This window comes from Budorcas taxicolor, chromosome 5 (assembly GCF_023091745.1).
Source record: "Budorcas taxicolor isolate Tak-1 chromosome 5, Takin1.1, whole genome shotgun sequence".
Taxonomy (NCBI): domain Eukaryota; kingdom Metazoa; phylum Chordata; class Mammalia; order Artiodactyla; family Bovidae; genus Budorcas; species Budorcas taxicolor.
The window spans coordinates 95,886,886-96,031,064 of record NC_068914.1 but is presented as its reverse complement, the minus strand read 5'-3'; the positions used below and the strand labels follow the sequence as shown (position 1 = coordinate 96,031,064).

At 38.8% G+C, this 144,179-nt stretch overlaps 1 pseudogene; it reads right to left on the bottom strand.

The window, feature by feature from the left end:
- Positions 1-1,458: 1,458 nt before the first annotated feature.
- On the bottom strand, positions 1,459-4,060 carry LOC128048138 (tigger transposable element-derived protein 1-like; annotated as a pseudogene).
- Positions 4,061-144,179: the final 140,119 nt, after the last annotated feature.

Below are 144,179 nucleotides of genomic sequence, written 5' to 3'. Positions count from 1 at the left end.
GAAAGCAGTCCCAAGAGGAAAAGACAGCATTTTGTGCCTCTGTATATTTTTCAATGCACCTGAGATGGGTAGCTTTACCACTATACTTTCACTCTTTATATTCTAAACTTGACACTCTGACAAATGGGATTTTAAAAGGCAAAGAGAAAAAAATCAGGTAGGGAAAACCACAGGTCTCTTCCCAAAACTTCCTACCAACATTTACCTCTCAATTTTTTTTTCTATACTGCAAATTATCATCCTTATTGTGGTAACTAACCTCAGTTACCTTATTAGAAAGTTTAAAGAAGAGATGAATAGACATTTGTTAAGACTGTCAAGTCAGAAGTGCAGATTTGTTCTAAAGTACTTTTAACTGTCTTGCCTCTACTGCTTGAAGGGATTCTGCTTCTACTCCTCTTACTTGCCGTGGATGTGGAGACGTTCTCTGCATCATTTGGACCCCTTCTTACCCATCTTACCACACCATAATTTGGTACGATCACCCTTAGCTACACTAGAAAAGTCAATGGACAGCTCCATGATCTCAGCATTCATTCTCCTTAGCTCTCTGTACAGACTTGATATATACTACCAAAAAGATAACTTTCCAAAACCTACAGCCTAAGTAACCTAACCGTATTATGTGGGTTGAATAGTCCTGGAGAGTTTGATAAATTGGGTCTAGCAACAGATAAGGGCTTCCCTGGTGGCTCAGATGGGAAAGAATCTATCTGCAATGCAAGAGACCCAGGTTCAAACCCTGGGTTGGGAAGATCCCTTGGAGAAGGGAATGGTTATTCACTCCAGTATTCTTGCCTGGAGAATCCCATGAACAGAGGAGCCTGGTGGGCAAAAGTGATTCTCATAGGCATAGCTTCTTCTAAAATGATTCTGTGCCAGTGTTCAAGGTGCCTACTGACTGATTTGAACACAGCCTCTGCAGACTGTTTCTACTTTGTAGATAGATGAAACTCCTGTCCCACTGAGAAAGCATTCTGATTCCTACATAATGACGATCTATTATTTGACAGCTTTTTCTCAATAGGACAGAGATCAAAAAAATGTTATTGTGGACTGTTTCAACTCACAGAGAAGAGTTTCTACAGAAAACATATCTGTATTTCAGGCAGACCAGGTAAAAATCAGCAAGAACATCTTATTGCTGTTTTGCTAATGCCAGTGTAAATATATATATATATATGCTTTAACCTGCTTTGTATCACACTTAGTAAAGCATAATAAGCATGCATTTTAAAGGCATCTAATGAAGCATGTCTCAGAGATATTGCAGTTTCAGTTCCAGATCACTACAATACAAGAAATACCGTAACACACTGCAATACAGGTAAAAGCCCCATGAATTTTTTGGTTTCACAATGCCTATATGTCTACACTACATTCTGGCCATTAAGTGTACAATAGCACTGTCTAAATAAGGTACACACCTTTATTAAAATATATTATTGCTAAGACATGCTAGCTATCATCTGAGCCTTCAGCTAGTCCCAAGTATTTTGCTGCTGGAGGGTCTTGCCTTGATCTTGATGGCTACTAACTGATCAGAATGGTGGCTGCTGAAGGTTAGGGGGGCTGGGGCAATTTGTTTGGGAAAAAAAAAAAAAAAGACAATGATGAAATGTGCTGCATCAGTTGACCTTTCCTTTCACTAACAATTTCTTTATGGTATGCAATGCTGTTTGATAGCATTTTACCCACAGCAGAACTTCTTTGAAGATTGGAATCAATCCTCTCAAACTGTGCTTCTGCTTTATTAACTAAACTTATGTACTATTCTAAATCTTTTGTTGTCATCTCAACAGTCTTTTGAGCATCTTTACCAGGAGTAGATTGCATCTCAATAAGTCATTTATTTGCACATCATAAGAAGGAATTCATTTGCTAAAATTTTATCATGAGATTGCAGCAATTCAGTCACATCCTCAGGCTCCACTTATGATTCTAATTCTCTTGGTATTTCCACCACATCTGCAGATGCTTCCTGGTCCACTTAAGTGTGGAAGCTCTCAAAGTCATCCAGGATGGCTGGAATCAGCTTCCTCCAACAGTAACTCCTGTTACTGTTGATATTTTGACTTCTTCCCATGAATACAACTGTCCTTAATGGCATCTAGAATGGTGACTCCTTTCCAGAAGGTTTTCAATTTACAGTTGATCCTTGAACAATGAGGGAGTTCAGGATGCCAACCCTCAATATAGTTCAAAACTGCAAGTAACTTACAGTTGGCCTTCAGCATCCACAGGTTCATCATGTAGTACTTCAGTATTCACTATCGAAAACAATCTGCATAGAAGAAGACCCACGAAGTTCAAGTTGCATTATTCAAGGGCCAACTCTACTTTGCCCAGATCCATCAGAGGAGTCATTATCTATACCAGCCATAGCCTCATGAAATGTATTTCTTAAAGCATAAGATTTGAAAGTGGAAACTACCCCTTGATCTATGAACTGCAAAACAGGTGTTGCATTAGTGAGCATGAAAACAATAGCAATCTCATATATCATAGCCATGTATGAATGTGAGAGTTGGACCATAAAGAAAGCTGAGCACCGAAGAACTGACACTTTTGAACTGCAGTGTTGGAAAAGACTCTTGAGAGTCCCTTGGACTGCAAAGAGATCAAACCAGTCCATCCTAAAGGAAATCAGTCCTGAATATTCATTGGAAGGACTGATGCTGAAGCTGAAACTCCAATACTTTGGCCACCTTACGCAAAGAGCTGACTCATTAGAAAAGACCCTGATGCTGGGAAAGATTGAAGGCGGGAGGACAAGGGGATGACAGAGGATGAGACAGTTGGATGACATCACCAACTCGATGAACATGAGTTTGAGTAAGCTCCGAGAGTTAGTGATTGGCAGGGTAGCCTGGCATACTGTAGTCCATGGGGTCGCAAAGAGTTGGACCCGACTGCATGACTGAATTGAACTGAACTGACCATCTGCATCAGAATTCTTGGGTGACCAAGTGCATTATCAATGAGTAATACTACTTTGAAAGAAAAGTTTTGTGGCAGTAAGTCTCAACAGTGCTTCCCTCGTGGCTCAGATGGTAAAGAATCTGCCTGCAATGCAGGAGACCCAGGTTTGATCCCTGGGTCGGGAAAATCCCCAGGAGAAAAGAATGTCAACCCACTCCAGTATTTTTGCCTGGAGAATTCCATGGACAGAGGAGCCTGGAGGTCTATAGTCCATAGGGTCGCAAAGAATTTGACACTACTGAGCAGCTAACCCTTCACTTCAAGTCTCGACAGTAGGCTTAAAAATCTGAGTAAACCATGTTGTGATCAGATGTGTTGTCATCCATGCTTTGTTATTCAATTTCTAGAGCACAGGAAGAGCAGATTTAGCATAAGCCTTAAAGGGCCCTAGGATTTTCAGAATGGTAAATGATCACTAGTTTCAGCTTCAAGCCACCAGCTGCCTATGCTTTGAGCTCTGAAGCCAGAGCCACTGACTTCTCCTCTCTAGCTATGAAAGTCCTACGCAGCCTCTTCTTCCAATAGAAGGCTTTTTTGTCTACAGTGAAAATCTGTTGTTTGGTGTAGCCACCATCATCCATAACCCTGGCTAGACCTCCAGGATCACTTGCTGCAGCTTCTACATCAGCACTTGCTGCTTCACCTTGCAGTTGTATTTTATGGAAATGGCTTCTTTCCTTCAACCTCATGAGTGAGCCTGTGCTAGTGGCAAACTTTTCTTCGTAGCTTCCTTGCCTCTCTCCGCTTCAAATCACTGAAGAGAGTTAGGGCCTTGCTCTCGATTAGGCTTTGGCTTAAGGGAATTTTGTGGTTAGTCTGATCTTCTGTCTAGACCACTACAACTTTCTCCATATCAACAATAAGACTGTTTCACTTTTTTTTTTAATCATTTGTGTGTTCACTGAAGTGTCAATTTTAATTTTCTTCAAGAAATGTTTCTTTATATTCACAACTTGGCTACCTGACACAAGATGTCTGGCTTCCAGCCTATCTCAACTTTTGACACACCTTCCTCACTAAGCTTAATCATTTCTAGCTTTTGATTTAAAGTGAGAGGCATAAGACTCTTTTTTTCACTAGAACATTAAAGACCACCGTAGGGTTATTAATTGACCTGATTTCAATACTGTTGTGTCCCAGGGAATAGGGAGACCCAAGGAGAGTTAGAGAGATGGGGAAAGAGTTGGTCGGTAGAACAGTCAGGATACACACGTTTATCCATTAAGTTTGTGCTATATATGGGTAAGGTTTCGGCACCCCAAAACAATTAACATTAAAGATCATTGACCACATCACTACAAATATAATAATAATGAAAAACTTGAAGTATTGTGAGAATTATCAAAATAAGACACAGAGTAAGAAATGCTGTTTAAAAAAATCACACTAACAGACTTGCTCAATGAAGGGTTGCTACAAAACTTCAATTCATACAAGATACAGTATCTGCAAAGTGCAAAAAAGTAACACATAATAAAATGCGGTGTGCCTGTAATGAAAAATATGTTTTATGAGAAAACTTGTAACCAAATCCAAATTTTATTTTCTAGTTCTGATTTTTAAGTTTTGGTTGTTCCATCTTAATTGCAATGCAAACTAGAGCTTCTACCTAGAGAAAAACTCTAATAAAAAATATTGAGCACCTACTATGTACACTGTACAGAAAGCCAAAATGAGTAAGTAGTCTAGACTTTAAAATAACATACATTAACATGGCAAACAATCAACCTTGTTTCATTTTTTTATACCATATATATTTTAGCACTTTTGGAAACCAAATCAATGAGGACCACTAATATTTTATATCTTAAGGGATTAAAAAAATCTAATAATGCAATAATTAGAAGGGGCATTCACATCATGCTTTTTAGATAAACAAACACTAACCTTGAAAAAGATCAATCAGAATTAGTCAGCTGCCTTTCTCTAGCCCTCTGACAAACCTCTGGTGAAATGGGAAGGTTGGTTAGGTGTTCCACTTAGGTGATTTCCATTGCTCACTTGTGTCAGGAAGGTTGACCTGAGCAGATGGATGTAGCCAAAGTGAGAAGTCACACAAAGAAGAGAGAGGAGCACATGATCCCCTCTCTGCCAGGTCTCCCCACAATTTGCACTGAGGTGAACCCATGATGGATTTGCTTCCTTCTGGCTAATGGGAACCTCCAGTCTCTTGGCAAAGCCTGGAAACATCCCTTGTCACTATGACAGGTTGATCTGCTTGCTAATCTGCTTTTCTCTTTTCAGCTCCAGCTCAACTTGACCTTTCGTGCAGCATATTCTGTCTTTTTTCTCACAAACAGCTCTGATTCCTCTATCAGCTGGCAGACAGGGGTCACTCTGTCCAATTGTGTTTTGGTTTGCAGAGCCTGGGCAATGGCCTGTTTTGAATTTGCTGATTAATGCTATTATTTGGCTTATTCTCTGTATCTCCTATTTTTATCAAAGGTTTCCATTTCAGAAAGAAATCAAAATTGTGGTAAATCTTTTGGGGATTCCAAGCTTAAACAAAATGCCTTCAACAAAGGAGAGCACTTAGAATTATAAATTTGCATTTAAATGCTTGACCATGCTGGCATCACTTATGTAGCAATATCAAACAGCATGAGATAAATCAGAACACAGCTTGAAATTATAGTCCTAACTTATCCGATTTCATAATAATTTTAGGGTCTTTCCTTTAAAAACCAATAGCTCAAAGACTTACATTTTTCCACAGAATATTCTTCTGTTTTGCATAATAGCTCTCCCATGGTTCATAGAATTACATATTAAAAAGCACTATTTCTACAATAATTAATCCTAATTTTTAAATTTAGCTAAATGACATCTGGAGAAGGCAATGGCACCCCACTCCAGTACTCTTGCCTGGCAAATCCCATGGATGGAGGAGCCTGGTGGGCTGCCATCTATGGGTTCGCACAGAGTCAGACACGACTGAGTGACTTCACTTTCACTTTTCACTTTCATGCATTGGAGAAGGAAATGGCAACCCACTCCAGTGTTCTTGCCTGGAGAATCCCAGGGGCCAGGGAGCCTGATGGGCTGCTGTCTATGGGGTCCCACAGAGTCGGACACGACTGAAGCGACTTAGCAGAAGCAGCAGCAGCAAATGACATCTGCCACATATTTATAGCTATGAAATTAGACAAAATCATTGAACTAAAAGCCTAACTTAAAATATGTAAATGAAAATTTTCTAGGTTGGACCAAGAAAATTACTTGTAAGTTACTATTTTGATTGCATTTTATGTGATTGCAAGACAAAGAATCAACAAGCCATATGGAGACTTTGCACATGGCCCTAGACATAAGGTATGGACTAAGAGGATAATATTTACAATTGAATAAATTAATGTTGTTCATGGGACAATAGAGTAAGGATAAAAAAAGTTACTAGGGAAAATTAAGAGAAGTTACATAATTTTTTTTTAAGAAAATGAAATTCATTGTGACAAGCAAAGCAAGAAAAGATTCATAGTTTCTCTTTGCTAGTGTTATGATTGATAATACTTATATTTATGTAGCATTTTCATATAAGAATCCCAAAACAATCTAGTGATTTTTTTTCCTTGCATAGTACATCAACATTATCCTATTTTATAGAGAGTAAATTTAACTCCTGCTCCAGGAAAGAAAAAAAAAAAAAAAGATCTTCATATGTGGCACTTTGCCTTATGCCAGCCCCAGTTTGAACTCTATCTTTGTAATCTAAATCTTCTATGCAGTTATTCCCATTTCCGAGATAAAGAAATTGAAGAACACAGGGTTTAATTAATTTACCCATTTGTCAAAGATAGAAAATGATCAAGCGGAGATTCTAATCCAGGTATCTGTGCCACTCACAGGCTCCATCAGCATGTTCTAATGCTTTTCCATCACCAGGCTGATTTGGAGAACTAAGAAAAGAGCTCAGGCATTCTGAGGTGCAGTGGCCAAAAATCTCCTGTCTCCATGTTATCCAAATCAGTCATCCATTTTTCTGTGTGAAAGGATTCTGACCCTCAGTCTATATGTTTACTTCCTGACTCATCAGAGCTATAGAGGCAGGCTCTGTTATCAAACTGGTTAGGTTCAAATCCTAGGAAGCCATGTCATGGATGCGTTTTATTTTCCAAAGAGAGAAAATTCCCCAAATATTTTTCTACCACTCTAGCGCCATATCAAGTTCTCAAGGAATGTATACAAAGCTCATGCTCATACTCATTTTCTATGATAAGTCTGAGCTTGAGGACCTAGTCTGTCTACCAAAAGCTGGACCAGGAAGGGAAAGGAAGACCGGTGTTCATTCACCCCTCCACGGTGTGTCTCCCCTCTCTCTCCCCATCTTTAACTTCTGAACCTTACCTCTTTGTCAGCAGGGTAAGAAATCAGTAGGTCTTAGAAAAAGACCACTTCTACCTAAGGCTCAAAGAAAAGACATTTATGAAATAATTCTCAGCTGCCAGCAACTCAGTACTCACAATGTGGCCAACGATAGAAGCCCCAATGGTCAAACATGTCAACACAGCACAAAAGAAAAGCATCACATGAGTACCTAGAATCCATCTCAGATTACAAGAAAGTTTAAACAGATTGTGTAAACTCAGTTAGTTTTCCTAAGTTTCTCCTAAACTATTGCTTTAATCATAACAGAAGGTTCTCAAAGCCCCTGACAGCCAGCAGTTGCAAAGTTGACACCAGGTTGATGGGCCACCTGTTGCAAGGTAGGAGCCAAGAACAAATGTGAGAGCAAAATCAGCTTTGTTTATTAAGCAGCAAAAGGGACATCTGTCATAACAGCCAGTACAACCACCCCAAAGGACAACTGTAGACCAAACTATTCAGTTCTTGTTTGCTTCCATCAACCCCTCCTTCACATCTAATACATATCTAAGAGGGAACTCTGGCATTTATTATCTGTACTGTGATAACAATAACATGCCACAAAAACCATAATTATTTTCACTCTTAATACATGGGCTAAACGTGTATTTAATGTGTAATTAATAGATACACATTAGAAAATGTATAAAGATGGATATTTTAAATGAACAATATGGCAAATAGTGAAAATGAAAAATGTTGATGTATTTAATTTTTAATTAAAAATTAGGTAACATTTTAACTCAAATGATTGGTTTTAAACAAAACAGGCCAGCTATTTCGAACCACTGAGTCGGGATACATAATCTACAAGGGAAACACTCAGTGGCAGCACTGTTGGGGTCAACTGAGATGCAAAGAAGAAAGCCATCAAATTATGGAAGACCTAGCATGTGCTTGACAACCTGGACAGGTTGCCCTGTATGTTTCTTTTCAACATTACTATTATGCTTGTGAGGGAGGTATTATCGTAGTCATTTTATAGATAAAACAATGATATCTGAGTAATTCAGAGATGTGACCCATCTAAGGCCATGCAGGTAAAAACCAGCATGTCTTCTGCTTGCAACGTTACCAACTCCAGTAAACTATGCACTATAGTTTCTATGTCCCACGCCTGAGAAACTTAAATTCACATGGGAGAGTGCCTATCAGACGATATGGCAGGACATCCTCAGCTGATGAGACAAACAGTTCTTCCCCTTTACCCATCCACAAAAAAAGTGTGGACTATTAAGGCAAGAGAAAGTGCAATCACTCTATACTTCTCTATCACTTCACTAGTTAAAACAGAGGTCAAAGTCTCTCTAAAATGGCCAGAACAATAAACCCAGGTGAGGAAAGTTGACTCTAGCTCTCATGATCATGGCTACATAGATGAAATTACATAGGAGAGGAATTTCTCCTTCCTCTCTCTTTTTCTCTCTCTTATTCTCACTCTCTCATACACACACACACACACACACACACACACACCCCACAGGGCTCTAGAGAAGTTTCTGGAGAATCAGGATGAACATAGCAATAGCATCACACCAGTATATGGAAAAAATGACCTCAGAATTAACATAGGGCACTGCTTTTAGAGTACTTTTATTTCCCACTGAGATCTCTTCTGACTCCTTCATATAAACAGTCATCACAACAATTCTTCCACGGTGTCACTAATGTATATTCTAGCAACATAAAAGTACACAATTTATCCTACAGGAGGAATTCACAGTGTTCATTCCCACCACTCATTAATTTTCATCATTTCACTGTTCAGGAGGAGAAGCTCAGATAAAGTGAAAATACACCAGAATTCTTCGAAACCCCCAGACAGTGGCAGAGTGAGGAGGCAGCTGGTTGGGGTTAGAAGATAATGGAGATGGTAACTCCTAGAAACTCAGAGACAAGGGTATGGTAAGGATCACCTAAGTGTACATTTCAATGACCAAAAATTAAGGTGGAGAGAGAGCCATGAGGGAAACTTTGGAGAAACAAAAAGAGAAGACCCAAGGGAGTTGGAGGCCAAGGAAATGAGTAAGAGCAGTTTAAAGGAGTTTAGGAGGAGGCCAGAGCATGGGCTGAAAACAGCAATGAGGAACAAAGAAAACCTGATCCCATCACCAGGCCTGGGGGTAGAAAGCAGAGGCACAGGAGGAACATAGCCACTTCTTGCCAGTCTAGCCACAAAAACAGCAACCGCAGAGAAAGCTAAATGTCAGATGAAGACAGTAAAAGGAATATAAGGAGAAAAGTCTAAAACTATCACAGATTTTTCTGATAACAGTCCATGGGCTCTAGAAAGCACCAGGAAGCGGTTTTAGGAGTCAGGGAGGAGTGTTTTAAGGGACAGACAGTGTACAGAAGCTGAAATAATTAGGTATGGGACATGGTGGGGTGTGACCTGGAAGACTGAAAGTTTGTGTTGGGACTGGCTGACATGAGTAAGAAGACAAGGTGTGTCCCAATCAATACATGAGAAGATCAAAAGGTGGGTCCAGTGAGAAAGCCAAGAACTTTTAAACCAAGACAGTGCTGATGAATTCACAGAACATGATAAAGAATACACATTGCTGTGCACATTTATCTTGAGAACTTGGAGAACACAAATTTAATAGTCATCTAGGCTATAAATTTCTCTTGCAATAAAAGCACAAAGGTCTCCATGTTCCAAAATGGTGTCACTTCTGATCACCTATATTTTGTAGCATATGGAGCATAATGCAAATATTTATGGTGACCTACTGTATTACCAATCTTATTTGGTTTCAAGTGTGCTCTAATATTTTCAGAATGAATTTTCCAGACCAATTTAATTTCTTATCTGATAAGAAATATATAGCTGATATAGTATAAGGAATATCGTGAAGAAATAGTAAATTATTTGTAACATAGCAAAGATTCTAATTAGGCCCTGCTTGCTTTCAATGATCAAACTGGGGAAATATGGTCCATAATGTAAATAACATTTAAAAGTTGGCTGGCAAGTGTACTTAAAAAGCAGTTATTGATGGCATAATACCAACCTGGAAATGCAAAGCAAGTGTTAGTCCAAGAGATCAGTGGTAAGTGATGAATTACGAACACCTCTGCTGCTAATTTTAACACAAAGAATAATGTTGAACATACAAAGCAGAAGGAGATAGCTACGACGAGGGAAAAACAGACCAGAGAAACAGAACAGACAGAACTTCATTCAACAATATGACTCCTCTCAATTTAATTCAACCCCAAATTTTTCTGATGGATCCAGTAATAACCATTGACATTAATAGAACATGCACATTAAGACTGAATCAAACTTTGCCAGTATCTGCGACAATTGTTCTGAGAATGGTTTTGAAAACACAAGTATGTAAAAGGGTTATAGGGAATACAAAGCATTATGCTTATAATTGTACCTGTAATAATAATAATTTTAGTTTTACTTCTAGTCTCACCACATGAAATGTTTACCGCCTTAAGAACCCCAGCATGATAAAGGGATTGGCAATCATATCATTTCTCATCTTATTTTTAATTAAGTTCCACAGTAATAATGGGTTTTGCTTGCTTTTCCTTCAAAAAAATCATCATATAAGACTTCTTGATGCATTCAAGAAAAATCTCCAGGTCTCTTCTAATAAGAAAAAATAACAAACCTGCCTACAGCTACTTATATTTATGAGCATTTAGAGTGTTGTTAGTTTCTCCTGCTCAATATTAATCAGGCAAATGGAAAAGTATGTTGAAGTTCCCATATTCCTCTTTTTATCTAAAAAATAAAATCAGAAAAGGAAGCAGCATTCTCACCTAAGAATATTCTCCTCCTCAGCAATGATTCCCATTCTTCATGACTTATTATCATTGTTGTTGCTGTTGTTATATCATCAAGGATTTAAAGAGTAAATAAAAACCTATGATCCAAACCTCTGTCTCTTCCTATCCCCCAAGTAAGGATCTTCCCTGCAAGGAAACACATGCATGGATGGCTACCTCACTCCTTCAGCCATGTCACAGTGGCACCTGGAAAGTTAGTTCAACTTCTACATGGAGAAGAGTGAGCTAAGTAATTACCCTTGCTTTTCCAAGGCTGAAATTATGGTGAGTTACATCACCCTTTGGCAGAAATATCACCCTTCCTGTGTTTCCTGATGAAACACTACCATATGCCTTACTCTCATCATGAGGTTTCTCATGAAACTGCATATATTCCCTGTGTGTTTGGAGATCTTAACATCCATGAGCAAAGAAATTCTCCAAGCCCTAAGAGCAGGAAATCGATAATGACTAAAAATGATCTCACTCATTGCAGATCACTGATACAGAATGAATCAGCACCTAGGAAAGATGTTTGGTTTTATTAATTCTGCACATTTTTGCTACATTTCTTTAGATTTCAAAGATCCAGTTCTCTTGTGACCAAGGTTTCCATTAATGAATTAATGCCTCAAGAAAGGACCCATTGTGTGTGTATGTGTATACATATATGTTGTTTCAGTATCTTGTCAATTGGGAAAAACGCTGCAATGAACATAGGGGTGTATGTAGCTCGTAAAATTTGTGTTTTTGTATTCCTTAGATAAATATTAAAAAAAAAAGATTCCAACAACACTGACTTTATCATGTAAATTATCTACCTATTCCTAATTACTGATCCAAAAAACTAGCAGAGAAATTTCCGTCAATGATCCTGCCAAAATATGAAGAACTTTCTTACAGGTGTAATGATTTATGACACCAATTTATGAATACATTTTGTATCAAATGTTCATATCCAAGTTGAATTTTGTAGTTGACATGCACTTTCCTACAGAATCAATGGTTTTAAAAATGGCTAGGTTTCCTGGCTAACCTATGAAAATCTACTTGGACTATTATGTGCCTAAGCAAACAATACTATTTCAAATTTGTTTCACTATCACTTAGAACATTGTTTCTCTATGGAAAAAAACAAATCTAAAGTTCATCCATTCACTCATTTCTATTAAACTGAACCATATGAAAATGTCATTTGTGTAGGTCAAATAATAGCTGAATATCAACAACTTCATATGGTTAAATCTGATATCATTCAAGAAAAATTAACTGTATAGCTTGAGACTGAAAGAGGCTGGGAACAAATGTGGGTAAGTCAAAGTCCAGGTATTTACAAATTATCACATCCAGTTAACACACAAATGTGTGTAACAGGTACATGACTTTATGGACAGCAATTTGATGCATTTTGACTCAAGGGCTAAAAACAGATCACACATTTCTTCAATAGAAAGGAATGTAAGCAGTAGATGTCTCGCCTCTCTTGGACCCCAACTCCCTATGCCAACCCCACACCCTAAGAAGGGACAGGAGGATGTTTAAGCATCACTTGGAAGACAAATCACATGTACACACTCAAATGTTTACAGGCTTGCCTACAACAGGAAAGGTCAGAGTCAATTCATTCTCCACAAATTTATTCATACGTAATGGCCCATAATTCAAGTTTTCTCATTATTCTCTTTAGCTGTAATGTTCATTGAAGTTTTTCCAGAATAATAGATTAATCAATATAATAAGGATATTCAGTCTGTTTTCTATTTGAAAAATCTAGAGGATGAACACCTCTGCTTTATGTAAGCTGCCTAATTATGTTAACTATATTTGACCGAGTATATATTAGACAGTGAGCCAAGCAGGATGTTTGGATCATAATATGATCTCTTATTCTCAACTCTAATGTACATAGTTAATCTTCCATTAAATTTCTCACCAATTTCCCCATAGTCATATTTTGTGCTATAGTCTTGTTATTAAATTCCTATAAAATTATATTTTAGGGAACTGGATGAGACAATCCTAGAATCCAGTCCAATTCCAATAGAATTTCAAAATGTTACTCATCTTTCTGAATATAAAGTAATAGTCATTAATTTTTTAAAAAATCAAACAATGCAAAGATAAAGTAGGAATTGAGTGAAAGAGAAGTCGCTCAGTCGTGTTTGACTCTTTGCGACCCCAGGGACTTAGCCTACAGGCTCCTCCATTCATGGGGTTTTCCAGGCAAGAATACTGGATTGGGTTGCCATTTCCTTCTCCAGGAGATCTTCCCGACCCAGAGATTGAACCCAGGTCTCCCCCATTGTAGGCAGACGCTTTACCATCTGAGCCACCAGGGAAGTCAGTCAAATGTAACTGGAGTGAGAGAGAATAAGGACAGCAAGGTATGATGATTAAAAAAAAAAAAGCGAGTGATTTTGCACTTGTAACAAAACTACCATACCCAAAAAGCCATGACCGAAAGGGGGAAGGAGCAGTGGGATGGATTGGGAGATGGGGGGCTTCCCTAGTGGCTCAGACAGTAAAGTGTCTGCCTGCAATGCAGGAGTCCCAGGTTTGATCCCTGGGTTGGGAAGATCCCCGGGAGAAGGAAATGGCAACCCACTCCAGTATTCTTGCCTGGAAAATCCCATGGATGGCGGAGCCTGGTAGGCTACTGTCCATGGGGTTGCAAAGAGTCAGACACGACTGAGCGACTTCACTTCACTACACTACTATGTATAAAATAGGTAACTAATGAGAACCAACTGTATAAGCAGAGGGAACTCTACTCAATGCCCTGCTGCTGCTGCTGTCACTTCAGTCGTGCCTGACTCTTAGCGACCTCATGGACTGCAGCCTACAAAACAGTATGTGATTAATAACTGATATGGTTTAAGTTTGAAAATGCTCTATAGATTTAGAGGAGAGATGTCACTCCCAGCTAATGTGTGAAAATAGCAGTAGGACTACTCAATAAATCACTTTATAAATCACTTATTTGATCACTCATTCATTCAAGAGATATTTATTGAGTGACTACAAAGTGTAAAGCCCTATGAGAGTTCCAGGAGATCCAAAACTGAATTGGCCCTTCCCTGCTGCATATTATATTCTCAGGAAGAAGGTAAGATGTGAACAACCAATTACACAATGCACTTAGGGTGTTATTAAGCTCAAACGCACAGGAATACATGGTGCTCTAAGAGCATTTGCTGCTGTTGTGCGACTCTTTTGCGACCCCATAGACTGTAGCCTGCCAGGCTCCTCTGTCCATGGGATTTCCCAGGCAAGAATACTGGAGTGGGTTGCCATTTCTTTCTTCAGGAGATCTTCCAGATAAGGCCACCTAACCTAGTGGGAGAGATATGGAATACGTGCTTGAGGAGTGCTGGTAACTGAGCTTTAAAGGATTTGGAGTGAATTCCTACTATGAAAGACAAATGAAAGAAGCAGAAATGGGGTCTGAATATGGAGAGTTGCAAATGCAAAAGCCTAAAAATAGAAAGGGACAGAGTTATTCAAAGAACTGAAAGGAAACCAGTGTGCCTTGGAGGGCACAGTGCAATAAGAAGGTAGCCAGAGATTAGGCTGGTGAAACAGGCAGTGGCCAGACACCACAGGGCAAGGTTTCTTCATCGCACTGCTACTGACATTTGCAGTCAATAATTCTTTATTGTGAGGACCTGCCCTGCACATTGGAAGATGTTCAACAGCATCTCTTGTGTCTACATGGTAGATGCCAGTGGCACTATTCCCTAATCCTCACATCCTAGGAGAATCAAAATGTCTCCAGGTTTCACCATATGTGCCCTTGGGGATAAAACCATCCCCAGTTAAGAATCACTGCCATAAGGCCTTGTAGGTGATGTTAATACTGAGTCTGACCTTTATCCTTCAAGCAATGACATAATACTGGATACTATAAGGAAATGAGTGATTTTTCAAACAATCTGGGTAGGGAAAGAGGAAATTAAAGAGTGAAGTTCTACAGCTGTCAGAGAAACGATAGCTCTCCAAACCTACAGAAGAGAAGGGGGATCAGTTGGTCAACCCCTCCTGAGATGTTCTAAATGAGGTAAGCTGCCTCCTTGGCAGTTGACATAGGACCACTGGTTGTATATTTCTTCATTGTCCATTCACTTATCTGGATCATTTAGACCTCAGGCGCCTTTCGTGCATCTGTGTTCACCAAACAGCCTAGGAGTAATGCTGGGGGAGTGGGACTTGGCTAAAACTTAGTATGGGAAATAAATTGTAAATGAGGGTTATAAAATATGGAATATGTAGCAATGATTATGGGCTTCCCTGGTGGCTCAGTGGTAAACGATCTACCTGCAAGGCAGGTCACTGGGGTTCGATCCCTGGATCAGAAAGATCTCCTGGAGAAGCGAATGGCGACCCACTCTAGTAGTCTTGCCTGGAAAACTCAATGGACAGAGGAGCCTGGTGGGCTACAGTCCATATATTTTATGCTCCTTTGAGTATATCCTCATGTGTGTGTGTGTATATATATATATATATATATATATATATATATATATATGAATATATTCTCATACTTTCATCACAAAACTAAAAAAATCAAATTTCAAAGCCAGAGCAAATATCAAATACTGACAATGAAGACATTGTGTCACCAGAAGGAGTAATTCTTTTTTTTTTAAAGAGAAGTCTCATGTACTAACTTGAGACCTTTATTGTTTAGAACAGAATGTCAGTCAACTGTTTCCATCCTTATTAACTCGGTTCCTTCTGCTTTAAGAAAAGCATGTAATTTGTCACTGAGGTTTCTTTTTACTTCAGTCCTGCTGCATTGTTAGTGATTTTTATATAGTGAGTGCTTGGAGGGTATTTATCATGTTATTTAGAGGCAATAAATCAAGTAAATCTGGATGAGCTTCTAAAAGACTTGCTATGTACACCCGCATTAAGAACTATAAGCAAATGCTTTCTGTCATAACACTGACCAGGTGAAAGTTAATTGTTTTTAGTGCCTCCACCTTCAGATTTTTCTCTTTTTCTCTCTTGCTCCTTCCCATGTGTGGGCTGTGCCACTGAACTTATTGTTCCTTCTCCATCTGTGCTCACAAACCATGGCCCATCTGTGCAGGATGAGTTTCATTCAAACCAGTAACCAAGAAGCAAGAACCAGTGTCCTGAAGCATCCAACTGGGATGGATAAACACTGCCAATTGAATCCCTTTGACCCAAGGGCCAGCTGAAGTCTCCAACAGCCACTGCTGTCATTGGACTGCTCTCACTGGAATTCTGGCTCAAAGCCAGACAAATTCCTGACTTCTGCAAAATAACATGATTGTTTTTCTTCACTTTTTAAAATTTATTGTTAATTGGAAGATCATTGCTGTACAGTGTTGTACTGGTTTTTGCTGTACAATAACGTGAATCAGTCATAAGTATACGTATGTTCCCTCCCTCTGGAACTTCCCTCTCAGCCCCACCATTTTTTTGAATTGGAGTGTAGTTGCTTTACAATGTCATATTAGTTTCTGCTGTACAACAAAGTGAAACAACTATATATATACACACATATACCCCTTCCCTTGTGAGCCTCCCTCCCTCTCCCAACCCACCTGTCTACACCACAGAGAATCAAGTTGAGCTCCTCTGCTTTATAGCCAGTTCCCACTATTTATTTGACACATGGTAGTGTGTGTATGTCAATGCTACTGGACTTCCCTGGTGGTCCAGTGGCTAAGACTGTGCTCCCAATGCAGGGGGCCTGGGTTTGATCCCTGGTCAGGGAATTAGATCCCACATGCCTCAACGAAGAGTTTGCATGCTACAGCTAAAAAAAACCATATGACTTTGAAACCATTCATGCCATAAGTAAATAATGTATATCTGCTTCTAAGCTCTCGTAGCAGGGGTTCAAGAGCTTTTGCTAGCATCGGAATTGTCTGCACTGCCTTTTACAAATATATATGCCCAGGTCCCACTACAGACTTATAGAATAAGATTAAGCAGAGATAGAAGCTGATCACTTATATTTTTAAAAAAATCCACAAGAGATCCTGCATACCAAATTCTGATGTGCACCGAAATCTGAGAGTCATTCCTATACTTTATTGAATAGAGCAATAATTAATAATTATTGCTGAAACAATTTATTACTTGGTCAAGATAAAAGATAATTGACAACATAAATTTTCAAACCTGATAATTTGACAGTTTCCTCTACTAGACTGAAATCTCTTTGGAGGAAACAAAATAGCCTAAACACCTTTGTACCCCATACTAGCCATATAGCAGACACTCAACAAATTTTAGAAAAATGAGTACTTATCTGCATACATGAATATCAACTCTAATAAGTTTTATTACTTCATTTGTATATAAGAAAAACTTCTAGACATACATAAAGGAAGAGGAAAAAATGGAATGCCAGGATCCTCATTTCATTTTATCACTTAGAAGTGCTATGCAAGGAAGTACAACATATCAGGTCCCCAGGAAGGAAATCCATGTTCCTTTTACCCATCTTTTCCACCATGAGTGTATTTTAAGTCTCAATTATTACAGGAAATTAAAATAAGCCATTTGTACATGATAGTCATCAAGTTCCCGGGAAGAAATTAGATTACTCCCAAATTGCTCACCCAGTCATCTCCCATATGCCCATTCACCAACCTGCCTGCTCTTCATGGCATTACTGTTTTGCAATATCTGCCTCAGAAGACGCCTGCATCTTTTCTGAAACAGTGTAATAGTTTCTGTCCTTGTCACAATAGGCCCACAAAGGATATTCTAGATCCCACATTCGATTTGAGACATCAGCAGCTCAAAGGCAGAGAAAATGCAGAACAGGAAATGCAGAATCAGAATTCCTAATATGCATGTACAAAATGCCACGGGTACACTGGATTGTGAGGATACACAAATTCATCTGCATCAAACTCTATGCACCGTATACTAGTTCTCTGTTTTATTTATTCTGAACCCATCCAACAATGACAAACATTCTTCTACTTATAGAGCACTCCATGAAAACCGCTGAGTAAGGACACTCTAATAGGTTCTCTGTTCCTAATAAATCACTATAATTTATGTTACACAGGTCCCCCTGGAGAGGATAATAAGAGGCTGATATGCATAACATATTTCCTCAAAAAAAAAAAAGAGAAATGCTTTTCACTGGATTCTTACTCTGGACAATCAGTTGTAAAGCAGAAATTTGATGGTTGAGAGCAGGGCATTAAGCAGTGTCAAGAGAGATCTGTTGCCAAATGGAGCTTAGTAGAAGACTCTCTAAAGTAACTCAGATAAAATTAATGTTACACTGCCTCAGTATCAATGCCATATTTACCATTAGTATGCCTAGGATTGCTGCTAAGAACTCAAGAAATGGGACCTCAAGGAGAGGGGACCTCAAGGAGCACCACCTGTTGCTTAGAAAATCCTGAGATGCATATTTACTAGTGCCTGTGCTAAGCTGCTTCAGTCGTGTCCAACTCTTTGTGACCCTATAGACTGTAGCCTGCCAGGCTCCTCTGCCGATGGGATACTCCAGGCAAGAATACTGGTGTGGGTTGCCATTTCCTTCTCCAGGGGATCTTCCTGACACAGGGATCGAACCGTGCATCTCGTGTCTCTTTAGTCTTCTGCATTGTCAGGCAGGTTCTTTACCACAAGCGCCAGTGCAGTCCAACAATAAACCCCACTGCCACCACCATGGCTGATGTCCACCATGTCCTATCCATGCCCAGTTGAATTCAGTACTTCCTAACCAGTAAAATGCGTAAGAACCACTGACGCCCAAACCCACCCCTAGAGATTCTGATTCAATAGGTTGAGGTAGGGTCCAAATATTGGCATTTCCCCAAATCTCCCACGTGATACTATTGGTCTGTGGACCACACTTTGACATTCTTCCAAGTGATTTTTGTCTGAGCCTTTTATACTACAAGGTTGTTTCTGGGTGTTCACATTGACGTGGTAAACTAAGATTTCTGAAGGCAAACCCACTGGGGGATCTGGCCAATATTATATTAATATCATTCTAAGCATTTGCTAGGAAGGACCCTGAATAGGAAAGGACCACTCAGCAGGCCCCTGTAGGTATGATGTTTAGATTGCTTAACTCACTAGAAAGTGAAATAGGCTCCACCATACGACAGTCTCACTCCAAAGACCACATTCATTCCGTTACACCACAGCTGTCATTAAACTCATAGGGAGATGGAATGATTTACAGGGCAAGAGAGGATCCGAAAGTATCTGTGGTCAGCATGGGAATATCAACTGTTATGGATTTAACTGAGCTACCCCTGCCAAACGAGATATATTGCAGTCCTAGAACCATCCCCTAGCAAATCAGGATGTGATTTCATTTGGAATCAGAGTCTTTACAAAGGGGATCAAGGTAAAGTAAAATCATTAGGATGAGCCCTCATCCAATACGAATGGTATTCTTATAAAAAACAGAAATTCGAACATAAAGACAGACAGGGAGAAGATGGCCATGTAATCATAAAGGAACACCAACGTGTACTGGAAGCTAGAGAAGGGAAGGAAGGATTCTCCCACAGAGCCTTCAGAGAGAGCACAGCTGTGCATACATTCTGATTTCAGATTTCTAGGGACTAGAATTATCAAACAATAAATTGTTCTTGTTTTAAGACATCCAGGTTTTGGTACTTTCTCACAGCAGCCCTTTGCTCAGTTGCTAAGTTTTGTCTAACTATTTTCGACCCCAAGGACTACAGCCCACCGAGCTCCTCTATCTGTTGGATTCCCCGGGCAAGAAACTGGAGTGAGTTGCCATTTCCTTCTCCAGGGGATCTTCCTGACCCAGGGATCGAACCTGTGTCTCCCATGTTTCCTGCATTGCAGGTGGATTCTTTACCAATAGCCACTGGGAAAGCCCTAAGCCACACATTTTCTAAGCCACAGCAGCCCTAGAAAACTAATATAAACATTGGTTATATATATACAGGAACAGAAGAAAGTGCTAACTAAGGAGGTTAAGAGGTCATTGCTGGACAGAGAAAAGTGCTGTATCATAGGACCAAAGGGGAAAGAGGTCAAATTGAATTTGGATTAAAGAGAAACATGTAAGAATTTCATAGAAATTACCTAAACACTTGCCTTCCCTTTAAAATGACCTTTCCGGTCAAGGGAGCAACAGGTCATGTGATGAGAAAATCTCAAAACATTTTTGCGACATCAGTTGTTAGCAGAAAAGAACTATAACAAATTCTTAGAAGTCTACAGGACCTTACTATTCAAAACATTTTTATCACTAATTCTTAAAACAATCTGATGAGGCAGACATAGCCTCCACTGCCTAATAAGAGTTGAGAAGAAAACTGAACTTTAAGTGCAATTACAAAATATGCCAACATTATGTTAACTGTTTATTTAGTATCTACAATTACCTTCTGAGGGAGTTGTAAGTCACCTTTCACAGCAGAAATATAGAAATCTTAGGCAAACTGTCCAGAATCTGAGAGCCGTAACTGTTTTTGTTTTCTTTTTTTTAAAAAAAGGCAGTCAAACTCATCTGTTCCCTCTAAAATTCATGTTCTTTCCACTATATAGTAACAGATCTCCATTGGGACTGCTGAACTCTGGGAAATAATTCCTGAAATTAGTCAAGTACTGAAACTAGAACTATATTTATTTTCCTTCTGACTTCCCTTCACCCATGTCTCCTCTCTCCCACCCCCTGCCTCTGGCAACCACCACTCCGAATCCATTAGCTTAGTTGTTTTGCTTGTCTTTTTAAGATTCTATGTATAAGAAACATCATACAATATTTGTCTTCCTCTGTCTTACTTATTTCACTTAGCATAATGCCCTTGAGGTCCATCCAAGTTTTCATGGCTGAATAATATCCCATTTCATATATGTACCACAATTTATCCATTCATCCATCAATGGATCTTTACATTGCTTCCATTTTTTGGCTGTTGTAAACAGTGCTGCAATGAACAAAGGGGTTCATTATCTTTTCCAATTAGTGTTTTTGTTTTCCTTGAATTAACACTCAGAAGTACTATTACTCTTGGTTTCATTTATCTTTCCTATTATTTTGGGGTGGGGGTCTCTACTATAATTATTTCCCCATGATCTTCATTATTCCCTTCCTTCTGCTGACTTTGGGCTTTGTTTGTTCTTTTCCTAATTTCTTTAGATTGTAGTGTACATTATTTATTTGAGAATATTCTGCTCTTTTTTTAATCAGGTTGTTTCTTGTCACTGAATTGTATGAGTTCTTTATATATGTTTGATATTAACCATTTATGGGGTACATGATTTGCAAACATTTTCTCCCACTCAGTAGGTTGCATTTGTATTTTCTTTTGATGAAGAAATGATGATTTCCTTTGCTGCGCAGTGGTCTTTTAGCTTGATACAGTCCTGCTTGCTTATTTTTGCTTTTGTTGCTTTTACTTTGGGTTTGAGAGTCAAAAATTATTCCTAAGGTACATCAAGGAGCTTACCATCTACATTTTCTTCTAGGAGATTTATGGTTTCAGGTCTTAAGTTTAAACCTTATTCCATTTTGAGTTAATTTCTGTGTATGAGGTAAGATAGTGGTCCACTTTCTTTCTTTTGCATGTAGCTATCCAGTTCTCTCCTTAATTATTTTCCAGTAATTATTACAATGAGATAGGTACTTAAAGTAGATTAATGAAACTGTGTCTGCTTAACTTCACAGTAATAATTAAAAGATATTTCTCCTCTCCGAGAGAACTTTGGGCACAGAGCAGCTAAAGAAAATTCACACAGAAGTACCTAGAATTTATTGCTGCCAAAAAGAAATATATTTCCTACCAATGTGTATTAATAAAATGGACTTTCTGGTCAGGTGGACAGCTTTAACCGGCTATGTGGTTAGGAAATCTTGAGGTAGAATTTGGAGGTCACAATCAGAATCATGTGTATACTTACTTATTCTTCTCCTTGATAAAGAGTGGAAAATCAACTTAGGACACAAACCATATGGCACATTACAATGTAAAATTTAAGCATTTTAATAACATCATGTTTTCTTACCACACTGAATATTAAATAAAGCTTTATGGTTTAATAAAGATTTCTCACAGGACCTAAAAGGTTTTTTTCAAACACTAACCTAATTCATTCTAAGATAATTTTTCATGCATCTTTAAGTTCTAAAAGAAGATTCCAATACTGATTAAAATCCAAGTATCCAGAAAAGCAAATGAGACAGCATTCTTTTATTTAATATTTATTTTTGGACTCAGAGTTATAAAGCTTATCCAAGAGGCATTTAACTTATCCATGTAGACTTAATACCTTACAGAACTGTATTATAAATAATGATCATGATGGAAAGTCTCTAAGAGAGATGACCTCCACAATGCCAAACATTCCATACCTGAAGGGAATTCCCAGGAGAGAGGATAGTCCTTCATGGGATATCCTACCTGTCCCCAGGCTCTCTTCTCATTATCAAAATTAACCTGAAGTCTCAACTGTGCCCCAGAGTTTAGGATCCTAATCTTATTAAAAATATTAATAAGATCATAAACAAAAACATGAGCAACTTCAGCCCAAAATTTAGCATCAAACAGAATCAACATAAGTCTCCTTGGATGTTAGCTCAATCCAGGTGCTTATAACCAAATTCTGATATTTAGTTCTAGTTTCTGCACTCAAGTCTTTAGTTCAGTATCATGTATGGTGCATGTTTTCCTCCAAAATTGCGACTTTGGCTTCATCTGGGCAGCCTCTCTGCTGGAATAGAGTCTTGCCCTAAATGCCATTCTAGTGGCTGAGAACTTGCAATGAGTGGAATGGCTTCTCTGGTCCTACCAGCCTAAAGGTCTGCCTGGAGTCCTAAGCACTTGCATTATGTTATGTTAGCTTACCTGTCAAAACACTTATAACTCCATGACAAGCCTTTATTTTGTTTGTTGCTATACTTTTTAACAATGGTCTCTGCATCTCATCAACCATATTAAACTGCATATATCATTTTGTCATCTGTTCCATTCCAGTGAGGTGGCCTTTCAATATACTCTGTCCTTCCAAGATTGACTGTGCTACAGCCCAGGCCTGAGCACAACCTACCGTAGTGATCACTTTTTGGATTCACCTAAATACAGAATTGTTATCACCTCGTCTTTCCTTCATCCTTTAGAGTCTTCATCCTCAAAACTTCATAATTTCTACCAATCTCGATGGTTTTATAAAATAAAATTCAGAACCTCAAAAAAAGGAGCTAGAGATATCAGCCATAAGTGATGATGTAACAAATATTTATAAGTAGTATGTCTCTCATTTCTAAAAATAGAAAAGATGCCACTTTAATTAATATCTCAGTGTTTGGCTTAAATCCTGCCTTATTTCAGAGGGATAAGTAATATTTGCACTTAATGAAAATTATACAATAATTGAATCTCAAGAATTAGTCAGAATAATCTTTAAATTTTACCTGTTGGTGTTTTGTTTTGCTTTCAAAGAATTTTGGAAATATGTCACATACTAAGTACCTTGCAAGGAGTCTATTCTTCAAAGGAAAGGCCTAAGTTGTCTATCATATAATATGTGATAGTTCCATCTGATATTAAACCCATAAATCCCTATACATTGGTTGAAACCACGTGCTGGGGAATTTTATTAAGATTTATAGAAGCTTTACTGCCATCAGATTGAATGCTGCCTTAACAATTATGATAATCATTTTGGAAAAATAGACCAAACAAAGGAAAGCACTAAAAAATAACAAGTGGCACTTGTTCTAACATTCTAAAGCAAATGTAATCCTCTTAAATTCAAAAATCTTCTATTAATTACTCATGAGACTTTAACTGTTCTTCACAGTTTCCAAACCTTTTCATCTTTGAAATGCATATTTTCAGATACATACAGAAGTACTTGAGAATCCGCTAACAGTATGATCCTAAATTAACATTATTTTCCTTCTTGAAAGAGAGGAGGCAGTGAGTACAGAGGGTATTAAGAAGGTATGGATTGTTTTGCTTGTTTGTTTTCTAGGTACCAGGAAAACTCAGGTTACAAACTCTTCCTTCCCTTTCATCTATATCCTGTTGTTTGAATTAAGCAAAGCTTTCTAGTTTACATTCTTAATATAAACACAACTAACAATAATCTAGGAATTTTAACACTTTCAGTTCAGTTCAGTCGCTCAGTCATGTCTAACTCTTTGTGATCCCATGGACTGCAGCACACCAGGCCTCCTTGTCTATCACCAACTCCCGGAGTTTACTCAAACGCATGTCCATGGAGTCGGTGATGCCATCCAACCATCTCATCTTCTGTTGTCACCTTCTCCTCCCACCTTCAATCTTTCCCAGCATCAAGGTCTTTTCAAATGAGTCAGTTCTTTGCATCAGGTGGCCAAAGTGTTGGAGTTTCAGCTTCAGCATCAGTCCTTCCAATGAATAGTCAGGACTGATTTTCTTTAGGATGGACTGGTTTGATCTCCTTGCCGTCCAAGGGTCTCTTCAAGAGTCTTTTCCAACATCACAGTTTAAAAGCATTAATTCTTCAGCACTCAGCTTTCTTTATGGTCCAGCTCTCACCTCCATACATGACTACTGGAAAAACCTTAGCTTTGATTAGATGGTCATTTGTTGGCAAATTAATGTCTCTGCTTTTTAATATGCTGCCTAGGTTTAACACATTAAAGCTGCTATTATGTCTATGTAACTTAGAGTAACAAAATCTCTATATCTACAGATAAAGTAGTGAAAGTTACAGATCATGAAGATACCAGGAATCCGCACCTGGAAAAGGGGTTGCCAAAAGGTAGCAAAGGGCAATATATCTGGGGATAAAAGCAGACCAATCGTGTGCATTTCCCATGAGCAGGGAAGTCTGAACAGCCTGTGTCGGCTTGCACCAGGCAGGCATCATCATGATACAGCCAACAGACCAAGCTTTAATAAACGTGAGGTGGAGTGATTTTTAGCTCAGACTCATCCTCCTTTGATCTGGCTCCACTGTCTGCTGCTTACATGCTGGTAAATCAATAGTCTTTAGCAGACATGAGTCCTTCTGCCAAACATCTTGGAGGCCAATCGTTTTTTGGAAAATTCCATGAGAATAGTCTTTTTAATTCTTTTGAAGTACCACTAGCCAAATGCTAGCTGAACGGCTGGGCTTAAAATCTCTCTCAGGTATGGAAAGGGAAGAGAAGCAATACATCTCCTTCAAGCTTCCAAACTATGTGAGAACAGAGCAAGACCTAGGATGTCTGGGCTGATTTCTGCTTCTCCTCTCATTTGGCACAATCGCGTCCCCATCTGTGTTTCTTGGGCCCTTTGAAAATCACTGTGCCTGATATTTTGAGGCCTTGAACACCAGAGATAGCATTCCTCTTAAAGGGAAAAACAGACAACCATCCATTTAATATAGTAATGGGTTTGTTTATGGAGAAATGTAATTAGTCCATCTGACAGACATCTGAGACCTGGCTATTCCTTACTTAATGTGGATATAGTCAAAGTCATAAGGAAGAAACAAGAATATAATTCTAAGGAAATATTGTTCCCACAAATTAAATTGATTCCATTCATGCTCCAGTTGTGCTATTCATTTCCAAAGTTTTCTACGCTGATAACCTCCTTCTCAACTTCTCCACTTATGCTTTAGGCTCACACATTCTCTTAATCTGTTAATTATCTGTATTAAGTTATTCATTGACTACTATATGCTTTTGGTTGGAATCTGACCAAGCAATAAAGTTGTATGCTCGCCTATAAATAACTTATAAGAGACAAATTTAGATTTCATCATACAACGCACATGATGTACTCCCCAGAGAGATGTTAGCATTAAAAACAAAGATGCTTACCTTTTTCTTTCAAAGCAAAGTAATGTGGATTCTAAAACTTGCAGTTAAAACTAAAATATTCAAAAGCAACAAATTATTTACAGGTAAAGAAGTTATGCTTTCAACTTATACCCTACAAACTTTGGCCATGTCCTCTACTAAAAAAAAAAAAAATGAACCTAGATCTGGGATGCCAGGTATTACCTGGGGCTATTTATAATGTTTATTAAAAAATTGAGAAATATTACATATGAGAGAATCTAACGTAACATTTTTCCTTTCCCCTTCCCCAAATCAATCTAATTACAATGGTTACCAGAACACTATGAACGAAACCATTGTTCTCAACACACAGGTAACAAACCACACGGCTACTGCTGCTAAGTCAGGTCAGTCGTGTCCGACTCTGTGCGACCCCATAGACGGCAGCCCACCAGGCTCCCCTGTCCCTGGGATTCTCCAGGCAAGCACACTGGAGTGGGTTGCCATTGCCTTCTCCAATGCATGAAAGTGAAAGTGAAGTCGTTCAGTCATGTCCGACTGCAGCCCACCAGGCTCCTCCATCCACGGGATTTTCCAGGCAAGAGTACTGGAGTGGGTAGCCATTGCCTTCTCCTAACAAACCACAAGGAAATTTCTCAAACCACTATTGCCTACAGAGTCAACAAAAGACAAGAAAGATTACAGACGGCCTGCAGCATGAAAGACCAGAGCAAGGGAGCTGATCACTAACAGAGAACTTAAGGATAAGAACACTGGAGGGAAAACCAGATGAAATGATGAAACTTCCAGTTTCAGGAAGAAAAGCTAGAGAAATAAGGGACCCAGGTTAGATAGGGATACAAATGTCAGAGTAGCCCTTGGCTATAATAAGGGATCCCAAAGGCAACAATGCTATAATTTGCTTTGGAAAAACTAAGACTGGATCCAAAAGATTAAAGTGTGTTTCTGATACTATTTGACCCCAAATTTCAATCTGCTCTCATGTTTGTTGTATATCAGAGCTAGAAAAATGAGTTAAGATAAGTCCTATGATTTATTGCTAACCAATTAGGGAGCTTCTGGCTCACTGATCAGAAACAAAGATTAAAGGAAAAAGATACTATAAAGGCTACACTTCTGCAATCTTCTATCTCAACTGACTACACAAAAAGATATGCAGAATCTCATTTAATATGGGTTATAAATCACTGCAAGTGTTAAAGGGAACAACAGATGTTAACATTTAAACATGTTTCTTCTGAATTTTGGATTACTGTTATCTAACTGATAAAAATATTTTTAAATGAAACTAAAAGTGCCCTTATTTTGACAGAGCAAATCTATCCAATATAAAAATATTTATATAAATTTAAAATATTTGTACACGTATAAAGTAAATACTGGTACTATAATTGCTATTTGGCCCACTTCATTCTAACTGCCTATGCCATAATTAATTAGCAAAAACAATGGTCAGGATCAATACATGAATAACTAAAACCATGTGGATTGAGGGATTTGTCTTGGTCTAACAGTTATTTAACAGATTACTGTTCTGTTCAATAGATGGAGTTAATACTTCAACATATTACTTGCAAAATCCCAAGAATTTTAAGTTACACTTTTACTTTTTATTCCTTAAGCTAACACACAGAGAAAATGCATGTAAGATACTGAGTGAAGTCAGTCAACAGAGAAGGAGAAATATCATACGACACCCCTTATACGAGGAATCTAAAACAAATGATACAAATGAACTTACTAACAAAACAAAATAAGACTCACAGACTTAGAAAGCGAACTTATGGTTGCGGAGGGGCGGGGGGAACGATGAGTGAGAGGGATAATAAGGGAGTTTGGGATAGACATATACACACTGCTATATTCAACATGGGTAACCAATAAGGACATTCTGTATAGCACATGGAACTCTGCTCAGTGTTACACGGCAGCCTGGATGGGAGGGGAATTTGGGGGAGAATGGATAAATGTATGTCTGAGTGTGTATACATATATATACATATGGCTGAGTCCCTTTGCTCTTTAATTGGCTATATCCCATACAAAATTGAAAGCAAAAAAAAAAAAAAAAGAAAATACTTGCAAGAAGACTAAGATCATCCTAAAATTAGCTAAGTAAAATAGTAATAATACTAATTACATCAGGAACTGAAGCATCAACAAGTGTGATTTATTAATATGTGATAAACATATTATCAGAGAAATTTTCATCAATTCCGATGTCTCTGCAGCATCTCAGCAGTAGCAAGGTCTTTAGGACAGAAATAAGGTTAGGGTAGAGGGAGGGAGAAATAAGGAAGGCCAGGTGTCTGAATGCCTGAGTTTTAGATCCCCAGTTGATAATTTGCATGACATCTGACAAGTCATAACCTCTGTAAACCACAGATCTTCCTTAATATATAAGCTCAGCTTGTGTCCCAGGAGCATTGTGATAACTAAATTAGATGGTGCAAGTGGCATTACTTTATAAATGATAAAGTCCAATATAATATAAATATATTACTACCACCAATGTTCAGCTCAACAGAGGAAACAATAAGAAATAATGAAGAAAAAATTGGATTAGATGCTGGGTTTATTTGATCACAGAGTACTGTAAAGTTTCATTAATTCAATTTTCAATGTAGATTTTCAAACTTACTTATCCAAAGTGTTAGTTTGGCATTTTTTAATAAATACTTGTTTAACCATAAATCTTATTTAACTAGATAATTAATAAATTATCTTCTTTCCTTGAAGTACACATAGCCAAAATGCAAAGCAACTGTCATTTTACTATCTCAGTGAGATTTTTTTAAAGTAAATAATAACATTTTAGTTTCACTTCAGTCTACTAGGCTTCAAGAATGATCTAGTTCTGAATTTTCTGGAATACTAGGATATGCATAAACAGAGGCTAAAACAGAAAATGGGCGATTACTTCCTCAGTCAGAAAGTTTCTGAATAAAAACTCCTCACAAGTACTTTGTCCAACACTTTGTGACTCCATGGACTGTAGGTCACCAAGCTCCAGAGGTCCACGGGATTCTCCAGACAAGAGTACTAGAGTGGGTAACCATTCCCTTCTCCAGGAGATCTTCTGGACCCAGGGACTGAACCCAGGTCTCCTGCACTGCAGACAGATGCTTTACTGTGTGAGGCACCAGGGAAGCCCTAAAACATCAGAGAGGAAAAAACACAAAACTACATACATTCTCACTTTAAAGAAAACAATGTGTTACAATAAAGTGATCTCTGAAGTATATTTTTTCAATTTTTTTTTTTTTTTTTTTTTGTGATCAGCTTAAGACAGAGATTGCTTCCAATCAGGGAAATTCTCTCTCAACATCTACAGTGAATCACTTAGGGAAAAGCAAATGTACGACAGTAACAACACTCTTGAGATACTAGAAATTAAAATCCTCACTTAGCAGTACACGTTTTCCTAATTCGAATTCCCAGATTCCTGAATCTTCATTTGTTGTCAGTTACTACTCAACGTTTTATCATAATGCTGTTTCATAAAATTCAATTTCACTTATGCCCTCATTAGTTTCATGTTATAATCATAGTGAACGTGTTATTCAGTCATGTCCCATTCTTTGAAATCCCATGGACAGTAGGGCTACTGAGGACCAGGATCCTCGGTCCATGGAATTTTCCAGGCAAGAATACTGGAGTGGGTAGCCATTCCCTTCTCCAGAGGCTCTTCCTGACTCAGGGATCAAATCCAGGTCTCCTATATTGCGGGCAGATAAGCTGTATTATGAGTAAACTCAATATACAAATTGTCCAAATCATAGAATTAATAAAATAGAGAACTGAATGATTTTGAATAATCCAAGGCCCAAACGTTCTTGAGTTATTTCATAGTAGAGAACAGGACCCACTAGCAATACATAAATATTTTAGCTGGAAACCACATACACAATGAACATAAACCAAAGGAGAGGAATGTATCACGAACGATCTGATAATATAAGCAAGATATCTGTAGGCAGGGTCACATTAAGAAGCTGACTGGCCGTGCAGTTGCTCATGTTATCAAGAAACTATCACTAGAAAATTGGAGAAAACTGTACTGCCACAAAGTTATCTCAAGGAGAGTCTGTATGAAAGAGTAAGTCTCAGGAGGAGGAGTATTTCCTCCAGTGATATTTGTTCAAACAGCTCTGGTGATGTCCCTTCAAGGGAAGGAGGTGGCATTCCCTGAGTGAGCCTCCAGAAGCCTTCCTGTACCTACCACTCCCTCCATTGGCATCCCTCCAGAGAAATGTTAAAGGAGAATGGATACATACATAGGTTTGGCTGAGTCCCTTCACTGTTCACCTGAAACTATCACAATATTGTTAATTGGGTATACCCCAATACAAAATGTTTTTTGGTGTTAAAAAAATTTTTTTAATAAAGAAAATTTTCCAGAAGGGGCATTGCTCAACCAGGGCACCCAGATGTCACCTAACATGATCGGATTTTCCTTTTGGATGCTACACTCTGTGCCAGCACTGTGAGTTGGAGGGGAGACAAGTAAGGTCACAGAGATATGAGCAGACAACCACACTGACCCTGGAAGAAGTGTCTGGCATGTAACCCAGGGGCTGTGAGGATGAAAAGGAAGCAGGTGAACCCAGGCATGAGTTTGGAGGAGGTCATACAGGACACCGGAGAAGGCAATGGCAACCCACTCCAGTACTCTTGCCTGGAAAATCCCATGGGCGGAGGAGCCTGGTAGGCTGCAGTCCATGGGATCGCTAAGAGTCGGACACGACTGAGCAACTTCACTTTCACTTTTCATTTTCACACATTGGAGAAGGAAATGGCAATCCACTCCAGTGTTCATGCCTGGAGAATCCCAGGGACAGTGGAGCCTGGTGGGCTGCCATTTACGGGGTCGCACAGAGTCAGACACACTGAAGCAACTTAGCAGCAGCAGCAGCATACAAGGAACAAGCCAACAAGGAGAAGAACAGAGAGTCCTTAACTAAAATATTTTCAGTTGAATAATGGGTGCATGCTCAGTAGTATTCAACTGTGACCCAACGGACTATAGCCCACCAGGCTCCTCTGCCCATAGGATCCTTCAGGCAAGAATACTAAAGTGGGCTGCCAGTTCCTCCTCCATGAATAATGGGTGAAAGAAGCTAAACAACATTGAATTCAGGAAGAAATGGGAGACTATGAAAGAAAAAAAAAGAATATAAACCCTTTCTCCAAGAAGACTGACTATGAAGGGGTGTTTCCAATCATCTTTAATGTTTTAATAGCATTAGGAGAAAGTCAACATATATGGGAAAAATAGAAGGAGATGTAAACCAGGTTGCCAGGTGAAGTCAGTATATATATTATGTAAGATGCTATTAGACTTATTGAGTGACATATTTACAACATAAAGAGTAAATTAGAGTCTTACCAAGAAAACCCTTGGCACCTCACACACAAACAGCATTGACAAGGTTCTGCAGGGAAGCATTGTTAGCAGTTACCTGTAAAAGAGCAGCTTTGAAAATTTCCAAGCTGCCACCTGAATATCAAAAATGAATAATTTAGCTAAGTGTGAATTACCTTCAGACAATGTGTAGATTCACAAGTATAAAATCAGACCTATGCTGGCCAGAGCAATGGCACAGTGCCAGCTTGTTTGGGTACACAGCAAAGCCATCTCTCCCTGGTACCTTTGAGAAAGCCCATTTTTTTTTGGAAAGACAATTGCAAGATGCCTCTACTTTGCTCAGTGGTAAAAAATCTACCTGCCAGTGCAAGAGACACAGAAGACATGAGTGTGAGCCCTGGGTCAGGAAGATCCCCTGGAGGAGGAAATGGCAACCTGCTACACTATTTTTGCCTGGAGAATCCCATGGACAGAGGAGCCTGGTGGGCTACAGTCCAGGGGGTCTCAAAAAGCAACACACAAGTGAGCACGCCCACATACTGCTACTATTACCATTTCTGAAGGGCACAGAAAACGCTTGAAACCATGCCCTCTGGTCTACAGAGACACCCATTTTAAAAGTTACAATTGCATCTCTGGCCAAGATGTCACAAAGATTAAAAAAAAGAAAAGAAAAACTGCAACTCCACATTCACTCATGTATGTAAAACAAATAGTATCCATACTTATTAGTTAACAACATGAAACACCTCCATATAACTCCTGGTAACCTGGCAGGAAATCCCTAAAACCAAAAGTTAAAGTGATTTTAAGCCAGCTGTGTGCTTACAGCCGGCTAGCACTGGCTCAGGAGAATAAGTTATGTGTGGTACTTCTTCCCAACTCCTTGTTCAGTGAGGTCAAGTCAATAACTTAACAGCCATGGTGGGAGTATTTATGCCAAAGAAACTGGAAAACACTGCAAATCAGAGTTGTGTCCCCTTCTAGAGAGGAACTGTTAAACGTTTACCAGCCTACCATGACTCTAAGCATCCTTGTGTCAGATCTATAAAAGGCAAACTTGGGTCCCTTCCTATCTCTCAGTCTGGAAGAGTGCTCCAGGATTTCCAAAGGACCAACGGTTTCAAGTCTGAAAGTTCACTCTCTCCAAGGGAGCACACCTTAACAGCATTCTTAGTGTTGCTAAATTACACCTTTTTTTTTTTTTTTTTTTTTTACTAAATCAGCTTTTGGTATTACTCTAATATTTCAGTTTCATGCTTCCTGACAGCTAGGAGTCTAATTACTACTCTGCCATTCATTCATTCAGCAATGCTTTACTCTTCAGACCTTTAACCCAGTGAGGCATACACATTTACTCCTTATTCCTCCTCCTCTTGCCTGCTTCATGCAAAAAGACTTCATCCAGATCCAGAAACAAATGCCCCTTCTTTGTGATAAGGAATGGCACTCATTACTCATAACCTTGCTTTACAAGCATGTGCTCCTTGTTCTGTGCCAGGCACTGGCAATAAAAAAATGAATCAAGCACAGTCCCTCCTTACGAAGGGTTATAAGATCAAGCTGGCAGACAGACATCTAAACAGCTGCTTCCTTGTGTATTTTAAGAGTAGAAACAGCAAGAATATTTTGCAACAATAAAAATAGGAACAGCAAGAATATTTCGGAATTCCAGGAGAATTTCAAAAATAAATAATTTCTTATTACACAAATACTTCAGTGCAATTCATATATTTAGTGACTACAAGGAGCCAGGCACTGTGCATACCTCTTCTGTCCCTGATCACATAGAAACATAGTGAGAGAAACAGACATGCAATCAGTAAAGTTACACTAAAGTATGGGCTGTATGTAGGCTGCCACTCAGCAGTAAGGCACACTCTAGTCCTCAAAACCATATCCTACATGGTCAGGAAACTGTTGAGTTAAATAAAACTAAAACATACACAAGCTGGCATTCTTTCTAAAATAATTCTCTGCTCCATTCAAAGAAAGAACCAATTATACTAATGGAACCCTTCTCTGTAACCACTAAATGCATTTTATAATATTAATGGTTGTCAAATAACATGAAACTTTTGTGCATCACACATTAATGTCATAGATTGCTACCAAGTCTAAGAAATGTTCAACTGATATTTTGTCATTTATAAATAACTAAAATCTTTTATAAATGAGAAAATTAACATACACTAATTTCTATTAACAAAATATCAAATGCAATAAGCAAAGTAAAAACTAAACATAGTTTACCCTATATTAACAAACTCGAACAACAAATATTCTAATTTTGTTACAACATGATCAAAATATACAATCGCTAAGAATTAAATCTCCATACAAAAATTTATTTCATCCAAAGGAACACACAACAACCTGTTCCTAAAGCAGTTGTAGTCTAAAAATTTTTTAAAACACATTTTTCCAAAGATAGCTCCTGAATATATCTCTTTACATTATTAAATAATTTAATAATTATTCCATGTGGCAGTCTAAAAAGATCACAATACTGTAGCTGCATGATATTACATCAACTTACATGCATATATATGATATCTTAAAAGAAACTTAAGATAATTTTCATATTAATTTATACAAGGGGTCAGCAAGTATTTTTTTAAATATACCAGATAACAATAATTTTAGGTTTTACAGTCCATATGGTTTCTGTTGCAATTACTAACTCTGCCTTTGTACTATGAAAGCATCTATAGATAATATATATACTAACAAGCATGCCAAGTTCCAATAAAACTTTGTTTACAAAAACAGGCAGTGGGCCACAAGTGGCCTACAGACCATAGTATGCTAATTCAATAGCATGCTAATTCCATAGTATGCTAATATCAATTTCAAGTTTAAAAACTGAGCCAATTCAAACATCTTCTAATCCTTGCCACTATCTCCTCCATGTTTTACCTTCTCTTCATTTTGGGAAGACCATCCTAATGTCTGCTCTAAGCAACTAGTGATTATATACTTTCATATAATAATATTTTATTTTAAACAGTTCTCTGCCTATGCACCTTCTATCAGTCTCTTAACACCTATAATGAACAGGCATTAATACATAGCAGCCCCTCAGAAAAGGCAATTAGTTCCAGCAGTTCCATTAAAATGATGGAAGCTGCTCTGCTTAAATTCTAATTGTTCTAGAACTTCAGGATCTGACCTAGCACATAAAAGCAGAATTTAAGACAATCTGAGGATTTTGTGAATATATTAGTGGCAAATGAAGATTACATCCAAGCACTGATATTTATTGTTTGCTAAACAGAGAGTACAAATTTTAAACTGATAATTTGTTTAAGGTTCATTATTTGAGTACTACTTGAAAGTTTCGGAGAAGGCAATGGTTACTGAGAAGTTTATAGTTCAGTCTTTCTTCATAAATTAAGTAAACTAACATTGGCTCATTAAAAGAAGTGAAAGCTTATGGAGAGAAAAGGTTGAGAGTTTAGTGTTTCTTTTTATCACATAGAATTTTCTGAATGGAGCAATAAGCTAAAACAGTGCAGAAATACAAAATTTAATCTCCTGGGACCAATTACTGATGGTCCCATAAGACATCTAAAATCAAAGTTAATTTAATTCATTGTAATCCAAATCAAAATCATGAAAACACATAAAAAGTGAACAGTACATCTTCCCTAAGCAGTAATTTTTCCTTCCTTCAAGTGTCTTGTGTATATCATTACAACTCAGATTAATATTTACTCAGTAATTGATTTTTACTTGTTTGGTCAATATAAGATACTGCTCTGAATACACATTTAATCTTCTGGTATGTGTTTAAAACTATTCTCCCTGATTTTTTCATTGTGAGTTTGAAAGAATATCTTTATACGTATGGAAAATGAAAAGACCCTGTATAGAGAAACTAACATGAAGAGTATGTAAGACTGTTATGTGACTCTAAGAAATGGATAATTTACTAACTTTGAAATAAAATTAATAAATAGGCTAAAATCTTTGTAACTTCATTATGATCCTATCAGAAATATCTATTTTAACTAAAAAAATAATTTTAACATGAAGCAAAGCATTTATTATGCCAACAAAAAAGGCCTCAGTAACTCAATTTATCAGGAAAATGTTGAGGGGATCATTACCCTTTTTAACTCCTTTGCAAGTTGAGAAGCTATCTCATGAAGCAGAATTAAATTCTACTAATGCCAGTTCTGCCTCAGTTGCTTAGTAATGAGCGACTTTGGTCAAGTTAATGTCTCTCTGGGTCTCAGTTTGTTCCCATGTAAAAGAGAAATAATATTAGACTATTTTGTCATGTTGAAAGCGAAGTGAAAGTGAACGTTGCTCGGTCCTTTCTGACTCTTTGCTACCCCATGGACAACACAGTCCACGGAATTCTCCAGGCCAGAATACTGGAGTGGGTAGCCTTTCCCTTCTTCAGGGGATCTTCCCAACCCAGGGATCAACCCAGGTCTCCCACATTGCAAGGGGATTCTTTACCAGCTGAGCCACAAAGGAAGCCCTTTGTCATGTTGATATGAGATTATGTGAGAAAATACTTGTAATCTGCAAATAAACAGAGCTTAATACATAGAAAATGTTGAATAAATGTTAGCCATCAAATATATTCATTTTTCTTGGTTTTATGTCATTTTATTTACTACAAGTTGACCTTGAACTGCAAACAAGAGACTATAGCTACATATAGAAAGGATAATTGGGGTCTTTTAGTTTGGACAAGAGAAACACATCAGAGGATACCTCAGTACATAGGATATAACTGTGAACTTCTAGTGACTAGTAACAGCTGTAAGGCCAGTCTAGTGCAGGGGTCCCCAGCCCCTGGTACCAGTTCCTGCTAGGAACCAGACCACACAGCAGGAGGTAAATGGCAGGTGAGCAAAGCTTCGTCTGTATTTGCAGCCATTCCTCATTTCTCACATTACTTCTGAACTCTGGCTCCTGTTAAATCAGCAGCAACAAAATAAATGTCATCTGTTTGAATCATCCTAAAACCATCCCACCCTCCATCGGTCCATGGAACAACTTTCTTCCACGAAATCGGTGTCTGGTGCCAAAGAGGCTGGGGACCGCTGGTCTAGACAGAGCACTGCAGGCAGGAAGACCAAGCAATGCTTTCAGCCAGCAACACCAAGCTGACCAAAACCCAAAAAGCAGAAGTAACAGATTCGACAGCTAACACCTCCAACTCAAATACGGAAAGCGTGTCTGCATGTCGACAAACTCAAATGTACACATGATATTAAAAGGTTTATACTTTGCCTTTTCGGCTGTTTCATCATCAGTGCCTTAGATTGAATATAAAGACTTGCCCATTACGTTGCCATAAAGAAACATTTCAAAAATAAAGTTCTAGAACACTTAAATTGAAGTCTCAAATGAGGCAAAAATCTGAATTCACCTCAATGTCTTCAGCCTGAAGAAGATGGAAACCAGTTACAAGACGTCTTAAGCTGTAGCCCACTTAAACTTATTAAATAAGAAAGGGAAGGTGTATTTTACTGTGAATTGCACTTTAAAGTAAAGGCAATATAATGGTACTTCTGGAATCTCATAAACTTTGAATAAAAATGGAGCAGTTCACACCTAATGCTGTGTTTTATAAAACTCTTCCAGATACTTGAAGTGTGAAAGCTACTACTTTACATAAAACAACATTCTAATCTGTAAAGCTGTGTTCTAAATATATAACACATGGCTACATTTCATGGCATTTTAAAATGCTTTGTTTTCTGGACCTGCATTTATTGGTGATATCAGAACTAAAGAATTATAAATGTGTCCCAGTTTAAAGTATGGGAACACTGTGATTTCAACACAGTTTTATTTTTAAAACAGTATTCTTATCTTCTAAATATAATAAAGAGCAAAATTTATTCTCAAACATATAATAGGTTTTCCTGAATCATTATAATAGTTAATATTTAGCCCATTTAGTCCAGAGTGTTTTTCAAAAACATATGCAACAGAAAAGAGCCTCGTCTGTTGCTCCATGATGACCTAGAGGAATGGGATGAAGTAGGGAGTGGGAGGGAGACGCAAGGGGGAAGAGATGGATATACGTATATACGGCTGATTCACACTGTTGTACAGCAGAAACCAACTCAATATTGTAAAGCAATTATACCCTAATTAAAAATAAATACACACATACAAAAAAAAAAAAGAAATGACCCTCTCAAGAAGGAACTGGATGAAAGTGGTCAAAAGCTAAAGTTTTGAGATAAATAAATACTAGGGACATAATGTACAACAATGATTAATATAATCAACCTCGACGTATGCTACATACGAAAGTTGTTAAGAGAATAAGTTCTAAGAGTTCTCATTACAAGGGAAAAATTTTTTCTTTTTGTATCTATGTGAATGATGAATATTCATTAAACTTACTGTGGTAATCATTTCATGATGTATTTAAGTCAAATCATTATGCTGTACATCTTAAACATATACAGGGCTATATATAAATTATATCTCAACAAAGCTGGAAAAAAAATAAGAGCCTCTACATCTGATTTTCCACAAGCCATTTAGTCAACTTATTACAATAAGTATAGGTATTTCCACATTCAGTAACCACTGTCATTCATTTAGACCTTCAGCAGCAGAAGTAAACTTATCAAAGCTGATTATGTGCTATGAAGGTCACAATTACCATGCTGCCACCATTTCAAGGACAAACTACAAGTGAAACCTGGCAGGACCCTGAGGGCCCTCCCAGGTACAAAAGCCCCTCCATGTCGCTTGTCTCCTTGTAGAAAAGCAATAGTCTCCCAGGTCTTCCCCTGAGTCACAAAAGAGCAGGCTTAAATAGTTAATGACTAGGAAAATAAAGTCACAAAATCTTTAGTTCCTCCCTGAAAGATATAGATCATTCAGGTATGACCTAAATCAAATCCCTTATGATTATACAGGTGGAAGTTACAAATGGAGAGAGAAAAAAGCCTTCCTCAGTGATCAGTGCAAAGAAATAGAGGAAAATAATAGAATAGGAAGGGCTAGAGATCTCCTCAAGAAAATTAGAGATACCAAAGGAACATTTCATGCAATGATGGGCACAATAAAGGACAGAAATGGTATGGACCTAACAGAAGCAGAAGGCCTTTGACTGTGTGGATGACAACAAATTATGGAAAATTCTGAAAGAGATGGGAATACCAGACCACCTGACCTGCCTCTTGAGAAATCTGTATGCAGGTCAGGAAGCAACAGTTAGAACTGGACATGGAACAACAGACTGGTTCCAAATAGGAAAAGGAGTATGTCAAGGCTGTATATTGTCACCCTGCTTACTTAACTTATATGCAGAGTACATCATGCAAAATGTTGGGCTGGATGAAGCACAAGCTGGAATCAAGATTGCCAGAAGAAATATCAGTAACCTCAGATATATAGTACTCTTGTCTGGAAAATCCCATGGACAAAGGAGCCTGGTAGGCTGCAGTCCATGGGGTCGCTAAGAGTCAGACACGACTGAGCGACTTCACTTTCACTTTTCACTTTCATGCATTGGAGAAGGAAATGGCAACCCACTCCAGTGTTCTTGCCTGGAGAATCCCAGGGACGGGGGAGCCTGGTGGGTTGCCATCTATGGGGTAGCACAGAGTCGGACACGACTGAAGCAACTTAGCAGCAGCAGCAGCAGATATACAGATGACACCACCCTTCTGGCAGAAAGCAAAGAAGAACTAAAGAGCCTCATGATGAAAGTGAAACAGGAGAGTGAAAATGTTGGCTTAAAACTCAACATTCAGAAAACTAAGATTATGGCATCCGATCCCATCACTTCATGGCAAATAGATGAGGAAACAATGGAAACAGTGAGAGACTTTATTTTCTTGGGCTCCAAAATCACTGCAGAGGTGACTGCAGCCATGAAATCAAAAGCCGCTTGCTCCTTGGAAGAAAAGATATGACCAAACTAGACAGCATATTAAAAAGAAGAGACACTACTTTGCCAACAAAGGTCCATCTAGTCAAGGCTATGGTTTTTCCAGTAGTCATGTATGGATGTGAGAGTTGGGACTATAAAGAAAGCTGAGCACTGAAGAATTGATGCTTTTGAACTGTGGGTTGGAGAAGACTCTTGAGGGTCCCTTGGACTGCAAGGAGACAAGTCCATCCTAAAGGAAATCAGTCCTGAATCTTCATTGGATGGACTGATGCTGAAGCTGAAACTCCAATACTTTGGCCACCTGATGTGAAGAACTGACTCATTGGAAAAGACCCTGATACTGGGCAGGACTGAAGGCAGGAGGAGAAAGGGACGACGGAGGATGAGAAGTTGGATGGCATCACTGATTCAATGGAGATGAGTTTGAGCAGGCTACAGGAGTTGCTGATGGACAGGGAAGCCCGGTGTGCTGCAGTCCATGGGGTCGCAAAGAGGTGGACATGACTGAGCAACTAAACTGAAGGATACAGATGACAGTCTCATGCACATTCCTGAGGTGCTTTGCAGATACTGTAATTGCCACGAGAGGGAAATATCTAACTGCATGATGACCAGACTGCAGCCATGACATAAAGTGCCGCATCTTTCTTTTTCCAAGTATAGTTGATTTATAGCATTTACAGTATTGTGCCACTCTCTTCTATACAGCAAAGTGACTCAGTTATACACATATATATTCTTTCCATTATGGTTTTTCACAGGTTATTGAATATCGTTCCCTGTTGTTTTTCCATACTAAAGGTAATAGTTTGCATCTTCCAACCCAAATATCCCAGTCCATCCCTCTTCATTCCCCCCTCTCCCTTGGCAACCACAAATCTGTTCTCTTTGTCTATGAGTCTGTTTCTATCTTGTAGGTAGGTTCTTTTGCCCCATATTTTAGATTCAACGTATAAGTGTTATCATATGGTATTTGTCTTTCTCTTTCTGACTTACTTCACTTAGCAAGATAATCTCTAGTTGCATCCGTATGATTCAGCAATCCAACTGATGGTAATTGTTGTTTGGTCACTGAGTCATGTCTGACTCTTTGCAACCCCACATATTGCAGCAAGCCAGGCTCCCCTGTCCTTCATTCTCTTCCAGAGTTTGCTCAAATTCTTGTCCACTGAGTCAGTGATTCTATCTCACCAACCATCTCATCCTCTGCTTCCCCCTTCTCCTTTTGCCTTCAGTCTTTGCCAGCATCAGGGTCTTTCGCAGTGAGTCAACTTTTCACATCAGGTGGCCAAAGTATTGGAGCTTCAGTGTCAGTCCTTCCAATGAATAGTTTGGGTTGATTTCCTTTAGCATTTACTGGTTTGTTCTACTTGCAGTCCAAGGGACTCTCATAAGTCTTCTCCAGCACCACAGTTTGAAAGCATCAATTCTCTAGCACTCATCCTTCATTATGGTCCAACTCTCACATCCATAAATGACTACTGGAAAAAAACCATAGCTTTGACTATAAAGGTCTACAGACCTTTGTTGCAAAGTGATGTCTTTAAAATGCTGTCTAGGTTTGTCACAGCTTTCCGTCCAAGGAGCAAGCATCTTTTAATCTCAAGTTTGCAGTCACCATCTGCAGTGATTTTGGAGACCCCCCCCCTAAAAAATCTGTCACTGCTTCTACTTTTTCCCCCTCCTATTTGCCATGAAATGATGGGACCAGATGCCATGATCTTTGCTTTTTGAGTGTAAGATTTAAGCCAGCTTTTGCACTCTCTTCTTTTACTCTCTTTAGAGGCTCTTTAGTTCCTCTTCACTTTCTGCCATTAGAGTGGTATCACCTGCACATCTAAGGTTGTTAATATTTCTTCTATCAATCTTGATTCCAGCTTAAGATTCATTCAACCTGGCATTCTGAATGATGTACTCTGCATATAAGTTAAATAAGCAGGGTGACTGTATACAGCCGTGTGTGTGTACACTCCTGGGAATATATGCAGACAAAACTAGAATTCAAAAAGACATATGCACCACTCTGTTCATTGCAGCACTGTGCACAAGAGCCAACACGTGGAGACAACCTAAATGTCCATTGACAGATGAATGGGTAAAGAAGATGAGGCACAGATATGCAACGGAATACTGTTCAGCCAGAGAATGGAATGGAATGATGCCTGTGCAGCAACATAAATGCAACCTAGTTGCTGCACCTTGATCAGTACTGAAACTATGGCTTTCCCAATTCCAGGAACAGGCCTCAAGAGATGGGGGGGGAAAAAAACAGTCCTAGAGTTGAAGATTAACTGTACTTAAAACAGGAGACGGCAATGGCGACGCACTCCAGTACTCTTGCCTGGAAAATCCCATGGACGGAGGAGCCTGGTAGGCTGCAGTCCATGGGGTCTCCAAGAGTCAGACATGACTGAACGACTTCACTTTCACTTTTCACTTTCATGCATTGGAGTAGGAAATGGCAACCCACTCCAGTGTTCTTGCCAGGAGAATCCCAGGGACGGAGGAGCCTAGTGGGCTGCTGTCTACGGGGTCGCACAGAGTCGGACACGACTGAAGTGACTTAGCAGCATTTAAAACAATCAGAATGATTCTGACCAAACCACCACATGACCAGTTTCAAGATGATTGTCAGAGTTGACTGTGCTGTTTTGCACATAGTCCATGCCTGCTGCTCTTCATGCATACCTGCTCACAGCGTGAGACTAGCTTCAGACTAGTATTAAGAAGATTAGACAACTGGCTGCCTGGCTCCAACAGACTTTAGACCACCATACTCCCCTATTTCATGGAGGGTGGGATTGCTTTACTAATTCTCTTGGATTCCCTCTGGAATATTAGGTGAATGGTTGAAGGAATCCTTACACTGGAACTAACTCTTTTACTGTGGGGTTTTATTTTCTAGTGAAGGAGGTCATGGGGCTTCCCTGGCAGCTCACTGGTAAAGAATCCACCTGCCAAGGCAGGAGATGCAAGTTCAGTCCCTGGGCTGGGAAGACTCCCTGGAGAAGGAGATGGCAAACCACTCCAGTATCCTTATCTGGGAAATCCTATGGACAGAGCAACCTGGCAGCCTACAGTCCATGGGGTTCCCAAAAAGTCTGACACAACTTAGCAACTAAAAACCAATAAAAAAGGAGATCATAATTGGCATAATGACTCTTTGCAAAATAATTACTAAAAAGGTTAGGATGCCTCTTCTGGGACCTCAGCAAGTACCTAAGGGAAGCAGACTATTTTTTTACACTACATCAGATCCTTCCAGTCTAAGAATCCTTGGTTGCCCATGTTCAGCTCTAAGAAGTCACAGAAGACAATTCTTTATCCTTTTTCATAGAAATAGAAAAACCTAACAGTGGGGATTGTAATTGAGGCAGTGAGACACTAACCAGGGACTCTCAGTTCCTTGGCATTATTCCAACTCTGTTTCTTAGTTATGATGTGGCTGTGATCTTATGCTTACTATGCCTGACTTCTACCCTGGTTCAACATTAGCTTAGCTGAGCTTGTTGCTGATTGAGAAAGCTGTTGATGTACTGAGATTGAAGATTAGTTGTTTTATAAGCTTCACCCTGTTCCTTATTCTCCAAGAATAGCTAACCAACGATTTACAGCTCAGATAGTGTTCTACCTGCAGACAACACCTGATGGCTACTTACAACTACCTGATTAAGACAATCATCTCTAAAAATAGTTTATCCCCTTTCCAGCACATAGTCCTTTCCTCTTTTCCCTATATAACTTCTGAGCAAAACCTGGGGAGTTGGCTTGGTTTCTTTGGAACATGCTAGCTTCCTTCTTAAAATTGCTAGCTTCCTCAATAAAGCTCTTTCCTTCCACCCAACACTTGTCTGTCAGTATTGGATTCTTGAGCATCTGAACCTGAGTTTGGCAACACAAGGACTGAAAAAATTTTTCGAAGTGCTATTCATAAATAATACTCAATAAAAGAGATCAATAGTCAACTAAAGCAACATTATCAATCTAATTATATTTTACATAGTACAAACTGCAGGTTGTAATCTATTAATGTGTCACAAAATCAATTTAGTGGTTCACAATGTGCATTTGTTAGTTAAATGATAGAATAGAAATATTAAATATATCATATGTATGAGTATATTTTCATATAGTATCTTTTTCAGTTATGTATTTTATGCATATTAGGTTATAACTAAAACCTATTTCTTATTATAGGTAACTGTCAAAAATCTTTGAAAGTCAATAGAGAACTATTATGCATAAATTTAAGTATAAAAGTAAAATGTAAAGCTCTTGACTCTTGCTTACAATTTATCTCTATAGTTCAACCCCAAGAATTTAATATACTTCCACAACATCTAAAATTCTAGCAAATATAGAAATAAATGATTCCTTGCACTAAAGCTCAAATTTTCATTCCTGATGTTATGATCTACATTTTTTAAAACTGGAAGTAAAACTTTTCTCTTTATATTGCTCCATCCACCTCTTCTAACTCCTTTTGTGGAGGAGGTTGATATCTGAAGTTGGGTAGCACAAGACAGCCCACACATTAGAGTGCTAGCTTCCTAGAAGTTAAAAACATTCCAATCTTCACTTCAACAATATGCTATTGTAGTAACCAATACGCCCTCTGATTTTCAAAAATGTATATAGAACCTCATGCTATAAAAGTAACTAACCAGAATGTCTAAACTTAGATAAGTTAGCAATGTATATAATTGGTGTAGCATATAATAATTAGACTGAACTGAACTGAACAGTAAGCAGTACTAGTAGCATACAGTCTAATCCACTCACTAATAGTGTGTTAGTTCAGTTCAGTCACTCAGTCGTGTCTGACTCTCTGCAACCCCATGGACTGCAGCATGCCAGGCTTCCCTGTCCATCACCGACTCCCGGAGCTTGCTCAAACTCATGTCCATCGAGTCGGTGTTAGGAGAATGGCATTGCTCTAGAACTTCTGGGGCCTGGGGAGTTCATGGTCCATACGCTCCCCTACCACTTTACCTCCCTCGCGAAACCACCACCCCCCCGGAGGTGTCCATCTCAGCAGTCTGCAACTTTGGGGGCTGCTTCATGGCAACCACTGAACACTTTTGGCTGCTCTGATGCTGATCTTAATACCTGGGGATGAACAAACACTTTCGCCATAATCTCCCCAAAACAGTGAAGTCACAAATGTTTGACATTCCAGGGAAAATGAAAACCAAGAACTACCTCAGAGACGCTGACTACCTGCACTCCCTAGCAGGCTAAACAGGGGGGCTGCCTGCCTCTGATACAATAAAAAAAAAAAAAAAAAAACGGGGTAAGTCTTTCCTTAGAAGCATGATGATGGTGGTTTCTAATTCTCTGCCAAGACATGATTAGCTAGTATTTATTTTGTTTAGGGCTTTTTCTGTCTACATTTCTGAGAGAGAAAGCCCTGCAAATTTTCTTTCCGCATACTGTCCTTTTCTGATTTTGGTGTCAAGACTGGGCTATATATCCACTGCTATTCTCTGGAGAAGTTTATGGTGGAATATTATAAATATTTGTTTCTTGAATGTTAGGAAGAATTACCCATAATAGCATCAGAGCCTAGTGTTTTATTTGTGGGAAGATATTTATTAATTCATTTTATTTCTTCAGTGCTTATAGAATTTGTTCAGGTTTTCTATTTCTTTTTGAGTCTTGATGAAAAGCGATTTTTTCCCCCCATTTTTGTCTTTGTTTTCAAATTTAGTGATTAGGTTTTTTACCTCATATTTCTGAGCTTGTTAATTTCTCATCTGTGTCCCCTTTTTATTCTTACCAATTTGTTCTTGCTTTTCTCTTTTTCTTGTAATCCATCTTGCCAGATATTTGCTAATTATGTTAGTCTTTTCAAAGAAACAAATTCTGACTTTGGTGGTCCTATCTTTTAAAACTGTGTTTTCTTTCTAAATTGTGATTATTTGGGGGCTTATTCCTACTATATGATATTGTGCTTCCTTTTTTCTCTTATTTTCTGGACTTTTTTTCCTTTCTTGCCCTGTTTTAAATTAAGTTTCTTTCTCATTCCATTTTTTTACTTCACTAATTTGGAAATTATGAACTCTGTCCCCTCTGAGTCTTAAATTTAAAATTTTACTACACATACTTTCAAAAGTAAAGCCTAAAAATAATCAACATTATTTCCCTCCTTTCAAAAAATATAAGGAATTCAAGATACTTTGTCTTGTCATATTCTATCATACTTCAACTCAATTATATGTTATTGCCAAATATTTTAATTTATTTAATCACACTAATTAGACACTGTCATTACTGATTCATGTATTGGGTATCAGTTAGCTATAACCACAAGTTCTGATTTTCTTTGACCACCATTCCTCCTTACATTCAGATCTCCCTTTAAGGAACCACTTGTAAGTATATGTTTTAGAATTTCCTTTAGCAAATCTCCCTTTAATTCTCTGAAAATATCTGTTTTGCCCATATTTTGAACGACTGGTTTGCTGAACATAAAGTTATAATCATTCAATTGTTTTATTTTCATATTATAATTTATTATATTATTCCACTACTCTCTGGCTCCCATTCTTGCCATTGAAAAGTCAACTTTTGTAGAGAAATCTGTCTTTTCATCAAGCTGTTTGTAAGATCTTTGTACTCTCACTATGATGGGCCTCAGATATAGATTTCCTTTCGTTTACTTGGGCTTCTTTGGGATTTCTTAAACTTAAGAATTAATGTCTTTCACTAGCACAACATCGTTAATCAACTATAGTCCAATATGAAATAAAATTTTTTAAAAAATAAAAAAGAATATCTTTATCAATTTTGAAAAATTCCCATTAGCTTTTCAAAATTCACCTCTCCCTCATTCTCTCTCCTCTCCTTCCCAAACTCTGATTAGAAAGATAATAGACTTTTCATGTATTATTTTATTCAGCAGAACTAAATTCCAGACTCCTTTAGGCACTGGGAATACAGCAGTGAATAACACGGTCAAACCCCTCCCTCAGCGTCCTAACATTCTAATGAGGCAAGGCAGACAGTAGGGAAATAATCACAGCTGTTGTATGTCTGATAAGGCTAAGCGCTTCATCTCCCAGTCTCCCTTTGATGTGTTCTCATCTCTTTTCCTCTCTGTGCCACGTTCATTCACTCATTCATTCAAGAAGTAATTACTGAGCCATCTACTAATAGACATGCATTATTTAGGTGCCAGGGCTGCTGCACTAAACACGAAGGATAGTCTGTATGGTGGGATATGGGACACAATCAATAAACAAAAATAATAACAAACAGTATCTCACTGGATAATAAATACTCTAAATAAAGATAAAGCAAGGTGAGAGATATCAGACAGGCAGGAATGAGGGTGGGTGGCTCTTTTATCATGGATGGTCAAGGAAGACCACTCCGATAAGGTAATGTGTAGGTAGAAACCTATAAGGAGTGAAGCAGCCAGCCATATGACCATCAGAATAAACAGCAAGAGTCAAGGTTAGTTCATTGTGAATGATTTCATCAGCTCTTCCTTACAGGCTACTAATTCCATTTTCAGCTATGTCTGTTGTTGAGACTGTCTATTGAGTTTTTAATATCATTTTTTTAATTTTTCATTTAGAAGTTCTATTTCCTTTTTCAAATCTGTTCGATCAGTTTCATAGTCTCTTGATCCTTACTCACATTTCATCCCATCCTTTATTTCTTCAAACTTCAAATAAATATTCATTATATTTTCTGTCTTATCATTCCAATATCTGATATCTTTGAGGATTAGTTACTTAATGTTACATAACAGTATCACTACAAATTTAGTAACTTTGCGGGAAGGCCACACTGCCCAGCATGTAGGATCTTAGTTCTCTAACCAGGGATCAAAACCATGGGCCCTGCATTGAAAGCAAGGAGTCTTAACCACTGTACTGCCAGTGAAGTCCCCAAGCTTAGTAACTTAAAGCACTCACATTTAGTATCTCACAGTTTCAGAAGGTCAGGAGTCAAGGCTTAACTGGATCTTTTGCCCAGGGTGTCAGAGAGCTGCAACCACGGTGTTAGCCAGGGATACAGGCTCAACTAGGGAAGTTCCCCTGGTTGTTGGCAGCTTTATCAGTTCCCTGCAATCTTCCAGACCCAGGGTTTCACTTCTCTGCTGGCCATTGGCTGGATGCTGCCGTCAGCCAGGGCAGACCCCTGTATGGGGTCTTCTCCATGGGACATCTCACAACACAGTAGCTTCCTTTTTCAAAACCACCAAAGGAGAATCTCCTTGCAAAATGTGCAATAGAATATTATGTATCCTAAACACAGAAATGACAATCCATTCTCTTTGTCATCTATTCGTTAAGAGTCACAGGTTCCACCTATGCTCAAGGAGAGGAAAACAACATGAGGGTGTGAATGTCAGGGAGTAGGGACCATGGGGGCCTTAGAGTCTGTCTGCCCCTGGGTCTGATTCTATTATCTATTGTTTGAGCTGGTTCTCTCATGTGGAGCCTTATTTCAACTTTGAGGTATTTGCTTTGTTATCTTATTTAAAGAAGTTGTTTGGAGGCATAGATAGAAGAAAACTTCCTCTAGGAAAGACTGAGCTTTGTTTCTACCAGTAGTCTCAGAAAAAAAAAAGAAAGAAAGAAAAAGAAGGAAATTCAGAATACACTGAAATCTGCTGCTGGCTTCAGGTTTTTTATGGCTATTCAAATTTCAACCTTATGTGAGAGTCACTTTGTCTTTACAAAGTATCATGCATGACCCGGAGAAGGCAATGGCAACCCACTCCGGTACTCTTGCCTGGGAAATCCCATGGACGGAGGAGCCTGGTAGGCTGCAGTCCATGGGGTCGCGAAGAGTCAGACATGACTGAGCGACTTCACTTTCACTTTTCACTTTCATGCATTGGAGAAGGAAATGGCAACCCACTCCAGTGTTCTTGCCTGGAGAATCCCAGGGACAGCAGAGCCTGGTGGGCTGCCGTCTATGGGGTCACACAGAGTCGGACATGACTGAATTGACTTAGCATCAGCAGCAGCATGCATGATCATTTTTCCTCCTTGCCACTCAACAACAACGTCCAGACAAGCACATCTTCTCGAATCGTCTTTCTGCGCAACGAGATTTTACTGGTTTACTTTCACTGGAGATGCCACCCTTTGGTCTTTAAAACTGCCCACTTGGGGTGGGTCTTAGAAATTTGTCTCCTGTCCCTTCCTTCGGCAGTCACTATGTGGTTCTTATAGTCAGATGTCTTTGGGGGTGCTGTAAGTATTGAATATATCCTATAGCAAATGGGGTGATAAAAGGGCAGTCACAAGATGTGAGGTAGAAAAAAATCCTACGCTTCTAGTAATTCTTTCAATATAGTTTAATTCTATCACCACTGGGGGGTTTCCCGTGTATGAGATATAAGAATTGCTTTGGAAAGTGAAGGCACCACAGGAATAAAGACGCTCTGTGCTTGCTGTGCTTAGTCACTCAGTCGTGTCCGACTCTTTGCGACCCCACGGACTGTAGCCCACCAGGCTCCTCTGTCCATGGGGATTCTCCAGGCAAAAATACTGGAGTGGCTTGTCATGCCCTCGTCCACAGGATCTTCCCAACCCAGGGATCGAACCCAGGTCTCCTACATGGCAGGTGGATTATTAACCATCTGAGTCATAAGGGAAACCCAAGAATACTGGAGTGGGTAGCCTATCCCTTCTCCAGGGGAACATCCCAACCCAGGAATCTAGCTGGGGTCTCTTGCATTGCAGGCATATTCTTTACCAGCTGAGCTGTCTGGGAAGCCTAAGGACGCTATAAGGTGCCAGAAAAATTAAGAGGACATCATCCATTCATTCAACAAGTATTTACTGACCACCTACAAGGTATCAGGTCAGACAATTTTCCAACAGTTAGAGATACATCAGTAGATGCAAGTGACAAAACTCTTTGTCCACAGGGAACTTGCCTCTACTAAGAATTTTATTAAGCATGGGGGTATTAAGTTATTTATTGTAAAAGAGGGAAAGACCCCCTTTGGCATGAAGAGGTCCAAAGGAGTTTCAGGAAAGAAAGAGATGTAAAAATATAAAACTCTTACTTCACCAGGTGACTGAAAATCAGACTGAGCCTTCATTTTCAAGATGAAATTTATTCATTTAAGATGTCTGATAAGTCTGTTAATAACACACTCCATCCTGTGGGGGGAACAAATTTTCTTACATCTGGATGGGGAATATTGATGGAGAATAAAGTTAATGTACAGGTGAACCTATTTGCAAAGCAGAAACAGAGACACAGACGTAGAGAACAAACACATGGACACCCAGTGGGGAAAATGGAGTGGGAGGAATTAGGATCAACAAACATACACTCTTATGTATAAAATAGACAATTAATGAGAAACTACTATATAGTACAGGGAACTCCACTCAATGCTCTGTGGTGACCTAAATGGGAAGGAAATCCAAAAACGAGGGGATACATGTGCATGTATGGCCAACTCAATGGGCATGAGTTTGAGCAACTTTGGGAGATGGCGAAGGACAGGGAAGCCTGGTGTGCTGCAGTTCGTGTGGTCACAAAGAGTCGGACACAGCTGAGCAACTGAACAACAAAAACAGCTGATGTGCTTTGCTGTAAAGTGGAAAATAGCACAACATTGTAAAGCAACTATAATTCAATAAAAAATTTTAAAAATACACGAACAAGTTCTTTGATTAAATAATGACAATATGGGCACAGGAGATGGGCTTTAGTGTGACATGATAAGAAATTACAGGCCTTTTCTTCTGTGCCCAGAATCCTTTCACCACTGATTTTTTTTTTTTTAAGAATATTGCTTTCTTGACTCTCAGCCTTTTTTTGGAGGCTATGCTCCTATGCAGTGAGTGTGGAAAGACAGTCCTCACTAGGACTGCCGACTAGGGAGGATCTCTCCCTTCCCTGTCCCTCTGAGGACACCTGTTAGGGGGCTAGTTAGACCATCTCTGCTCTAAATCTCAGCAAGAAATGTAAGGCCTCTTTCCTTGGGTTCCTCCTTCCCTACTCATCTCATCTTGGTAGGAAGACCACAAGAATCAGGTTCAAAGTACTGGCCTGGACAAAGGACAAAGGAGAACAATGTGGCTGTTTTTAGTCTAGGCCTTACATCCCTGATGGCTAAGATGGTAAAGAATCTGCCTGCAATGCCGGAGACCCAGGGTTCAATCCCTGGGTCAGGAAGATCCCCTGGAAAAGGGAATGGCAACCCATTCCAGTATTCTTGCCTGGAGAATTCCATGGATGGAGGAGCCTGGCAGGCTATAGTCCATGGGGTCACAGACAGTCAGACCCAACTGAGCAACTAACACTTTACATCAGAAAGACAAGGGAAGCTGGAAGTCCACTCACAGTATAGCCCAATTTATGAGGATCAGAGTTTGGAGCCAAAACTTATAATGACAAAAGGAGTAATTACATCAAAGGATCTCACTCTTCAAGTTTTCTCATCACTGTGCAGTTGAGGTGAAAGGCTGGTTAAGCATATAGCATTATAGGTTCCAGGCCAACTTGGCCTCTTTTCACTCTAAAGTTAAATCTAGTAAGTGTGTTAGTCACTCAGTCATGTCCCACTCTCTGCAACCCCATGGACTATAGTCCACCAGGCTCCTCTATCCATGGAATTCTCCAGGCAAGAATACTGTAGAGGGTTGCCATTCCCTTCTCCAGGGGATCTTCCTAACCCAGGGATTGAACTTGGGTATCCTGCATTTCAGGCATATTCTTTACCATCTGCACCACCAGGGAAGCCCACCAAATCTAATAAAGTCCAACCCTATGAAACAGAGATTATCATCATATCTCGTTTAAAAGTGAGGAAATCAAGACTTGGAACTCAAATGAACTGCCTAAGATCACAGAACCAATAAAAGGAAAGACTAGTTTCTGGGACAGATTCTTTGCTCAACTAGGCTGATTTATCAAAGGACCTGCCTATTTTCCACCGGTATTTGTACAACTTGCAATAGTTTTCATACATAGTCCTCAAAATTACCTAGCCAAGTATTAGAGCAAGTGTTATTACTTTTTTTAAGAGTCCAACACTACTGCCTTGTTGCGATCTGCTTGGAATGCTGTGGAGTGGTAAACTCACCTGTATTAGTTTTCCATTGTTTCCATAACAAATTACCACAAACATAACAGCTTACAACAGCAGAAATCTACAGTTCTATATCTCGTTATACTAAACCAAGTGTTGATAGGCTCCATTTTTTTCTGGAGGCTCTAAGAGAAAATCTATTTCTCACTTGTTGACAAAATTCAGTTCCTCACAGTTGTAAAACTGAGGTCTCCATTTTTCTTCTACCTATAGGCTAAAGGTCTTTCCCAGTTCTTAAAAGCCCACTGCATTCCTTGGCTCACAGCCCCCTTCTTCCATTTCAAAATCCAGGAAAAGTGGTCAAGTCCCTCTCATAAATTTTTCCTCCTCCTCCTTTTGTCTTATCTCTCTGACCCACCAGGGAAAGGTGTTCCACTCTCAAGGACTCCTGTAATTAGCTGGGCCCACCTAGATAATCCAGTAAAGTCTCTCACCTAACCCTTGATCATTGCCCTTACCTGTGATCACATCTACAAAGCCTCTTTTGCAATAGTTATTGACTTCATGGTATTCCCACAAAAGAAAGAAAGTGAAGTTTCTCATTCATATCCAACTTTTTTGCAACCCCATGGACTGTATCCTACCAGGCTCCTCCATCGATGGGATTTTCCAGGCAAGAATACTGGAGTAGGTTGCCATTTCCTTCTCCAGGTATTCCCACAAATTCATATCAAAATCCTAAACCCCAATGTAATGTTATTAGGAGATAGGGCATTTGATAGGTAACTAGATCATGAGAGTAGAGCCCTCATGAATGGGAACTTACTAAAAAAGAAACAAAAAAAAGCCTCAGAAAGCTCTTTCTCACCCTCTTCACTATGAATCAATAAAACTGAGAAAATAGCCATCTGCAACCCAGAATAGGGTCCTCATCAAGTCCTCACTGGAACCTCTGTTCCTGCCTCCAAAACTGTTAGAAATAAATTCCTGATGTTTATAAGCCCCACCCCCACCCCACCCACTGCAGTCTATGATATTCTGTTATAGCCGCCCATACTGGGCTTCCCAGGTGACTCAGTGGTAAAGAATCTGCCTGCCAATGCAGGAGACACAAGTTCAATGCCTGGTCTGGGAAGATATCCTAGAGGAAGAAATGGCAACCCACTCCAGTATTCTTGCCTGGGAAATTCCACAGACAGAGGAGCCTGGAGGGCAACAGTCCATGGGGTCACAAAGAGAGAAGAGTTAGTGACTAAACCACCACCACTGACTAAGACAGCAGTAAGGTCACATACTGACAGATTCTGAATCTCAGGACACAGACTTCTTCAGGGATCCATTATTCTGCTTCTGACCTTCCCTCAGTTGGTAAAGAATCCGCCTGCAATACAGGAGACCCTAGTTTGATTCCTGGGTGAGGAAGATCCACTGGGGAAGAGATAAGCTACCCACTCCAGTATTCTGGCCTGGTGAATTCCATGGACTGTAGAGTCCATGGGGTGGCAAAGAGTTGGACACAACTGAGCGACCTTCACGTTCACTTTCACTTCATTCTGCTTCCATACAACCCTAGTAACTTGGCCCCATGATGGTCCTTAAACAAGAAAGTTGTAGTGCCTACAAACAGAGGCTGGGTTGGGAAGAAATTTTATTAATGGCCTCTTTCCATCATGCACAGCAAAAAATGCGAGACTTCAAATAATTACAATAATTAAATTACTATTTATACAAATGTGATTTTAGAAAGTTTCAAAAGAGGATATAAACTACCCAAGCAATTAGAATTTTTTATTGGGGTATACTTATTTTATGATGCAGAACAATAACTTTTAAAGCTACATACTATAAAAGTTCTTATTATACATTATTTAGATGCTTTATGAAACAATAATAATTCAAATCTTCGATAACAAACCATGTCATAACAGGGAAATATTTGTTTCCACAAAAATTTTAATAACACATTCATATTTTTTGCTTTCTCTAGGTTTATGTTTGTGGTACTTTATCACTGTAGGACAACTGTCCTTTTTGTGATGCAAGAGTTTTCCATTAATTCAACCTGAAATGGCAATTTAAAAAAATTTTTTTGTGATTTCAGAGTACATTTACTTATTCCATTAAAAGATAAGTTTCTTATTGAGTATTATTTAGTCATTTTAGCCTTCTTCTAAGTGATTGGTGCTTTGTAAAAGGTAAAATTGGTTATAACCTTTTATTCTTGAAGTTTTACCCAAATCTTAACATGAAATAGTCCTGTAATTTCCAGTGCTAACCTAAGCCAATAGATACAATAATTGGACTATTTATCTATTTTGTGTTATGAATAAATCCAGATGCCACATCATAGCACAAATTTCTTATTCACTCATCTCCTAAAGTTTATCTGAGAAAACAGAAATATGTATTCCATAAACAGTTTGAGTTAACCTTTAGTCAATGCCTTTGGGATCTTTCTATAACAGTGAAATCTATTCAGTATGTACCCCTAGAAAAGGCACCTTTGATCAAAAGGCAGATACAGAGGCAATAGAGTATTCATCTTAATGCTTAACCAAATCATATTTTTCTATTTGCCCAATAAATGATATTCACATAGCAAATTCTTCATTATCCAAATGGGAATAAAGCATTCTAATATATCAAATATTATGTTTAATAGAAACATGTGATACATAGATTTCTTATAATCAGAAAGCAGAAGAGAACAAGGCATAAAGATGAACTAAATAAATGTTAATTTACTTCCTTTGGGGGAAAAAAAAAATCCCTTAGTAAACTATTAAAGAAATCAATCTTTACCAAAAAAACATTAAGAACAAAACTTAATCACCATTAATGAGATTTCAGAAATGAATCCAAATACAAAGAAAGCCAATGGTTTTTGACTGTCGTACCTAAGAAAGGTGGCTGGCTATGCACAGAAAGTGACTCTAATGTTTAAGCACAAGAAAAGAAAAGCAACTCTCTAGAAAAACAGTAATAAGAGCTATTGTTTACACTTAATTTGCTCTGTTCCTGAGATAGAGCTAAGTGCTTATTATACATTCCTAACAACTGTGTAGTTTATGTGGCAAGACCATTTTGGAGATGAGAAAATAAAGATTCATTTTTTGAGCAGTTTTAAAAATTTGTTTAAGATCAAATAGCTAAGTGTCAGAGTGGGGATTTTTGAATCAGACTTCAAAGTCCACAATCTTTCTAAAATTTACTAAAAACTTTAGCTAACAGTTTTTAACTTCTGGGGAAAGAACACTCTTGTGGGCTTTTGTAACACATTTTGACACATTGTATGTACACACAAATTGCCAGGAGAAATAGCAACAGCCTCAGAGAACACAGATGAAACCACTCTTACAGCAGAAAGTGAAGCGGAATTAAAGAGCCTCTTGATGAGGGGGAAAGGAGAATGAAAAAGCTGGTTTAAAACACAGCATTAGAAAAATGAAGATCACGGCTTCCAGTCCCATCACATCATGGCAAATAGAAGGGAAAAAAGTGGAAACAGTGATAGATTTCATTTTCTTGGGCTCCAAAATTACCATGGACAGTGACTGCAGTCAAGAAATTAAAACATGCTTTCTCCTTGGAAGGAAAGCTATGACAAACCTAGACAGCATATTAAAAAGCAGAGACATCACTTTGCCAACAAAGGTCCATCTAGTCAAGGCTATGGTTTTTCCAGGTGTCATGTACAGATGTGAGAGTTGGACCATAAGGAAGGCTGAGTGCTGAAGAATTGATAGTTTTGAATTGTGGTGCTAGGAAAGACTCTTGAAAGTCCCTTGGACAGCAAGAAGATCAAATCAGTTAATCCTAAAGGAAATCAATCCTGAGTATTCAGTGGAAGGAGTGATGCTAAAGCTCCAATACTTTGGCCACCTGATATGAAGAGCCAACTGATTGGAAAAAGACCCTAATGCTAGGGAAGAATGAAGGCAAAAGAAGGGGAAGCAGAAGATGAGATGATTAGATGGCATCACTGACTCAATGGATATGAATTTGAGCAAACTCCAGGAAATAGCAGAGGACAGAGGAGCTGGCATGCTACAGTTCATGGGGTCACAAAGTCGGACATGATTTAGTGACAACAATAAATGTTACATTATGTTAGTCACTCGGTTGTGTCTGACTCCATATGACTCCATGGACTGTAGCCCACCAGTCTCCTCTGTCCATGGATTTCTCCAAGCAAGAATATCAGAGTAGGTTGCCATTTCCTTCTCCCAACAAAGAATATGCTGCTGCTGCTGCTAAGTCACTTCAGTCGTGTCCGACCCTGTGCGACCCCATAGACGGCAGCCCACCAGGCTCCCCCATCCCTGGGATTCTCCAGGCAAGAACACTGGAGTGGGTTGCCATTTCCTTCTCCAATGCATGAAAGTGAAAGTGAAAGTGAAGTTGCTCAGTCATATCCAACTCCTAGTGACACCATGGACTGCAGCCTACCAGGCTCCTCCGTCCATGAGATTTTCCAGGCAAGAGTACTGGAGTGGGGTGCCATATAAACACAGAGACAAAAACCAGTTTATGTACTAGCCTAAAATAATAGTTGTAGACAATGAAATAGCTACCTGTGTTTTCTTATTAACATACTGCCAGTACAACATTAAGAGGGAACCCAGGCCTAGCTTGCAAGCCAAAAATAGTAAGAGGAGAATAAAAGAAAAAATATACATCACCAAATCTGTTGGACTTCAGTTTTCAAACCTGATTTCATGGGATTCAACAGAGATAATGCAAAAATTAAAATAATTGTCTAAATACAAATATGTTTCTTTTCAATATAATCATTAAGTTTTCCACTCGTTTCACATACAGTATAATTTTAGTAAAAAAATTTACTTATATCACTCAATTGTATTCCCTAGTAAATGATACTAAGATACACAGTAGTTCACTATGTATTAATCCATCTGCAAACCTGAAACAAAATGGTAGTTGGTAATATTCAAATATGCTTACTGTACATATAATTCACAAAACCTCCAAAACTATCACCACAGAAGTAACACTGACAATCCTTGCCGGAAGTCTTCTATTGAATTTGCTCTCTCTTTTCAACTAGAAGCCCAGTTTCTGTTGTCTGTATGTTAGTATTAATTTTACTAGTTCAATTAACACTATGAGGTCCTATACATATATAATTGATTGCTATGTACAATATTATTTTGGATAGCTGTTTTGCTGTATTTTAGCTCTATGCCTAAGGGAACTCTCTCAGCATTAGCAAATCATACAGCATTATTTTTCCTCCAAGGAATCTGGTTCCCCAAACCAGTCATGATGCAAGCGTTTTTTGCAAGATTTTTTCATACAAAGTACAAACTTTGCATGAAATCAGAACATCCTACTCACATACGCATTTTACTAAGAAAGTGCTCATTAAGATGATACACCACACTTCCAAGCAAAACCAGAGAGCAGTCAAAATGTCAATTATATTTGTATGGGAAGTAAACAGGAATAAAAATCTCCAAATTGCAAAAATCAAGTACTCAGCAACCTGTTGTACTTCAAAAAATCAATCAGTGAACATAATGTAAGCGACTTGTTTTCCTAGGTAACCTAACCAACAAGAATACCAAAACATCGGGAAAAGGTGCAGTTGAAAACTCCAAAATCATACCCAGACTTGCAAAATCAGTATTCAGACTGAGTAATGTGTGTATCTGGGTACAGGCCCAGAGCTTCATATATTATGAACTAGTATAAACTTCTTCCTATTTTTTTCTTAGCTGACCTCTGTATCATACAAAAGATCGTTATGTGTGATCAATTTTTAGAATCATACAGTCTGACTCAACAAGCAATATTATGTATACTGATAAAATATCTGACTCTGTGGGTGTGTGTATTAATGATTAATAGAGGTGGAACTAGAACTTTGGGTTCTGCTCATATGATATTTCACCTTAAAATAATTTTTACACCTGTGCTCAGCCTTATCATCCACAAAATGATAAAAGAAAAACGAGCTTTTTTCTGGCATGCCAGTTATAAACATACCAACAGTCTCCAGAACCACACCACTTTATAAAACAACTGGTTACAATGATTAATGTCAGTGTAATCCAGAGAGTGTCAATGCATGTGTGAAAATCTTGAGATAAACCCTGTCATTTCTGTGTGATGAGTAACAGTAATTTTTCACAGAGAAAAGATACTGACAATTAGTAACTGAAAAGCAAAAATAGGACAATTCCCCATATAAATAAAAGACTGCTAACCCTTCCCCTTTTCCTGAAATAGCCCAATTTTTTTTCAATGATAAAGCATGAGTCAAAAATTTACTCTCTTTAGAATACCAAAAGGAAATTTCAAGGAATATATGGGTGTCTCCTAAATATCCAGGAATTACAAACAAGGCAAATAAAAGATCAGATTTAATAATTAGGTTTGCATTATTTCATTATTAAATGACATTTCAATTTGTATATCTCTTTATTACTTCCTTTTCTAATAATTTTTTTTTACTTTTTTATTTGTTTAGTTTCCTCTGAATAGAAAGACAGACTATTAGCATCAGACTTTCACTTCTACAAACTCCATCTCCTAATTCCACAGAGGCTCAATTCTACAGACACTGGCCTATAATTCCATTTCCCTTGGCTTTTACAAAAATAGAAATAATAAGGCTTATTTACCTGCTTCACTTCAAAAATACAAACGTCAAAGCACCTCAGAACAGATCTCTATGTTTTTATATCTTTTCACTACAGGAAACACTGTGATGAAAGTCCTTACAAATATAATTTAAAGGAAAAAGCTAGAACTATAAAGTTAACCTTCAAGGAAATTTAAATTACAAATACCCCAATATGGTTGACTCATGGCCTCTCTTCACTTCCAATAGTACATCCTCGGTTACCTGTGCAAATCCCCTTCATAGACAACTTGGCACTCACAAAGTTGTAGGATGGAACTGTGGGAAAGAGAGATGAGATGGGATTCTCTTTTTATAACCTCATCTCTGCTCTCTTTTGAAAAGCTGAAAAATATCAAAGCTAAGCTATTTTTCCTGCTGGTGCCCTAAGACGAATTATCTCATCTTCCACCTGCCTCCTTGGAATAGGTCTTACAATAGTTAAGCAAGGGGCTCATACATCACACCAGTCAAATTATAAGATGGGCTCCCTTTCTGTTTGGACATGGAAATGGAAAAATTCACAGACTCCAAATATTATTCAAAAATTCAATTTAGAGGATTTCTCCATCACCAAGCCAAGTGTTATCTTTGACTTCCCAGAGAGAATTTCAGATATTTTGTAAGACTCGGCCACTATTAAGCATAACCAGGAAGTGTGAACCTGCAGTCTGCATGGCTGCAAACCTCAGGAATATTGACAATCATAGGTAGCCATTTAAAAGTAGAAACGATGAATTCTTACAGATGGAACACATCAGTGTTATCAATACCACTGCCCATGTTGCAGAGAAGCAGCCAATTCTCACTCCATAATCGAACCATTCCTCTGACTTGCTTTTCCTTGCTTTTGTTATTATAATCATACAGAATGGCCTGCCTCTGAGAATCCTGCCCCTCTGCCTGACTATTAAGCTACAGTGCCTTTGTTCAGAACCCTGTCTACTTGTAGATGGACGCAAGGGAGAAATTAACACATACTCCACCTGAGGATTGCCATTCTAGGAGATGCTTGCAAGATTAATGGCCATTTTACTTTGCTTCCTTACTTTCCTCATCTCTGATCTATGAAAAAACCTGGCATCCAGACCCTGATAAGATGGTTATTTCGAGGCACTAGCCTGCCATCTTCTCAGTCAGCTGGCCCCCAATTAAAGTCTCTTCCATGCCTCAACCTGTCTGTTGGAGTCATTGGCCCGTTGTGCAGTGAGCAGAGCGAGTTTGGACTCAGTAACACATAGACCAACGGAACGATACTTCTCAGAAATGTCACTGATACTTTTCTTGTCTTAAAAGTTTCTTACGTAGGGCTATCACAAAGCATGTACTCTCTAAAAATGAACAAAGCCAGCTTGAAAAACCTCAGTCACAAAAGAAGCAGAGTGACTCTGAATCACAGTTTCCACAGAGGGGATTAGCTTGTGCAATCTCTGGAAGCCCCCAATAAATGGCTTCTTGGCACCACGCAGGTCTCCTGTCTTCCAGGATGGATACTTTCTCATCGTTTCATAACAGCTCATTACCCTTTTTTGTTTATCTCTGACCATAACAGAAAATCCCTACTGGCACAGGGGCAAGGGAAGAATCAAAACAGAGATTTCTTTAAAGGTCGGTGTTGTTTATTTTCTGGAAATCACTGATCTGGAGCTCTTATTATGAGTCCAAGAGGAAAGGGACAACATCACACCTAGTATACTACCAAAACTAAGAGCATGCTGAACTGTAGCTTTCCAGGGTTGCTCTGCCTCCTGGATAGATAACCCCCTTCAGAAGCTACACTTCCTGGGAGTCCTCCCAAATTGTATTTTAATAGCATGAATAACTTCCAACAGAATAGGAACAATAGATAAGAAATGTCTTAAGCTATATAATGACACCAGCTAATGTGTATTGAGCAGTTCCTAAGAGCCAGGTAAACATGTAAATAGGTTCCTTACATATGTATATTGAGTCTAAGCATTTCTTTCTTACTCTTGGTGGAAAAAATAAAAGGTAAGTAAAGAACATATTCCTCAGGACTCAATTGCCACTCATGGATCTTTGAATTTTGATTCTTTCATGTGACAAGAACAAAACAGTGATCATGCACATTGCTTCATGCTCAATATGCACGGCCAATGCACTCTTCATTAGTATTGCAAAGACTTGCTTTGTTGCTGTTTAGTTGCTTAGTCCAATCTGACTCTTTTGTGACTCCATGGACCATAGCCCACCAGGCTCTCTGTCCAGGGACTTCCTGGCAAGTATGCTGGAGTTGGTTGCCATTTCCTTCTCCAGGAGATCAAATCGACATCTACTGCATTGACAGGCAGATTCTTTACCACTGAGCCACAAATACTGAAAAGACCTGCTATCACATTTTAAGATAAAAACAATTTTATTTGGATCAGGTATCATGCTTATTATGGCCAAAGCACATGTGTCGAGTTCTTTTTAATATTTATAACATTGCAAGGTAGCCTTACTTTTCAAATGTATTTATACACTTGCTTGATAGTCTTGAGAGTAATATTAATTTGTCCATTCTTTCATCAGCAATCTGAGATCAGCTCTCAACAAGGAACTAAAGGAAATTCCAAAGATATAAAGTCAGCTTCCTTCCTAAGATATTTATTGCTTGCACTGCTTTATTTTTAGAACATTATTGGAGAATTCGAGTTTAAAACTGTATTGCGTGAGGTATAATAATAGCAATGGACTGCAGAGACTTTCTTAATCTCTAACACTGGCACCACTGGTAAGTTTTTAAGTAAATCTCAAAGGATATTATTCCTTCCACAAAGACAAAAAAGTGTGTATGTCACACACACACACACACACACACACACACGGCTCATGGGTAGGGGGAGGGAGAAAGAAAGAGAAGAGAGGAAAGGAGACAAGAAGGAAAAAGGGGAGGGCAAGAGTGAGAGAGAAAATATGCTATAATAATCACGAAATACATATGAACAATAGGCTTCAAAACATATGAGCCAGGAGCAAAAGCTATAAAAGCAAATACAGTCAACAATCTGATCTTTCACTTGACTTCAAAACAAAAAAGACTTTGGGTGGCAGCTCTTCGGCTAGAGCATTTATGTTAAGTGTTCCTTAACCGATGGAGAAAGTGCCATACCTCCATTCCTTTGTCTCTGCTAGTAGTTAGGGTTACACTCATCTGTAGGGGTTAAGGCTACACCTGTTGTAACTAATAAATTAAGAGTGATCTAATAACAAATTTCCAGTAGTCATGTATGGATGTGAGAGTTGGACCATAAACAAAGCTGAGCGCCAAAGAATTGATGTTTTTGAACTGTGGATTTGGAGAAGACTCTTGAGAGTCCCTTGGACTACAAGGAGATCCAACGAGTTCTTCCTAAAGGAAATCAACACTGAATATTCAGTGGAAGGACTGATGCTGAAGCTGAAACTCGTACTTTGGCCACCTCATGTGAAGAGTTGACTCATTGGAAAAGACTCTGATGCTGGGAAGGATTGGGGGCAGGAGGAGAAGGGGACAACAGAGGATGACATGGCTGGATGACATCACAGACTCGATGGACGTGAGTCTGAGTGAACTCCGGGAGATGGTGATGGATAGGGAGGCCTGGCGTGCTGCAATTCATGGGGTCGCAAAGAGTCGGACACGACTGAGCGACTGAACAGAACTGAACTGAACCTATCACTAATTTGTGTGTGTGTGTGTGCTCAGTTGTGCCCAACTCTTTGTGATCCCGTGGACTGTAGCCTGCCAGGCTCCTCTGTCCATGGGATTCTCCAGGCAAGAACACTGGAGTGGGTTGCCATGCCCTCCTCCAGGGGATCTTTCAGACCCAGGGATCAAACTTGCATCTCTTACGTCCCCTGCTTTGGCAGGCTAGTTCTTTACTATTAGCACCTGGAAAGTCAGAAACAATGCTAACTCCTAGACATCTGGCTTGAACAAGTACCAGGTGGATGATAGTGCCAGTACTGAAATGGGAAAGACTAGAAGGGGTAGAGGAAATGCAGTTTTGTTGTAGTTGTGTTCTGTTTCAGACACCTAGGCACACCAAGTCTGGTGTTTAGTCAGGCAATGTACTTCACAAACCTAATGTTTATAACAATTAGTATCATGATAGGCAGGGAATCCAAAATTCTCATATTCTGTTGTACTCATTCTCCAAGTATCCCGCCTTAGAAAAAGCTACATCTCTGAAGAAAGATGGATAATCTGACATGTAAAATGGGCACGAGGACCAGAAACCTTGGGTGATTACAATCTTCCACTCTCAACACCAAAGCTATGGCCCCACTCCACAGGTGAAGATACTGAATGACAAAATGATGGGGCCAAGTGAAAAAAAGAGAACCAATACCCTGATCAACGGATAACACTGGCTTTCATCCAAGAGCAGGCCATTCTTGTGCAATCAGACTGTTCAGTTTGAAAGAGAAATCAGAGTCAAAATATAGTTCCTGGATGTTCTTGATCACTTTTGAAGCCACTGAGACCTTTAAATTCCTCCCACCAGAACAACACAGAGGACAGGGCAAGTGCCAAAACAAATTAACCCAAGATACCGCTTTGGATAACAGGAAGTGCCACATGCCATCTATCATATTTCAGAAAACAAAAGCAAGCAATGCTGAATAGTGAGCAGAAGTAATCAAAAGAGAGAGGGAGAGACAGACTGGAACCTGGGGTTGGCGGGGGTGGTGGAGAATACTACAAATACCATATCCGAAATATTCCTGCCCAAAGATTTCCTTGTAACTCTCGGATTTTCCCCATCTGTACTTGACATTTTTCATTGCTTGTCTTCCTCCACTTAATCTTCACATAAGCTCTTTGAGGTAGGTATTATTATACAGATGAGAAACTCATGTTCAGAAAAGGTAACTTTGTAGTATTGCACAGTTAGTAAGTTTGAGAGCTAGGATTGTACTTCAGTTCTGTTTAACTTCAAAATTCATGTGGTGCCTTCCAATTTTTCTTAGAATGAATTGAATTTATTTTTTAGATAAGTGTCTAATGTTTTATAGTTTGCTATATGCATTTCTGGTTACACAGTAGGTGCACAGAATATTTTCAGTTATCTGCCATTATAAAGTGCCAGGAGGACTCAAGTGGCACTGAAGACTTCCTATGCCATGACTACACAGACAAGAACAAATCCTTCTATATAATTCTGAGAGAGCATGGACTATTTTGATAAGAAGGACCAGCCTTCACATTTGTACGCTGCTATAGCAAGTTGAAAGCTGAAACTCCAATACTTCGGCCACCTGATGCAAACAGCTGACTCATTTGAAAAGACCCTGATGCTGGGAAAGAGTGAAGGTGGGAGGAGAAGGGGACAACAGAGGATGAGATGGTTGGATGGCATCACCGACTCAATAGACATGGGTTTGAGTAAACTCCGGGTGTTGGTGATGAACTGAGAGGCCTGGCATGCTGCAGTCCATGGGGTTGCAAAGAGTCAGACACGACTGAGTGACTGAACTAAACTGATAGCAAGTTAGATCTCTGTCTGCTCAACTAGTTATGTGTTAGAGACAGAAGCATATTTAAAGTATGTGTGTTAAATTTGAACTTGAGTTGGTGGATGCAAATTTGCTTTCATTTGATTGACTTGCCTAGCAGAATACATGGATGCAATAGTGATTTAACTTACTGTATTATTATGCCTTCACATCTCAGACTTAACAGACACACACACACACATACACACACACACACACAGGGAAATTTAAAGTACTGAAAAGCCAAGGCTAGCTTTAAATTTCTGTGCTCAGATAGTACAGAGACTACCAGTCATCACAACAGTCCAGGCAGCAAGACAGCACAAGAATGCTCTAGTTCTTCCAGGATGCCATTAAGAAACTTTTTTGCATTGCAAATATTCCCATACTCAATCTTGCTTAACCTTGAAACTGAAGGGCTAATTTAAAAAGAAAGATCTTTTAAATCCTCAAATTCTAGTCTGTACCACAATTTAATTGCTTAGGGAGTGATGTCTTATTTCATAATTCATAAAAAATTATTAGATGGTAATAAATTTGTTAATTTGGGAATATTTGCAGTAAGAATTACATATGTCAAATTTTTTTCATAACTAAGAGATTCATAACAGATTTCGTACCTAACAGATTGAAAAAATAGAATGACAAAGACTAGAGATCTCTTCAAGAAAATTAGAGATACTAAGGGAACATTTCATGCAAAGATGGACTCAATAAAGGACAGAAATGGTATGGACCTAACAGAAGCAGAAGATATTAAGGAGAGGTGGCAAGAATACACAGAAGAACTATAGAAAAAAGACCTTCACGACCCAGATAATCATGATGGTGTGATCACTCACCTAGAGCCAGACATCCTGGAATGTGAAGTCAAGTAGGCCTTAGAAAGCATTACTACAAACAAAGCTAGTGGAGGTGATGGAATTCCAGTTGAGCTATTTCAAATCCTAAAAGAGGATGCTGTGAAAGTGCTGCAGTCAATATGCCAGCAAACTTGGAAAACTCAACAGTGGCCACAGGACTGGTTCAGTTCAGTTCAGTTGCTCAGTCGTGTCCGACTCTTTGCGACCCCATGAATTGCAGCACACCAGGCATGCCTGTTCATCACCAACTCCTGGAGTTCACTCAGACTCATGGCCATCGAGTCAGTGATGCCATCCAGCCATCCCATCTTCGGTCGTCCCCTTCTCCTCCTGCACCCAATCCCTCCCAGCATCAGAGTCTTTTCCAATGAGTCAACTCTTCGCATGAGGTGGCCATAGTATTGGAGTTTCAGCTTTAGCATCATTCCCTCCAAAGAAATCCCAGGGCTGATCTCCTTCGGAATGGACTGGTTGGATCTCCTTTCAGTCCAAGGGATTCTCAAGAGTCTTCTGCAACACCACAGTTCAAAAGCATCAATTCTTCGGCGCTCAGCCTTCTTCACAGTCCAACTCTCACATCCATACATGACCACAGGAAAAACCATAGCCTTGACTAGACAGACCTTAGTCGGCAAAGTAACGTCCCTACTTTTGAATGTGCTATCTAGGTTGGTCATAACTTTTCTTCCAAGGAGTAAGCGTCTTTTAATTTCATGGCTGCAGTCACCATCTGCAGTGATTTGGGAGCCCAAAAAAATAAAGTCTGACACTGTTTCCACTGTTTCCCCTTCTATTTCCCATGAAGTGATGGGACTGGATGCCATGATCTTTGTTTTCTGAATGTTGAGCTTTAAGCCAACTTTTTCACTCTCCACTTTCACTTTCATCAAGAGGCTTTTTAGCTCCTCTTCACTTTCTGCCATAAGGGTGGTGTCATCTGTATATCTGAGGTTATTGATATTTCTCCCGGCAATCTTGATTCCAGCTTGTGTTTCTTCCAGTCCAGCGTTTCTCACGATGTACTCTGCGTATAAGTTAAATAAGCAGGGTGACAATATACAGCCTTGACGTACACCTTTTCCAATTTGGAACCAGTCTGTTGTTCCATGCCCAGTACTAACTGTTGCTTCCTGACCTGCATACAGATTTCTCAAGAGGCAGGTTAGATGGTCTGGTATTCCCATCTCTTTCAGAATTTTCCACAGTTTATTGTGATCCACACAGTCAAAGGCTTTGGCATAGTCAATAAACCAGAAATAGATGTTTTTCTGGAACTCTCTTGCTTTTTCCATCATCCAGCGGATGTTGGCAATTTGATCTCTGGTTCCTCTGCCTTGTCTAAAACCAGCTTGAACATCAGGAAGTTCACAGTTCCCATATTGCTGAAGCCTGGCTTGGAGAATTTGAGCACTACTTTACTAGCATGTGAGATGGAAAAGGTCAGTTTTCATTCCAATCCCAAAGAAAGGCAATGCCAAAGAATGCTCAGACTTCTGCAAAGTTGCACTCATCTCACACGCAGAAAGTGAAGAGGAGCTAAAAAGCTTCTTGATGAAAGTGAAAGAGGAGAGTGAAAAAGTTGACTTGAAGCTCAACATTCAGAAAACAAAGATCATGGCATCCAGTCCCATCACTTCACGGCAAATAGATGGGGAAACAGTGGAAACAGTGGAAACAGTGGCTGACTTTATTTTGGGGGGCTCCAAAATCACTACAGATGGTGACTTCAGCCATGAAATTAAAAGACACTTACTCTTTGGAAGGAAAGTTATGACCAACCTAGGCAGCACATTGAAAAGGAGAGACATTACTTTGTCAACAAAAGTCATTCTAGTCAAGGCTATGGTTTTCCAGTAGTCATGTATGGATGTGAGAGTTGGACTATAAAGAAAGCTGAGCGCTGAAGAATTGATGCTTTTGAACTGTGGTGTTGAAGAAGACTCTTGAGAGTCCCTTGGATTGCGAGGAGATCAAACCAGTCCCTTCTAAAGGAGATCAGTCCTGGGTGTTCATTGGAAGGATTATGTTGAAGCTGAAACTCCAATACTTTGGCCACCTGATGTGAAGAGCTGACTCATTTGAAAAGACCCTGATGCTGGGAAAGATTGAAGGCAGAAGGAGAAGAGGACGACAGAGGATGAGATGCCTGGATGGCATCACTGACTCAATGGACATGAGTTTGAGTAAACCAGGAGTTGGTGATGGACAGGGAGGCCTGGCATGCTGTGATTCATGGGGTCACAAAGAGTTAGACAGGACTGAGCAACTGAACTGAACAGATTTGTAATATAAAACACTTTGAAAATAAATTGTTTCCCTCTTACTTTCAAAGATGCATCTTTTGATCATCAATTTACTTTTACGACAAATTGCTGTTGTTCAGTCAGTAAGTAATATTTGACTCTTTGTGACCCTATGGACTCTAGTACATCAGGTTCTTCTATTCTCCACTATCCTCCAAAGTTTGCTCAAATTCATGTCCATTGAGTCAATGATGGTACATAATCATCTCATATTCTGCTGCCCCGTTCTCCTTTTGTCTTCCATCTTTCCCAGGCTCAGGGTCTTTTTCCAATGAGCTGGCTCTTCACATTATGTGGCCAAAGTATTGGAGCTTCAGCTTCAGCAACAGTACTTCTGAATAGTCATGGTGGATTTCCTTTAGGATTGACTGGTTTGATCTCCTTGCAGTCCGAGGGACTCTCAAGAGTCTTCTCCAACACCACTATTTGAAAGTATCAATTCTTTGGAGCTCAGCCTTCTTTATGGCCCAACTCTCATATCCATACAGGACTACTGGAAAAATCATAGCTTTGACTAGGAAACATTTGTTGGTAAAGTAATGTCTCTGCTTTTTAATATGCTGTCAAGGTTTGTCATAGCTTTTCTTCCAAAGATCAAGTGACTTTAATTTCATGGCTGCAGTCACCATACACAGAGATTTTGGATCCAAGAAAATAAAATCTGTCACTGTTTCTACAGAAATCTACTGTTTACCTTTCTATTTCCCATGAAGTGATGGGACAAGATGCCATAATCTAAGTTTTTTGAATGTTGAGTTTTAAGCCAGCTTTTTCATTCTCCTCTTTCTCTCTCATCAAGAAGCTCTTTAGTTCATCTTTACTTTCTGTCATTAGAATGGTATTATCTGCCTATCTGAGGTTGTTGATATTTCTCCCAGCAATCTTGATTTCAGCTTGTGCTTCATCCAGCCCAGCATTTCATATGATGTACACAGTATATAAGTTAAATAAGCAGGGTGACAATATACAGCCTTGACATACTCCTTTTCCAATTTGGAACCAGTCCATTGTTCCATGTTTAGTTCTAACTGTTGCTTCTTGACCTGCATACAGGTTTCTCAGGAGGCAGGTAAGGTGATCTGGTATTCCTATCTCTTTAAGAAATTTCCAGTTTGTTGTGATCCTTACAGTCAGAGGCTTTAGCATAGTCAGTGAAGCAGAAGTAGATGTTTTTCTTGATTTCTATTGTTTTCTTCATGATACAACAAATGTCGACAATTTGATCTCTAGTTTCTCTGCCTCTTTGAAACCTAGCTTATACATCTGGAAGGTCTTGGTTCACGTACTGCTGAAGTCTAGCTTGAAGAGTTTTGAGCATTTCCTTGCGAGCATGTGAAATGAACACAACTGTACAGTAGTCTGAACATTCCTTGGCACTGCCCTTCTTGGGATTGGAATGAGAAAACTGACCTTTTACAGTTCTGTGGCCACTGCTGTTTTCCAAATTTGCTGGCATATTGAGTGCAGCACTTTAACAGCATTTAAATAGCTCGACTGGAATTTCGTCACCTCCACTAGCTTTGTTCTCTGTAATGCTTCCTAAGGCCCACTTGACTTCACATTCCAGGATGCCTGGCTCTAGATGAGTGACAACATCACAGTGGTTATCTGGATTATTAAGACCTTTCTTGTATAGTTCTTCTGTATATTCTTGACACCTCTTTCTAGTCTCTTCTGCTTCTGACCTTTATCATGCTCATCCTTGCAAGAAATGGTCCCTTGATATCCCGAGTTTTCTTGAAGAGATCTCTATTCCTTCCCATTCTATTGTTTTCCTCTATTTCTTTGCATTGTTCACTTAAGAAGGCTTTCACATCTCTCCTTCCTATTTGCTGGAACTCTGCATTCCTTTGGGTATACCTTTCCCCTTCTCCTTTGCCTTTCACTTCTCGTCTTTTCTTAGATATTTGTAAGGCCTCCTCAGACAACCACTTGACCTTCTTGCATTTCTTTTTCTTGGGGATGGTTTTGGTTACCATCTTCTGTGCAGTGTTACAAACCTCTGTCCATAGTTCTTCAGGCACTCTATCTACTTCTACTAGGTCTAATCCCTTGAATCTATTTCTCACTTCCACTGTATAATCATAAGGGATTTGATTTAGGTCGTACCTGAATGGCTTGATGGTTTTCCCTACTGTCTTCAATTTGAGGCCAAATTTTGCAATGAAGAGCTGATGATCAGAGCCAAAGTCAGCTCCAAGTCTTGTTTTTGCTGACTCTATAGAGCTTCTCAATCTTCAGCTGCAAAAAACACAATCAATCAATCTGATTTTACTATTGACCATCTGGTGATGTCCACGTGTAGAGTCATCTCTTAAGTTGTTGGAAAAGGGTGTTAGCTATGACCAGTGTATTCTCTTGACAAAACTCTGTTAGCCTTTGCCTTGCTTCATTTTGTACTCCAAGGCCAAACTTGCCTATTATTCTGGGTAATTCTTGAGTTCCTATCTTTGCATTGCAATCCCTTATGATGAAAAGTACATGTTTTTTGGTATTAGTTCCAGAAGGTCTTGTAAGTCTTCATAGAATCATTCAACTCCAGCTTCTTTGGCATTAGTGGTTGGGGAATATACTTGGATTACTATGATATTTAATGGTTTGCCTTGGGAATAAACCAAAATCATTCTGTTGTTTTTGAGACTGCACCCAAGTACTGCATTTCAGACTCTTGTTGACTATGATGGCTACTTGATTTCTTCTAAGGGGTTCTTGCCCACAGTAGTAGATATAATGGTCATCTGAATTAAATTCACCCATTCCCATCCATTTTAATTCACTGACTCCTAAAATGCTGATGCACACTCTTGCCATCTCCTGCTTGACCACATACAATTTACCTTGATTCACAGACCTAACATTCCAGGTTCCAATGCAGTATTGTTTTGTACAGCATCGGACTTTACTTTCACAACCAGGCATACCCTCAGCTGAGTGTCATTCATGCTTTGGGCCAGTCACTTCATTCTTATTGGGGCTATTAGTAACTATCCTCCACTCTTTCCCAGTAGCATATTGGACACCTTCCAATTTGGGGGGTCTCATCTTCCACTATCATGTCTTTTTGCCTTTTCAAACTGACATGGTGTTCTCCAGGCAAGAATACTGGAGCAGATTGCCATTTCCTTCCCCAGTGGACCGCATTTTGTTAGAACTCTTTACTATGACCCATCTGTCTTGGGTGTCCCTGCACAGCATGGCTCGTAGCTTCACTGAGTTATCCAAACACTTTTGCCACGATAAGGCTGTGATCCATGAAGAGGTTCATGACTAACAGCATTAAGTAAACTCATATATGCAATATTTATGTTTAATATAACTGGAATCCTTTTATCCGCATGATTTTTACATTTTTAATGACTATAGGAAATGTCATGGATGAAATATGAACATGTGTTACTACCTTTTCAGATACCACATATTATACCAAAAATACATTTTTGTTCCCTGATATTAATTGAAACATTTGTGTAATAATAGCAGCTATCAGTTGAGTACTGACCATATATCAAACACAGATGTTACTATCCACACAGTATCTTATTTAATATGAAAATCATTAAATGTACTAGGTATTCCACTAAAAGCAAAATAAAGAAAAAGCAGTGCCCTTTAAGAACATGCCACCTGTTCTTTTGATAGGAATAAAGTTCTAGGTGGGATACAGATGTAAAGATAGACCCTGTGTACACCCAGGCTCCCTTCAGCTAATGTGGCCATGTGCCCAAGCTCTTGCCAATAGAATGTGAGTAGAAGCAATTTGTGCATATTTCACCTTACTTGCTTGAGTGGACATCAGTGCAACCAGACTAGACACGCTCCTCCTTTTCATAGCTACAAGGTCATTCCAGCTGTGCTCCTATTTGACTATAAGAAGCAGAGTTACCAGCCAGATGAAAACACTAAAGATTGTTTCAGTTCAGTTGCTCAGTCATGTCCGCCTCTTGCAACCCCATGGACTGCAGCATGTCAGGCTTCCCTGTCCATCACCAATTCCCAGAGCTTACTCAAACTAATGTCCATCAAGTTGGTGATGCCATTCAACCATCTCATCCTCTGTCGTCCCCTTTTCCTCCCGCCTTTAATCTTTCGCAGCCACAGGGTGACTCTTTTCCAATGAGTCACCTCTTCACATCAGGTGGCCAAAATATAGGAGTTTCAGCTTCAGTATCAGTCCTTCCAATGAATACTCAGGACTGATTTTCATTAGGATGGACTGGTTGGATCTCCTTGCAGTCCAAGGGACTCTCAAGAGTCTTCTGCAACACCACAGTTCAAAAGCATCAATTCTTCGGTGCTCAGTTTTCTTTATAGTCCAACTCTCACATCCATGCATGACTACTGGAAAAACCATAGCTTTGACTACAGGGAACTTTGCTGGCAAAGTAATGTCTCTACTTTTTAATATGCTGTCTAGGTTGGTTATAGGTTTTCTTCCAAAGAGCAAGAGTCTTTTAATATCATGGCTGCTGTCACCATCTTCAGTGATTTTGGAGGGCAAGAAAATAAAGTCTCTCACTGTTTCCACTGTTTCCCCATCTATTTGCCATGAAGTGATGGGACCGGATGCCATGATCTTAGTTTTCTGAATGTTGAGTTTTAAACCAACTTTTTCACTCTCCTGTTTCACTTTCATCATGAGGCTTTTCAGTTCTTCTTCACTGTCTGCCTAAGGGTGGTATCACCTGCATATATGAGGTTATTGATATTTCTCCCAGCAACCTTGATTCCAGCTTGTGCTTCATCCAACCTGGCATTTCGCATGATGTATTCTATATACAAGTTAAATAAGCAATGTGACAATATACAGTCTTGACATATTCCTTTACAAATTTGGAACCAGTCTGTTGTTCCATGTCCAGTTCTAACTGTTGCTTCCTGACCTGCATACAGATTTCTCAGGAGGCAGGGAAGGTGATCTGGTATTCCCATCTCTTGAAGAATTTGCACAGTTTGTTGTGATTCACACAGTCAAAGGCTTTGACATAGTCAATAAAACAGCAGTAGATGTTTTTCTGGAACTCTCTTGCTTTTTCAATGATCCAACAGATTTTGGCAATTTGTTCCTCTGCCTTTTCTAAATCCAGCTGGAACACGTGGAAGTTCATGGTTCACGTACTGTTGAAACCTGGCTTGGAGAATTTTGAGCATTACTTTGCTACAGTGTGAGATGAGTACAATTGTGCGGTAGTTTGAGCATTCTTTGGCATTGCCTTTCTTTGGGATTGGAATGAAAACTGACCTTTTCCAGTCCTGTGGCCACTGCTGCATTTTTCAGATCTGCTGGTGTATTGAGTGCAGCACTTTCACAACATCATCTTTTAGGATTTGAAATAGCTCAACTGAATTCCATCACCTCCACCTGCTTTGTTTGCAGTGATGCTTTCTAAAGTCCACTTGACTTCACAGTCCAGGATGTCTGGCTGTAGGTGAGTGATCACACCATCATGGTAAAATTGTTTACTAAACCACTATTTTGATGTTTGTTTGTTGCAGCGACTTAGCTAGTCTAATTAATAGATCATGCACGTATGTATGGTTCTATGTATATATACACATATGTGTGTTTTATAGGCAATAACCAATAGAGGCGTTTGGTTTTACTTCTGCAAGATTATTAGTTCAATAAACTCCCTAACAGTAAGTACAGACCAAAACACCAAGATCACTCACATGAACTGTAAATGAAACTTTGTTTTCTGATTATTATTGCTAATGATGACATTTCAGTCGCACAGTTTGAACTTAAATACTACAGTTTAGAAAATATTTCTGAAAACACTCTCTCTTGATCCTCATTATATTCCTTTTATTTTGTATTTAACTAAACATATTCAGAGCAGTTGAGTGGTTTGCCAAATAGTACACACCCATCAATCAGCCGAGGAGGCAGTAAACCAAAGTCTGTGTTCTTCACACTACACTATACCATCTCTTTGTAACAATATTGCTAATGTTTGACTTGGTAAATTCAGCTAATTTGAACTGTACATTTCAAACAGGAAGTGGATTATTCCTTATGTTATTTTATTAATAATTATCTAAGCTGAGACTTTCTTACTTCTATGTATTTGAGCATGTCTGATATACTTTGCATTATTCTGACAAATCCAACAGACCTATGTGCAATATTAAGTTGGTACAAGCATAATTGCAGTTTTTGCACCATTGAAATTTGCCATTTGATATTGGACTCCATTCTCAATAAATGTGGTTATTTATACAATATTTTAATATGCATTTCTCACTTTATTTTTTTGCTGACTTACTACTTGCTGCTTATTTTGTATTTATTTTAGACTATGGCAATAATATTAGGGGATTCTCAAGTAGCTCAATGATAAAGAAACCTGAGTGATAAAAGTGATGAAGCCTGCCAATGCAGGAAACACAAGAGATGCGGGTTCGATTCCTGGATTGGGAAGATCCCCTGGAGAAGAAAATGGCTCCTCTTCCACTCCAGCATTCTTGCCAGAAAAATTCGATGGACAGAAGAGCCTGGCAGGCTATGGTCCATGAGTCACAAAGAGTGGGACACAACTGAGCATACACACGCACGTGCACATACACACAATGATGTCAGACAAAAGCACAGTCAACTGATTTTCTTATTTGAGTTCAAAATGGGTCATAAAGCAGTGGAGACACCTTGGAACATCAACAATGCATTTGGCCCAGGAACTCCTAACAAACATACAATGCAGTGGTGATTCATGAAACTTCGCAAAGGAAACTAGAGCCTTGAAGATGAGTGTGATGGCCAGCCATCGGAAGGTGACAACAGCCAATTGAGAGCAAGCATTGAAGCTGATCCTCTTAGAACTGCAAGAGAAGTTGCCAAAGAATTCAACACTGACTATTCTACAGTCATTCAGCATTTGGAGCAAACTGAAAAGGTGAAAAAACTCACTTAGTGGGTGCCTCATGAGCTGACAGAAAATCAAAAAAATCTTCGTTTTGAATTGTATTCTCTTATTCTATGCAACAACAACAAACCATTTCTTAATCAGATTGTGATGTGTGATGGAAAGTGGATTTTATACAACATTTAGCAATGACCAGCTCAGTGGTTGGACAGAGAAGATCCAAAGCACTTTCCAAAACTAAACTTGCACCCAAAAAAAGTTCATGTCACTGTTTGGTGGTCTGCTGCCCCTCTGACCCACTACAGCTTTCTAAATCCTGGTGAAACCATTACATCTGAGAAGGATGCTCAGCAAAATTGATGAGATGCACTGAAAACTACAATGCCTACAACCAGCACTAGTCAACAGAAAAGGCCCAATTCTCCATGACAACATCTGACCGCATGTTATACACCCAATGCTTCACAAGTTGAAGGAATTGGGCTACAAAGTTTTGCCTCATCCACCATATTCACCTGACCTCTCACCAACTGACTACCTCTTCTTCAAGCATCTTGACAACTTTTTACAGGGAAAACACTTCCACAACCAGGAGGAGGTAGAAAATGTTTTCCAAGAGTTTGTCAAATCCTGAAGCAGGGATTTTTATGCTATCGGAATAAACAAGCCTATTTCTCATTGGCAAAAAATGTGTTGATTGTAATGGTTCCTATTTTGACTAATAAAGATGTGTTTGAGTCTAGTTATAATGATTTAAAATTCACAGAATTACTTTTGCAGCAATCTAATCGAAAAAGAAAAATGAAGAATTTCAAAGTTCCAAATCTCTTAAGGAAAAACCTTCAAATTATCTTTAAGTTTTGTTAGGAGGGTAATTCAGTGAGATTTAAGGCTTTAGAAATAGAGACTTTTTAATAAATAAATATTTTCACTGCAAAATATGTGTAACATTTTGAAAATCACTTTCCTATTCTGGATTTCAACAAAGTCTTATTATTGATATGACAGTTGAGCAAGCTATGGTTTTTGGTTTGTTTTTTTTTTTTTTTTCTGCTTCCTAAGGTTTCCTTGGGCTTTCCAGGTGGCTCAGTGGTAAAGAATCCCCCTGCAATGTAGGAGATGCGGGTTTGATCCCGGGTCAGGAAGATCCCCTGGAGCAGGAACTGGCAACTCATTCCAGTGTTCTTGTTGTAAAATCCCATGGACAGAGGAGCCTGGCGGGAGCCCATGGGATCACAAAGAGTCCTATATAACTGAGCCACTAAGCACACACACAAGGCTTCCTTCGGGTGTTCCAGGTATCTTTCTCAATAAAATCAAATATTCTTCCGATGACTCTTCAGTTCTTCTTTTGCTAAGGTTAGACACCACAGGTAAGCCTGTACACGTGTACTGGCCAGGAATCTTTCAGGAGCATTCCTCACTCAATCTCACATCACATTTGAAACCATCAAAAGAAGAACGTCAGACAACAGCTTCCACCAATTCTTTTTTCCACAGCATTAACCAGAAGTTTTACTGTTATACAACAACAATATACTGTTAAACTTACAAAGCAGAAGGAATAAAAATATAACTTCTCATCCCCATAAGTATCCCCATGGGCTAGTGAGGACATTATTTAGATAAGATAGTTTTTCTGAAGGCCCTGAAGATGTAAATAGCTGCCTAAGGTAGCAAAGTCTCAGAAAAAAAATAATATGAAATCGGAACCTCTGAAAAGGAGAAACCTCCAACGTGGAATTCTGATAGAAATGAAGCCTCAGTGAATTTTAGATTCCTCCAGTCTATCAGTCCAGGTTTAGGTGATTAACTTCCTGAGATATCTAATATAAACAAAAATATTGCATATTCTGCTAATCCTAGATAATGATTTATAGATTCATCAGCCATAAAAAGAATTATTCAACACTAGATAAATTATTAAACTCATTAATTACCAACCTAGAGAATTATTGTTGGCTGACTTGATTAGGTCTCTCTTTAAAACCAACAGTTTAAAGAAATTTCAATTAATTTGACACTAGTGATTTCAGAAGCTGCAAAACATATGAACACAGCTTGATGAGATGCTTTTATTCTGTGTTCTGTTTTCATTAATTGACAAAGAAATATTCACTGATATTTTGGCTCAAAGTCACTACATATGCTGTCTTTTACATAAGAGTAAATTAAAAATTAAAGCTCCTCCTTAAATTGGCAAGTAATGATTGTTTAATTACAAAAGAGGAAATGCTTAGTAACTTCTTTCTGGATATTTATAAGGAAAGTAACATTGTTGGTGAATAAATGAGGATTAGCATCAACTGTGGCATATTTCTGAGAATTTACTTTAATGACTGGATCATTAAATCCCCCTAAGGTTATGCAATAGGTATTATAAAGCATGGAAGAAATTTTACAAAGATACAAAACCTCTTTTTCCCTTCACTGCCAGGATACCAACTTTGTTCCACATCTCTTCTAAATTTTGACAACTTAGCAGTATTTTCCAGTATGTCCTGTCTATCTCCAGAGCTATTTCTTATTATTCCATATACTTTCCCAAAATGATTTCATCAACACCTGTGAATTCAACTAGCACCAGTATGCTGTCAAAATCCACATCTTCAACACAAACCTCATGCTAAGTTCCCAATCCATACGTTTTTATTTTTTAATTGGTGGGAAATTGCTTCACAATGTTGTATTCATTTTCACTGTACAAGAATGTGAATCAGTCATAATTATATACACATATACACACACACCCATAATACACCTTCCCTTTCGAGCCTCCCTCAACCCACCTCTGTAGGTGATCACAGAGCACCAGGATAGGCTCCCTGTGTTACACAGCCGCTTCCCACTAGCTATCTATTCCACACGTGGTAATGTAATATGTCAATGCTACTTTCTCAATTCATTCCACCCTCACCTTCCCTCGCTGTGAACCCAAGTCTGTTCTCTAGCAGTGAAGTGGATGAACCTAGAGTCTCTTATACAGAGTGAAGTAAGTCAGAAAAAGAAAAACAAGTATCCTATACTAACTCATACCTATGGAATGATGAACCCAATCCATATTTTAAAACCTCTACTTCTATACCCTAGGACTTCAAAATCAACATGTTTCAAATTTACTCTCTCCTTCCTAACCCACACTCAAGTCATCTGTTAGCTCTCCTGTATTCCCTCTCTCAATAAATCGTTTCCATTTTCTCTGGCAGGGACTGGCCATGTCATTCTGGGTACATCCATGAGTATCTACGGCCTTCATATCACCAGAGCAATGCCATACTTCGTAAGGAAGAGGGGAGAACACTAAAATCCTCCACTTTTGTTTGCTTTGTACCCTGGAGATACATGCAGCCCAGTTTATGTTCATATTTCGCAAATTTTCTTTAAGACAATTTCTTAAATTGTAATTGCCGCGTTTCTCTCTATACGGTCATATGTGGTTCACCGAGTCAGGCTCCATTCCCATGTCATGTTATCATCTGCAACTGCAGTTCTACCCAAAAATTAGCTCTCTATATACTAGTATCTCTCTTACAAGCTTCTTTCTTCCAAGTAAGTCTAGCCAAGCACCTGGAAGCCTAGGGAAATTGCTGGTCTCATATACCCAGAAACATCTGAATGTCTGTAATCTCAACATACTCTCGTACTCACTCTCTCTCTCCATCACACACACATACACACGCAAACACACATACACACGCAAACACACACACACGCATACAAACACACACACTTCCCAATCTGCAAACTTTCATCTCCCGATATCTTCATCCCTGTCAGTGGGACAGATAGCAAACTGACTTAAGAAAAAAAGAGCATAAATTTAAAATGAAGTTAATAAAAATGTACTTTGTCAATTACATTCAAATTATTCAGTGTTTCTGACAGGTCTATATGTCAAGCCACACTGTTGACTTCAAGTAAAGTTTTAACAGCAGATTGTCACTAAATCCATTATTTGAAATCATGCCTGCCTGGAATACTGGTTCATCTGGGCCACACCATTCCTTTTTTGTTTGTTTGTTTGTTTTCAGAAGCTGCTCACAGAACGTAAATCAAGTGGCACAGCCATGGCAAAGTCAATCCCTTAATCTCGCCACATTAATTTTCTTCTGCTGCATCACAAATCAACACAGATTTAACAGCTTAAAACAGTAGCTCATAGTTCTTCAGGTTAGAAGTCCAAGCACAAAGACACTGGTTTCACTGCTCTCGTCTCACAGGCTAAAATCAAAGTGTCAGTCAGTCTGTATTCTCAATTAGAACTCAGCTCCTCTTATAGGAAGTTGAGGCAGGATTCAGTTCCTTGCAGTCAGAGGACTATAGTCGCCAATTCCTTGTTGGCCATCAGCTGGAGGTTGTTCTCAGATCTCAGAGGCCAGCTTCATTCCTTGCCATATGACCCTCTGTCTTCAAAGCAAGTGACAAGACATTTTCCTTTTGTCAAAAATTCCCACTCAATCTGAATCTTGTTCTCTAGCAAGCCTGCAAGTGAGGTACAAGTGAAAGTTGCTCAGTTGTGTTCGACTCTTTGCGACCCCATGGACTATATAGTCCATGGAATTTTCCAGGCCAGAATACTGGTGTGGATGGCCGTTCCCTTCTTCGGGAGATCTTCCCAACCCAGGGGATGAACTCAGGTCTCCCACATGGCAGGTATTCTCTACCAGCTGAGCCACCAGGGAAGAGTGCAGTCCCTTTTAAAGACTCATCTGATGGATTCAGGCTCACCAAGGAAAATCTCTTTTTCTTAAAACTTCATCATGGGCCTAGTGCAGGCTCACATTTAAAGAGAAGGAATTATATCAAGATGTACTCCAGAAGGTAAAACTCTCATGGGCCCTCTTAACACCCTGCCTCCCATACAACCCTTCCTACTTATAATAGTTTTTTCCAAACACATAATCATGTGCTAAATTGAATTATATCTTGGCCAAGGAGATGAGGAAAAAAAGAAAAAGAAACAATAGACACAGAGAGAAGGATGTATGCTGCGGCTATGGCTTCTTTGATTTGCCACGTTCATGAACTCTACAAAATTCTAAAATCTATACATTATTCAATGTGGATCTAATAAATCCCTGAATTTCTCTGCCTTCAGTTTCATTATGTATAAAATACTGATTCCTACTTCGTATGACTATGTATTCATAAATAACACACTTATAAAACTTACAAGGTGACAGAAAAGAAAAAAAATGGCCCAAACTTCATTTTATTTTTATGTCCATGAAGAGCAGTCTATACAAGCAGTTCATGAAAAAAATTTTCACTATTTTCTCTTAGCATTAAAACTTTCCCCTAAGTATTACTTCTATATATAGAATTAAATACCTTTGAAATTATTAATCATTTTAACTGTTCATGTTACCCTCACAATTCTTGTCACATCAATTTTATAATTTAAGAAATTCATGCAAAATAGATAAAGTACATATTACTTTTCTCATTTTACAAATGGGAAAAGACCTGAGTCTAAAAAGGTTAAATAATTTTTCTTAGGCAAGTTAGGAACACAACAAAAAGCAAATTTCTATTTTTTATTGAGCTCATAAGCTCATAGAGTCTTCTGGTGTAGGCTCTAAAGTAAGAAAAGACAGTAATCACATCGTATATCAAAGTAGTAACCAGTCACAAACATCACAATGGAACACTTCAATTGAATTCTGAAGAAAATTTACTATAATTTAAAAATACAGACTCTAAGAATAATTTGTGTCATTTACTCACTCACTGAGATGAGTGCAATTGTGTGGTAGTTTGAGCATTCTTTGGCACTGCCTTTCCTTGGGATTGGAATGAAAACTGACCTTTTCCAGTCATGTGGTCACTGCTGAGTTTTCCAAATTTGCTGGCATATTGAGTGCAGCACTTTTACAGCATCATCTTTCAGGATTTCAAATAGCTCAACTGGAATTTCATCACCTCTACTAGCTTTGTTCGTAGTGATGCTTTCTAAGGCCCACTTGACTTCACATCCCAGGATGTCTGGCTCTAGGTGAGCGATCACACCATCGTGATTATCTGGGTCCTGAAGATCTTTTTTGTATAGTTCTGTATATTCTTGTCACCTCTCCTTAATATCTTCTGCTTCTGTTAGGTCCATACCATTTCTGTCCTTTATTGAGTCCATCTTTGCATGAAATGTTCCCTTGGTATCTCTAATTTTCTTGAAGAGATCTCTAATCTTTTCTATTCTATTGTTTTCCTCTATTTCTTTGCATTGATCCTAAGGAAGCCTTTCTTATCTCTCCTTGCTATGTTTGGAACTCTGCATTCAAATGGGTATATCTTTCCTTTTCTCCCTTGCATTAGTAAAGTAACGCTCAAAATTCTCCGAGCCAGCCTTCAGCAATATGGGAACCGTGAAATTCCAGATGTTCAAGCTGGTTTTAGAAAAGGCAGAGGAACCAGAGAGCAAATTGCCAGCATCTGTTGGGTCATCGCAAAAGCAAGAGAGTTCCAGAAAAACATCTATTTCTGCTTTATTGACTATGCCAAAGACTTTGACTGTGTGGAGCACAACAAACTGAGAAAAAGTCTGAAGGATATGGGAATACCAGACCACCTGACCTGCCTCTTGAGAAACCTATATGCAGGTCAAGAAGCAACAGTTAGAACTGGACATGGAACAACAGACTGGTTCCAAATAGGAAAAAGAGTACATCAAGGCTCTATATTGTCACCTTGCTTATTTAACTCATATGCAGAGTACATCATGAGAAATGCTGGGCTGGATGATGCACAAGCTGGAAGCAAGTTTGCCAGCAGAAACATCAATCAGCTCAGATATGCAGATGACACCACCCTTATGGCAGAAAGTGAAGAAGAACAAAAGAGCCTCTTGATCAAAGTGAAAGAGGAGCGTGAAAAAGTTGGCTTAAAGCTCAACATTCAAAAAACGAAGATCATGGCATCTGGTCCCATCACTTTATGGCAAATAGATGGGGAAACAGTGGAAACAGACTTTATTTTGGGGTGCTCCAAATGACTGCACATGGTGACTGTAGCCATGAAATTAAAAGACGCTTACTCCTTGGAAGGAAAGTTATGACCAACCTTGACAGCACATTGAAAAACAGAGATATTACTCTCTCAACAAAGGTCCATCTAGTCAAGGCTATGGTTTTTCCAGTGGTCATGTATGGATGTGAGAGTTGGACTGTGAAGAAAGCTGAGCACCGAAGACTTGATGCTTTTGAACTATGGTGTCCTTGGACTTCAGGAGATCCAACCAATCCTTCCTAAAAGAAATCAGTCCTGGTTGTTCATTGGAGGGACTGATGTTGAAGCTGAAACTCCAGTACTTTGGCCACCTGATGCAAACAGCTGACTCATTTGAAAAGACCCTGATGTTGGGAAAGATTGAAGGTGAGAGGAGAAGGTGACAACAGAGGATGAGATGGTTGGATGGCATCACCGACTCAATGGACATGGGTTTGGGTAAACTCCAGGAGTTGGTGATGGACAGGGAGGCCTGGCGTGCTGCGGTTCATGGGGTTGCAAAGAGATGGACACGACTGAGCAACTGAACTGACCTGAATTGAACTCACTTACTGAACAGTTAACACATTATGGAACTATGGGTCCACCATGTTCCATAAATATTTTTTTCCCATTTAATCCTTGAAACTACCCTTTGAGAGTAGGTACTATTATTATCCTCATCTTTACAGATGAAGAAACTAAAGCCAGGAAAAAAAGGTATTTGTTCAAAATCATATACAGTAAGTGTAGAAGTGAAATTTAAACTCTCATAATCTGGTTCCAGAATCAAGGTTCTCACCAGTAGACTCTGTTGCCGCAATATCTAATTTTGTTGAGTGTCCCCTAAACTACAGGCACTGGGAATTTACTTTCTATGTTTAGGTAATGGAGATAATAGACTGAAGCAGATAGCTGATCTTATATGAACCTGTTATGATCTGTTAGGACTATGACATGGTTTAATCTGAATCGTCTCTTTGGGTAGAAAATGCATCACTACAATTTCTGTAACTTCTACATTGGTAGAGACCACTTCTTTCTTCTGTTACCTGAAGAGTTTTCATTTGTAAAGGAGAACATAGAATGATACTTACTGGACGTCCTCCAAAGCATGCTTAAACTTGTTCTCTGGAGGTACATGTCAAGTATAGGTCTGATCTTTTGTGATATGTCTATATTTTATTTATATATCTCTCCTCCCCCCATCAAAACAAAAGCAAAAATAAAGTGAGCTTTTGTTAATCTGAATCTAAACAGTATTTTTACAGCTGCAAACCTCAATCATCATTTAAAAATAACATTTTATTCTGCATTAGCACTTTGTCTCCCAGAGTTTCAGCATAAGATAGGAAAAACATCTTAAATACTTTTATGGTGCAATGCCCAGATAGATAGTGAAGAAACCAAGACAGTAGTATCTTTAGTGTGCTGGAGTCTCAACAGAATATCTGTCATTAAAATATCTAGAACATTTAAATTATGTTAGTAGCCTTAGCCTTTATGTGATTTTTAAACATTTTTATCATCTATTTTGAATTCATTCCACACTACTGCTATTTGGATAACACTTTAATCTTATTGTGTGTATGTGATTGAGTGTGTGTGTTTCAAAAGATACATTCAACAAGAGATACATCAGTATTCCTGGCATGTTTTTAAACTGAACTCCAAATTCAAGAGATTTATGGCTTAAGTATGAATACACAGTACATTTTTTATATATATTAAAAAAGCCAACCTTTCATCAAAATCTGCCCTAGGTATATAAAGGGAGACAAAATCGTCTGGCAACCACACCACATTTTTTTTAATATTTCCTCTCACGTTTTCATATTCCTTTTCCTTTTACAATTTTCAAATCCAAGTTTACAGGAAAGCTTTGGGGAGCACAACACCACTTCCCAATTATGGGCTTAATACTTAAATACCTAACAGCTTATCTAATACTTGTTTAAATAATGAACCCAATTGCGACAATCATTAGCATTTTTCCATTTGCTCTTCTCTATTTATAATAACACAGCACAAAAGGCAGAGATGTAATACAAATGATGCCAAAAAGAGCAGTGCAAAGTCAGATTCACAAGAAGTGGGGAAAGTTTCTCAGCAGCTTTACCAATGCACAGTTGAAAGTGTTTACCAAAACCTGGAGAGCAATGTTTGGACATAAGTCTGCAAAAATTCTTATGAGGAGAGAAATACTGCTTCCCCAAAAGGGGAAAAAGAGAATAGGCAAAGGAAGTTCTTCCTTCACTGATTCATTTACTGAAGTTGAATTTTTTCTTCCTAATTAGTAAGCCTCATGCTTAGACTATCGTCAACACTCATGCCTAGAGGTAAAGACTGGACAAAGAAACAGAGATAGCAAACAGGTATCTGAATGATAGAAGCTTTAAGAAATACTCTAACACACACCCAGAGAATTTATTTTTTTCTTTTACCATAATCTGAAGCATTGAAAAATAAATCTCATATTTCGAAAAAAGTGGTGAGAGAGAAGTTCAAGGCAAGACATGTTAGCATCCCTTAAAACATTTACTGAGGCTTTCCTGACGCAGTAGTTGTTCCCCTACAACTCGAAAGCCAGAGAGTGTACACAAAATTCCATTCTATTTATGATGTGAACTTTTAAAATATTATCCAAGTCTCTTTCTTTCTTCAAAAAGAGAAAGAGAATCCATTTAAGGGGCCCAGAAGTTACTGCATTCATCACACCACTTCAAGCTTGAGGATCCATGAGGAATTCTTCAGCTGCTGTATTCACTAAGAAATAAAAAAAATCCAGTGCTGTTGGTCTTGACAGACCCCTCTCTAGCCAGGCTCCTTCAAGATAAACACTTCTTTCCTATCTGTGCAAATCCCCCTGCCCCAATCCACAGCCAGGTAGAGTAATTGTGTGTGTATGGTATACTTAATCGTGTATAACTCTTTATGACCCCAAGGACTGTAGCTCACCAGGCTCCTCTGCCCATGGAATTCTCCAGGTAAGAATACTGGAGTGGGTAGCCATTCCCTTCTGCAAGGGATCTTCCTGACCTAGGGATCAAACCTGGGTCTCCTGCATTGCAGTCATATCATCTGAATCACCAGGGAAGCCCTAAGTAGAGTGATTACTGCCACGCTGACTGAGACAAGTCGGTTCGCCACTGTTCCAGGCTACCCAAACCTAGATCCATCGTTCAGTACCTCCAATCTCTATCAAGGAAACTATGACTTGTCTTCTTTTTATCAGATCTCCCTGTCGCCATCAGTAGATTCTTTCACAGATAGTATAAGCAGATCTTCTTGAAGTAAGGGCAGTAAGGGCAGAAAGAAGAGTCTTCTCTACGTTCCAATCAATTATTAAGTGGAGGAATGTTAAAGTTTCTAGGCCCATTTCCTCAATGGGGTCACATAATATGTAAAGAATCATAAATAGGACTGTATTTCCCCAGGTAAATAAAGAAACTGGCCAAAGCTAAAGTGAAAAGATATATGAAACATAAAGAATCAAAAAAGAAAACTATTCTGAAGCTCATTGTCCCAATTTCTTCTTTGTACAAAAGAAGACTTTTTGATGTTTGTTACATTATCTATGTTATGTGTTATCCCAGTCTTAGAGGACTGTGGTAATTTAAGTCTGATTAACCATGCTTCTAAGAGTATAACTTCTAGGCTATATGGTCATAAAAGAAATACGAACAGAAGAAGGCTGACCTAGAAGGTGACCAACACAAATTAAATAAACTCTGATGCTAGCACAAAATTCTATGATTCTAAAAAGTCAACATTTATTTGCCTTAGAAACTTCACATGCACGTCTTCTTTAGCTCATTCATTTCGTATGTTACTGTGTGCCAAACTCTCATGAAGGAGTGGGGATATGATGCAGATCAAGCAGATATGATCTATAATTTTATTGAGCTTATATTTTATTGGAGTGATGGAAATTAAAAAATAGAACAGGTACCATATACAAAAATTAATTGTAAATAGATTTAAAATTTAAGAACTAAACTATAAAGGTTTTAGATGAAAACACAGGGGAAAACTTCATAGCATTGACTTTGGCAATTATTTCTTGCATATAATATCAAAAGCACAGGCAAAAAGAAAAAACAGATAATCTGGACTTGCTTAAAATTAGAAACTTTTCTCCAGAGGGAGGTGATATATGTTTAATTAAGGCTGATTTGCATTGTTAGACAGCAGAAACCATCATGACATTGTAAAGCAATTTTCCTCCAATTAAAAAAGAAAAAAATTAAAGACTTTTGTGCATCAAAGGACATTATCAACAGAATAAAGAGGTAACTCACAGAATGGGAGAAAATATTTTCAAACCATCTATCTGATAAGGATATATTCAAAATATATAAAGAATTCCTATAACTTAATTTTTAAAAATTGATTGAAAATGGCAAAGGAGGCTTCTCTGGTGGTCCAGTGGCTAAGAATCTGCCTTGCAATGCAGGGCACATGGGTTCAGTCCCTGGTCTGGGAAGATTCCACATGCCAAAAGGCAACTAAGCCCATGCAACCACAACTACTGAAGCCCATGTGCCTGGAACCTGTGCACCACAACAAGAAAAGCCACCACAATGAGAACCCCATGCACCACAACTAGAGAGTAGCCCCCGCTCACCTACTTAGAGAAAGCCCATGCAGCAGCAAATACCCAAGGCAGCTAAATAAATAAATTTTAAAAGTTAAGAAACAGTATAAAAAGTAGTAAAGGACTTGAATAGGCATATCTTTAAAAAAAAAGAGAGAGAGAGAATACATACAAAAGATGCTCAACATCACTCATCATTAGAGAAATACAAGTTAAAACTACAATGAGATGCCACTTTACATCCAATAGGATGACTATTATCAAAAAACAAACAAAACCCGCACAGAGAATAAGCTTCGGTGAGGATGCTGAGAAATTAAAGCTCTCAACTACTGGTTAGAATGCAAAATGGTGTAGCCACTATGGAGAATTTTATGGTGATTCCTGAAAAACTTGAACACAGAATTGCCATATGATCCAAGCGCGGAGAGTAAAGAATCTTCCTGCAATGTGGGAGATGGGGTTCAATTCCTGGGTCAGGAAGATCCCCTGTGGAAGGGAATGGCTACCCACTCCAATATTCTTGCCTGGAGAATTCCATGGCAGAGCATCCTGGTGGGCTATTGTCCATGGAGTTCCAAAGAGTTGGACACGACTGAGAGACTAACACTTTCACTTTTTTCCAGGAATTCTGAGTATACACCCAAAAGATCTGAAATGAGGGGCTCAAACAGAAATCTGTGTGCCTAACAACATTATTCAAAATAGCCAAAAGGTGAAAGCAAACTAAGTATCCATAAATCAACAAATGGATAAACAAATGTGGTTTATATACATATAAGGAAGTATTATTCAGATTTAAAAGGAAATCAGCTCTGACATATGCTACAATATATATGAATCTTGAGAAGTGAAAGTAGGGGGCTTCACTGGTGACTCAGGTGGTAAAGAATTTGCTCCAAGGCGGGAGACCTGGGTTCGACCCCTGTGTTGGGAAGATGCCCTGGAGAAGGGAAAGGCTACCCACTCCAGTATTCTGGCCTGGAGAATTCCATGGACTAGTCCATGGGGTACCAAAGAGTCAGACATGACTGAGTGACTTTCACTTTCATATGAACCTTGAGAGCATATGCTAAATAAAATAAGCCAATTAAAATAGCACAACTACTGTATGATTTCATTTATATGAGGTACTTTGAGTAGTCCAACTCATAGAGATTCAGTATAAAATGGTGGATGCCAGGGGTTCAGGCAAAGGCAAGGGATTTATAGGAAGTTGTTGTTTAATAGGTTGGAGCTTTGCAATCCCACACCTGGGCATATGCCCAGACAAAACTGTAATTCAAAAAGATACATGCACCTCTATGTTCATAGCAGCACTATTTACAATAGCCAAGACATGAGAAAAATTTAAATGTCCATCAACAGTTGAATAGATAAAGAAGTTGTGAGATATATATACACACACACATACACAATGGTATATCACACAGCTGCCAAAAGAATGAAATAATGTCATTTGCAGCAACATGAATGGACCTAGAGACTATAACACTAAGCAAAGTCAGAAAGAAAAAGACAAATACCATATGATCTCACTTACATGTGGAGTCTAAAATATACAGATCAACATATCTACAAAACAAAAACAGACTCACAGATATAAAGAACAGATTTGTGGTTGCCAAGGGGGATACGGGGTAGGGGAGGGAAGGAATTGGAGTTTGGGATTAGCAGAGGCAAATTATCATATAAATAAAGGATGAACAACAAAATCCTACTATACAGCACAGGGAAATATATTCAAAATCCTGTGACAAGCCATAATGAAAAAGAATATGAAAAAGAAATATATATATATATATATATATAAACTCAGTCACACCCTGGATCTGAATGTTTTATCCATCAGTTCTTTTTGTCCATGATCAGTCAACAAGCACCTGTTCCTCATCCCATCTCAATTCAGTAGATATACATGCATCTCAAAACTCCAGTAGAAAAAAAAAAAAAATAAGGCAAATTGAATCAGCCAACTAAATAAAGTTTAAATAACTGGCCAGAAAAATAAAGGAAAAAAAGAACAATTTCCAGGAGGAGCAGCCCTCATGATGCCCCCACTCCTATTTATGCAGAGACAAAGATCTGGAGGAGGACTGGTGGCCTGGCAAGGCTGCTAAAATGAGCTGTATGCTGCAGCCTGGAGCCTACAATGGACTCATCCCATGAAGTGAATAGAAGGAAAGACTTGAGAGGACGCCTCAGGGGAAAAAGCCCTAAAGAGAGACTGCTTGCTCCACAGAAAATGGCACTGACATTGAGTTTAAAAAATACACATCAGAAGTAGGGGAATAAGGCTACATAAGAATTCTTCCTTAGGAGGAAGTTAGTGCCACAGGAACGCCTTGCATTTAAATAATCAGAAGTGATGGAGTTAGCCATATGGAAAATTTGGAAGTCCAAAAATAGGTCTGGATATCTAGAAGTTGTCATTTTCTGAGATAATCTCAACGAGGGTTAGACTTAGTATTATTTTGCATTCTGAGGGAAAAAAAAAAAAAAACTTTGGCTGACCTGTTACCTATTCTTCTCACCAAAAAATAAAAAGAACCAGAAAACAAAAATATTCTATGGAAATATCAATAGCATCACTTTTTTTCCCCCCTCTTATTTTAAAGTTCAACAGATTTCTTCAAGGCAAAATAGGATTTCAAACCAAATCTGAGACAACTGTTAACCATATGAACATCAAAGCTTTGTACTAGAATTATTCTCCTTTATTGGTATTTGAAGGCGGGTTAGTTAAAATCTCTTACTAGAAAATGCACCAATAAACTTTTTTAAATGATTGATAATTGACTGGGGACTGTCAGTGAGTAGTGTGATCTGGGTAAAGAAACAAATGGAAAGATTAGTTGTGTTTTAAAGGGAATTGCTGTTCTCCACCTGCTACCCATAATTTCTAGACTATTTTAAGCTTCAGTTTTGTGATCTATCTACATACTATGATTCTGGTATTAGCCTAAATGGAAGAACTCTAACAGTGCCCAAGAACTCAGGACTGACTTTTTTAGTTTGGGTAATAGATTTTGTCAATGAATAGCTTCAGGATGAGACAGGAGAAGGCAATGTCACCCCACTCCAGTACTCTTGCCTGGAAAATCCCATGGACAGAGGAGCCGGGAAGGCTGCAGTCCATGGGGTCGCTGAGGGTCAGACACGACTGAGCGACTTCACTTTCACTTTTCACTTTCATGCATTGGAGAAGGAAAATGGCAACCCACTCCAGTGTTTTTGCCTGGAGAATCCCAGGGTTGGGGGAGCCTGGTGGGCTGCCGTCTCTGGGGTTGCAAAGAGTCGGACACGACTGAAGCGACTTAGCAGCAGCAACAGGATGAGACAAACAGGATATGAAGAACAATAGGACTGAACTAGAGTCTAAACTCAAGTGTCACCACTGGACAATTGCACTCATCTCCCAAGCTAGTAAGGTCATGCTTAAAATCTTGCACGCTAGGCTTGAGTATTATGCAAAACAAGAAGTTCCAGATGTCCAAGCTGCATTTAGAAAATGAAGAGGAACCAGAGATCAAATTGCCAACATTCACTGGATCATAGAGAAAGCAAGGGAATTTCAGAAAAACATTTACCTCTGTTTCAACAACTACACTAAAGCCTTGACTGTGTAAATCATAACAAACCGTGGAAAGTTCTTAAAGAGACAGAAATACCAGACCATCTTACATGTCTCCTGAGAAACCTGTATGTGGGTCAAGAAGCAATAGTTAGAACCCTGTAGGGAACAAATGAATGGTTCGAGATTGAGACAGCAGTACGATAGGGCTGTCTGCTGTTACCCTGATTGTTTAACCTATATGCTGAGCACTTCATGAGAAATGCTAGGCTGGATGAGTTACAAGCTGGAATCAAGATAGGCAGGAGAAACATCAACAACCTCAGATATGCAGATGATACCACTCTAATGGCAGAAAGTGAAGAGGAACTAAAGAGCCCTTTGAGGGTAAAAGAGGAGAGTGAATGAGCTAGCTTAAAACTGCTGCTGCTGCTGCTGCTAAGTCACTTCAGTCGTGTCCAACTCTGTGCGACCCAAGAGACGACAGCCCATCAGGCTCCCCCGTCCCTGGGATTCTCCAGGCAAGAACACTGGAGTGGGTTGCCATTTCCGTCTCCAGCCTTAAAACTAAGTATTTAAAAACTAAGATCATGGATCCAGCCCCATTACTTCAGAGCAAATAGAAGGGGAAAGGGTGGAAGTAGTGACAGATTTCCTCTTTTGGAGCTCTAAAATCACTGTGAATGGTGACTGCGGCCATGAAATCAGAAGGCAATTGCTCCCTGGCAGGAAAGGTATGACAAACCTAGACAGTGTGCTAAAAATCAGAGACATTACTCTGCTGACAAAGATCCATGTTGTCAAGCCTATGGTCTTCCCAGTGGTCACATACAGTTGTGAGAGCTGGAGTGTTAAGAAGGCGGAGCATGAAAGAATTGATGCCTTTAAATTGTGGTGCTGGATAAGGTTCCTGAGAGTCCCTTGGACAGCAAGGAGATCCAACCAGTCAGTCATAATGGAAATCAACCCTGAATACTCACTAGAAGGACTGACGCTGAAGCTGAAGCTCCCGTATTTTGGTCATCTGATGTGAACAGCTAACTCATTGGAAAAGTCCCTGATGCTGTGAAAGACTGAGGGCAGAAGGAGAAGGGGTGACAGAGGATGAGATGGCTGGATGACATAATGCCATGGACATGAAATTTGGGCAAACTTCAGGAGACAATGAGGGACAGGGAGGCCTGGCATGCTGCAGTCCACGGGATCACAAAGAGTTGGACATAACTGGGTGACTAAACAACAACAATAGATTTTGTCAATTAATGGCTTTAGCATGAGAAAAACAAGATATGAAGAGCAATAAGACTGAACTAGAGTCTAAATCCAGGTGTAACATCATGGCAGGGTGGTGGAGAGGGGACGGCACATGAGGAAGTGGGCAGGGTGTGACCACAGGAGATACTATGAATCCCTTTAGGCCAACTGAATCTATTCTATATTCCTGTTAACCTGGTCTGATCTTTTAAAAATATATGTTTCACAGAAGTATCTGAATGATCTTTTAAAAACCATAGTTGGAACAAGTAATTGCCAAAGAGTCATGAGAATTGATGGTTTAGGGGAAGTCCATATTTTCCTGGTTTCCAAGATCAACAACTGTGAGTAACATATTTGATGAGGCTTTTGCCTATGCAAACATCATTCATCTTGCCACCTTCATTAGCTTTATTCCTTTAACAGTTCTTTAGTCACAGGTATTTCTGCAGATCTAAACCTCACTCATCATTCTATCCTATAGTCTATATCATGAGATATTGTTCTTTATAGCTATGTGCTACCTAAATATTATCAGTTTTCATAAGGCTGCCTGCACAATATGTTCCACACATAGTTATCTTCACACCTTTGCAACCCAATGGACTGTAGTACACCAGGCTTCCCTGTCCCTCAGTTCAGTTCAGTCACTCAGTCGTGCCCGACTCTTTCCGACCCCATGAATCGCAGCATGCCAGGCCTCCCTGTCCATCACCAATCCCGGAGTTCACTCAAACTCATGTCCATCGAGTCGGTGATGCCATCCAGCCATCTCATCCTCTGTCGTCCCCTTCTCCTCCTGCCCCCAATCTTTCCCAGCATCAGGGTCTTTTCCAATGAGTCAATTCTTCACATGAGATGGCCAAAGTATTGGAGTTTCAGCTTCAACATCAGTCCTTCCAATGAACACCCAGGACTGATCTCCTTTAGAATGGACTGGTTGGATCTCCTTGGAGTCCAAGGGACTCTCAAGAGTCTTCTCCAACACCACAGTTCAAAAGCATCAGTTCTTCAGCGCTCAGCTTTCTTCACAGTCCAACTCTCACATCCATACATGACCACTGGAAAAACCATAGCCTTGACTAGATGTTCTGAAAAGTGAGATATGACTTTGGTAATCCTAGTTATAAGAGATTCCTTTTCGGTTATGTTGTGGTATTATATTTTAAGTAGGCTTAGTTCCGTCTTTGTTCAGGAAGTCTAAGACACGGCACGCGTTCGCGGAGCACTGTGCGGGTTTTTCAGAAGTTGTCTTATTTCCCAAAATGAACGTTCGTGTTAGTTTGTTTCCCCGCTAAGTTTACTTATTGCGCCACCGTGGACTGAAGCTTTAGCATCTAGTCTTTCCAGAGAATGTTCAGGTCTGATTTCCTTTACGGACTGAGCGGCTGGATCTCCCTTCAGTATAAGGCGGAGAAGGCAATGGCACCTCACTCCGGTACTCTTGCCTGGAAAATCCCATGGATGGGGGAGCCTGGTGGGCTGCAGTCCATGGGGTCGCTGAGAGTCAGACATGACTGAGGGGCTTCACTTCACTTTGACTAGATGGACCTTTGTTGGCAAACTAATGTCTCTGCTTTTTAATATGCTATCTAGGTTGGTCATAACTTTCCTTTCAAGGAGTAAGCGCCTTTTAATTTCATGGCTGCAATCACCATCTGCAGTGATTTTGGAGCCCAAAAAAATAAAGTTTGACATTGTTTCTATTGTTTCCCCATCTATTTGCCATGAAGTGATGGGACCAGATGCCATGATATTAGTTTTCTGAATGATGAGCTTTAAGCCAACTTTTTCACTCTCCTCTTTCACTTGCATCAAGCAGCTCTTTAGTTCTTCTTCACTTTCTGCCATAAGGATGGTGTCATCTGTATATCTGAGGTTATTGATATTTCTCTCTCACCATCCCCCAAAGTTTGCCCAAGTTCATATCCATTGCATCAGTGATGCCACCAGCCATCTCATCTTCTGATGCCCTCTTCTCTTTCTGCCCTCAGTCTTTCACAGCATCAGGGACTTTTCCAACATTAGTATCCCTTGGTTTCTGTTCACATTCAGATCTTGGCTTTTTCAGTGGATAAAATTTCAACATGATTTCAAAATCATCTGTACAATCTCTAGTCCAGCAGAGTTAAACTCTTGGAGGATTATTCAAGAATTTCAACCAATGGACTGAACTGAAAGCTTTTTCTACAAACAAGTGACGAGCTATAGGAAATTGGACTCTGAACAAAATATCCTGGCAGTCACTTACACACCCATAATATAATAAAAAATTTTTGAACTCTACTACAAAGTTATCAAAATTATACTACAAAACCAAAGAAAACAGAAATACAGTATGTTTCTACTTTGGAAAACAGAAGCATACTTTTACAGTTTGAAGAATAGTGAGGTTTTTATACAAAACAGTTGACAACACTTTGAGCAATCTGTTGATAACTTAGAGCTTGTCTCAAGACTGTGTGAATAAGACATTTTCCTGGCAACTGAAGAATAAATTGAGGCTGAAATAGAGTCATTATCAATTCTAGTGCTAGAGCCTCAAGGTCAACTGAAAAACTAGTCTATTCTATTTATTTCCTACAATCATTTAATTACTCCTTTTTTTCTTTTGAACACAACAAATATTTTTTCTAAAGACTAGATAATTCCAATAGCAACCTTGATTTTCCAGGAAAAATATTCCCAGTTCAATAAAGATGAATGAGCCAAGTTATCTCTTCTTTGATCTTTTAGTTCTTTCCAAAAATCTGCCACTTTTGTTAAAACATTTCATAAATCCTTCAGAGCACAGCCAATTTGGACCTAAATTAGATTTCCAATAATTAAGACTGAATAATGCTAGCAAAATTGGATTCTTTACTATATAATACGTATGCCTAGTCTCCATTATTTTCCCACTTCTAGGAAATGCAAACCAAAGGTTTGAATATTCAGACACATAATGTAGCAAAATTAATCAAACAGGTATTTTTAAGTACTTAATATGCACCAAGCATTTTGCTAGGCACAGATACATCCTTCATCCTTTTCCTATCTCAGGTGCCAAGGCAAAGACTTGGCTTGAGGTCCCAACACAAGTTCTTCATTTCTTATCCAAGTTTTCTACAACTATTCCAGTCCAGTCTTTTTCTAAACAATATAGCATTCATATCTATATTTCTCAATTTAACCCAAGGTAGTGAACACTCAAGAAACATTAAATATCATTACAGAGCTTGGCACATGCTTAGCATACAGTAAAAGAATATTAGGTGCATGCTTCCCTCTTTAAAATAACATACATACTTACATAAACACAAGGAAACCCTGCATGTAACATTTCTCCTGATACAAGTCTTACATTTTATGAGTTTTATAACCTTTCTATGAGTAGAAGGTAGACAAGAGGCTCACCAAACCACTCACGAAAAACTGATAATTGATAGTCCAAACAGGTAATTCATATTTCATATAGCTCTTTGCCATCTTTTCTCATTACTCATATCTCAAATGCAATCATTTAAAGCCACACTTAAGTGATCCCAGCCCCTATACATTCACTGAATGATGTGAAGTTGAAATGTAGGTTCAATCATAAGACTCTTTCATAATTGGTTCATACCTGCTCTAGAAAAGGAATTTTGAAACACCTTCAGAAGAGTGGCTATTAAGTGTTTTTAAATATGTTTCCAATGAGAAGTAAAGCAATTCTAATGAATATCAACAGAGTATCAAGTTGAGTGACATTCTTTCCAGCTGATCATTATCGGGTATGACACTGGGCAACAATAATGAATCCTTTGAATATTTAAATTTATTTTTAAAAGGGTAAATAATACCCACCTATTGGCATCTGTGCACACATACTTTACCTCCTGTCTTGATAACATGAAACCATCTGTGTGCCTAGCTAAGCTCAACTCTCCATTTGTGCACTAGATCCCATCCCCTCACACCTACTCAGGAACATTGATCCAGCTCATCTCTCCTTGCTCTTATATAAACAGATTGTCCCTCTTATAAATCAGCACCATCGACAAACAAAGATGCTGTGACTTCTCCCATTTAAAAAAAAAAAAAAAACCTTGACCTCTTTCTCCTGTACCTTCATTTCTTAATCACTTCATTTCTCTCTAATCCTTTACTGGAAATCTCCTATAAAAGTTGTTTAAACTCCTGACTCCAATGTCTAGCCACCCATTCTCTCCAATCAGGCTTCCACTCTGTCCGAAACCACTCCTATCAAGATCAAAAATTACCCTCCACCTCAATAAATTCCGTGGTTAGTTTTTATCTGTTGCCAGTAATACGAAGACTAATTAGTCCAGGTTCCCTGAAATACCTTCTTCAGCTGACTTCTGACTTCAACCAGAATCCCTCTGGTTTTCCTTTCCACTCCTTCTCAGCCTCCTTTATGGCTTCCTGATCAACTCGCCAACTTATAATAACCTGATGTCAGGGCCTGGAGCACGGCCGATGTCTAATATAAACATCTTGAAGGAATCAATGAATCAATCAATCTCCCAACAAATGTATTGGAAACCTGCTAAAGTAGGTTGGGAGATGGATCTGAGGTCAATGGTACTATTTTTTTTTTTCCTCACAAATCTGCCTGCTATGGGAATATTCTATCAAGGGAGAAAAGTAATAATGTTTAAATTTCTTTAGACCATTCCAGAAACATGAGCCTTGCAAAGCTACCTCCAAATACCATATAATTTTTAAATTATTATAATTAAATGAATAATTACCATTTATCACTGATCAGATATTAGTTTCCAGTCAAATTTACACTCCAATAGGTCTTGCTTGCAATATGAAAACTTTATAGTCCATTCATATTCTCTTTATAATCAATATGCACAGTATATTTATGGATATTTGGTAGGACTTAGTGTACAACTTATTATTTTAGAGTATTATATAAAACTTGCCTGTTATAATTTTGCATTTAAAATGCATTATTGCTATGTATCTGATTTATTTGATTCTCTGTCATTGGTTAGGAGCACAACCTCCAACAATATCATTCCTTTGGGAAAAATATTATCTGCTTTATATAATCATTTGCAGGAATGTGTTGAGATTAAAAGCAATAATTGAATGTATTTATATATTTTTTAACACAAGCCCTTCTTATGCACATGCTGGGTTTATCAAGATATTAATGACAGAAATGAAAATCTCAGCTAATAGCAATTTGAATTATAAATTACTATTTAATCTATAATTAAATAGCAAAATTATATTTTACTATATTACATTATTTATTATATTTGCTATTTAATTAAAATTAGTAAAATTAATATTTATTTTAATGATAAAATATAGCAATGACAAGAATAGATTATGTATTGGCATGACTAGAGATTTTTTTTTTGTATTTTAAAAAATTTATTTTTTAATTGAAGGATAATTGCTTTTACAGAATTTTGTTGGTTTCTACCAAACATCACCATAAAGAGACTTTTTTTTTTTAACTAATAGAATTCACATACAATTTTGGCTTCAAAGTTGTTACATGTCTTAACAGCAAAGAATTAACCAGATCCCCTGGTGAGTCTAAATTTTTAGCTACAAAGATAATAATTGCTAAAAATTATACATGCAACTTGGTGTTGTCCTCCTCAAAATCATAATCTTGCAAGGCTGCACCATCATCCAGTGATGATGCCATAGGCTCAGAACGTTTTTGGACCTCTACCTTCGAAAACATTCCCAAAGCCCACATCACACTCTTGATTGTCCTCAGAGGCCAACATGTTCATACTCTGAGGGTGGCTTCTTTTTTTAAGAACTAAAATTATTCGGTGGCAGTTTCAGTAAATTCAAGTGAATAAAACTGAGTAACACTATCTTGAGTATAAAACAAGATTTACATATAATACAAAATAAAAAGGCAGATGTACTTGTAAAGACTGTCAAATTTGCTCTGAATGCAAGTCCAAAACAGGAAGCGATTTTAACATGTACTGAGAGATTACAGCAGAGTTGAAATGTGTGCAGCCTCCAGGAGTGAATACTTTGAAAGGTATCAATCACTTGGATTATACATTCAGAAACTTCTGTGTTTTAACATTTCCTTCCTTTGGGTATTTGCAAGTTTAGACACCTAAGAGCCAACCTCCCCCAACCTTCTCAGGGTTACATCTCCCAACATTAAAAAGATTAGTATCATTGACTAAAGCAGCTGTTGGCTTTAATAAGAAAGAATTTTAGAAAGAAATAAGTTTACCTCTTACAAAACAAATGTAAACCCAAATTTTATCCCCAAATTAGCTAACATATTTGTTTATTTTAGCTAGTATGGAATGTTTACTGTTCAAGACACTGTTCTAAACACACTGAATATATTGATTTCATCTTTACAGGAACCTTATAAAATATTAATAAATTCTATTATCAGCTTTATTTTAAAAATGGAGAAACTGAAATCAGAGAGATTAAGAAACCACCAAAAATCAAATAACTCAAGAGGTAGACAGAGGACAGAAACAAAGGCAACTCAATCCAGAGACTACTCTCTGAAATAAAAGGCTATCCTGCCTAGAGTATTGGCTGTTATTATCATGACACGTTAGGAAAGTGTGTTTCAAAGGTGATAAAATTTGCAGGAATGAGGAGATTTAACAAAGAAATTTCAGTCATCATCAAGTTCTGCTAACTGCCCATTCTTGCAAATGCTAAAGATGTCTGTGATAATATCACTAAACCTGCTCACCTAACTCCAGATCCCAGGTTCCAGACTTAATAGATGTAGTGAAAGTGTCTGCCTTGCTCTCTTATAAAGCTTTCCTATTTCATGACATATACAACCACAAGACTAACACAAGCATGATACTACGAGGGTAGAAAATGCAAGGTTCCTAAAACTATGTTAGGCACTGAGGCTGCACCTAGAAAAAGCGATGTAATCACCACCTTGCTGAAGGCAATGGCATCCCACTCCAGTACTCTTGCCTGGAAAATCCCATGGATGGAGGAGCCTGGTGGGCTGCAGTCCATGGGGTCACTAAGAGTCGAGCACGAATGAACGACTTCACTTTCATGCATTGGAGAAGGAAATGGCAACCCACTCCAGTGTTCTTGCCTGGAGAATCCCAGGTACGGGGAAGCCCTGGTGGGCTGCCATCTATGGGGTCGCACGGATTTGGACACGACTCAAGCAACGTAGCAGTCAAGAAACAAGCAAATAAATGAGTGTTATTTGAATTATGATGGAAATAAACAAGGCACTGTGGTAAGGGGATGATCGAAGGTTCTAGAGAATCACAGTCAAGCCCAAAACACTGAAACCCTGTAAGGCCAGGTGGCACAGCAGTGACTAAGATGTACAAAGTTAGTTAAGTCACTCAGTCATGTCTGACTCTTTGCAACCCTGTGGACTGTAGCCCACCAGGCTCCTCCATCCATGGGATTCTCCAGGCAAGAATACTGGAGTGGGTTGCCTTTTAGGAAAAAATTATGAAACCATTATCCATATCTGAGTGGTACAGTTCAAATGGCATTTTTTAAATAAAGGGTTTAATAAGGGGTAAAAAGGCAAAAATTCCTCTTACCTGAAGAGTCCTTCACACGTGACTCTACTATATTTTGGCTGAGCCTCTGAGAAACACAGGAGGCTCCAGGAATCTGCATCCACCCTCACCATTGTATTGTTAAATACACGTGTACCCTGCACTGCTTACTGTCTAATTCACAGTAATACAAAAGAAACCTAAGAGCTTGCTTGAAGATGAGAATCCTTGTTTGTCAACCCACAAGTATGAAGCAGTCTTTGTGAACTGACCTACCTCAGAAAAAACCTCTCTGAGGATGCGGTATTTAAACTGAAATCTGATAAATGAGAGGATACAGTTACGCAAAGCTCCAAAAGAAGGGCATAACAGATCTGGTTCAGAGAGTAAATTTTCCTCAAGACTGATAATAGGAAAATGTCTCTCTATATTGCCCTCTTTCTTAATACGTTTTTACTTTATCACTTCCCAATGCCATGAAACCTTCTCTGGTGGCTCAGATGGTAAAGAATCTGCCTGCAATGCAGGAGACTCAGGTTCAATCCCTGGGTCAGGAATATCCCCTGAAGAAGGGAATGGCTACCCACTCCAGTATTCTTGCCTGCAGAATCCCATGGACTGAGGAGCCTGGTGGGGTCCATGGGGTCATAAAGACTCAGACATGACTGAGCAACTAAGCACACACACACCATGAAACCAGCATTCTGAGAGAAGATGTGGAAGCCGTTGTCAAGAGAAGCAGAGGGGTGACTTGGGTTCTCTTATTTGGGGATCTTATCTGCTGGTGGGCTCTTAATGTCTTTATGCACAGCTCAAGTTCCCAGATGCATTTGGGGACTCCTATCATGATGCCAAAGACACTGCTTAGATTGAGATGTGCTCTTTTAAAAGTCAAGCATCCACACATCATGATAAAACTAGCACTAAAATCCCATCCGTACTGTAAAGAAAATGGCAGGGAGGCAGAGCTCTGCTCCAACTATACCTAATCAAGAAGAAACTTAAGAAAAAAAGCTAAGAAATGTAAAATGACATGGTACACCTCACAATGTGATCCTGTTCATGGGTAAGGAAACAGAAAATATTAGCTGAAAAAGCAGAGGAATAAAGTTTATTTTGAAGCTAAATTGGGTATCCAGGATTATAAAGTCCAATTCCAACTGAGTCTCCCCTTTTTTAAGTACACACATCAAGAAGGCGGCAAGCAATCAAATCTTGTCTTTACTTTTAATGAAAATACTTCCAAAATGTACAACTCGATTTCCAATATTTCATTAATGATAACTCAGGGTTACAAATGAAGCCAAATCTGCCAGTGGAGCTAGTGTTGACACATAGGCACAAATGGCTTAGCTTGTCACTCACAGGCAGTGTGCAAACCGTTCCCGAGGTTGCTAAGCTGTGGTGATCACCATGCCTCCCAAATGTCACCCTGATTCACAGAAGGCTGTTGAGCAGAAGGTTCATGTGCCTGTGCATGTCCACATGGGACACACGCCTGAAATCACACAGCCCTGTACCCCGGGCTGCAACTCTGGTCCATGAGCTTTGTGCATGCATCTCTGTCATTGACCCAGCCACTAGAATGTCTACTGCTGCTACAATCCCTTGCTACTTCTAAGCTTTTTAGTCAGCTGTTGCAGCTGTTTCTAATCTCCACTGTTCTCTTTGCATTTCTTCAGTGATTATTCGAAAAGCATTAAGAATTAAGTCTCCAAGCACGGTGTTAGGCACCAAATGAACAAAACAAACATGTTACCTGATCACACAGAGCTTATTAATGCAAAATAGAGAGTGGGAGATTAAACAAACAAATAAATATGTCCTTACAACTTGCAGTAATACAATACTATCAAGGGGAGGAATAGGAATCAGTTCACTGAGACTCAGGTTCCAGAAAGCTTTTCTGAGGAAGTAATAATGAAACCAAGGCCATGAAGGATAAGTAGGAGAGAGCCAGGAAAGAGTGGAGAGAAGACATTCAAGAAATAATGTGCTTCCCTGGTGGTCCAATGAGCAAGACTCTGCGCTCCCAATGCATGGGGGCAGGGGTTCAATCCGTGGGCAGGGAACTAGATCCCAGCATGCCACAACTAAAAGTTTGCATGCCACAACTAAATAAAGATCCTGCATGCCACAACAAAGACCAAAGGTCCCACACACTGCAACTAAGATACAGCACAGCCAAATAAATATTTTTTTAAAAAGAAGAAAGGTGGTGCAACATGGTTAACGGCCTAAGAAACAAGGTGCATCATGGTTAAAGGCCTAAGGTCAATGACAGTTGGCATATGTGAGGAATGGAAAGAATGGAATGTGAGGAACAGAAAGAAGGGAGGGTGAAGCGGAAAACTGAAATGATGGAGGTGGGGGAAGAAGCAGGAGCCAGATCATGGCATATAGGTCATAGTAACTATTTTCAGCACAAGGACTAGCCAATATTGACATGATCCACTTGACTGCACTTTAAATGATTGCTCTGTCTGTTCCCTGGGGAAGCACCAAGAAGAAGGCACGGGTGGAAGGTAGCAGGCCAATTACAGAAGCACGGCAGTAGCGCAGGTAGACTCCTTTTTATCTTTTTCTCAGTGAGTTCCTTCTCCCCTCCAGTCATGTATACCTGACTCTTATTTTTCATGGAAAACCTTGACTTATTAGAGACAATGGAATCCCTCTTTTCTTCTATGTGACAAATCATATAATAGTGTAAGAAAAGTTCTGATGCTTCTCAGCTGTATTCACTGTTCTTGGAAGCTGCTTCATCATTACAGCCTGAAGATGTTTTAAGATTGTGAAGTTCATCCCCAGATAATTAAGTGTTTATATTCCCTTGTATCTAAAGGAGATAGTTCCTAAAATTCTACTGGAGATATATATATATATATATCAAAGTGAAAGTGTTAATCACTCCATTGTGACCAACTCTTTGCAACCCCGTGGACTGTGGCCCACCAGGACCCTCTGTCCATGGAATTCTCAGACAAAAAAAACTGGAGTGGATTGTCATTCCCTCCTTCAGATGGGATCTTCCTGACCCAGGGATTGAACCTGGATCTCCTACATTGCAAGCAGCTTCTTTACTGCCACCCATATACAAGCACACACAAGCATATATAAGTATATATCATACACACACACTTATTTAACTGAAAGAATTTACTATTTTGGAAGTATAAAAACATTTGCCAAAATTTGATTTCAATGCTGACTCACATTGCCTTAACATTTTATCACAGGGGTTCTTAACCTGCAGTCTACACACCTCTAAGGAGAGATTGCTCACCAGCTCCCTGGAAGAATATGTAAATAATCAGATACATTTGTGCTTAGAGATTCTCCTACAGAGGTCTGTAACACTCATCAGCTTGTCAGAAGGGTTCAAGAGTGATTGACTGAGGTCAACCTACCTGTGCCTAGTAAGCCTTCCCATCACCCATGGGCACATGACCAAGGCCTGGTCAGAGTCCTCCCTGGCACTGACATATGAAGATGAAGAGAAAGAAACCTTTTCCACTGGACTTGCTAAGCTTAGGCTGCAATGGCCTTGTCCCCTGCCAAATGGAAAAAATGAATCTCTCCAAAAGAGAACAAATGTGTAAAGAAATAGAAACATGGGTGTAAAAAAAGAATTTAGGCAGATAGATTTTTGCCATCATTGGGTCCCTGGTTCCACTCATTAAGGTCTAGTTCTTGTATCTCTTCTTCCAATTCTGAGATCTACCCTAGTGTTCTTCCAAGCTATTTGAGATGATCAGTTTTTTCAGTTAAGCTAGTCTGAGTTGGACTTCTCTGTCTCTTGCAGCAGAATTAGTTCTGGCTTATAAATAACCCCTGAATGCTTAAGAATCATCTCTTTAATGTAGTGATCTGGTAGCAGAATCCAACAGAGATTTATAGATATTAAAATTGAAATTGAACTAAAATACAAATTTATATTTGACCAGCTAACATTCAGAGACATTACTGTGACTTAAGAGACCTATATACATTTTACTGGATTTAATTCTAGTGGAAGAAATTAAAACCCAATTAGACACCTGCAGAAAGCTTATTAAATCATATTTACACATTAAATGTTTGCTTAATAAAACTAATAAACCATAAGATCACTTGAGGTTATAAAGCAGATGGCATATTTTAGATAACTTTAAAGGAATTAGGCAGCTATCATTAAATTCTTTAATCCATTACATGTCATAAAAATAACTCTAAAAATTCCATAATAGGAAAGGAACTGTGAGTCTTTTCAATTTGATTCTAGTGGTAATAATGATATAAGGAGCAAAAACTGGTAAATCACAAAACATAGAAACACTGCCCAATCAATAGTGCATGTCTCTAGAACATCCTTCAAATCAATAAGATATATAATAATGACAAGAAGCACCTAAGATAAATGAAAAAAAAAAAAGTGAATTGTAACACAGCCCAGAACCATTATCCAAACTATTTCCAAAGTGCATTTAACACAAGAATGTAATCAGTCTTCTTAACTTCAGTTACACAGGTAATAAATAAAATGTATCTTTTCTCCTTCATATTAGAGAGTCAAAACATTCCAGAAACCTCACAAAACTATAAATAGTTTTGAGACTTAGACAACCCTAGCACTTTGCTGCAGACTCACACCTACAGGCTTTTAACAGTATCTAGATCATTCAAAGTATAGCTACCTGAGATGTAAATTATAAATTTAATTTTCAGTCAAGTATCAATAAATAACAATGCAGTGAAACCTCATTGGGAATAGGGTGTTTTAGATACACAGATTTCACCAAACAGATAAGGAGACAAATAATAGAATGAGAGGCAGTAACGTATGGGGTCCTTCCTGGTTGCACTTTACATATATGATGTCATCCCAGCCTCACAGCATCCCTGCATGGGGGTATCACCTCCACTTTAGAGAGAAGAGAGATAAGAAAACAGAAGTTCACAGCACTAACTAACCTGCCCACATCACTTAAACATAAGACGTGAATGTAAACCCATTCTAATGCCAAGTCATATCACCAATCATATGCCTTCTTTTATTTAGAACATTTTTAGTTGATAAATGGTCATAAAATGGGAGGGCTTCCCTTGTGGCTCAGCTGGTAAAGAATCTGCTTGCAATGTGGGACACCTGGGTTTGATCCCTGGGTTGGGAAGATCCCCAGAAGAAGGGAAAGACTACCCACTGTAGTATTCTGGCCTGGAGACTTCCATGGACTGTATAGTCCATGGAGTTGTAAAGAGTAGGACATGATTGAGAGACTTTCACTTTCACAAAATGGGAATCAATTTTAGATGTGAATTTCCTTTTTAAATAGAAATATTGAGTATATTTTCTTAATGTGTCAGGGATAATCAATATGGAGGATTTTCTTTTCATTTTTCTTTTGAACCCCACCAAGCCAAGCTTGTGATTATTCTACTTGCTGTCGTTGTGTATTGTGTATTCCTAATAGTAGCTTTCCACACACATGTATGTATACACACACACACACACACACACACACACACACCCCTTCAAGTTTGCTCTTCCAATCTGCTACGGATGGGGAAACAAGATGGCCATGCTGCTTGAGAACCATAGGTTTATTAAGAGTCATAAAATTCGACAAGAACCCAGAAAGTCAATTCCTTATCTTCACGGTTACATCTTTGAAACCTCCTCAGTTTATTTTCTCACTTCTAGTAAAAGTTATATCCTAAAGAATTGACATTTCAGAAAGCAGGATTAGAGATAGAAAATCACCTCCAAATATGTGAAATGTGACTGTAATTATATTCTTAGGCAATTTGGTCTAAGATTTCTAGCAAACAAGCTGATTTCTAAACATAAACTCTACCAATAATTGATGAAATAGATTGTGCTTGCATTTTCAATCCTTTACTCACTTACTAGCATCACTCTGAAATGGTATTCCTTATAGCCTATAAGAAGACTTTATTTTCCTGGGCTCCAAAATCACTGCAGATGGTGACTGCAGCCATAAAATTAAAAGATGCTTGCTCCTTGGATGAAAAGCTATGACAAACCTAGACAGCATATTTAAAAAGGGACATCATTTTGCTAACAAAGGTCTATATAGTCAAAGCTATGGTTTCTCCAGTAGTCATGTATGGATGTGAGAGTTAGACCATAAAGATGACTGAGCACTGAAGAATTGATGCTTTTGAACTGTAGTGTTGAAGGAGACTCCTGAGAGTCCCTTGGACTGCAAGGAGATCAAACCAGTCAATCCTAAAGGAAATCAACCTTGAATATTCATTGGAAGGACTAATGGCAAAGCTGAAGCTCCAAAACTATGGCCACCTGATGCAAAGAACTGACTCACTGGAAAAGATCCTGATGCTGGGAAAGATTGAGGATAGGAAGGAGAAGGGGACGACAGACGATGAGATGGTGGGATGGCAGCACTGACTTGATGGACATGAGTTTAAACAAATTCAGGGAGATAGTGAAGGACAGGGAAGTCTGGCATGGGGTCACAAAGAGTCAGACATGACTTAGCACCTGAACAACAACACAGCATATCCCTTATCCTATCCAATCTTCTTAAAAGAACATCTGATCCTTTCTGTAACAATGGAGGTTGTCATTTTTGTACATGTCCCAAGAACAGTGTGGAGCATTCTATGTGCAGGGACTCATTAATTTTCATAACCATGCAGGTCTTCCAGTAGTGGTTGCACACACTGTGCTCTTCAAATTTTAAAGAGAGCTCTTTCAAATTTGTAGTCATTTAGGCTACAATATGAACTATGCTTCCTGGGGAAAAGCAATGCCCAACTCAGGCAGTGGCCTAAAATCGGTACCACTTTGTTCTCCTTATCACAGAAATTGAGGAAACGAGGCTTGAAAAGTTATGTAAATAATAGACCTACATCAGAAAGAGCAGTCTGAATCACAGATAAGTGACATCCTATAGTTTCCTATAGACTACTGTTTAATTGTTACACTTTAAGACATACCTGCCAAGCGCTGACTAACTGTGCCACCCGAATTCATATGTTGAAATCCTAACTCCTAAAATGATATTAGTAGGATGTGGGGCTTTTAGGAAGTAATTAGGACATGAAGGTAGAGCCTTCATGAATGGGATCAGTGCCCTCACAAGAAGAAGCATGATAGTTTGCGCTCTCTCTGTCATGTGAGGCAACCACTAGAAGACTGAAATGGAAGGAGGGGCCCTTACCAAGAACCAGACATGCTGGCAATCTGACCTCAGGCTTCCAGGTTCCAGAACTGTGAGAAATAAAGGTCTGTTGTTGAAGCTGCCCAAACTAAGACAATATCCTGTACAAACACTCACAGTGCAGAAATGGTCTAGGTTAGTAGCAGATTATACAATAACAACCTTGATTCACAGTCTTGTTTTTCAAGAGCACTCCAGAATAAACAAAGATCCAGGACAATCCTGAAGATTCTGAGTGATCCCTCAAACATAAGAGCAGCTTGAGAATCCAGCACTCCACATTAGGTTCCTTAACCAATAATCCGTCTTCACCTGAGATCCACAAGAGCCAACATATACTTGACTAATGAACTTGACCCACACAATGCCAAGGCTGACACCCAATTATCAGACCATCTCCTAAATAAGTAAAAAGGTACACAGAACTGACATCTCTGACCTATATGCATGCTTATCATGAGTTTGAACTTAGATTGAAGGTATTTTGCATTTACCTGGAGATACACAATCATCATACAATACTTGCTTATCCAATTTTCTTAGATTGAGACTTAGTTCTTCCCTAAGCCCATACATAGCTTTTATCCTGAAAAACAAAGTGCTTAAGAGTGTAAGGGGATTCCACGGTCAATCTGCAGTGGATGAACTGCAGGACCCTAGGTAGAGCTTCTATAAGAATAAACCATTGCAGGACACATACCATCACCCCCACTACATAGAAAATTCTACTTCAACACAGTGAGGCTGGACCATTTCTTGAGTTTTTTGAGAGCCCACTCATTCCTCTTTTTTAATTAAGGATTTATTGAGTACCTAGTCTACATCTAATACTAAGTTTAACATTACACAATGATGTATTGAAATAAGTAAGGAATAGTTTCTATCCTCAAGAAACTCAGAGTCAAGGGAAAGAGGAAAATATAAAAGTAAATTCTCAAAACATAGCAGTGCTAACAAAATATGAACAAAGTGCTGGGAGAGTAATGAGCTCTGCCTGTGGGTAGCCCAGGAAATGAGAAGTATTCACAGGAGGAAAAAAAAAAGAAAAGGAATTTTATCAATGGGTTTTGTAGGACAAGTAGGACTTTGCCTGGTTAAGAAGCTGAGATAGAGCTAGTGGGAGTAATCTTATTCTTCCTGTGTAATTAATTATAAGTGTATAAGAGGAGATTTTTCTTTCTGCTCTCATCATATTAGTGCTTGTTTTCCTTTGACTATATTTTCTTTGAGTTTAAAGTAGATAATCAGAAGAGACTCACTAGTTTATTTTTTAGGATTAAAATGGAATGAGCTGGATTCAAAATATTTGAATTGTTCTATTTAAAATGTTTTTTAAGATCCATTAAAAAATCAGTGTCTTGACTTTGCAACAGTTCATGTTGTGAAAACATGAGACATTTTTCTTCAAAAAGTATAAATTAGAGGTCACAATTAAATTAAACATCAACATTCATTAAGATCAAGTTAATACTCCCTGAAAATTAGATTACTCTCCCCAGTGTGTATTTAAATTGGCAGCTGGCAAGTAGTGTAACAGGTTCCACACTGTCACACCACAGCAACACAGAAGCCATTACACTGACATAAAATTATTGCTGAGAGGCTGATCCCTGAGATCTCTTCCAGTAAACTCCAAGAGCTGAACTACCTATCAAACAACAGTGTCAGAACCGTTATAAATTACCACAGCTTTACAGAACTCCAGAACTATTTCCAAAATCTAAACAATTCCTCTTTTATAGGATAATAATATAGCCCAAACCTAATGGCCCCATCACCTTAAAGTAAGATAAATGTAATCAAATATATTCTGATAGAGAAAAACTAAACTAGTGATTCATGATATCTATACAAACTCATAGCTATCATGTTTAATCCTCACAGATATCATTCAAGAAGGGCCTGGAGGTATACTGAATATAAATGCTCCATCAGCTATCTGTCTTATCCACAGTCCAATCCAGTCCAGCCAATGAGGAGATAAACCACCCAATTCTGAGTCACCCATATATATTCTGAATGGTACTAGCCTTGATTTCCCTTTCTATAGCACACCCTTATGCTCATGCAACTTCTGGCCCCATCAACAATAGATCTGTGAACTCAATTACATGACTTCCACTCATCTGATCAGAGTTCATACTTGGAAAAGTTGAAGGAAAGCATCTGTCAACACTGTCATCTCATGCTTAGCCACAAGCAGATGCATCAAACCAGAAGGAACAAGAACCAAAATGTGTGTTGTTCATTCAGAAATGCTGCTGCTGCTGCTGCTAAGTCGCTTCCGTCGTCTCTGACTCTGTGTGACCCCATAGATGGCAGCCCACCAGGCTCAGAAATGCTACTTGCCCAGAATTGCTGTCATGCACCTTGCTTACAGAAATACCTTCTTTTTGTAATATTTGCTCTATGTCTAGACACTTTCATTTCCGATGAGAGTGTCATCCTAAGGTCAAAGTCCCACATTAACCACACCAGAACCTAACAGCAAGGGTCTATCACCACCCAGTTCAATAGATGGGGGATACCCACTCCAGTATTCATGGGCTTCCCTGGTGGCTTAGATGGTAAAGAATCCACCTGCAATGCAGGAGACCTGGGTTTGATCCCTAGGTTGGGAAGATCCTCTGGAGGGGGACATGGCAACCCACTCCAGTGTTCTTGCTGGAGAATCCTCATGGACAGAGGAGCCTAGCAAGCTACAGTCCACGGGGCCACAAAGAGTCGGACACGACTGAGCAACTAAGCACATCTTCAAAGTAAGACAGTATTTAGGTTTGTATAGAAAGGCTATTTACAGACTATGTGCTTCCTTGTAAACACCTGGGAGTTGGCAGGGCAGGATGGTATGCACTGATGGAAAATGATACAAATGAGCAATCTAATTATTCCAGTGCTGCTCAGACTTGGAGACAAAAGCAAGAAAACTGAGAGAGAGAGATGAAAACCCATCCTCTTCTGACCCTATTTGGCCTCTATACTGCAGTATATATGCGACATCAACCCCTATTTTTAGACCTCTGCAATCCCACAAGCGTAAATCATTCCTATGCCACAAGTCACCTTTGAGTTAGCAATGCTAACTTTAACATTTTGCACCTTAAAAATATAATATAATAAGGATATTATAAACAATATAACTGAAAGCAAGTGGTATTTAAAATGAATAGTTATAACTTTAACAGAATAACATTAGCCTAAAAATAGATTGAGAGAATGTATTAAGTAGTAATTAAAAGAGAGTGACAAACGTGCCACTTAGCTAATTCTATCTTCACAATAGCTTTCACAGTTGAATATGGAATGCTGGCTGTTCTAAAAAAAAAAAAATGCTAATGAAACAGTCTTGTTTGTTCTTTACACAATACTGATTAATCTTTAGCGATTTTAGCCAAGAGAGTTCTCTCTGAATTGAAAATCTGATTAAAGAAGGAAAGACAACTAAATGCACAAGTTGGTCAAAGTGATTTTTATAACAGTCCGTGACCACTGTTACCTTACCTGACCTGCCTCCTAAGAAATCCGTATGCAGGTCAAGAAGCAACAATTAGAACTGGACAAGGAACAACAGACTGGGTCCAAATTGGGAAAGGAGTACGTCAAGGCTGTATATTGTCACCCTGCTTATCTAACTTATATGTAGAGTACATCACGCAAAATGCCGGGCTAGATGAAGCACAAGCTGGAATCAATATTGTTGGGAGAAATATCAATAACCTCAGGTATGCAGATGACACCACTTATGGTAGATGAATTATGGCAGAAAGCGAAGAGAAACTAAAGAGTCTCTTGATGAAAGTGAAAGAGGAGAGTGAAAAAGCTGGCTTAAAACTCAACATTCAAAAACTAAGATCATGGCATCCAGTCCCAGCACTTCATGGCAAATAGATGGGGAAAAAAATGGAAATAGTGACAGACTTTATTTTCTTGGGCTCCAAAATCACTGCAGATGGTGACTGCTGCCATGAAATTAAAAGAGGCCTGCTCCTTGGAAGAAAAGCTATCACAAACCTAGACAACATGAGTTTGAGCAAGCTCCGGGAGTTAGTCATAGACAGGGAGGCCTGGCGTGCTGCAGTCCATGGGGTCGCAAAGAGTCACACAAGACTGAGCGGCTGAACTGATGACCTTTACTGGGGCTTCCCAGGTGGCACTAGTGATAAAGAACCTGCCTACCAATACAAGAGACATAAAAGATGCGGGTTCGATCCCTGGGTTAGAAAGATCCCCTGGAAGAGGGCATGGCAACCCACTCCACTGTTCTTGCTGGAGAATGCCATGGACAGAGGAGCCTGGAAGGCTACAGTCCATAGGGTTACAAAGAAGTGGACACAACTGAAGCGACTTAGCACATACATGACCACTGTTGCGGGAATGGAATTAAAAACAAAATCTTCTCCTGACTCTAAACACTATCCCTAAAGGTGGTATAGTAAAAGAAAACACTTATATTTTTGAAGAATTATTACAATAGAATGTAATGTGCATCACATGAGATCCACTGGGAAACTGCAAAGCTGGAAAGAAATCTCTTTCTTTTTATATGGTCAAGCGGACACAAATTACTGCACACATATTTTCAAGATAAACAATAGTTGGTTCTCAAGCCAAAGGACTTAACAGCACAATTTTGTCACATATAGCTCACCTTATATTTACCTGGTAATTGGGGGAACCATCTGTGTTAGGTAATTAGCTTTATTTAGAGAAGAAGCAGACTTCTCATTCTTTATGACAAGAGGTAATTTTGCAGCTTGGTGAGAAGGTCCCACAAAAGTTAGGCTCCTACCATGCCAGAGACACAGGGATGCAGGGGCTCTTTCTTCTTCAGTGCTGACATTTCAAAGGGATGGTGCCCAGGACCTTGAGAAAGATACCCCAGGGTCACAAAGCTGAGGAAAGGTGCATCGAGTCTTCAGAGGATGTATACACATTTCAAAGAGAGGGGAAAGTATGTACAGGTAACAAGTTTTCTAAAGTAAAAAAGAAAAAGAAAAAGAAAAAGGGAGGGGGGAGTCTCTTCCCTTATTTTATTTTATTTTTTTTTAATATTTATTCATTTATTTGGCTGCACCAGGTCTTAGTTGCAGCACGTGGGATCTAGTTCCCTGACCAGGGAGCGAACCTGGGCCCCTTGCACTGGGAGCTGAGAGTCTTAACCACAGGACCAGCAGGGAAGTCCCTCTTCCCTTATTTTAAACAGTGATGATTACGCTTCTTAATTTTTATTTGTCCTGATACCAGCCAGGTTCAGTGTGATTGTTGTTTAGTCGCTAAGTCACGTGTGACTCTTTTGCGACCCCATGGACTGTAGCTCCACCAGGCTCCTCTGTCCGCGAGACTCTCCAGGCAAGAATACTGGAGTGAGTTGCCATTTCCTTCTCCAGGGGATCTTCTCGACTCAGGGACTGAACCCAAATTTTCTGCATTGGGAGGCAGATTCTTTACCACTGAGCCACCTCCAAACTCATTTACAGAAGATATGTGACTATTGCAAGTTCTCAGACAAGAAAAATGTAAAACAAAAATGGTTCTACACCATCAAATCAGCACAAATTAAAACATCATGCCAAACCACATGCATCATGAACTACAATGATTATTGATAATATATTTCACCAAGGGAAAGCAACTCCTTAATAAGCCTTTGTTTCCTTGCCCAATTCTGACAGGGATGATGATTTCATTTTTAATTTGTTCAGAAGTAAATTTATAATGATAACCAAAGGGAAACATTTTTGCTCCCTATATGAGATATCTATCTATACAATCATTAGCCATTAAAAATGTATTACACTGAGAACAAAGAGAAGTTTTGCATTCTTCTAAATAATGCGTTTTACCCTACAAAAGAGAAGTATAGTAGAGATAAGTTAAATGAGTCAACTTACCAAAATTCCCAATCAGTCCTATAGTTGGAACATACATCTGACTGATAATGCATCTCAGACAAATAGTTCAAACCATTTAATGAACTTTCTACCTACATACAGTCATTTTTCCACTAAGTGCTCTTATAAAGCATCATCTAATGTTAGCATTAAGAGGGATGTGTCATACCAATCAATAGCCAAACAAAACAAAACCACTAGAAATCAGAAGGGGATAATGCAGAGAGCAATGCTTTCTGATGAGACCTTTAGAGGACAACATCAAAAGGAATCATCCAGAGATTCTTCCATTACTATATTCCACGCAACGTTGATAAGTTACTAACACAGCTCCTATTTAATGAAAATAGGTGCAATCTCAATTCTTTCCTCATGAGCTTCAATTCCCTTGTAAAAATGCTTCAACAAAAAGGAATATCATAAAGAAAAGAATAAAGGCTTAGTGAAAACATTACGTACAGTTTTAAATTCAAACATCATCCAAAACGTTTTCTGAGTTTTGGTGTTTGGGGAGGTGGAGGAAGGCGAAAGGGAAGGGATGCTTCAGTGCTGTCAAATATAAAATCTGTTCTCAGATCTGATGTGTTTGGCAAATTAAAAGAAATCATAAGAGAATCACTAAAGATGACACTCTGGCCTGCTTGCTGAGAGTCTGTACAGCAACAGTATACTTTCCTTTAGTATATTCTCCTTTAATTTACATGAAAAGAGAGCTGTGTCTCCAACACTCACCCCCTAACTTCCTACTGTGAAGACAGCTGCCTTATTTGCCTTTCAGCAAATTAAAAGTTAAAATAGCTTCCCTGTCAGGAGAAGCAGCAGCAGCGGAGAGACTTGCAAAAGAGCTTCATCTTACTGCTGTACAGCGTTCTATTTCCAAAGGATCATTGTTATCTTTTGACTCCAGCAAAGAATTTCTCAAGAAATGAGAGCTTTGCTTTACTAACTCACTGTTAGCCTCTGCATTGCTCCATGACAATGTATGTGTGCTCAATCGTGCCCCATTTTTTTGTGACCCCATGGACTGTGGCCCCACAGGCTCCTCTGTCCATGGGATTTCCCAGGCAAGAATAGCGCTGTGGGTTACCATTTCCTTCTCCAGGGATCGAACCCAGTCTCCAGTATCTCCTGCACTGCAGAAGGAACTGAGGAGCCTCCATGATAAAGATCAAGACAAAATCCCTAACAAACATTTCTTAATCCTCCTCATGCATTGATTTTTTTTTTTTTGCTTTCATATACTTAGACTGTGAAGATACACCCTCTATCCCTTACTGATAAGTAATTAAAGGTAATTAATAAAAAGTGAAAAGCAAAGAAAAAAAAATTAGGTCCCTCTGTGCTGTGTTTAGTCGCTCAGTTTGTGTCCCACTCTTTGGGACCCCATGGACTGTAGCCCACCATGCTCCTCTGTCCATGGGGATTCTGCAGACAGGAATACTGGAGTGGGTTGCCATGCCCGCCTCCAAGGATCTTCCCAGCCCAGGGATCAAACCCAGGTCTCCTGCATCACAGGCAGATTCTTTACTGTCTGAACCAACAGGGAAGCCCAGGTCACTCTGTAATGCAGGCAAAAATTTTTAAATAGCTCTGATATTTTCTTTAAAAAAAAAAATTGAAAAGAGACCAATCAGGGTTAACAAAGTTATTAGAAAAAAGATCATTTCTTCAAAATGGCAAAGGCAAAAAGGAAGATTACCAAAGGGAATATCAAGTAAATGCAGCCAGAGTCCTAAGTTTGATTGGACTTTATTTTTCCAAATAAACCAAATTCTGTCTTAAAAATGAAAAAAAAAGAGTGAGTTCTGACGAATTTTTTTAAGTCATGTTTTCTTAGTTATAGTATAGTATCCTCAAAATTTTTCAGGATTCTGATTTAATGAACTAAAATTATTTTACGTAGGGCTTGTATTCAGAGAGGAAATTGAAATAAAAGACCTGAAAGAAAAATTATTTCTTTAGGATATTCACTGGATTTCTTTTTTTTTAATTGAAGAAAAATTGCTTTAGAGAATTTTGTGGTTTTCTATTACACATCAACAAGAATCAGTCATAGGTACACTCATTTCCCTGGATTTCTTAACTCTTCTGCATTTCTATTTTCCTCAGTGCACATTCATAAAAACAACCTCTTATTTCCACATTTAGCATATAAAAGTAGCTTTATTTTGTTAAAATCTCCCAGATGACTGAAATAAGAATGCTATTAAATAGAACATAAATTACTATAGTATTTATTATGTTAATATTGTTAGTATCTGCCAGACACCATTAAAATTATCTTCTTTTTCCTATCTTGCTTGAGAAGCTATAAACATTATTGTCTAAAGAACTTATTCTTTCATTTATCTTTTCATGGTTTTTTTTTTTTTTTTTTTGCCATACTTCATGAAAAACCATATGGAAGCTACTACCTGTGTATCAGTGATTTCTAATGTGTTAAAAGATTAGATTGTTTAAGAAATGCAAGAAATCATAATGTCTCACAACTTAAATTTATTTTGTAAAGCCAACCAAGAGCAATATTTTAGATCATGGGTCAGGTTGCTAAAAGCCTCCAACAGAAAAGATTTTTAATAATAATATAAATTATTACCATTGCCACACACATTAGATACTTGATCTAACATTTATAACAATACTATGGAATTGTATGTGTGTTCCCATTTTACAGAAGGGCAAAGTGCATTGCCCAGGGTCACAGATACTAACTGGTAGAGAAAGGCTTTGAATCAGAGCCTACTTGAATCCAAAGTCCAGGATTTTAACCACTACTTATATTAACAGGCATATTTATTATCGTCACACTGTTGTAATTATTCAAGTTGTTTTTCTTAGTACGATTCATGTCTCTAAGCATCCTCAAAGATTACCCTAAGAATTTTATTTTTATTAATAATTTTTGTCAGAGTTCTTTTATGGGACATTTCTAAATCAAGAGCATCATTTAATGGAACAGGAGCTGATCTAATTATGGATTATTGAAATGCAGTGTGATTTTGGTCATTTAGGCCAAAACTAATTTCTAAAACTAACACAGCACCGTCCGTTTTTAAAATAGTTTCTCAATATAGTGACCTCTTTTAAGTAATTCCTTCCCCATAATTTGGCTATTTTCCATTTTTATGTTAATCTCAAGTCCTGAAGAGAAACTATTAAATTCAGCCTGATCAGAATATCACCAAACTGAAAACTAACAAGAGTTACCTTCCCACTTGTACCAAGGTTGTGTATGCTCCTCTCTCTAGGCCCCCATTTTCCAAGTTTATATATCAGATCATCTTCATGCTATTGCAGAAGGCCAGTATTTCACACTGCACTGATTTTTTTCAATTTATGACAGCATATTACAAGAGCTAGGGTAAGATTTTTACAGTTCATGATTCTCCAGCCTTGGATCAAGCCATGCTGCTGCTCAATCTTTTTCAGTCCTTGTTAGCAGAGATTGTTGTATCTAAACTGAAATATATAGAATGGACAGTGCCAGGTTCAAATTGCAAACCATAAATTCAGATGGGCAAGAAATATTATATATTGATGTTTCTATAACCATGTGATGGAAATGTCATTTCAATAAATTTAAAGATGCATCTTCTCATCTACACTCACCTGCTCTCCCCACAGTCATGGTTTCCCAAGGTTAGATCTGATTTCTACCTTGCAGAGGGAGCATAATTGTACCACAACCCAAAGAGTATGGAATGAATGTCATGCTCTTTATCTGCAATGGTATCTACTCAGACATCCAGCTTCCTTTTTAGTCTTTGGCCACTGACCCAAGGAAATTACTGCCAGGTGTAAATTCATACCCATCCACAATCGCCCCTTCACCTCCAGATGCCTCAACTTCAATAAAATTATTCAACTGTTTTTCTCTGCAACCTTCTGTGGTCTAGACTCCCAAATAACAGAAAATAGTATGGAAGGAGGTAGAAAGCATTAGATAATCAAAAGAGAAACCAACCACATTTTTAAATAAAATGAGATACTAGTTCTGTAACTTGTCTAAAAACATGAAAATACTTTATCAACTTTAATATTTGGAGAGCTTTCCAATGACATTTTCACAGAAACAGGATAAACCATCCAAAAATTTTAATAGAAATATAAAAGACCCAGACTAGCCAAAGTGAATTTAAGAAAAAAAAAGCTAGAGCGCCAAATGCCATGATTCAAACTATATTACAAAAGCTAAAGTAATTAAAACAGCAGAGTCTTGCCATAAAAGCAGGGAATGAAGTACCCGGAAATAAACCTACACTCATATGGTCAATTAATATATGACAAAGGAGTGAAGAATATACAATAGAGAAAGAACACTCTCTTCTATTTGAGAAAACTGGACAGCCATATGCAAAAGGACAAAACTGGACCACTATTTTACATCTTTCACAAAATTAACTCAAAGTGAATGTAAGACTTGAAGCCATAAAACTTCCAGAAGTAAATATAAGTGGTAAGCTCCTTGACAATAGGTCTTAGCAATGATTTGTTGAATCTGGACATCAAAAGCAAAAGCAACAAAAGCAAAAATACACAAGTGGGACTCCAAAAAACTAAAAAGTTTCTGCATGGCAAAGGAAACTATCAACAAAATGAAAAGGCAACCTAGTGAACAGGAGAAAATATTTGCAAATTATACATCTGATAAGTTGCTAGTATCCAAAATGTAAGAAGAAGTCACACAACATAATTACAAAACAAAAACAAAATCCAATTAAGAAATGGGCAAAAGATGATCCAAATAAACATTTTTCCAAAGAAGATGTACAGATGGCTGACAGGTCTAAGATACTCTATATCATTTATTATCAGGGAAATGCAAATCAAAACTTCAATGAGATATCCCCTCACATCTGTCAGAAGGGCTACTGTCAATAGGACAATAAATAACAAGTCTTGGCAAGAATGTAGAGAAAAGGGAACCCACATGCACTATTGCTGGCAACATAAATTGGTGCAACCACCATGGAAAAAGAGTACTGAGGTTCCTCAAAAAATTAAAACTAGAACTACTATATGATTTAGCAATTTAATTTTCAGATATTTATCCAAAGAAAATAAAAACACTAATTTGAAAATATCTATATATTCCCATGATCATTATAGTATTCAGTTCAGTTGCTCAGTTGTGTCCGACTCTTTGCAACCCCATGGACTGAAGCACACCAGACTTCTCTGTCCATCATCAACTCCAGGAGCTTGCTCAAACTCATGTCCATCAAGTTGGTGATACCATCCAACCATCTCATCCTCTGTCATTCCCTTCTCCTTCCACCTTCAATCTTTCCCAGCATCAGGGACTTTTTCATTGAGTCAGGTCTTCACATCAGGTGGCCAAACTACTGGAGTTTCAGGTTCAGCATCAGTCCTTCCAGTGAATATTCAGGACCGATTTCCTTTAGGATAGAATGGTTGGATCTCCTTGTAGTCCAAGAGACCCTCAAGAGTCTCCTCCAACACCACAGTTCAAAAGCATCAATTTTTCAGTGCTCAGCTTTCTTTATAGTCCAACTCTTAAATACATACATGACTACTGAAAAAACTATAGCTTTGACTAGACAGACATTTGTTAGCAAAGTAATGTTTCTGCTTTTTAATAATGTTGTCTAGGTTGGTCATAGCTTTTCTTCCAAGGAGCAAGCATCTTTTAATTTCATGGCTGCAATCACCATCTGCAGTGATTTTGGAGCCCAGAAAATAAAGTCTGTAACTGTTTTCATTTTTTCCCCTTCTATTTGCCATGAAGTGATGGGACCGGATGCCATAATCTTAGTTTTTGAATGTTGAGTTTTAAGCCAACTTTTTCACTCCCCTCTTTCACTTTCATCAAGAGGCTCTTTAGTTCTTCTTTGCCTTCTGCCATAAGGGTTGTGTCATGTTATTCTTGCAGCATTATTTATAATTGCCAAGATATGGAAACAACCTAAGTGCCTATCAATGGATGATCAGATAAAGAAACTATATATAGCTTTCTTTCTCTCTCTCACAAACACACACATACACTATGGAATATTATTCAGCCATTAAAATGTATGAAATCTTACCATTTCTAACAACATGGATGTACCTCAAGGACATTATGCTAAATGAAATACATCAGAAAATATAAATACCAAATGCTCTATATTACATGTGGAATTGAATACAGAAATAAACCAAGCTCACAGATACAAGAACAGATTGTTGGTTGCCAGAGGCAGCACAGCAGATAAAGTACAGGAGAAACAGGTGAACCATTTTTGTTTTTCTTCAGATAAACTGAAAAAAAGACACAAGCAGATGTTTTCATAGGGGCTTTTGAGAAACTGTTGCTCCCTAATTTAAAAGAAAGCAAAAAAGGAAGACATACAAGGAAAAGTTCCCTCCCTACCTACCTGAATGGGGCACTGGTATAGGGCTACAATGTCTGGGGTCATTTTTTGAAGACAGGGTGACAATCTCAAGGACCCAAAGGTAACAAGATGAAGAAAGCAGAACAGAGGTGAGGAAAGAGCTAGGATTCTTCACGAACTCACAGAGATGCCACCTCATCTCTGCCTACTCTTGGTAAAGTGAAGCAATTAAATACCTTGCTGAACTGCTCAAGCCATTTTAATATAGCATTTGTAGCCAAAAGCAAGATGACTTCACTGGCCAGATATTGGACTAATTTACACTCAGGCTTCTCTGATGCTGAAAACTACTCTTGGGAATTTAGGGAGCAAAAGAAGAGAGAACCTCAGTGCCCCTCCACTCTGGAGCCACCTTGCCAGCCTAGACAGCTTGTGAAAGTGAAAGTCACTCAGTCGTGTCCAACTCTTTGCAACCCCATGGACTATACAGTCCATGGAATTCTCCAGGCCAGAATACTGGAGCGGGTAGCCTTTCCCTTTTCCGGGGGATCTTCCCACCCCAGGGATCGAATCCAGGTCTCCTGCACTGCAGGGGGACTTTTTACCAGCTGAACGACCAGCCAAGCCCAAGAATACTGGAGTGGGTAGTTTATCTCTTCTCCAGCAGATCTTCCTGATCCCAGGAATCAAGCCAGGGTCTCCTGAATTGCAGGCGGATTCTTTACCAACTGAGCTATCAGGGAAGTGCGACCTGATGCCGATGTGTTAGGATGCTTCTATATTGACTAAGCCACTTTTCTCCATTTCTGTGACACCATCCATTTCCTGCCTTAAAGTGGCCTGTATTGTCTAACAAGCACAGAAAGTTATTAGTTTGGGGAATGTGACACAGTATTACAAAAACAGTCTTTAAAAAAACAATGAAAAATTTAGAGTGTGTGTTTGGCTCTCTGATTTCAAATATGTGCTGTGTTGTGAAAGTGAAAGTGTTAGTTACTCAGTCGTGTCCAACTCTTTGGGACCCCATGGACTGAAGCCCATCGGCTCCTCTGGCCATGGGATTTTCCAGGCAAGAATACTGGCGTGGGTTGCCATGCCCTTCTCCAAGTGATCCTCCCAACCCAGGGATCGAGCCCAGGTCTCCTGCATTGCAAGCTGATTCTTTACCATCTGCGCCACCAGGGAACCCAAATTTCCCTTTGAAGGACTGAGAAATACTTTGAGAGAGACAGTTGCTCTAGGAGATGGCCAGCTAACTCCAAGGGGCAAAGGGCCCACATGACCACAATTAGGGAAGATGCACCTCAGACGTGAAGCACAACCTTGTCAGTAAGGAAAACACAGAGGTTCCAATATAAATCCACAACTGACTGTCACAATGAAACATGCTACTAATTATGGGTGTTCCCTTGCAATTAAGCTGCTCTCATGTGCTCAACTCCATACAGCCTGCTCTGGCCTCTGGAGTGAGTAACAACAGGAATTTCTTTATTTATCAGTTGCCAGGGTTCCTGACCAGGTGGAAGACAGTACATAATCTGCCTGCCAATGCAGGAGTTCAGTTCAGTTCAGTCACTCAGTCATATCCAGTTCTTTGTGACTCTATGAACCGCAGCACGCCAGGCCTCCCTGTCCATCACCAACTCCCAGAGTCCACCCAAACCCATGTCCATCGAGTGGGTGATGCCATCTAACCATCTTATCCTCTGTTGTCCCTTTCTCCTCCTGCCCTCAATCTTTCCCAACATCAGGGTCTTTTCAAATGAATCAGCTCTTCGCATAGGTGGCCAAAATATTGAAGTTTCAGCTTCAACATCAGTCCTTCCAATGAACACCCAGGACTGATCTCCTTTAGGATGAACTGGTTGGATCTCCTTGCAGTTCAAGGGACTGTCAAGAGTCTTCTCCAACACCACAGTTCAAAAGCATCAATTCTTCCGTGCTCAGCTTTCTTTCTAGTCCAACTCTCACATCCATACATGACCACTGGAAAAACCATAGCCTTGACTAGATGGACCTTTGTTGACAAAGTAATGTCTCTGCTTTTTAATATGCTGTCTAGGTTGGTCATAACTTTCCTTCCAAGGAGTAAGACCCAGGTTCAATCTCTGGGTCAGGAAGATCTCCTGGAGAAGGGAATGGCAACCCACTCCAGTATTCTTGCCTGGAGAATCCCAGGAACAAAGGAGCCTGGTGGGCTACAGACCATGGGGTCACAAAGAGTGGGACACAACTGAGTGACGAACACTTTCACTTTCAATTCTTCTAAACAATTAAGGGAGGAAGAAGCCTCTGCTGCTGCTGCTAAGTCGCTTCAGTCGTGTCCGACCCTTTGCGACCCCAGAGACGGCAGCCCACCAGGCTCCCTCGTCCCTGGGATTCTCCAGGCACGAACACTGGAGTGGGTTGCCATTTCCTTCTCCAATGCATGAAAGTGAAAAGTGAAATTGAAGTCACTCAGTCGTGTCCGACTCTTAGTGACCCCATGGACTGTAGCCCACCAGGCTCCTCCATCCATGGGATTTTCCAGGCAAGAGTACTAGAGTGGGGTGCCATTGCCTTCTAGTCCTTAATAAATACTACAGGGATTTGGGAACAATGGCATTTGCACATTTACTGCCATAGGACTTTTCCTCTAATTTGAGCACCTTGTGAGACCCAGATAATAAGCTTTAGTGCTGTTCCCCACCATCTAAAAAGGGGCCTGGAACACACTCACAAGAATCATAGTCACAGAAAAGGATGCATTATGGGCTGAATTGTGTTCCCCCCAAATTCATATGTTGAAATTCCAAGCTCTAGCATCTCAGAAAGCAAAATTCTTTGAAGTGGTGATTAAGTTAAAATGCAGCTGCTGCTGGGAGATGGTGGGTTTGGAGGGGGTTCATCTAGTACAACTGGTATCCTAAGAAGAGCCAACAGACAACAGGGATGTGTATGCACAGAAGAAAAACCCTGAGAGGACAGAGCAAGAAGGTGGAAATCTGTGAACCAAGGAGAGAGGCCGCAAAAGAAATCAAACCTGCCAATGCAATGATCTTGGACTTCCAGCCTCCAGAACTGTGAAAAACTAAATTTCTATTGCTTAAAGCACCCAGTGGAGAAGGCAATGGCAACCCACTCCAGTACTCTTGCCTGGAAAATCCCATGGAGAGAGGAGCCTGGTAGGCTGCAGTCCATGGGGTCGCTAAGAGTCAGACACGACTGAGCGACTTCACTTTCACTTTCACGCATTGGAGACGGCAATGGCAACCCACTCCAGCGTTCTTGCCTGGAGAATCCCAGGGGCGGCGGAGCCTGGTGGGCTGCCGTCTATGGGGTCGCACAGGGTCGGACACGACTGAAGCGACTTAGCAGCAGCAGCAGCAAAGCACCCAGTCTGTGATTTTCTTATGGTAGTCCCAGCAAACTCATACAAATGTGAATAAATATCTGGAATTCATTTCAAAATAGTATTTTCAGATTTCAAAAACTGCCAGTTGTTTTGTCAGCTGAAATTCCTAAACCTGTTATTGATTAGTTCTCTCATAATTGTGGATATTGTATATGCCACTTTATATTTGTATTGTATTATAGTTACAGTAATTCACAACAGATTTAATTTTGCTATTCTGAGATGCTTTCAATTTTGTTTTCTAAGTATAACAAACCGTATTTTAGGAAATGTGTTTTAGGAAATACGATATTTTAGATGGGAAATTCTACATACTGACCAAATAAATTCAGTCTAAGACCCCACATCTTTCTAACAGGTATGTTTAGGCTGATTATTTAAATGTTTAGCACTTAAAATGTTTCAAGCACCTAATCTTTATGAAGTTTAAATACTTCTGCAGTAAAAGTTTGTCTCAGATACTGCCTTAATTTTTTTAATAGATTAAATATAATTAAAATACACACCAAGAAAAAGGAGAATGACTTATGTTTTATTTTTTATGTGACAGACACAAATAATCTGGGAATAAGATCAAAATGTTTTTTTTATGTAACAAATAATCTGAAAAAGCATAGACACATAATATTAAAATAGTAATGTAATATAGTCTGCCACGTCAACTCTGAAAATATGATTAAATACTGAATGTCCTTAATAGTTATATTTTGGGAACTAGTTCATCTTTTTCTCTTTGTATTTGAGGTGCACAAAGTTGGATTAATCATAATCTTTGCCTTATACAATACTCACATCATTGGTAATTATATGACCCACTTCCACTTATTTAGCCATTTTTGAATCACAAATTTGCCCATCCAAAAGAAGTTAAGAGGATCCTGAACCACATTCAGCTACATGGTCACTTCATATGATAACCTTTTCAATTCTGAGACCTGAGGCAATAACCATATTCATTTCCATATTCAGCATTCCCTTGATGACCTTAAGAGACTTATTACATCTAGCTGTATTTCAAGAGATATTTTAGTTATTTTTAACTTTATAAAAATGGTATACTTTAGAATGATACTTTTACTTAGGATTACATAGATAAAATTCCCTCATATTTGTAAACACTGTGTTTTATTTGACTACTATCTCATGTTATGTGAATATATCCCAGTTTATTCATCCATGCTTCTACTGATACACATTTGGGTTGTCTGCAGGTTATTTTTTAACTAGCACTAACAGGAACACCCTTGTACATGTTTTCTGTCACCCATGACCATGTGGTTTACTGAGTATCTAGCAGTGGAATCCTAGGATATATGAATGAACATTTTGTTGCACTATGTTTTCTAAAATGATTGCACCAATTTACACTCAGACCCATAATTAACATCTAGTGTATCTATATCCTCTCAAAAATTATTGTTTTCATGCTTTTAATCTTTTGCCAAAAGTTTCCATGCTCTTGACACCAGTTCTTTGTCGGTTGTGTATATCAGAAATATCTTCTCCTGGTTTGTGATAGGACTTTTCATTTTCTTTAAGTGGTCTCTTGATAAATTTCTTACTTTAATATAGTAAAATGTTGTCTTTTATAGTCGAAGTTTGATGCCTTATTTAAGGAATATTTTCTGACTTCTGGGTCTAAAATGCAATCATGTGTATAGTCTACTAAGTGTTAAAAAAATTTGCTAACATCTAAATTCTCAGTCCATCTAGAGCTGAGGGTTTTTTTTAATATCCTGTAAGGATTGAATTTCCTAATTTTCTTGATCCTTATGAACTATTTATTCTTCAAGCATTGATCTCTAGTTACAGGAAACTGCTATTACACATTTCTAAAATAAACTATCCCAAAATTCTGATATTACTTACTTATATTAATGCAATGCCTTCCTAAATGAAAACCTTACACAGTAGTAACTGAAGTTGCTAATTCTATCACATACAGTAAGAATGATTATAAAAAGGAGAGAAACAACTAAGAATTCCTAATTCCTTCATCAAGACATATTTAAAAATCTATTTTAACTAATTGGAGCACACAAACTCATGAATACACACACCATACCTGGAAAGCAATAGCAATGTGGAAAAGGCAAGCATAATCAGTGCTCTGCATATCCACTTGTATATTGCTTATTTTGATTTCTACTCTAAAATGAAATCAAGTTAACCTCTACCTTATGTGTAGAAGTGTTCCAAGGTAGCTCAGATGGTAAAGAATCCACCTGCAATGCAGGAAACCTGGCAGGCTACAGTCCAAGGGGTTGCAGAGTCAGACATGACTGAGTGACTTTCACTTCACTTTATATATAAAATTGGTTCACAAAGAAATGGTATACCATGGTTTCCCTTGTGGCTCAATAGTAAAGAATCCACCTGCCAATTCAGGAGACACACTTTAATCCCTGATCCTCGAAGATCCCACATGCCATGAAGCAACTAAGCTTGTGTGCCACAACTATTAAGCCTGTGCTCCAGAGCCCAAGAGCCACAACTATTGAAGCCTGCAGGCCCTAGAGCCTGTAATCTGAAACAAGAGCAGAAACTTCAATGAGAAGCCCGCACACCACAATTAGAGTAACCCTCCACTCACCATAACTAGAGGAAAGCCAACATAGGAGTGGGGACCCAGCAGAGGCAAAAATTTAAAAAAAAAATTAAAGAAGTGGTATACCAAAAAGTAAATTAATTGCCAAATATCCACTATCTCAGAAGAGGTTTTGTTTCTCTTTTTTTCCACCATTTTACTCAATAAAAATGACAGTATTTGATTTCCAATCCATTTAACAAATATCTATTAAACATCTACTATGGTCAAAGCACTGACCTAGATAATATAAAGGACACAAATTTGCTCTATAATATAATCAGGGAGACATAAATTTATGGTGGGACCAACCATGATAGTTATATAATGGAAGTGCCCACAAATGTTGACTGGGTTCAAGAACATTGGTAACTGTTAAGTACCTACAAGGATACAGCATTGTACATTTCAAAGTTCTCACTAAATAGGCATTTTTATTTTTTTAATAAAAATTTATTTTAATTGGAGGTTAATTACAATATTGTATTGGTTTTGCCATACATCAACATGAATCCGCCACAGATATACACATGTTCCCCATCCTGAACCCCCCTCCCTCTTCCCTCCCCATACCATCCCTCTGGGTCGTCTCAGTGCACCAGCCCCAAGCATCCGGTATCCTGCATCGAACCTGGACTGGCTATTCGTTTCATATATGATATTACATGTTTCAATGCCATTCTCCCAAATCATCCCACCCTCTCCCTCTCCCACAGAGTCCAAAAGTCTGTTCTATACATCTGTGTCTCTTTTGCTGTCTCGCATACATGGTTATCATTACCATCTTTCTAAATTCCATATATATGTGTTAGTATACTGTATTGGTGTTTTTCTTTCTGGCTTACTTCACTCGGTATAATCAGCTCCAGTTTCATCCACCTCATTAGAACTGATTCAAATGTATTCTTTTTAATGGCAGAGTAATACTCCATTGTGTATATGTACCACAGCTTTCTTATCCATTCATCTGCTGATGGACATCTAGGTTGCTTCCATGTCCTGGCTATTATAAACAGTGCTGCAATGAGCATTGGGGTACACATGTCTCTCTCAATTCTGGTTTCCTCAGTGTGTATGCCAAGCAGTGGGATTGCTGGGTCATAGGCAGTTCTATTTCCAGTTTTTTAAGGAGTCTCCACACTGTTCTCCATAGTGGCTGTACTAGTTTGCATTCCCATCAACAGTGTAAGAGGGTTCCCTTTTCTCCACACCCTCTCCAGCATTTATTGCTTGTAGACTTTTGTATCGCAGCCATTCTGACTGGCATGAAATGGTACCTCATTGTGGTTTTGATTTGCATTTCTCTGATAATGAGTGATGTTGAGCATCATTGCATGTGTTTGTTAGCCATCTGTATGTCTTCTTTGGAGAAATATCTGTTTAGTTCTTTGGCCCTTTTTTTGATCCGGTCGTTTATTTTTCTGGAATTGAGCTGGAGTTGCTTGTATATTTTTGAGATTAGTTGTTTGTCAGTTGTTTCATTTGCTATTATTTTCTCCCATTCTGAAGGCTGTCTTTTCACCTTGCTTATAGTGTCCTTTGTTGTGCAGAAGCTTTTAAGTTTAATTAGGTTCCATTTGTTTATTTTTGCTTTTATTTCCAATATTCTGGGAGGTGGTTCATAGAGGATCCTGCTGTGATTTATGTCAGAGAATGTTTTGCCTATGTTCTCCTCTAGGAGTTTTATAGCTTTTGGTCTTATGTTTAGATTTTTAATCCATTTTGAGTTTATTTTTGTGTATGGTGTTAGGAAGTGTTCTAGTTTCATTCTTTTACAAGTGGTTGACCAATTTTCCCAGCACCACTTGTTAAAGAGATTGTCTTTACTCCATTGTATATTCTTGCCCCCTTTGTCAAAGATAAGGTGTCCATATGTGTGTGGATTTATCTCTGGGCTTTCTATTTTATTCCATTGATCTATATTTCTGTCTTTGTGCCAGTACCATACTGTCCTGATGACTGTGGCTTTGTAGTAGAGCCTGAAGTCAGGCAGGTTGATTCCTCCAGTTCCATTCTTCTTTCTCAAGATTGCTTTGGCTATTCAAGGTTTTTGTATTTCCATACAAATTGTGAAATTATTTGTTCTAGCTCTATGAAAAATACTGCTGGTAGCTTGATAGGGTTTGCATTGAATCTATAGATTGTTTTGGGCAGTATACTCATTTTCACTATATTGATTCTTCCGATCCATGAACATGGTATATTTCTCCATCTTTTAGTGTCCTCTTTGATTTCTGCAGCCATGAAATTAAAAGATGCTTACTCCTTGGAAGAAAATTATGACCAACCTAGATAGCATAATTCAAAAGTAGAGACATTACTTTGCCGACTAAGGTCCATCTAGTCAAGGCTATGGTTTTTCCTGTGGTCATGTATGGATGTGAGAGTTGGACTGTGAAGAAGGCTGAGCACCCAAGAATTGATGCATTTGAACTGTGGTGTTGGAGAAGACTCTTGACAGTCCCTTGGACTGCAAGGAGATCCAACCAGTCCATTCTGAAGGAGATCAGCCCTGAGATTTCTTTGGAAGGAATGATGCTAAAGCTGAAACTCCAGTACTTTGGCCACCTGATGAGAAGAGTTGACTCATTGGAAAAGACTCTGAAGCTGGGAGGGATTGGGGACAGGAGGAAAAGGGGACGACAGAGGATGAAATGGCTGGATGGCATCACTGACTCGATGGATGTGAGTCTGAGTGAACTCCGGGAGTTGGTGATGGACAGGGAGTCCTGGCGTGCTGCAATTCATGGGGTTGCAGAGAGTCAGACACAACTGAGCGACTGAACTGAACTGAACTTGATTTCTTTCACCAGTGTTTTATAGTTTTCTATATATAGGTCTTTAGTTTCTTTAGGTAGATATATTCCTAAGTATTTTATTCTTTTCGTTGCAATGGTGAGTGGAATTGTTTCCTTAATTTCTTTTTCTATTTTCTCATTATTAGTGTATAGGAATGCAACGGATTTCTGTGTGTTGATTTTATATCATGCAACTTTACTATATTCATTGATTAGCGCTAGTAATTTTCTTGTGGAGTCTTTAGGGTTTTCTATGTAGAGGATCATGTCATCTGCAAACAATGAGAGTTTTACATCTTCTTTTCCAGTTTGGATTCCTTTTATTTCTTTTTCTGCTCTGATTGCTGTGGCCAAAACTTCCAAAACTATGTTGAATAGTAGTGGTAAAAGTGAGCACCCTTGTCTTGTTCCTGACTTTAGGGGAAATGTTTTCAATTTTTCACCATTGAGGATAATGTTTGCTGTGGGTTTGTCACATATAGCTTTTATTATGTTGAGGTATGTTCCTTCTATTCCTGCTTTCTGGAGAGTTTTTATCATAAACGGATGTTGAATTTTGTCAAAGGCTTTCTCTGCATCTATTGAGATAATCATATGGCTTTTATTTTTCAATTTGTTAATGTGTTGTATTACATTGATTGATTTGTGGATATTGAAGAATCCTTGCATCGCTGGGATAAAGCCCACTTGGTCATGGTGTATGATCTTTTTAATGTGCTGTTGGATTCTGATTGCTATAATTTTGTTAAGGATTTTTGCATCTATATTCATCAGTGATATGGCCTGTAGTTTTCTTTTTTTGTGGCATCTTTGTCAGGTTTTGGTATTAGGGTGATGGTGGCCTCATAGAATGAGTTTGGAAGTTTACCTTCCTCTGCAATTTTCTGGAAGAGTTTGAGTAGGCTAGAGTCAGACACAACTGAGCAACTTCACTTTCACGTTTCACTTTCATGCATTGGAGAAGGAAATGGCAACCCACTCCAGTGTTCTTGCCTGGAGAATCCCAGGGATGGGGGAGCCCGGTGGGCTGCCATCTTTGGGGTCGCACAGAGTCGGACATGACTGAAACGACTCAGCAGCAGCAGCAGCAGCAGCAGCAGCAGCAGCAGCAGCAGCAGGTGTTGCTCTTCTCTAAATTTTTGGTAGAATTCAGCTGTGAAGCCATCTGGAACTGGGCTTTTGTTTGCTGGAAGATTTCTGATTACAGTTTTAATTTCCATGCTTGTGATGGGTCCATTAAGATTTTCTGTTTCTTCCTGGTTCAGTTTTGGAAAGTAGTACTTTTCTAAGAATTTGTCCATTTCTTCCAAGTTGTCCATTTTATTGGCATATAATTGCTGATAGTAGTCTCTTAATATCCTTTGTATTTCTGTGTTGTCTGTTGTGATCTCTCCATTTTCATTTCTAATTTTATTGATTTTTCTCCCTTTGTTTCTTGATGAGTCTGGCTAATGGTTTGTCAGTTTTATTTATCCTTTCAAAGAACCAGCTTTTGGCTTTGTTGATTTTTGCTATGGTCTCTCTTGTTTCTTTTGCATTTATTTCTGCCCTAATTTTTAAGATTTCTTTCCTTCTACCAACCCTGGGGTTCTCCATTTCTTCCTTTTCTAGTTGCTTTAGGTGTAGAGTTAGGTTATTTATTTGACTTTTTTCTTGTTTCTTGAGGTATGCCTGTATTGCTATGAACTTTCCCCTTAGCACTGCTTTTACAGTGTCCCACAGGTTTTGAGTTGTTGTGTTTTCATTTTCATTCATTCCTATGCATATTTTGATTTCTTTTTTGATTTTTTCTGTGATTTGTTGGTTATTCAGCAGCGTGTTGTTCGGCCTCCATATCTTGGAATTTTTAATAGTTTTTCTCCTGTAATTGAGATCTAATCTTACTGCATTGTGGTCAGAAAAGATGCTTGGAATGATTTCAATTTTTTTGAATTTACCAAATCTAGATTTATGGCCCAGGATGTGATCTATCCTGGAGAAGGTTCCTTGTGTGCTTGAGAAAAAGGTGAAATTCATTGTTTGGGGGTGAAATGACCTATAGATATCAATTAGGTCTAACTGGTCTTAAATAGGCATTTTTAATCTTTTTTAAAAGTCCATTTAGTAATTTCATGATATTGGGCATTCAGAATAAAAACTGTCAACAGTAGTAAACTTTGTCAGGCAAAATCCATTTCTAGGCATTGCCTCAGAGCATAATGTAAAGACTACGCACGCGTGCATGCTAAGTCACTTCACTCATGTCCAACTCTTTGTGAACCCAGGACTGTAGCCCTCCAGGCTCCTCTGTCCATGGGATTCTCCAGGCAAGAATACTGGAGTGGGTTGCCATTTCCTTCTCCAAAAGACTGGCACAGAAGATGATGAATGTTACCAATGCATTTGATGAAGACTTTTCTCCAAACCCAGAAGAGGAAGAACTGAAAAACAGGGTCTTTCCAAACTCTCTTGTCCTGAAGCACTATACAGTCAGACAGTTTCAGCCTACTCAGTTTCTTGGCTTTAGGTTTCTATCTGAGTCAATAACAAGATCAGCTGTACATAAAATTATGAAGATTTGTAATGCCTGTGCAAGGCCCTTTCTTTTCCAGTCTTCCTTCCCTGTCTTTGTTTTCCACACTCCCACTGCCTTTATTCAAAACTTCTAGTGGAGCATCCCGTCCAGGCCTTCCAGTTCCAAAGGACATGCCATGATGTCTATAAGCTACCCAAGGTAGATTCTAACTCTGCCCACTACTCCTCCCACCTCAAGGTTCTGGCCAGTATCACATCACCTAAGAGCTTTGGGTGTCTTCCAAGGTAATTCAAACCTAATCTCACAAATAACGTACACCCATATGAGAAATTTAGAGAGGCCCAATCCTTCCCTGGGCAGCAAATACAATTGTGTAGGCTTTTAATCCAGGCAGAAAAAGTATGGTGCTGCAAAAATTAAAAGAAAGATTTTTGCACTTGCAGTCGAAAGACCTCAGATTAAGCCTGAATTCCACAATAATCCATGTGTAAGATTGAGCCATTTAACTCTACGGAGATTCAGTTACTCAATCTATTAAATGGAAGGAATATTATTAGCAAATTCATATGAATGCTGTAGAAAATTACATGAAGTATAAGACAACATCTATAAGCTATTAGATGATCTAAAATATAAGTGATTTTCATTTTATGGCAATGATAAAACACCAGGAAAGATACTTAACTAGACATCACTCAAGACATTCTGTTGTAATGCCTACTTCATCTATGCCAGGAATAGAACTATCCACACATTTGTAAAAGACAAGGAGAACTTTCAAAATCATGCTTTCATTCAGTCATTGATCCATAATAAAGAGCAAATGTCAGGTACCAGGACAAAGAATGCTGAGGGCCGAAGAAATGATGCTTTTGAACTGCGATGTTGGAGAAGACTCCTGAGAGTCCCTTGGACTACAAGGAGATCAGATCAGTCAATCCTAAAGAAATCAACCCTGAATATTCACTGGAATGACTGATGCTAAGGCTGAAGCTCCAATACTTTGGCCACCTGATGCAAAGAACTGAAAAGACCCTGATGCTAGGCAAGATTGAAGGCAAGAGGAAAAGGGGACAACAGAGGATGAAATGGTTGGATGGCATCACCAATCCAATGGACATGAGTTTGAGCAGGCTCCAGGAGTTGCTGATGGACAGTGAGGCCTGGTGTGCTGCAGTCCATGGGGTCGCAAAGAGGCGGACATGACTGAGTGACTGAACTGAAGGATATAGATAACAGTGTCTGATGCACGTTTCTGAGGTGCTTTGCAGATACTATAATTGCCACCAAAGGGAAAAATCTAACTGCATGGTGATCAGACTGCAGCCATGACATAAGCTGCTACATCTTTTTTTTTCCCAAGTATAGTTGCTTTACAGCATTTACAGTATTCTGACAATCTCTGCTATACAGCAAAGTGACTCAGTTATACACATATATGTATTCTTTCCTATATATTTTTCCATTATGGTTTATCACAGGTTATTGAATATAGTTCAATAGGATGAGATGGTTGAATGGCATCACCGACTTGATAGACATGAGTTTGAGCAAGCTCCAGGAGTTGGTGATGGACAGGGAAGCCTGGTGTGCCTCAGTCCATGGGGTCGCAAAGAGTGACTGAGCCACTGAACTGAACTGAACTGACAAGGACATACAAGAATAGCCAAGGTAGGCATGGTTCCTGCCCTCACAGAGCTTATATTCTGTCCACAGTCTGAAACAGTTGGAAAATATGGAGGCACTGCAAGCACAATCAGAACCATCAAATTCCCAAGTGAGCACCAATCAGACTGAAATGAGTGTCATCTTCAATTTATTGAAACAAGGTTGGCCACACCTGATTTATTTCCATAAATCAGCCTGTGAAACCGGTATAATCTTAAACCATATAATCTGCTTCATCACTCCTCACCAACAAGACAAAGATATCTAGATGAGACCCTAGGTTTTCATAAAAGAGAGCCTAATGGAATATTTCTACACCTGAAAGAGTAGGATATTTGCATTCTGTCTGAGTCACACATCAGTTCTCTTATGATAACAGCTAATGCTGAGGGCTCATAGTGCCTAGTCTAGGCACTGTTCTAAGCATATGACACTATTTCATTTAACCATTACAACTCCATGCAAAAGAAACCATTATTACTTGCCCTTTTATGGAAGAGGGAAATAAGGCAGAGAGAGGTTGAAAACTTACCTCAGGTCACACATCTACGTTTTGATGTGCCCAAGATTCAAATCCACGCTGCCTGACTATACATTTCATCTGGACACACTGTGCTCTCTTGTCTGTATGTAGATTCCTCTCAATAGAGTAGATTGATGGTTATATTAATATAATATACAAAGAATGAGAAGTCACTGTTCAACATAACCATAGTCATCCCAGAACTCATTCTAAGGTACTAGGTGCCTCCAGTAGCACCACTGACATAGGCTTGCTATCAATGGCACCCCCAGGAGTATGCAGTATACATACACCATAACCCCTCCCAGTTGCCCTGTATCACCGTCATAACCATGCTTTCTTTCTCACAGCCTTTCTCAAGCTGCTTCTCTACCAAAGGAGGCCCGGTTCCCTCCTCTCTTCTGCTCTCACCATACACAGAAACACTCATCCTTCAAGCCCATTCATATCCTCCCTGAGACCTTTCTGGGCTCTTTCAGCCACCTCAAGGACCTGTAGGTCTCTTCTGGGAACACCTACTTTAAGCCCAGTTTAACTTTGTGGGCACTTAGAACTATTGCTTAACATTTGGTCACATACATAAGGTTTTGTGTTTTACCAAACACACTTATCGACTCAACTACATGTAAGTTCATTGAGCACAGAAACTTGTTTTGATTCTCCCCTCTGACTCACCCTTTCCCCATATACACAGATCATCACGCGTTCTGCACCTCATAGAGCACTAAAAGTTCAATAACTACTGTTTGCATTGTTGGTGGACTAATTGATTAATCTATTGAATAAATATTCACCTAAATTTAAACAGCTCCAAGATTTTCTAGACAAGGATGCACAATGTGTGGGCCAGTAAGGTAATAGACAGAGAAAAGGAATTTTTAAAAAAGCTTTCACTGGGAAATTGCCCTGAATATAAAAATCACAAGAAATGGAAATATATAAGAATTCAATCTATTAATAAAAAGTTTTAAAGGGAGAACTAACTGGAAAAGTAAGAAAAAGAAAGTAGTTTTATACCTTTAACATGAAACTACCTCCTCAGGATCTGAAAATTAAATGCTTCTCTCCATCAGTTCTGTCATTTCCCTTCAGAAGATGTCATATATCTCCCCCATTTCAAGTGCATCTTAAAATCCACATGGCTGGCAATTTCTACTTTACTTCTCCCTTCTACTCTCTTTCTAACACACATACACATAGATCCCATATACTCTGACTGCTTCCCCTGCCCCTCAAAAAATCTCCTTTGGACCATGAGTTACTCATTTGGGTCATCAAAATAGTTACAGAGAAAATTATGTTCACTAACTTGGGCTCCCTCTGCTGGGTCTGCGGCAGTAAAACAGGTAACCGTGGCATCAGAGGTTATGGAACACATTCCCTAGAGAATCTCTCCTATTTTAAGTAAAATCCAACTCAGTGTTCATCAGAATATACTCATTTGAAAACAGAAAAGATTCAGGACTAGGAAAATTGCAATGATAAATCAGAACAAGTGGTTTTTAAGAAACTGCATCACAAATCAGTGTTTTCTTTCCTCCTGCTTATTTTCATGTGGAGAATGGTGGAATTCAGCAGGGTAAATTTCAAAGATGGCAGAGACAATGATATAAACACGTACAGAAGAAAATAACCACCAGAAGTAAGATCTGGATTTCATGTGTGTTTGTTGGAAGCAGGGCTTCCCTTGTGGCTCAGTTGGTGAAGAATCCGCCTGCAACGTGGGAGACCTGGGTTCAATCCCTGAGTTGGGAAGATCCCCAGGAGAAGGGAATGGCTACCCACTCCAGTATTCTGGCCTGGAGAATTCCATGGACTGTATAGTCTGTGGGGTCGCAAAGAGTTGGACATAACTGAGCGACTTTCACTTTGTTGGAAGCAAATGCAGATGGATGTCACCCAAACTTATAGAAAGTCTCTAAGTAAGGTTCCTGAGGACATAAAGAAAAAGCAGCAGTACCTAGGTAGAATTACTGAGGTATCACAAATAGAAGCTTTGACTACATCACTGAAATACACTAGCAAACCTGATGGTATAAAGCATATTGAGCCTACACTGTCACACACACATCAAAATGAAAAAAAAAAAAAACTTGAAGTCACAAAGTGCATTCACATTTATGAAAGATAATAGAAATGTAACTTATCAAAATGGAAATGGTAGATATTGATTCCTGTTACAAGGAAATATTATTTCTCATTTAATCGGTTTGGTGCTTGTTTAAAAAAAAAAAGAATGGTTAAATTGACCTCAAACAAACCAGCCAACCAGGAAAAAGAATGAAAATAGATCTAAGACCTTTAAAACTCCACAAAATACTGTCTGTAATATTTTTTCCCTTAAGACAGACTGGTATTCTACAATAAATATCTTAAAATCAATCCGAGGGCAATCTTGTAGAGTCATCAAATATTTAGGAATTAGATATTCCATGGCCTAGAAATTCAAGGCCTGAGCTTCTCTCTCCAGAGCTCTAGTCTGAATACTGGGACCTGAGGACTTTACTGGCGACTCCTCCAGTGTTACCAGTACACCTTCCTTCCCAATTGTCAAATAATTAGCCACATGAACGATTAACCAAGACTCCAGCCCATGACTAGCTACAAAAACTGAGATGCCCAGAACAAAATGAAAATGCAGGACCCCTTATGGAAAACGTATTAAGAATTTCAAGGACTGCCCTGGAAGACCAGTGGTTAAGAATCCACAGGCCAATGCAGAGGACATGGGTTTAATCCAGGAAAGATGCCACATGCCACTGGGCGACTAAGTCCAGGTGCCACAGTTACTGAGCCTGTGCTCCACAGCAGAAACCAGCACGATGAGAAGCTCACACACTGCAACTAGAGAGGAGCCTCTGCTCACCACGACTACAGAAGGCCCACGCACAGCAGTGAAGACCCAGCACAGTCAAAACGAAATACAATTTTAAAAAAATTTCAAGACAGGGAGAGCAGAGCAGAAAACCAACCAATAAACCCTTCAAAGCACAACCCTTCTAAGTGCAAGACCCCCATGTGACTACATCGGTCACAGGCCCATGACACTGGCTCCACTCTAGCCTAGTTAGCTGGAGGTTAGCAAAAATAATGTCTTCGTGGATCCTTCATCCCTAAAGATGCTACCTTTGTCTTACTATCCTCAAAGAATTTCCTTTGCAAGAAAGACATCTTTACCAAAACCGTTTAATTCACCAAATGCATGTCAGAATCTGTTTTTTGTTCTATCTATCCAAGTTTGGCTTTGGAGACAGAGTATCTGTTGAGAAAACCTAAAATAACTCAGGCTGACTTTTTTCTTTCCTCTCCTATGAAGGCCTCTACCACTTAAGTGGCTAAAAACACAGTCTCCAAAGTCAAACCACTTGCCGTTGTTCAAATCTCATCTCCACCACTGACCGTCTGTGTGACTATGAACAAGTTACATAACCTTTCTGAATCTGGTTTTGATAGCAAATGATAATGGTACCATTTCAAAGGGTTGCTTAACGAGACATATTGAGGCATTATATATAAAGAGTTTAAGTTCTGGGTCCATAATAACTAATAAATTTGGCATTATCATTATATAATAAGAAATTATTTCAAAGGTTTCAGAGTCTGGATCATGGAAAACCAGGTGGCTACCCATGAGCCACTTGGCATTTGAAACAATTGTGCTTAGTGTAGTTTATTTCTAAAGCCCTTCATTTATTCATTTATTTCACAAATATTAATCTCTACTCTGGGATAAGCACTATGCTGAATGTTAAGAATATAAAGATTGATAAGATTAAATTTCTGCTCTAAATAAGCTCTCCAACCAGAAACTTAAATGAGTAATTTTAATATGTGCCAAGAGCAACAACTGTTGGAACACAATTTTCCAAGGATCTCTCCTGTTTCTGTACTTTCTGAGCAAAAGCATTATCAGCTATTGTATTCTAGACTAGCTGCTCAGGAATGTTTGTATACCAAACAGTCTTGCAAGATTCAGTGATTCTCTCTCCAGGGCAGAGGGTGGATTTGGTTTTTGACCAGAAGAATAAAGATAATGTGCCCTTCCAGGACACAGTTTGAACAGGTTTGCTAATACCCCCCTTTAAAAGGTTGAAGTTTCCAAAGGTCAGAATTCCTCAGTTGAGCCACAAACCCATTCTGTGCATAAAGAAGGGGGAAATGGATATTTAAGGCAGTGGGAATCCAGGTATGAAACAGCACTGTGTAGATGCTTAAGTATAAAGACAAATTGATACTTTTGAACTGTTGTGTTAGAGAAGACTCTTCGGAGTCCCTTGAACTGCAAGATCAAACCAGTCCATCCTAAAGGAAACCAATCCTGACTATTCATTGGAGGGACTGATGCTGAAGCTCCAATACTTTGGCTACCTGATGCAAAGAGCCAACTCATTGGAAAAGACCCTGATACCGGGAAAGATTGAAGGCAAGAGGAAAAGGGGACAACAGAGGACAAGACGGTTGGATGGCATCATCAACTCAATGGACATGAATTTGAGCAAGTTCAAGAGATGGTGAAGGACAGGGAAGGCTGGCATGCTGCAGTTCATGGGGTCACAAAGAGTTGAACATGACTGAACAACTGAACAACAACAATCTCAACAAGTAACTGGGAAAGAGTGAAGGCAAAAGAAGGGGCAGCAGAGGATGAGACAGTTAGATAGTATCACTGACTCAATGGACACGAATTTGAGCAACCTCTAGGAGATAGTGGAGAACAGAGGAGCCTGGCATGCTGCAGTCCATGACGTCGCAAAAAGTCGGACATGACTGAGCGACCGAACAACATCAAAAAGGGCTGAGATAGGAAGTGGGGAAAAATGACGCTAGAGAACCACACAAAAGCAGGACCTTGAAGGACTTTAAGAAAAGCATAAACTATTTCATAATAACTGTTAAGTGAACCATGTTTCAGCATTATGGCTCTTGAAGAGTTATGCCATTTTTTCAACAAATCTTTTTTTTTTAATAGAGCAAATTTTTTTCTCAAAATCCACTAAATAAATACTCTATAATACATGATATACTGATTTACTGTTTTAGGAAGATACTCACCAATTTACTTGACTTACCAGTTTTCAGTCAGTATTTTATGGAATACATTTTTAAAAATTGAGAGCAATAGTCTGCTGGGTACATGAATGCTTCATCATGGGTTCATGTATTGGATGTAGTCTTGGATTTAGCCTCTGTTTGGCCCTAATGGTGTTCTCCTGTGCTCCCATTAGAAAGTGAAGCTTGACTACAAGATAATTATAAATCCAAAAGTGCTGAAGAACTGGTAAAGGAAATGCATCAGAAAGAAGATGGCAACTTCCAAAGAATGATCAACTCCATCATTCGCCACCCATTCCCAATTCTTGTCTTCCTCCTTTGGCAAGTATAATAAACCTTCATTTTATATGGATTGTCTGTGCATTAAAGGCAATAATAGTTCTGATATCATAGTATTGTGAAAGTTGAGATTTACTATATATTGAGCACTTTGAAGAATACCAAGTACATAGTAAGTATTAGTTAAATGTTATCTGCTAACATTACTCCTGTCATATTTGTGGTTTCTGTAGATTACTGACATCACATGTGGAGAACAGATTTGAAGCCATCAAGACTGGCAAGAAATAAATCCACTAGGCACAATCAAGGCAAGAAAAAATGGGTACAGAGTAAGAAGCAAGAGTATGTTGGAAAATTATACATTCTGTTTTGAACGTGTTGAGAGTGTTGCCTACCTAGGTTACATTTTTCCCTTCCATCTCAGCAGTTTGTTCAGGTTAATTTGATCACTCTCTTCTAAGACAAAACAAAAATATGTATAAGTTTAATTAGGATTATACTTTGAAATAGAAACTGCAGAATAAATAGGCTCAAGATTTTTCACTGTTTATTTAACGTTAATCTATTTAGAGAATGGCCCTGGAAGCCACAGGTTTAAGCGTGACAAAAATCAATGCACTGAGTTCACACTCAGTTCATTTCTTAGGAAACTCAGAGGTTGTGAAACACATACTAAGCTTATGTTTACCATGCCCTTCCCAAGGTTTGTTATTCAACAGAGTTGAGAGTTAAATGTGTCTAACAGAAAGAGTAAAAAACAAATAAATCCAAGTTAAAAAAACAAGAGGTCAAAACAGGTATAAGTGACAGATTTTATTTCTTTCATGCTTTTTTTATCCTCCTACCACTAATGTGAATATTCACATAACTCCCCACTGCTCCCGTCCCGCTCCACATTCTCAACACTTCCCTGTCCAACTCTCTCTTCCCCAGCCCCAGCGCCTCCTCCAGCAGTTGCACAGAAGGGCAGAGACTATTCCTGATTTATGTTTTAATCTCTTCTTCCCAGAATAGCATAGCACATATTAGGTGTTTAATATGTGCTTAGTACAGAGGAATCATTGACAGCATAAGCCTACTTACTGATGATAACCTATACTTAATCACCTTATAACTCAGTGTGGTTCAAAGGACAAAACCAGGGTCACATAATCAGTGGTTTCTATTTCTTTAAGTCTCCACACTTTTTTTTAATATAAATTTATTTATTTTAATTGGAAGCTAATTACTTTACAATATTGTATTGGTTTTGCCATAGATTGACAGACGTCTCCACACTCCTAAATCTCATATATCACACCTGAATCCATGTGTGCAAGAAGTTACTACAGACACAAAAAATTACTTTTAGTGTCATGCTTGAGACTTCTATTATTTTTCAAAAAATTCAATAAATGACATCATAAAAAGTTCTACCTTATTTGCTGTGCTAGCCCCAGATTGTGACTGAGACAGCTTCCATAATATTTAATTCATTGACTAATAATAAACAGATTCCTTCATTTTTCCTAACCAGAAGCAGTATTTTTCTTTTCCATTTTGTTGTATTGTGCACACAAACTCTGTCCAAATGGTGAAGAAAAATTCCTTCCTTCTTATATTCTTTTGGTGCTAAGTTGCTTCAGTCGTGTTCAACTGTACGACCCCATAGACGGCAGCCTACCAGGCTCTGCCGTCCCTGGGAATCTCCAGGCAAGAACACTGGAGTGGGTTGCCATTTCCTTCTCCAATGCATGAAAGTGAAAAGTGAAAGTGAAGTCACTCAGTCGTGTCCGACTCCTAGCGACCCCATGGACTGCAGCCTACCAGGTTCCTCTGTCCATGGGATTTTCCAGGCAAGAGGACTGGAGTGGGGTGCCATTGCCTTCTCCATATATTCCCCTAGTAGGCTTAAAATAAAAGCATGGAGTATTGTAACAAAAGCTGTGTTGACAGCAGTATTCTTCCAAGACCATGTCACCTATTATTTTTAAAGTATATTTAAAACACACTAACAGAGACCAAGTTATATTTCAATTGTATGGTAATGTGAAAAGTAAATGATCCTCCCTATAAGAAAGAAGTAGCAATTCTAACTCAAATAACTGTTATGACACAAGAATTAATTGAGCCTCTTCAGATAATTGCACCACAGCATAATATCTTTAGCCTTCTAGCACCCAGGAATCTTCACAAACCAACACTCCTATCCTTTACCCACACAGTGGTAATTAATGTTGATAAAGACACTGAAGCACTGTAAGATGTTAAATTATCATCTAAATCACCAAAAGTATTCGCTGTCATCTTGTAGTTAACTGAATTTTGCTGAATTCTACTTTGATAAAAAGTGCCAGGCTGCATAGCAGAGTCTCTACAGACATTTTGGACCAGATAATGTCTTGTGAGAACTGTCCTGTGTGTCATAAGATGCATAGTATCCTCCCTGGGCTTTATCCACTCAACACTAGTAGCACCTCTTCCTTCCCCTACCCTGACAATCAAACATATCCCCAGGCACTGCCAAATGTCCACTAGGGAGCAAAACGGTTCCCAGCTGAGAGTCACTGCTTCAGCAGGCATATGTGGCAATTCTTGAGAATCAAAATTGCCATAATATTCCATTTCCTAACAATATTGGATAAACAAGAAGTCTCTCTGTTATGCTTTGGTAACACTCCATTAACCAGCACATTAGACTAAGCCAGAAATCGCATTTCCTTGTTACAACAGATGATAAACATAAATCCAAAGTATTTGCTCTATTCATGAACTTAATCTCCTCATATTTTAGCAGCTGTTTTTAGGAATAAATTATTAATAGAAGACAAGAAGTAGCTCTTCTTGGAAGTAAATTGCCTCCAGTGTCACAAGTGACTGGAGAGCCTGAGGGACTTCAAAACCACATTTGTAACCTCATACATAATGTCCCCTTTCGCGATTTCTTTCACTGGCAGCAAAGAAGGTAACTTGTATATTTTCAACTGTTATCAGGAAGCCTTCAGAGTTTCTCCTGTTTTTGCGGAAACTCACTTGAAGGAGGGAAAGCATTTTACATTTTAGCTCAAAACTGAAGTGGCAAAAGTAAGCTACATGATTCAAGGGAGAAAGGAATAAGTGAATATATAAACTAGTATTTCTGATAAAGTAAAACCAGTTCACGATATTTTTACTGCCCAACTCACTCGCCAGGATAGACTATGGTAGAACCATGAATGAAAACGAGAGTTCCTTATTAGTTAGATTTAGAAAGTGATTATTTGGTGTGTTCCTCAATTTGTTCCATTTGGCACTTCTGGAGTGAGTAAGTGACGTCGCTCAGTCATGTCCAACTCTTTGCAACCCCATGGACTGTAGCCTAGCACGCTCCTCTGTCCATGGGATTTTCCAGGCAAGAGTACTGGAGTGGGTTGCCATTGCCTTCTCCAGAGGAGCACTCACTAAATGGCAGGCACAGCACAAGGGCTGTTCACAGAGGTTGAGAGCATTTCTGTATGTAGACATTACGACATGCTTCCCATAGCATGCATTCTAGTTGGCACTTGAAATCCACTCACTCATATTTGATTTGTTTTCATTGTTCCTGTTTTCCAAACACAGTATGTTTTCTTTGAGAGGAACATACCAATTTATAAGCAAGAGTCAGGAAAGGGAGAAGACAGGGGAGAGAAAATGGTCTGTTTGGGAACATTCAATTAAACTCTAAAAATCCTTTTCTGAAAAGTGAAAATCATGTCAGTGGTTAGTAAACTGAAAACCTGAAAAGGGATAAGCATCAACAAATAGCTTAACAAAATGGTAGCTACTGATTACAATGTTGATGCAAAACCAAAAAAGCCAACTGACATAAGACAACATGTTAAAATGGGAAAACCTTACTAATGAAAAGGGCCAATGCCGTAGAGCTCATTTGCTTTTGTGGGAAGAATGCAACCTATGAAGCAATGCAGCACTGCGGTTCACTGGACCAGCTAGAAATGTAGGGCACAAAGGCAGAATGTCAGAGCCGGTTCCCTGCTAAGTAATTATAATTAAGAGGTCACCTACAACCCTTGAAATTGTAAAGACTCTCTGGTTGGCATCCACACGCAGGGAGAAAGAAAAAAAAAAAGAGGTCACATTTGCACTTTCTCTGTGCATTTAAGCTTATCCAACAGCAAGTAGTTAACTCCTGCATAGTTAGAGGAAGCTTGGCATATAAATCCATTATTTTATAGAAACTTAGAAAGTCCTTGAAGTGAAGGTCTCTGGGCATGTTCCCAGTAGCTCTCACAAATCCTTCTGCAAAATTCAAATGGTTCTCAGCTGTGCACCTAGAAAAGCCCAGTGTGTGCACTGTACCAGATACATTATGACTAAAGCAATAGAAACACTTTTCATTTAATTCAAGGAAACAGATAAGAGATTCACTTAGGTGTGAATTTTGTAGCAGCAGAAAAAAATCTATTCCCCCTAGCTAAAATGGCCATTTTCAAATGTTCTATCTTTCTTAAACCCAGCTTTAAAGGAACCAGATATGTTTATTCAACTTTAATCTGAGTTACTATCTCAACTGGTTAGCCTGCTAAATAAACCAAGCCAATAGTCTCCATTTTTTTTGCTTGCTGCCTTCCATTTCTATCCTACTATTGATTCTATGACAATTCTCTTACTAGAAATTAGTATTTCAGTCATCCCTCTTTCACAACTTCAGGCCAGATCAGGTGTATGTTTGAGAACCCTTCTAGATGCTGGAAGCATGGATTTAGTGCACAACATTAAAATGGAAGATGTGATGTTAAAGCAGCAAATGAGAGATGCCTATACAAACTGAATTGTCAAAAGTGAGAATCTGAAATCTAAATTGACAAAATTTTCAACACGAAATAAAACCTGTGTCACATTTCATCCCAGGTGAACTTGCTTTTGAAAATAAACTCTTTGGGCCAGTACTCACAACAAAAAGTTACCTTAATCTAGATTTTACCTGAGAGTGCTTTTAATATTAGAACTAAATAATGCCATTTGCAAAAACATGGAAGGACCTAAAGATTATCATACCAAGTGAAGTAAATCAGAGAAAGCCAAATATCACATGATACCTTTTACATGTGGAATCTAAAAAAAAAATGGTACAAATGAACTTAATTTACAAAACACAGATTCACAGCCACAGAAAACAAATGTATGACTACTAGAGGCAAAAGGCGGAAGGGATAAATTAGAAGTATGGGGTTAATAAATACACACTACTATATATAAAAGAGACCACAAGGACCTACTGTATAGCACAGGGAACTATATTCAATATCTTGTAATAAACTCTAATGGAAAATAATCTGAAAAACTAGTGTGTGCATATGTGTGTGAGATATATATACACACACATAACTGAATCACTTTGCTGTACACTTGAAACTAACACAACATTGCAAATCAACTATACTTCAATTTTAAAAAAGAAACCTTAGTTTTACACTAAACTTTAGAATGGCACTTGAGCTATCAGAGGGTATTGGAGCCTATCACTTCTTGGTATTCATACCTGGTATTCACACTCCTGTATAGTCCTACTTTGTGTCAAGGTTGGTCTGTGTAATCAATGGAATGTGGCAGAAGATATGTCATTCATGTGATTGATAAAACACATGCAAAAAAATATTAAACTGCAATCACTTCACTTCTGTCTTCAGAAAAGCACATTTTTAACAATAAAATGAGGATCCCATGGACATTGTGGGTATCTCCCCAATATCCATTCTACCTTTTCCCCAGTGCATATTAAACAGGTTGTACAGTATCAACCTCACCCCCAACTTCAGAGGTGGGCTCTGATAGGTCTAAACCAGTGATTTCAACCCCATCAGGTCCATCAGCCCCTGTTAATAACAATTTTCCAATATCCCTTTTATATGAAAAAATTAATTCATAAATAAATATATCAACAATTCTCGCCATGATTTCAAAAATCAACATAAGGCTCAAAATAAAATATAAAGTAGAAGTAAAAGGAATTCATAAAACAAAAATATTTCAGTATGTAAATATTTAGGCATGCTATTGTAGTCAAGGGCTTCCCCAGTAGCTCAGATGGTAGAGAGCTCACCTGCAATACAGGAGACCCGGGTTCAATCCCTGGGTTTGGAAGATCCCAGGATGAAGGGAATGGCTACCCACAGCAGTATTCTTGCTGGGAGAATTTCACGGACAGAGGAACCTGGTGGGCCACAGTCCATGGGTTGCAGAGTCAGACATGACTAAGCAACTAACACGATGTAGTCAAATACCTATACCTTTCCATGGAACCACCATGAAATGAGACTCCTACAAATGCAAGTGATAAGTTATATTGCACAAACATCTCAAATATCAGAGCATCATAACAATCCTGCTGTGATTTTTCAAATGGATGAACAAATCTTGGAAAAATTCTGAACAAAATACAATATTCTCACCAAATATCCAATAGTGACATTTCTGGGAAATTCACTATATATTAAAATATTCCTCCCCACACTCCCCAAACTCCATTTTGTGTTTAAATGTGGCACAGCTAAACTCTAAGTTCAGATTATTACATAAAACTTTTTACCTATATATGATCTAGAAGCACATCTGAAAGTTATGCAGAATATGGGACAATTCTTTGTGGTACAAACCTGTCCCATGCACTGAAGAACCTCTAGCACTCCTGGTCTTCAATGACTAAATGTCAGTTAGGAACTCCCTCCCTTCGTTGTGATAACACAACATTCCTAAGTCTCTCCACATACACACCCAACGATTGATATCACTCCCCATTAAGAATCTGGCAATATTCTCATCACAGAAATAAATACAGAGCCGAGGCCTAAGCCAGACATCATGAATGTTATCTTGGCTCTATCAAGGTCAACTTAATGAAAACAAAATTCAGAACTAATGATGGAAATTCTGGAAACTTTTTCTTTTTGGACAGTGTGGTATGTGAATACAAAATCTGGAACTGGGCAATACTAAATCACAGAAGAAAAAAGAACTAAGAGAAGGACAGGAGGAAAATAGAGATGGAGAGTTACTCAATCATCCTGGAAGTCTCATTTCAATTATATAAGCAAACAATTTCCTTTTAATTCATAAGCCATACTAATCTATTTTTTCATTACTTACAGATGGAAGGTGTTCTGTCTTCCCCTTGCCCTCCAAAGATGCAACATGACTCAGGGAAAAGAGCAAGACATAACCCATGAAGGCAAGAATTTTGAATATCTGATATAACTTTGTGTCCCTGAAGCATAGAACGGTGCCTGGTTGCCAATAAATATTAATCAGTTGAATGACTAAACAAACAACATAGGCTTGGACAAACAAGCAGGGAGAATAAAGGCTTATACTATCTTCATAGCTTTGCCATTCACTACCTGGGATAACCCTGGGCAAACAACCTCACCAGTCATGTCCTTAAGATTGTCTCTTCTTGGAATGCTCTTGCTCTTTTTTAAAAAAAGATTTTTTTTATACAGACCATTTTTAAAGTCTTTATTGAGTTTGTTACATCTGTTGTACATTTTGTTTTTTGCCTGCAAGGCATGTGGGAACTTAGATCCAAGACCAGAGATCAAACCTACACCCTCTGCATTGGAAAATGAAGTTTTAACCACTGGACACCAGGCAAGTCCCTCTCTTTCCCTTCTAATGGCTGACTTTTCCTAGTACTTCATGATTCAGCGTAAGGGTCACTTTCCCTACCAACTCATCCTGACTACTCTGTAGCCACACCCACATTTCTATGACATACCATTTATTTTTTTCACTGCACTTAGCACAATCTATGTTAATTTTGGTTTTGATTTGTTTCCTTATTTATCTAGTGTTGCTCTCTCTAGAATGTGAAGTTGATAAAGACAGGAAGCATATCTATCTAATTCATCTATCACAACACCTAGCACATAATTGTCAAATGACTGGAACTAAATTCTCTAGTCCACCTCATATGACTCAAACTCTATATTCTGTAGCTTTGTGAACTTAAATTCTTCAAACATGCTTTTACACATATTACACCTCCTGCCGAAAGTCATCTTTCATCTCAGTATTGCAGTACTACCTATCCCCGCTCCTGATCCTATCTCCCATCACTTGTCTAATTTCTGCTGTTCTATCCCATCTCATCCTAACATCATTCTTTTCCAGAAGGCCTTCTTTGGCCCATAATACTAAGGAAAGCCCTCACTACTGCCCACTAGAATAATGGTATAATACTAATGCTATAATACTAATCACATGTATTATTAGTATTATAATACTTATTTAATTACCTCTTTTCCCTGGTCACCTGTAAGCTCTATGGAAATAGGACTGTATCTTGGCCACTGCTGCAGGCACATAATAGGTACTTAACGAAACCAGTTCCCTTCCTTCTCGCAATAAAACGGGTACTTGATCTGAGGTTGTGAACAAGAGTCTATTGCACGAAAGAGCCAGTTGTGTGTGTGTGTGTGTGTGTTTCCAAATGACCCAAGCAAAGCCACATTCTTAGCAAAATCTGACTTCTCTAACTTCATATCAAGCAAAACGCCAGTTCTGAAGGACTGGATAGTTCAATAAATTGCTTAGCAATCCAGTGACAGGCATCTGAAGACTGCCATCAGATTTATGATTTGGAAACTCAACTACTCAACAAAAGTAAAAACCCCTTCATCACAAGGTTATAGAGCCAGCAGAGAGTTACTACCACAAGGTGAGAAAGATTTGGAAAATTCATTATAAAGCAACAG